This window comes from Microtus oregoni, unplaced genomic scaffold (assembly GCF_018167655.1).
Source record: "Microtus oregoni isolate MIOR12 unplaced genomic scaffold, Mior012 000022F_ref0000154, whole genome shotgun sequence".
Lineage (NCBI taxonomy): Eukaryota > Metazoa > Chordata > Mammalia > Rodentia > Cricetidae > Microtus > Microtus oregoni.
Genome location: NW_024543081.1, coordinates 17,816,936 through 17,944,968, shown reverse-complemented (window position 1 = coordinate 17,944,968; position 128,033 = coordinate 17,816,936). Strand labels below are relative to the sequence as shown.

The window sequence follows — 128,033 nt, the reverse complement described above, 5'->3', positions numbered from 1 at the left end:
TGCTTCCCACTTCTGAAACTGTCCTGATGGTTCTGCCATCTTCCCCCTTCTAGACAATCTTCTTCCCACGGGCATAGTCCACATCCTCCTGTTCCAACCTGTCCTTTATGCTAACAGTGGATTCAAGGTTACCCTACCCTTGTTAGAAACCTTTCCTCATCTTCCTGCTCCCCCATTCTAGAATCATCCTGCTAAATCCCCTGTGTTTTCCTTATGGAACTGTCCCACTGGGCTTGATCTCGTCATCTCATAGCTGAAGCTTGATTGTTTAATTGTTATCTAATGTGCCCTTCTGCAATGTTCCACGTTAGTCACTCAAGCTCTCTTAGCACCTCTCAAGCTACTGGCCCCACTGACATGTCTGTACTCAGGGGAACATTCTAGAAGGCCCTTCCTGAGGAAGATGAGTGACATCTTTGTTCTGGAGACCATCTTAAAGATTGTCCCACACTGGGTCTCTGTACCTCCACTCCTTCCTTCAGGTTCCAAGCTCTGGAGTGCCATTCCTCAATCACAACTCTGAACATTACTCTGAGTGGTTCAACCAAGATTGAAACCCCTCACTTGGCATTCCTCCTGCAGGGCTCTGAACCTCTATTGTTGCCATTTCTCAGAATGTGGCGCTCTCTACGCACTCCTCCCCCAGTCCCTCTATCTGTGTGCCTCTGCTCCAGACTTTCCTACTGGAGCTCTGCTCTGAGGCTCTGATCTTCTCTGAACATCCCTTGGTGCCCCTTTTTTTAGTCCTCAAACATAATGGGGTCCTTCTTTCAATCCTCTGACCAACTCTTGATACCAATACCTCGGTGCCCCAACCCATTCTTGGTGTCTTTCTCTCAAGGATCCAACTCTTTATCTATCTATCTATCTATCTATCTATCTATCTATCTATCTATCTATCTATGTATCTATCTAGATATCTATGTATCTATCTATCTATGTATGTATGTATCTATCTATGTATCTATCTATCTATGTATCTATGTATGTATGTATCCATCCATCTATGTATGTATGTATCTCTCTATGTATCTATCTATGTATCTATGTACGTATGTATGTATCCATCCATCTATGTATGTATGTATGTATGTATCTATCTATCTATCTATCTATCTATCTATCTATCTATCTATCTCTCCCTCTTCCTCTCTCTCTCAGTTTCCCTCCCTGCCTAGGATCTTTACCTTTGATTCTAACGCTTACTTGGGGCCCCTCTTTCAGCAATCCAGCCCTCTTTGGCTCCCTTCTTCCTGGGCTTGGAGCCTCTCTTGGAGCCCATTTTAAGGGCTCTAAGCAGCTCCTGGTGCCTTCCTCCTGGCCTCCTACTCTTCATTACCTTCCCTCTGGCTTCGGAACTTCTGTTGGCCTGCTTCCCTCTAAATGTCGATCCTATTAGCATCCTCAGGGCCTTTCTCGGCCCTCTTCATCCTCATCTCTCTTTGTGACCCCCCTCCAGGTTCTGAATCTCAAAGGGCACCTTCCCAAGAAGTCTCCCAAAATCTCCTGACACCCGTTTCTCGAAGATCTCACACTCACTTTAGGTCCTTTCCTCAGAGCTCCTATCCTGTCTCAATGCTCTGAATCTCTCCTGGGGCCCAGGTTCTTCTGTCCTCAGAGCTCTAACTATCTTGGACCCCTCATTCAGCGATCAATACTTCTCTTGGAACTCTCCTCTCAGACTCTGAAGCTCTCTTGGGGCCCTTCTTTCAGAATTCCAGTTCTCTCTTGGTGCACTTCCTTTGGATTCTATTCCTCTCTTCTAATGGAATTTCTCTGCCACACTTTTCTCAAGACTCTTTTGGGGCTCCAAACTTCTCTTGGTCCCCTTCTGCCAGAGCTCAGAAACTCCCTAGGATCAATTCAGTGAGGGCTCCGACCCTCTCTTTCAGTTACTCCCTCAGGAATATGACTCTCTTAGAGCCACACCTTCAGGACTCCCCCTTTCTTGGCATAGCAACTGCTCCCTCATGGTGCCACGCATCTCTAGGTACCCCTCTCTCAAGGCTTTGACACAGTCTCGGGGTTTCAGCAGTCTTTGGTGTCCTTCTTTAAGACTGAACTCTCTAGATACATTTCCCTCAGGGTCCTGGTCCTCTCTTCTATCGCCTCAGAACTCTGTTACTTGGTGCTCTCTATCAAGCCTCAGACCCTCTTCCCCTCTCTCTTTATCCCTCAGGACTCAAAGCATGTCTTGGTGCACTTACTTAAAAGCTACAACTCTCTCTCAACCTCTCTTTATGCCCTTCCTCAGGCCTCTGAAACCTCTTTGGAGCCCTTCTTTTAGGGCTCCAACTCTCTTGGGTGCCTCTGCGAGTACCTAAAACCTCTCCTGGAGCCCTTCCCTCAGGGATCCAAGTTTGTCTTGGCACCTCTTCTTCATGATTGCCCAATCTCCCTTGACACACCTTCTATCTAGGCTCTAACCCTCCCCTGATATCCCTACTTCGGGGTACCTGGCTCCCTTCCCTCAGATTGTTCTTTGTCAACCTTGCCTCTGGGTTCCAACCATCTCTTTCTGCACTTCCTTTAAGCTTCTCTTTTAAGCTCTCTTGGCGCTCCTACCTCGGGGCTATAATGTAGTTTTGGGGACCTGCCTTTGTGTCCCAATTTCTTTGTTGGCACCTCTCCTTCAGATTTCCAACTTTCTTGAAGCCTTTGCCTCACAGTTCTGAGGCCCTCTTCTAATCCCTCAGCTTTTCAACGGTCTTTTGGTTCACTTCCGAAGAGCTCTGACCCTGAATTGGTGCCCTTCCCTCACGGTTCCGACTTTCTCTTTGTCTTCTTACCTTAAGGTTCCAATATTCTGATGGGAGGATGCCCAGAGAGGCTCTGAGAACTAAGGGGCGCATGTCAAGAGAGGTGAATACCTAAAATATGATACCAAAGGAAGAGTCCAAGCCGCAAGCGAGGACTGCCTGAAGAGCATCAAAGTCCTGAAGGATGGGCCGAGAAAAGGAGCACCACAATTGGAGCCCCTGAAGTGGTCCGAACACTGAAGGAAGTATAAGCGTGGGTCGAAGCCCTGAGGGAAACTCTCCAAGAGAGTCAAGAGAGGGTCCATCCCTGAGGGGAAGTTCACCAAGAGATACTGACCTCTGATAGAAGGGCAGCAACAAACATTTGGAGACAGGCACACCACGATAAGGATGGAGTGCTGTGGGGCAAAGTGGACCAAAGAGAGGAGCAGTACTGAGGTGTCAGAACCGGAAAGGAAGAGCGCCAAGACAGTCAGAACCCCGAGGGAACTGCACCAAGACAGGGCCAGAGTTCTACATACGTGCACCAAGAGACCGCTAGAGATCTGAAGGGTTAGAAGAGGGGCTCAGAACCCCGAGGGAGGGGCCCCAAGAAGGTTAAAAATGACAAATTCCTCGGCAGCTGGGATGGACAGCTTTGAAGAGCTCAGCTGTTTTACATGTGATCAGCCTTTTAGAAAAAGGAAAGATTCTTGAAGGGACCACTGCTATTCTGGGAGCTGCTCTGTCTCTGCCTTAGTCTAGGCCAGGTTCTGAGCTCTAAAGCCCTGGGGTGGCTTGTGTGGAGAACTGTACTGGGAAGCAGCTGTGGGAGGAGGGAGGATGGGAGTAGGATGGTGGAAAGGCTTCTTGGGGAAAAACCCAACCATAGTTTTTTCTTTCTTCAGAGATGGGTTGCTATACATGTGTCCATTCAAACTCTTTCAAATGCCTCAGGGAATAGGTTTGTGATATGAATCAAAGTTTCTGTCTGATAATTGCCACACGTAAGTATTCACATTCTGAACACAGAATGAATAATCCTCCCTACACAAACTTGGGGGTCAGGGTCAGTCTGTTGTCTCTGCAGCCAGATCCAGTGCTCTTCAGGCAGCTCCTTGAACTGAGAGCCTGTTCACAGGCACTGGGTTCGGCCCACTCATAGGGTAATGTGCGTGTGCTGCTGACAGTCTACACACCCTGAGTATCCAGGGAATGAGACTGCTATGGCCGCTCCAGGCCTTTGTCCCCAGGCTCTCTATCCATAGGGGCAGACACCCTGGTTCAACTTCTGTGAATCTTTGCAGGCATTTTGGTTTCTGACTTTTCTCACTCATGCCTCCCTAACTCTGACCTTTTCATGTTGTTGACCCTTGCTACCATTTCCTCGGGGCTCCCGCTTTCCTTTTCTCTCCCTTAGGGCCCCAACCATTTCTTGGTGTACTCCAAGGATCCTCCTATCTTTGTCAACCCCTCTTAGTTGACCTTTGTCTGGGAAGGAGCAGACAGCAATGGTCCTGATAACACATTGCTGATGTGTTCCCGCAGTGGTTTGTCTCTTGAGATTTGGGAAGACTTGGACTTGCCCACTAGGGTTTACTTTGCCAATATCAACAACAGACAACCTGGTAATACCTTTAACAGGTACAAATCACCATATGAGAACAAGACAGAAATGGCCAAATGCACACATTTTCCACGGTTCCTGCACGGACGGGTTCATTAAATTAATGCAGTGTGTGATGTTGAGCATTGACAAGGCCCTCATAAATGAAGCTCTGTGGAGTTCTTTCTCCATCACAGTGCAATTAACCTGTGAACTATAGTGAGGGAAGGGACTGCCATTTCCTAAACAGGAAGGAACCTTCCACGCACCCAGTAGACAGGCAGCCCACCCTGCAATGAGGAAATATTGTGTGATGGATGACTCATGAAGAGAGGACTCATCAAAAATGAGTAGAGATCCCTGACAGAGAGCTGAAGTTCAACTATGGATTGACACGGAGTTTCTGTGGGGAGGGGGCTACTTGGGTTGTGATCACGATGTCCTTCTGTTGTCAGGCAGCAGATGGTGCGGGGCAATTCTATATTCTGTCAATTATATTTTAAATAAAGCTGATTGGTTGGTAGCCAGGTAGGAAGTATAGGTGGGAAAAACCAGATAGGAAGTAGAAGTGGGACAATGAGAACAGGAGTATTCTGGGAAGAAGGAAGCCCATTCCTCCAGAGTCCTGTCCAGACCACGGAAGAAGCAGTATATGTCCTGCCCTGCTGAAAAAGGTACTGAGCCATGTGGCTAACATATAGTAGAATAATGGGCTGGTGTAAGTTATAAGAGTTAATAAGAAGCCTGAGCTAATGGGCCAATCAGGTTTATAATTTATGGAGACCTTCTGTGTCATTCTTTGAGACCTAACAACTGTGGGAACTGGGCAGGACAGAAACCCCAATAATCACCCACTCATGTTACAAACAGACAAGTCTCAGGGCTGTGGATGCTAAAGCAGTCAGGATGAGTTCCACAGAGGAAGACCAACCTAATGGCTGCAGACTGCCAAGGAAACCGTTGGACCCTAAAGTCCAACTACCAGGAGGAGTCGCCCCAAGAGACCATCTCTCACAACACAGTTGATATAAAAGCATGAGGATTTTATTAATTCTGTCATGACAGAGTCTTTCAGCATTTGAGAAGCCAGAAAGACCCTGAATAGCTGGTACAGGCTACTTTTAAAGCAAAAAGCTACAGAAACAAGGGGGTGTCTGGGGGTTGTTTTTTAACTATTGTGATTGGCTTATTTAAAAGGGCTATTACCAATAATTGCCTGGAGAGCGACTGCCAGATCAGATGAGGTAAGAGGAAACATCTGAGGGTCACTTTGCCCCTTTCCCAGGGACTGAGTCAAAACACCAGGAACTAAGTCAACACCTAAGGGTTACCTTGCCCCTATTCAATAACTGAGTTCTATTTGGAGAACATTCACAAGGACTCAGGGAGATGATGGAAAGTTCCCAACATTTCAGTACGTACATATATAGTTGTTAGATTCCTGGGGAGGAGGGAGAAGCACTAACATACTGAGGCTGAGAAGGCTCAGCTTAAAGTTCTACAGAACAAGCAGTGGCAAGTCCTCCAGCCTGGTCCACATTGGTAGATGAAGCCAGTGAGTGGGTCAGAGCTCTCATGACTTTGCCATCTCTGTGGACCAAGACTTCAGCCCATGAGCCTTTTTGGGGGGACACATAGAAACCCTAACAATGTGGCTCTAGACAGGCCTTCCTATTTGCTCTTGGTTTTTCAGAGAAAGACTCACTCCCCAACCACATGTCTGTAGGATGTGCTGTCTTCCTTCACATATTCTTGTCTCTGTCTCACGAGAAGACAGCAAAGTCCAGACCCTGGGAACACCTTTCCTCTCCACTGATAGTGAGTGTGGCTCCTTTGGATGTGTTTATGGCAGTGGAAGCCCTGACTGGTTGGCTAGAAAGAAGCTTCCTAGGGTCCACACGGCTCCTGCCACAGATTTAGCCATCTCCTTTCCAGCTCTTCTCAATTTGGTGGATGGCCAGACCCCAGAAAGTCTGTGCCTGCTCGCTGTGGAAGTTTGTGCTCTTTGAAGTTCTCCTTAGGCTTGTAGATGACAAACCCCTTAGTGGCCTATGGGTGCTTACCTCCAGTCTTGTGGTTTAAATAATAGGAATACCAGCTGTTGTGATACTGGGACTAGGCAGGAGCCGCGTCAATATATTGCTTCAAATGATCAGCAGTTGTGATCATAGTCCTGACCCCAGTATGGTCTCTATTCCCTAGTCAACTGGCTGAACACTGATTCTGCTCTGAGCTAGCCACCAAGCCTCCTTGATGTGTCTGTGTTGGTGGAGGCAAGTGTGCCTCCACGGTCTGTCCTTCCAGTGTGCCAAGCAGGAACCTGGCAGGGCAGGTGCTGGGTGGGCCTGGGCTCTCTACCAGATTCCCTCTCCTCACCCAGCTCAGGAACGTTATTGGGTCCTAGGTGTTGGGGGACTGGTGGGTGGGGCTGGTACTGATCCCCTGCTTCTGGGATCTCCACAGATTATTTGGATTTGGGGATCTTGGGAGAGTACTCGAATTTCTACCCATCCTGGCAGAATGTGGCAGTCAGTAAGATCAAGAACATGATGGTCACAGAGCAGGGCCTGGCACTGGACACCATCTGCCATTTCCTAGAGGAGCACAGCCAGGTAGGATCAGAGAGACTGATGCTTCCCACTGGGCGGGAGATTCACGGGGCCTGGGAGGAAGTGAAGGCACCGTCCAGGATCTTTCCCCAGCCATCACATTGAACTCATCAACCACCTTAGGACTCCCATGGTCTTGGCCATCCCTGAAGCTCCTAACATTCTATGGGAATGTGCTGGAGAATTTCAGAGAGTCAGAGTGGATGTTTTACTTCCCACACACTGGTGGGAAGGCAGGGTCCACCCAGGGTCTCCTCCTACCAGGGATGGCCATTGTTTACAGAGGGAGGCAACCTAAGCACTCACAGCTGGTCATGACTGGGAACCTAAACATGGAGAGGGAAAAGCATTTGGTCAGAACAGGATGGGCAAAGGCCCAGGGATCAACATTGAGGCATAGTCAGCAAGGAGCATGCCCAGATGCCCATGGGACTGTCTGTGTCTGCTAGAAACATCAGCCTCTGTCCTAAGGGTCTCAGGGAACTACTGCAGAGGTGGTCATGGACAGATTTACTCAGGATTAAAACTCTCATACCTGGAGGGATTTCCCATTTCCTTTTCTCTCACCCATCTGAAAGCAAGCTGCCCCCCCCCCCCACTCAAGGTCCTGGGAGGGCTACAGCTGTCTTGTGGGCTCTAGAATCTGTCTTGCCCTGGTGGTTGGGAAGGGTCTGAGTGACAGTCTGCTCTGGGAAAAGCAGAAGACGCCACCCAGGGATTCCTCTATGCAGAAGCTCCTAGAATTTCTCAGCCTGGACCCCAAGCAAACTGCTGATAAGGTCAGTGCCCCATGAGAAGCCCTAGGCTCTTTTAGCCCCCTGGAAATGCTTCAGGAAGGTGTTCCTCCCCTGCTTTGTCCCACACAGCGGGAGGAGAAAGGGCTCCCTCTTGGGGAAGGAGTAGTTCTGACCACACAGCCCTGCCATGCTCAAATGGGTGGATTTCTTAGCAGCATTAGCAGACTCTCCACCCTGTCCTACTCCAGGCCTTGCTCTTCCATCTCTATGGGCTGATCCTGCGTGAGTGCCCCAGCATGGAGCAGGTTCAGTGCCACCTGGCCAGCCTCCTGGAGCTGTCCCACCAGCACTCCAGCTACCGAGAGGTGGGTCAGAGTCCTCGGGTTATTGCCTGTGCCTCCCTCGTGCCCCATTCACCATCACTAGGGTCTTGCACGGCTCTCACTGCATGGCACACTTTGCCAGATTGCCACCAGTCCAGCCCCCCGGGAGGCAGCCTTGATAGAAGGACAGGCCCCAGAGAGCTGGACAGGGACCTGTCCTGTCACCTGTCAGCTCCCTCACAGGGTCCTCTGGTACACAGGGAATTGCGCTGGCTGTGGGCCTGGCCTCCACCGAACACTTGCAGGAGGTATGGGCCCTGCTGGAGCACCTGGGCCGCACCAAGTTCCTGCGTTCAGCCGCTGTGTCCCCAGACTCAGGGAGGCCCTGAGTGCTACAGCATGTTGAATACAGCAGCAGTGGACAGAGAGGGTGCCAACCTCCATGTGCCCATTGATGACACTACACCAGGGTTCCTGCCTGACCCCTTAGGAGCTGGTGTCGGGGACACAGGATAGTTGAAGTACCTGCTCTGTGTCCATGCATGCTTCATAGGGCCTCAGCATGGAGACAATTAAGCTAAGGATTTTGGGCCAGGGGACCTCCAGTACTTTGAGAGCTATGCCAGGCCTGGACCTCAAGTTGTCGCTTGCCCTGGGCTCAGTAGATACACTGAGCAGCTCTACTTTCCTGGCCAATTCCAACCCCAGTAGCTGTGCTGGGTTCACTACAAGAGAACCTCAAAAGAGAAGGCTTGTCTGAGGAACCAGCTAGTGAGGCTTTCTAGACAGGAGGGCTACTGGCAACCCGAGGCCGGCCTGGTCCTGTGAAGGCGTACTGCCAGCCTCTACCTGAAGACAGGATAGAGGCTACAGCTTTCTCAATGACAGGAGGGAGGTGTGAGGCAAGCTCTGGCTGCCACAGCCTAAGCAGCCGTGGTCACCATGCCTTCCCAAGATGCCTTGCCACTGTGATGCACTGTATGGGCTGAGCTGTGAGCCAACACAAACCTTGAAGTTGCTCCTGTTGAGTGTTTGGGTACCACAACACAGTAAGTGATGCTGGGGCTCATCAGTGGACGTGGGGCCTGGGAGAGACCCAGCTCTATGCTGCTGCCCTCAGAGACCTGAAGAATTCCTTGCAGGGATACATACTCAGGGAAAGCCAAGATTCAAGGCTTTGTGCGGAAAAGAATTTTAGGATGGTCCAGTTTGGAGCAGAGTTGGATTTTATTGGGAAGGCAGTTTAACATAGACTCAGCATGGGGTTGATAGAAGTAGAGGCACCCAAAGAAAGGATAAGACACACCCACGTGTGAAGAAGTCAGGCTTAAATATCTTAGCCCTGGACACACAAGCTCCACCCACAGGGTTGCTAAGAGCCCTTCCTCCATGCCCTCCTTTTCGTAAATAAGATTCTAAGGTGCTTCCTGAAGTGGTTAGGACAGCAGCCTGTTAGGGTGAGATCATAGGTTGCTAGGGTCACACAAGGTGACCAAACTGTATCCTTCACTGGAAATGGAGTCTCCTTTCTTGCTTCTGAGATTCCTAGATAAGTGTAAGTTTGTATTTGGGAAAGGAAGAAGGCCATCCTCAGGTCAGCTCAGCCTTAAGTGTTCGTTGCCCTTTTAACAGTCTTATTTGAAATATCTCCACATAAGAGTATTGCCTCTGCGTCAGAAGCTCCCTCAGTGGATGGTGTGAGCTGGGAGGAATTCTTGACTCCTTGCTTGGGCCTTCCGGTGTGTTTGCATTTACACTTTCTGGTCTTATTTCCATTTGAAACCATCCTTCACTTGGAGACGAGATTATCATCTCAAGATTCTTTTCATCTAGAACCATTTCCTCTCTCTTTTAATCTTTATTAAAAAGCAGGGGAAAGTCAGGTAGCAATGTCTCACTTTCTTAATCCCAGCACTCAGGAGGCAGAGGCAGGCAGATCACTGAGTTCGAGGCCAGCCTGGTCTACAAAACAAGTTCCAGGGCTACACAGAGAAACCCTATCTTGAAAACCCAACCAACCAACCAACAAACAAGTGTTTAATTTGTAACTGCTAAGTTGTCAGTGGCTGAGACATTAGCCAAAAGTCCTTCTTGGGAAAACAGCAGGTCAGCAGGAAAGATGTCAGAGCGGCAGACTACCTCAGTGGCCTCAGAAGAGAAGTGGACAGAGCTGGAGAAGACATACTTGAGCAGCTAGAGGAATCTGTTTGCTCACACCACAGCTCCTCTGGGGAAAGTCTGGAGGCAGAATGCACTATCCCAGCTGCCGCCAATGGCGTGATCAGAATTGGGCCCAAGGAAGCAGATACCTTGCAGCCCTTATGGAGGAGCTGGGGAGACCATGAGGTGACCTGGCTATGTGATGCCAGCTGTCCCTGTCCCTTGCCCTTGCCAGGTGCTGTACAAGAAGACAATGCGTGCCCTGGACCTGCTCCTCCAGAACTTCATCTCTGAGAACCTGAGCATGGATGAGGTCTGCTTCCTCCTGCAGGTGAGGCCTGTAAACCAGCAAAGTAGGGATTCCAGCCCCAGCCCTAGCTCCAGCCTGAGCTGTTAGAGAGAGTGTGGAGGTGGATGTGTGTGTGTGTGTGCACGTTCATGCCCACACATGTAATACTAGGTAAGGACTGAACCTAGGCCCTTATTTATACACAGACATTCAACATTCTAGATAAGTGTTCTACACTGAGCCATACCCCCAACCCTGTGACAGGCTTTATGAGGAGTGGAGGAAAATTGGAAGAAATGTGCATATATGTGTTTCCTGACTATACAATATGGCGCCCCTCACCACCCTAGGACTGTCACCAAGAAGACCATCAGCATTCTAGACCTCCAGAGTCACACACCACTGTAGACCTCTTTGTAAAGTAGTCTGCTTTGGTCATTTGGACTGCATATTGAAGCTGTTATTCTTACTCAACAATTGTTTTGTTATATATAGTTTTACTAGGTTAAAGTTAAAACCTTTCTTTTTATTAGACAAAAAGTGGGTGATTCTTAGGAATACTCTTTGTATACTGTCAATATGTATTACCTTCTGGTTAATAAGGAGCTGACTGACCTATAAATGGGCAGGAAGAATTTGGGTGGGAGAGCCAGAGTGGGAGGATGCTGGGAAAAAGAAGGGCAGGGTTTCCAGAGATGCAGAAGGAGCAGGATGGGAATTATGTAGATGAGGTAAACAAGCCTCGGGGCAGCACATAAATTAGTGGAGAAAAGTTAATTTAAGTTATTAGAGCTAGCTATAATCAAGCCTCACCTATTGGCCAAGCATTCATAATTAATAAGATTCCATGTGGTTGTTTAGGAACTGGCAGTCGGAACAGAGAAAATCTGATTACAGCCCTGTATGTTTTGCTTGGGAACTGAGGTCATTAATATTTAAATTACTGAAAGTGAGTATTGATGGCAATCATTGTGTTGTTGACTTTTGGTGGTGTTGCTTGTGTTCTCAGCAGTATTTTGTGTTTTAGTAATTATAGATTTATTGTCTTTCTGCCATCTCAAGAGAGCACACTTCAAGAGAGCTTCTGCTTGAGGTACTGTTTCTCATGTTTTCCTTAGGTTTGATCTTACATAACATTTTAGGCTGTTTCATCATGGAATATTTTTCTCTCTACTTCAATTATGGCAGATGGTTTTGCTGAGTATGTTAGTATAGGTTTCCAGTCATGGTCTTTGAGGACTTGGAGTGCATTGCTCCAGCCTATTCTGGCTTTTAAAATGCCAAGAAGAAATCAGATGTTATTTGAAGGGTTTTCCTTTATATGTGACTTATGCTTAGTGTTTGAACTATGATATGGTTTTCATTCAGGTCTTGTCTGGTTGGGGTTCTGTGTAGTTCATGTTATCTGCAGGGGAGTGTCTTTTCTTTGGGGGGAACTTTTTTCTTTATTCTTGTTAAAGATCTGTCTATGCCCTCATCTATTCCCATAATTTGAAGGTTTGGTCTTTTTGTATTTTTGTAGTGTCCCATATTTCCTGTCTGTTCCTTTCCTATTTCTCTTATTTTTTTCATATTCTTTGCTTATTCCATCTAGATTCTCTACTTTATATTCAAGCCCTGATATGCCATCTTCTGGCTGATGTATTTATTCTACTTGAAAGGCTGCCCCTTGAGTTTTCTAGTTGAGTTATTGGAACTTTTGATTACATATTCATTTCAGTTTGAAGTCTCCTCAATGTTTATGGCTATTTATTAAATTTTGTTTTCAATTCCTGGACTGTCTTTGTGATTTAAATTCGTCCTATGCTCGCATTTTCTTGGGATTCATCCAGCTCTTTATTCTCTTTAAGTTCATGAGCTGTTTATTCGTGTCTCTCTTCAATTCCTTGAATTCTTTGATGACGTTTATGATTTCTCTTTCAAATTCTGTGTCCTAGGCTTCATCCAGGAAATTCTCATTGGTAGCTATTTCCACAGAACTGGTAGATTTTACAGGGAAGATTCTGCCTTGATTCTTCATATTTTTTATATTTTTACCACGAAATTTGGACATAGGGACCTCTTTTGCTAGTTCTGTGTCTGATATGGACAGAACAGCTTGGGTCAGAACACAGGATGTGTGGATCGGGTTGGATTAAACTTAGTAAAGTGAAAGAGACACAGGGGGCTGGGCTATTGTTTTGATGTGCATCCTAGTCCAAGCCTAAACTTTGGGGGTAAATCTGGGGCTTAGGGATGGTGAACGGAGGAGAGGATCAAGAGAACTCACCCAGTTAGACCATGCTGCAAGATGCACCACGTCTGGCTGCCCAGAGAGATTGAAATACTGTGCAAGAGGGGCCTGTGGGTTGAAGGTGGGCCTGGTGTGTCTTTGCCCATGCCTGGAGGTTGAGGACCACACAAGCATGTGTGACTAGACTAGGCCAGGGCACTGGCTGAGGGATCCAGGCTGGAGCAGGTAGTCTGAGAAGTTGTCAGCACTGTGGAGATCTCTTTCCTCATAGGCAACTTCCTGCTTTGTTTGCCACTAAGCTCAGTCTTTTCTTTTTGTCAGCATGAGATTCTTGGGGAATATGCTAGTTTCTTGGGGTCACCTGATGCAAGGATCTGCTAACCAAAAGGAGGGACACAGGTGTTTCTCCGATTTATCTTCATTCCTGCCAGGCAGGTTACAAGGGCAGGATGCAGGTTGAATAGCCATATGCTAGCGTGCTTCACCAGCTGTCTCCCAGGTGCTGAGGAAATAAATAGGTGATACTGATCCATCTTCTGAGCTGTGGACACCTGAACTGAGCTGCCTTGAAACAGCCGGGAATCTCCACGCCAGGGCTGTGCTCTTTCTGATCCTGGAAGTGAGGACAACCTAAGGCCAAGATGAAAGCAACAGCATGGGGAAGCTTCAAATCCTGGTGGCTGTGACTTGCCTAACCTTGGTCCTTGAAAGCACTCAAGGTGAGCTGGTTGGGCATTTTATCCTGGCTATGATTGGTGGACAAGAATCACATGGAGTAGCTGTGGCCTGGCTGCCCTGTGAGCAGAATCAACTGCTGCTGCTCCTGCTCTCTGTCCTGTCCTTTCAGGGGAGTGACACAAAAGCCTGGGCATGTCAACAGAGCTTCTGACAAGGCTCCCCGGCTGTAGGTTTCCTGACAGCACACACTGGCAACTGCAGGTGGGTGATGGGATCAGAGGCTTGAGGGGAACCCCTGGCTAACGCTTTCTTATCTGTGCTCAGGGTGTCATTAACATTCCAAGTGGCAGAACCAGTGTTCTGGTTTAGATGTGAAACACCTCCATGGGCTGACTGGTCCTCAGCTGGGGATGCTGGTTGGGGAGGTTGGAGAATCTTTCTGAGAGAGACTTTACATGAAGGAAGGAAGTTGCTTCAGAGGAGGGGACTTGAGTTTTAAAGCCTGGGCCTAGTTCCTCGTCTTTCTCTGAACTCCACTGCCTGTTCCTCGGAGCTGTGAGTCTCAGAGCCTCACCGTCGTCATCCACCATCATCATCCACCTGCTCCCACCATGACTTCACTGCACCTCAGCCAGCTGGGACTCAAACTAAATTCCTCCTTCCGTTAGTTCCATGGTTCTCAACCTGTGGGTCGCAACCCCTTCCTGGACTGAAGGACCCTTTCATAGGGGTTGCTTAAAACCAACGGAAGCATCCAATATTTGCATTACAATTCATAATAGTAGCAAAATCACAGTTATGAAGTGGTCAGGAAAGTAATGCTATGGTTGGGCCCAGCACAACATGAGGAACCACAAAAAAGGATCACAGCGTTAGGAAGGCTGAGAACCACTGTTCTCAAAATAGCTGCATTTGCCACAGGTTCTGTTATAGTAACAAGGAAACACATCATCACAAGAAGGGCATTTGTGATCTCTGATTCTTGGCATCAGTGGTCACCAACCTTCTCAATGCTTTGAGCCTTTGCTACAGTCCCTCATGTTGTGCTGGCCCCAGCCATAACATTATTTTCACTGTTGCTTCATGAATTTAATTTAACAGTGGCTATGACCTGGAATGGCTATGTCTGATATGCAGCATGTATTCTCATTGCTACACATTACCCAAAAAGGGCAACCTACAGGTTGACCCAGCAGGTCGGCATCCTTCTGTTCCTTACTGATTGAAGGAATCTGTAAGAGAGATTTATTTCCCACTGTTTGAGCAAGGTTTGTGATTGCATTAATTTGGGGGATATCAGAGAATTCAACAGGCAGCCCTAGATCTCATCAGGATCCATCCTTCAAGATGGTGAGCATGGTAGCATCCATATCCTGCAGTGGCTTCAGTGTGGGTGTCCCTCAACACATACACACACACACACACACACACACACACAGAGAGAGAGAGAGAGAGAGAGAGAGAGAGAGAGAGAGAGAGAGAGAAAGCTTTGTGGTGGTATTGAGACGGGGAGTCTTTGATGACTGGGTAGGCCATGATGAGTTAGCTGTCCTTATAAAGGGGCTGTTGAATGTGAGTTCAATCCTTCCTCCCTTCTACCATGCAACCATAGGCAGAGCCAGCTAAAAGCAACAAGCCCTCAGCAGACATAGAGACTCTTGGCACCTTGATCTTGGGACTTGTCAGCCTCCACAGCGGTGAAACATAACTCTCTCTTGGACATACCCTCATTTTCTAGCATTTACTAGAGTTGCCCAAAGAGCCTGGGACACATGCATTCAAATAAACTCATATCCAGGTTTAAAGTATTGGGAGTCAATGGTAAAAGGAAGAGAAGTGAATGTCTATTATTAGCCACAACAAAGTAATCTCTTCATAAAGAAAACAATAGAAAATGGACCACAGACACACAAGGATGGATGAATGGATAGATGGATGGATGGATATATAGAAAAACCAATAGATTGAAAATAAATATTGCTAATATCAATGAGAATTCATTCAAAATGGAGAATAAAAATTACACCAGGCTCTATTCAAATCGTGAGAGAGTGAATCCAAGGGATGGGTAAGAATGCGATTTGCTTAAAAAAAAATAGAGATCATTGACTCGGGTAGTCGTTTATGATAATAGACTGACAAAGTCACCCACTGATCAATGCAACAACTGGAGAAAACTTGTCTCAGCTGCAAATGCAACTAACCCTCTGACTTGGTACCTCATTGCTAGCAATGCTGCCCTTGTGCATATTTTTCATACACTGAGAGTGGCGTTCGAGATACTTCAGTACTGCATATAACATTTAGAATACTGTCCCCAACATTACTGTTATTTTAAAGGACACGCCGTGTTAAATTTCCGATACAGGATACGTGCAGCTGTGAAAAAAACAAGAAACATTATCACAGGCTTGTGGGGAGAAAGCAAAGTGAAAAGGGAGCAAAAGACACGGGAATGAGTTTGGCTGGAATTCTCTAAGGGACATCTGGCTGTCAAATCGGCAGTAGCGCTTCTTGTGCCAGGGGAAGGTGCTGTGTTCCTTAACCCAGTCCCTCCTGCAGTGTATGCGCTTGTATTCACTCATGGAACGAATCTGAACACAGACTCTGGCACCACATCTGCCCCAGGTGGCATAGGAAGGTCAGGGTGGGGCTCTCTGGGGCCCAGCTCTCAGGGGAGCAGGGTCCTACTGCATGAAGAATGATTGCAGTGGGGTCAGGCAGAGGGCGCCATTTGCCGGGTGTCACGCAGACCCTGAGTCGCCCCCTCTGGTTGAACCTCACTGGCAGGAAGGGCAGGAGCTGGAATGTTCCAGAAGGAACACCAGCGGCACCTGTAGGGGGCAGTGTGAGGAGAGCGGGGCCCCAGACCAGCTGCTTCTCAGACTTCTCCAGTCAGAAGCCAAGACTCATGGACACACTGAGGTACGGACTGCTGAGGAAGGGAGTGTGGTTGGGGCTGTTGGCGAATTAACGGCTCATCTCTCAGGTCAGCAAGTGGTCCAGAGCAGAGACTCTGTGGGGCAAACAGTGTGAGGAAGTTTCTCCGAGGTGTGAGCACATGGGGCGGTGGGGGTGGGGCGGCAGAACACTGGGGAGAGGGCAGCAGGGATCCGGAGGGTGGGGAGGTGGGAGCAGATTCCAGACCTGGAGACTGGAGGCTTCTGGGACAGGCAGACCGAGGACATCAGGGACCAGAGCTAGCCACTCACTCCTCTCCTCTACAGGACCAGGCGCCCTCTGGAGATGGTGGTCCTACTGGCCTTGCTCATAGCCATTGGCTTGTCATGGGTGCCGGCCGCAGGAGCAGGTAAGTGCCACATCCCTGTGCCCCTAGAAGAGCCAAGATGATAAAGCTTAGTGACGCCAGAGGGAGCCCACTGTGATAGATCACACTGAAGTCCAGGAATGAGAGACCCAATGTCAGGAAGGCTACAGTGTGGTGGGGGGTGAGGTGGTGGGATAAGGGGTGAGGGTCAGGGGGTAGGGCCAGTGGGAGTGGGCCTCCTGGGGATGGAGGGGTTGGGGTATGCTGGTGAAGGCCAGCAAGGGTGTGCTTCTGATTAGGAACTTCCCCTAGGGGCAAGAGTTGTGCACTCATTCCCTGGGAAGCCTGGTCTGTCTCTCCCATCACTCCTCCCTCTTGGAAGGTAGTTTAGAAAACCAAGGCCACCCTAACCTTGGAGCTTCAGCACTGCCTGAGGAATGGGGAATTAGTGGAGAGGGTGACTCCATTGTCTTCCCCTAGCTGGACCTGCGCCAATCCTGACGCAGGAGAGTTTATATTGCCCACCTAGGAAGGGACCTGGAAAAAGGAGGGTGGGGCAGGAGAAAGGGTGGCTATGGAAATGGATGCCCTTTGGTATTTCTGGATACTCAAGAGTGTCTGTTTGAGAACGTGGGTTCTGGACACTCAAGAGTGTCTGTTTGAGAACGTTGGTTCTGGACACTTAAGAGTGTCTGCTTGAGAACGTGGGTTCATGCAGTGTGCCCGGATGTGAAGGACCAAGTGAAATACCCAGTGGACAGGTGGGGGAGCCTCCACAGGGAGGCTGAGAACTTGGGTAACATGCACAGACTGTGGGCATGGGGAGAGTGGGAGCTCACTGGACTTGGCCGCCACTTGGAATAGGATGACGGGTTTGGTACTGCAGGAGGAACAATGTCCCATTTTCTCTTCTCCAATCCCTCACTTCAGACAGAATCACCTGTCACTCCTGTGAGGCAGAGAACAGCTTTAACTGCACAAATCCAAAGCAATGTGAACCTCAAGAACAGTTCTGTGTGGTGGCTGCCATCCGTAAGTGTTGCTTCATTCTGGGTTCGTCCTGGGATATTGTGGGTAGGACACAAATGCTGTTAGGAATGGGGGCTGTCAATCAAAAGTGACCCATAAAAAAAACAGAAACAACAGTAACAACGATAACACACACACACACACAAAATCAAACAGACAAAATACTGAAAGAGAAAGTCACAAGCAGCAGGTGCCGGCCTGAGTGCGGGGAAGCACGAGCCAGGCAGGAACAACGGAGTCAGCCATGGGCACTAGAGAGTTGGAAGAAGAGCAGAGATTTGTCTGTAGCTATTTCTCTTTAAAAGAAATGGAACTCCACAACCGCTTCCCATTTCCCTCCCCCTCCCCCGATCAAGTCCCCCCCCCATCTGCTCGAAGAGCGAGGCAGAAATCCTTAATAAATAAATAAATTTAAAAAATAAAAAAAAAAGAAATGGAACTCTAGTGATGTCAAATGCCTTACTGAGACCAGCATCTAGGTAGGTTTGATGAGGGTCAGTTACACCTTCATCCCCTTGGAGAAGTAGCCATCGCTTTGGTGTTTGCAGACTGACTCAGTCCCCTACCTCCAACCCCATGATTCACTACAAAAATTCTGGATACTAGAAGGCTTTCCTTCCCAAAGTGGATCCAGGGAACCCAACCCATTCTACCTACATGAGGGGTTTCAGTGCATGAGCATTCAAATTCCGTCCCCATCACCACTACCACACACACATCCCTGTGTGTCTCTCTGTGTTCTAGGAAGTTTGTAGGCTGGGGGAACAGTAGGCAGGACTGGATTCAGCTAATTGGAACTTTATTCCTTAATATGAAGAAAACTCTCTTGTGCAATTCAAGATGACATTCAAAGACTAACCTCTCAGCTGGATCTCAGTCAGGATGGCCAGAGCTCCTTCTGATATGCTTTTCTGTTTCAGTCGCTTGAGTCAATTCTGTGTTTTGAAAAAGTTGAGGCTCAAGGATCCTGTGTTTCCAAATAGAAGCACAAATCCCATAGCACGTGGAACCCCACACAGTCCACCCTGGAACAGCCTGGACTTCTTCCTCCCAAGCGGTGGCTCCGACCCTCTGACTGATGTTCTCCTTAAGTGAGGATCTCTGACAGGGTCTCAAGGATGCAGATAACCCCTAGAGACTCTGGTATCAGGACCTTGAGCTCATCATATCTTTTCCTTTCTTTCCTATTAGAATTCTATGGGCGTTTCTACATGTCTTCAAAGCAGTGCAGCAGATTCTGTCCAGTGCGCCCAGATGAAACTATTATCTCTTCTGATGGAGCACCGCAGCCGAAGCCCTTTGTAGCCCAAAAGCCCTTGCCCTTCTTATATGCAAGGTGCTGCAAATGGGACTTGTGTAACAACTATGGGCCTCCAATCCCGCAGTTCAAGGAGCAGCCCGGGAAAGCCAGTGAGAGAAGATACAGCTACACTAAGCTGTTCCTGCCTGGCTTCATGGTTCTGGCTGCTCCTGGGCTCACAGACCTCAGCCTACTGTAAGCTGCAGATGGACCTGGAGCATGCCTTGTGGGTCACGAATTCCCTGGACCCTGATGGACCCTTCTGATTAAATTTGTTTTCCTTTGTTAACCTCCAGACTTGAGTCCTGTGATCTCTGGGTGGGTAGGTGAAAAGCCAGGCTCCATAGCTGTCAGCCCAGCAGCTCCTTGCCTTCCATAAGAACCAGTAGCTGGTCTTGCCAGTGTTACTGGTCAGTGCCTCTGAAATTAACCCTTGCCCCTCCCTTTTCATTCCACTACCTCTGAGTGCCTTTGAGTGCCTCTGAGCTGGTGCAGGGGGAACCCTCACCTCCTCCACAAACACAACATGCACTGGGACCCAGGATCAAAGGGAAAGATGGAATAACAGGAGCAAACATCCTCAAGATAAAACTACTCTCCGCCATCTATGCAACTATCTGACACTGTGCATCCATTTGTAAATTTCCACCCATGGATCGATCTGGCATCAGAAGCTTGCTTGGGCCACATAGATGGCAGCAGGAATAGGTCCTCTGTGTTTCTAGTGAGCTGCAGCCATCCATAGGAGCTGACCTCTACCAAACAAGGATTTCCCACCCTGCATTTTAGCTCCTGTCAGGGCAGGGGTTCCTATACACTCCATCTTCCTTCTTGAGGGAGAGCACTGGAGAACCTTTTAGAAAATCTCTATACTGATTCTGAGGCATCTCTGTCAGAGGAGTCCAGGTCTATTGGGGGACAGATGTCAGGAAGGGTCCTTGAGGGATGGACAGTATCTTCAGGACTGGAGTTGACCTCTAACATCCTCCGTCTATCACAGGCTCTGAGTTCACACCCCACCCTTGACCACCTGGTAACTACAGCCAGGCCATTTCTATACCCCTGGGGTAAAGTTTAGGAGTGCTACTTTTGTGAGGGCAGAGAAATGTTGAGACCCTGAAATAACAGGTGGGGGAGGGTGAACATACACGAGAATTAATATGATGGCCTGTCGAGAGTTTTTGTTTCTTTAGCTGATTGATTTGTCCAATTGTCAACTTGGAAGAGGGCCATCTATTAAGAAAATGCCTCCATCAGATTGGCTAATGACCGAGTACTTGGAGACATTTTCTTGATTAATGACTGACGTGGGAAAGCCCATCCCACTGTGGGTGGTGCCACCCATGGGGTCCTGGGTTGTATCGGAAAATGGGCAAGCTACAGGCAGCAAGCTAAGAAGCACGCATACTTGGTGCTTTATGCTTCAGCTTCCTCCTCTAGAGGTTATTGCCTTGAGTCCCTGCCTTCCCTACAAGATGGACAACTGTAAAGAGAACTTAATCTTTTCCTCACCAAGTTGCTTTTGGTAATGGTGTTTATCACAGCAACAGAAAGCAGACAAGGCCACATAGCTGAGTCTGCTTGGAGTTTATTTAAATGGGTGTGATCTTTAGCGAAAAATCAGCCTGTAAAAGTAGACGCAGAAATGGCTTCAGTTTGGAACTGGTGAGCCTCCAGCCACATTAGCAAGAACCGTTTTCAGCAACTGAGTTGTGTTTGTGATTGTACTGGACTGACATAGGGATGAAGAGATGGAATGAAATAAGCATATGCTGTCTGCAAGTGTTAGATTCTCTTTCTAGAAAGGTCTCTGCAGAAGGAAGGAGATGCAGAGGTTAGTGTTTGGGAAAGTCAGGAACTAGGATGGGCGCTACCTTATATGAAGACGGCTCATTAGAAGAGCAAATAAACACAGCCCCACTGGTCCAGGAGCAGACAAGTCTTGAGCCAGACACCACAAGAAGGCTGGGGACATTCTCCAGTCACCCTGGCAGAGCAATGGGGAGAGCACAGAAACCCCCTGGGGCTGGGGGATGGGGATTGAGGGTTGGTGAAGTTCAGTAAATGACACTGATAAACTAGATCTGTGGAAGGGGAAAGACCTTCCCTTTCTCGGTCTCCTTCTATACCTAATATTGGCTTGGAATTTGTTATGTAGCCCAAGATAGCTTCAGACTTGTGCCCCTCCTTCCTCAGCAGCCCAAGTACTAGGTTTACAAGTGTGAGCCACCACACTTGGAAACCATGCTTGTTTCTGTGTCTCTCTGGTTGACTCAGAACAAGACTTCAAATGAGGTTAGCCTTTGAGTAGCATGATAGCAAACTGGAGCATTCCTTAAGGGCAAGAGAGAAGGGAGGTCATGGGGTAGGAGGCAGGAAGCTGTCATGAGGGACCCCAGCACTGTGGTAGCCACTGAACTCAGACTTTCCCTGGTAACTGTCCATGGACAGTAGTGGGAAAGCAGGTGGCTGATGTGTGTCTCACTGCGAACCACTCCACAGAGCCACAGAGTAAGAAATAACTGTCCTTGTTTCAAGAGAGTAGTCAAAGGGGCAGGGTGTATGGGTGTGACTGTTAATACTGACAACTTGACAGGGTCCATAATCATCTACAAGACAAATCTCTGTGAGAAGTTTTCTAAATTAGGGTAATTGAGATCAAAAGAACTAACTTAAGTGTATGCAGCTCCGTTGCATGGGTTGGGATCTAGGACTGCATAAAAGGAGAAAGCAAGGCGAGCACCAGCATCCATCCCCCTCTACTTCCTGTAGCTCCAGTTCCGGGATCTGGAACCCTCTTCTGCCATTGCATGTATGTGGTACACAGATACATGCAGGCAAAACACTCTTACACATGAAATGAAAAGACATAACTCTTTTTATAAAGAATACTATAAGAGAGAAAACTCTTGCTAGGCTGGATGTGGTGGCCCATGCCTTCAATCACAGCCTCCAACAGAGGAAGCCTATGGAGGTTTGATGAGCATGACCCCCTCATATAGCTGAATGCTTGCTCCCCACTTGGTGGCGCTCTTTTGGAAGGATTATGAAGTGTGGCTTTCATAAATAAAGGACATTGAGCCTGTAATTCGTGATCCTAGAGAAGCTAAATAAGAAGGTGAACCCAAAGAAAAACTTATAGTCATCCTCCTGGATATTAACCTTCATCAGGCGATGAAAGGAGACAGAGACAGAGTCCTACATTGGAGCACCGGACTGCAATCCCAAGGTCCAAATCAGGAGCAGAAGGAGAGAGAGCACAAGCAAGGAACTCAGGACCGCGAGGGGTGCACCCACACACTGAGACAATGGGGATGTTCTATCGAGAACTCACCAAGGCCAGCTGGACTGGGTCTGTAAAAGCAGACTCGCTGAACATAGCAGACAATGAGGACTTCTGAGAAGTCAAGAACAATGGCAATGGGTTTTTGATCCTACTGCATGTACTGGCTTTGTGGGAGCCCAGGCTGTTTGGATGCTCACCTTACTAGATCTGGAAGGAGGTGGGAGGTCCTTGGACTTCCCACAGGGCAGGGAACCCTGACTGCTCTTGGGGCTGATGAGGGAGGGGGAGTTGCTTGGGGGAGGGGGAGGGAAATGGGAGGCAGAGGCGGGGAGGAGGCAGAAATCTTAAATAAATAAATAAATAAATAAATAAATAAATAAATAAAGTGTGGCTTTGTTAGAGGTGTGCCACTGGAGGTGGCCTTGATGTCTCAAAAACCCCACCCACCATGCTGTCTCCCTTGCTCTGCCTCTTGCCTGTTGATGAGATGTGAGCTCTCAGCTACTGCTCAGCACCATACCTGCCTGCCTGCTGTGCTTCCCACCCTGATGCTCAGGCCGTCACCCTCTGAGATTGTAAACGAACCCCCAGTGAAATGGCTTCTTTAGTAGTTGCCTTCGTGGTCGTGTGTCTTCACAGCAATGGACAGTGACTAAGACACAGAAGAAGGCAGATCTCTAGGAGTTCGGGGCCAGTCAGGACTACATCATAAGATCCAGCCTCAGAAAAGCAAACACACAAAGGAACGTCATCAGTCCCTTTATGTGACTTTTAACCTGAGAGATCTAAGAGCTGATGGAAACATCAACAATGTGATAAGAGTTACCCCCACGAAGCCTAGAACAAACACCAGATTTAGTGCTGGAGGATTTAAACGATCCATCTAAACCAAAACCAAAATAACCAAGAGTTATCTCCACGGCACAGAGCATTAAGATGAAGGACTTAGCCCATAAGGAAAATAGAATTAGAACCACAGGAAGAGTGGGTGTTGTTGTTGTTGCTGTTGTTGTTGTTTGCCTGTTTCCAACGAGATGTCTCACCAGATTGCTGCTTGAATCACTTTGGGTTACTATAACAATATTCCTTGGGATGCACAATTGATAAATATGAGATATTTAATGCCTGCAAATATGGGTCTGGGAAGTCTAAGGTTGGGGGCAAAGTCGAAGATTTAATGCCCTATTGAGAAGTCTCCTTCATGAACGTCACCTTCTCTGCGTCCACACATAGTGGAGGGATCAATGGGTCCGGGCTCTCCTTTCATGCCGTTTATATTGGCTTCTCATTCACCAGAGATGGCCTGTGTGGCCTGTCCACCTACCACAGACTTCCTCTGTTTAGCTCCTTGACCATGACGTTGGGCTTCTGCTTGAATTCTTCAGAGATCCAGACATGCGAACTACCGCAAATGGCTCAGAAAATCCCTGTTGTAAACTACTAGAATCATCCAGTGAAGAACATTTAAAATGCTTTTCAACTATATTCCAGTCTATTCTGCGCATGTCAGAAGCATAAAATAAAACAGTAAAGTCTAGAAATGATGACATAAGAACTATGGTGCCTGACCCCGGTCACCTCCCTCCGGAAGCTGGCGGCCACCTCCAGAGAGTCTGCTTTCTCAGGCTCTGTGGTGTCACCTGGAGGAGGACGGTGGCGCTGCTCTGAAAGACGAAAAACTAAAATGAAAGCATAAATGAAAAATTTAGGAGGAGACATCCCCAAAAAAGCAATCAAATAAGGGGAGCACACGCCATGCACAGACTCGGTGTAGGCTGTGCACGAGAAAAGAAAGAAGTTCCTAGTGATAATGTGTGAGGTTTCTGTTTTCTGATTTAGTCCCATCTGATAGACCCTCGGTGCAGAAGTCCTGGAGCACGAAACAGCTGGAGGTGAGGCAGGCAGCCTCTGGAGCTGCAGCATCCCAGCCGCGCCACATCGCTACAGCTTTCTCTAAATTTATTTGAATTGTTTTTATTTGTTCTGTTTTGTTTATGTGTGTGGGTGCTTTTCACATTTGTGTGTTATACACCATGTGTGCACAGTGACAGTAGGGGTCCGAGAGGTTGTCAGGTCCTTTGGAACTGAAGCTACAGGTCGTTGTTAGCCACCATGTGGTGTTGGGTATTGAACCTGGGTCCTCTGGAAGAGCAGCCAGTGCTGAGCCATCTCTCAAGCCCCATCTGCAGTTTTAATCGGTCTTTCCTAACACAGCTTCTTTTCCAGAATCTGGTCCACACTCCCCAGTAATTAACTTTCATCAGCTGTCTGCTTACCAGCCTTTGTCACATAACATATAATTTATTTTGTGATTCTATGTTTAATAGCTATATTATGTATTTAAAACATTTGATGTGGATGCTAAGACTTATGATTTTTTCTTAAGCTCATAACACATTTGCCTATTTTTTAAATAAATAGGTATTTCAGAGCTGACTTTTTAAGTTCTGTTTTTTTAATGTATTGGTTTTATTCAGAAAACTTGTTCTCAGAAATAACCTAAAATCATTTAGAATCTGAAATTATTTGACAACTCTTATATAGTCCTCTTCCAAGGACTGTAGTTTGGGTACAACTTCCTTTTAATTGCTTCACAAGTTCATTTCTTAAAGTCACTAAGTTTCATTATATTAAAATGAATTTATAAGAGTCGAGAGTTAAAAAATGACAGGGTTATCTGATTCAGGTCACCAGCAAGGTAAGAGTTGACTCACACTGATCTATTACAGGTTATTTTAACTCGCTCAGGGCAACATCGACAAACACTGTTTTAAAAGACTCTGAGATGACAACAGAAGAAATGGACAAGTTGAGATTTGCATATTTAAAACTCGGTGGGGTTTTGTCACACAGACGTCATTCAGTTGGGTGAGGTTTACAAACAGCAAGCTGTGTCCTGAGGCCTGAGCAGGGCTCCGACTATAAAGTGCTCTGCACGTGGGCTTGTTCACAGATGTATGTGCAGGTGTGCTTGTACATACACGTTTCATTCTTAAATTTCTCTCTTATTTTATGTGTGTAAATGGCTCTCTGCATGTATGTCTGTGATCCACACGTGTGCCGTGACTGCAGTGTTTAGAAAAGGGTATTGATCCCCAGGAACTTGAGTTGTAGATATTTTGGAGCTGCCAGGTGGATGCTAGGAACCAAACCCATGGCCTCTGCAAGGACAGTGCTCTTAACCACTGAGCCATCTCTCCCTTCCTTGATGTTTCTGATCAGGGATGTAAAGGTGACCCAAAGTTGAGAGGAAAGGAACAAGGGGACGCTTTGATCTCTGTGGCCTTGGCCTGCCTCATCTTGTTCCCTGCAAGGCCAAGCTGCGAGACCTGGGCAGTCCAGCCACTTAAAAACAAATCGTGGTTTATTCAACCACTCTGCTTTATATAAACATGCAGAACATATTACTAAATTGTGGCAATGACATAGCCCATGCATACATCTCTCCCTGTTCACTTTGCTGTGATTTTAGAATTACCCACGAGTTGTAGACAAGTACAAAGAATTTACTCTCTCGCTTGGCCGAATTCTTCTGGAACTGACATCACACATAATCAATGTGGTGTTCATCAATACAAAAAATGAATTTTAACGGGCTGAGGAGACAGCACAGTTGGTCAAACATCTGCTGTGCTCTCGCGATCCTGAGTTTAGACACATCCCATGAAAGTTGGACGTGGGGTAGATGGATCCCTGGAGTTCGCTGGTGGGATATTTTTACCAACTGGTGTACTCTCAGGTCAGCAAGAGACCTTGCCTCAATAAATAAGTTGAGGAGTGCCAAAGGCAGGTGCCTGGTGCCTACTTCTGTCTTCACATGCACGCATGCATGCATGCATATGTGTGCACTCACACACCTCCTTTATAGAGCGATATTAATGGAATCAAAGGAGACAATTATTTTCACCAGTTTTTCCAGTAACAGCCATTAGCTTTGCCCCTAGGTAGAAACCCAAGACACCTTGTGCAGTGTGTGGTACAATGGATGTCCCTAGGCTCTTCTCTCCTGTGTACTTTCTGACGGAATCCTTCGGCTCTGTTGGGGTTTTCTGCAGCACATATGAATGTGGAATCGTCTGGTGTTTTTATTTATTTTTTATTTTATTTATTTATTATTTATTTATGGTGTTTTCTCCTGACTAAAATGCTTTCACATTTGGGAGAGACCACTACAGAGAGAAAGAGCTGGAGGTTACTCTGCATTTCGTGTGTGTATGTGTGTGTGAGACCTGTTCACAGATTTTTCCTGTTTTACCATGAGTTTTGATGCTTTCTCTCCTTCTCAAAGTGACTTTTCTTCTTTCTTTCTTTAGATGCTTGTGGCAGGTGCCCAGGGAGTCCAGAAGGGGTGTCATATCCTTGAGAGCTGCAGTTGCAGGCTGTTGTAAGCTGCTTTGCATGGTTGCTGGGAGCCAAACCCAAATCCTCTGCAAAAAGCAGCAAGTGCTCTTAACCACTAAGCCAACTCTCCAGCCCTTAAAGTGATTTTTATATTGAGGAATTTAAAGCCTTATACTGAATGTTATAAGCATTTTCTGCCAATTCACCAGTTGGATTTTGGTTGCTTGGTGGGTGGGTTGATTTTTTTTCAGTGCAGAAACAGACCCATTTCTATTGTTCATAAGATACAGTTTCTATTTTATCAGGGCTACTAAGAAGGAATGAGGCGAAGAGAGTGTGGTTAGATATGCTTGTGACCCGGGGTACATTCCCTCCCTGCACTGTGCTTTGGCCAGTGGTGTCTGTAAGACCAGGAACACAGGGGCTGAAGGGTACCACACTACTGCTCCAAATGCCCCAACTCAGTCTGACTTGAGATATGTGCTCATCCGTTGACCAGAGAAACCTGCAAACTAATTTCTGAACCTTGTGTTACCAAGACATTTCCCCAGGGTCTGCGCATGGACTGGACTGGAGGGTGACTGCTGAGCATTCACTGTACCCTGAGCTCTGAGCCATATCACATGACATCTGGGGTGTGCAACATACACAGTAGTTTCCCAGCTGACCAGTTCTGTCTCTCTTCACGTGTGAGAATGTATCACGTGTGACCTCCTGGGCTTTCACTGTTGACATGAGATGTCCTTTCTGATGCTGGGTTCCTCTTGTACAACAATCATACAATACAAAGAAACTTTAGGAGAGGGTTCAGGAAGAGAGTAACAAGGATGTTTGGGACCAGACAGGAAGGCAAAGCCATTAAATGGACCCAATTGAATGGACCCACAGTTGGAGGCTTGGTGTGGTGGGGAGGAGGTGGCAAAGAAGGGACAGTAATCCTCCAGAGCCATTCCCTGGCTTTGAATCACAGTCTGTCAGATCCTAGACAAGAAGCTAGCCATGACCACAGGCATAATGTCCCAAGGAACAGGAGGGAGCGTCTGGCCTCCTGAGACACCAAAAACAGGTCATGTGACTAGCTGGCAGGCCTGAAAGTGAGGAGGGGGCTGCGGCTGGGCACCAAAACAAAGCGGTAGACCATCTGCACATCTGATTGCTCTTTTGTCTCCACCTTGAAGGATTTCAGCACCTGGAACACAAGGGGGCACTGTGGGAGGCAGAGCACTGGTCCATTTCCTGCTAAGCTGCTCAGTGCTGCCACCATGCCGCAGAGAGGACGTCCTGCACCACACCTAGCCCTGCTCACCCACCCACCCACCAAGCAACCTTTAAAGACCTGTCTAGGCAATGTTTACGCACGCTGCCTGGCAGGTCCCATCCTGCTCCACCTTATTCTTAAGGCCCTTCCCTCGCTGTGGGCGCTCTGTGCGTGCTCAAGCCCAGGCTCAGATAAACTCTGAGGGTCTGTTTTAGTTTCCCACTCCTACCCATCCAGCCTACACGCCATCTCACAGGCCCCGCCCATAGCTGCTCACGAGGTGCAGATGGAGACCTCCCCCATCCCACAGGCCCCGCCCAGAGCTGCTCACGTGATGTAGCAGGAGCAGCATCTCCACCTGTGCCAGGCGCTTCCCCAGACACTGGCGCACCCCAAAGCCGAAAGACAAGTGCTGGAAACTCCTTTTCCTCCCCAGCCAGCGCTGGGGCATGTAGCGCTCGGGCCTCGGAAATACTGAAGGGTTTCGGCCCAGGGAGTAGAGGTAGAGTAGGACCAATGTCTGTGGGCAGACGCCAAGGACAAGGTCAGCTGCCTCTTTGGGATGGTGCAGAACAGGGCAAATGGTGGCTGTATGAGGATCACTCACCCCAGCAGGGACATGGAAATTATGAAGCTCTAGGTCTGAGCTTAGAATTCTCTCCAAAGTGGTAGCAATAGGATAGAGCCTAAGGGTGGGGGAGCAATGGGAGAGGCCTCAGCTCTGAAGGACTTCTGTCCACATCTGCACCTCCCTCCCTCAGATTCCCCCAGGGCGCTCAGCCAACCTCCAGAGGAGCAACAGCGTCCAGCCACAGGAAGAAGAGCAGAGAACTTGGCTGCCCTCGGCCCCAGAAAAGACAGGGGACAGAACAGCAGGGAATGGGCAGCCAGTACCTACCTCAAGGTCTCTTTAAGGGCCGCCTGCAATAGGGGCAGTTCTGTCAAAGCTCTCTGAGGATCTGCAGCGATGCTGGCCTCAGCTGCCAGGCTCTCTTGCCGAATGGCCTGCTGAACATCTGGGTTCCGTGCCAGCTCAAAGAGAGTCATTACCAAGGGGACTGCTGTCTGCAGGAGCCAGAGAGCAATCTTGGATATCAAGCCTGACCCTCCCAAAGGGCATCCCTACTGTGAAGATACCTTTCTCCTAGAGAAGTGCATGGCCACAGCAATGCAGGCCCCTCAGACCCTGACCTCCTCCTCTAACGTTCCCTGAAATCCCAGTCCTGGCCAACACCTTAGCACCTTCAGAGTTGGGTGCTCACAATCTGATCTGGTGCCTATTGAAATGGACTCTGTGTCACTAAAGGAAACTGTGCCACCCGCATCTACATTCCCAAACACTTGATTTGTATTGGCTGTCCACATGCGCCTCGAGATTGGCCTTACTGTCCAAACCTCTAATGGGTCACAGCTTTTCACACTGACTCTTCCTGACTGGTGTGAGCCCTAAGCTTCTAGATCTAGAATGCATTTTTCAATGGTATGGCCCATAGAAACAGTCTCCTAGGTGTCTCCCTGAAGTCACCGGTCTGCTTCCAGCTTCCACCTTGGGCATATCAGCCGCTCTTTGTGTTGCCTTATTGGCCCTTCGTGATGGGGACCAGATACCTGTTGGCCTCATCTGGCCTCTGGCCCCTGCTTCAGGTAGCTTGCTGCCTCCCCAGGCCTTGTTGTCTGTGCATACAGCTCTGGCTTTTCAGACTCCTTTTCATAGGCTCTCTGAGCTCTGTTTGCTTTGTTCCTGCAGCTCTGGCTTCTCACTCCCACAAGCCCTGTGCTGGTCCTCATTACCCTCCCAAATACTACTCCCTCCATGGTGGGAGTGTCATGGACTCTTCCTTCTCTAGAACCTGAGGCCTCTATTCCTAATAAGAAGCCTAGCCCAGAGCAGTCTCTCAGAGAAGGGTCCTTTGACTGCCAGGAATCTTGTACCTGGACCCACGTGTCCTAGAGGCCGCCCGGCGATCTTCCCCCTTCTGCGTCAGCGGGCAGCTTGGGTGTTTGTCGCTTCATCCGCCTTGCCTTTCCTTCCATCTGTCTCAAGCTCCCACTGACTGGAATGCCAGCTCCACAGTTCAACAGAGGACTCTGGGCTGCTCACTCTGCTCACTCCCAGCTGCCCTCCTAGCCCTGCAGCATGCTCATGCATTGGAGGAAGTGAGGGCAGTCTGCTGCTTGTGTGGGCTTTCTAACCTGATTTGTGCCTGGACTTGGATGTGCAGGTCTTTTCTACAAACTCTCCAGCTAGGGTTCCTTTCCTTTACTCGGACATTTCATTGGCTTCGCGGGGAATGGCTATGATGAGGGAACAAGATTGGGGGACCCAGGTGAGGAGGAAACTGTGCTTTGGGGGAACAGCAGGGGGCATCACAGTGGAATTATGCTCCATGGGATCCTGACCGTGTCCACACTTCCAGAGATGAGTTCCAGAGAATTGGCCAGGATGGCATCCATTGGCAGAGCACCCTCTGCTACCAGCTCTGATATGACACTCCAGGACTGTGGGTGACCCTTTGCCAACTCTTGATACACATTCTTGACATATTTCGTGACTGAATAAGAAGAGAGAACATCTGGTCACGATGCTGGGACAGGTTTCTCCTTCATTGTCCCAGCTTATCGTGTCCCTGGCACCTCAGTATCCCTGCTTGTGTGCCACCCTCGTGGGGTCACACAATCCTAAGCTCACTGTGGAACCACAGAAGGGTCTTAAGCGGCCACAGCTCCTTGAAGGACATGAATAGGAATGGGAATTGTGGGATCATTGTCCCTCTATCCCATGGTGCTGCCCAGGTCAGTGGCCCTCACCATGCTCAGTGATGAAATCCCAGGACTCAAAGTTCTCTTTCCACACCCGGCTGCTTGTCCAGCGAGTCAGGCCACTGGGTAAAAACATGAGCTGTGTGGTGGTCTTGAACATGGAATGCAGGGCGTGGATGAACTTCAGGCTACCAGAGTTCAGGTCATGGCCAAGGAGGCCCAGTCGCTCCCCACAAAGAACAAAGTGACTGGCTGCAGAGAGAATATTATCACTGACCAAGGCAGTCCCTGGTCTCAATGTTCTCCCCTTTCCTCCTTCTTGGCCTCTGCCTTCCCCATATCCCTCAAGCTGGAACCTTCCCGAGGCCACACACCTTCTATGGTATAGTTGAACACACTGGACTGAAAGTCCATGGAGAAGCTTCCATGGGCATTCATCAGCATCTTCTTCTTCAGAGCCTCCAAGAAGTCCCTTGCTACCATGTCCACCATGGGGACAAACTTTTGAACAGCCTTTGGTGACAGCATATTTGGGTTCAGCCGCAGGCGGTTGAAGCGCCATTCAGGCCCATTTCTGCAGAGTACAGAGTAGAGGTATGGACACCTCTCAGGAAAGGCCTGGCCCAGGCTGTGCCCATCTTTCTGCCCCTCAGAGAAATTGGGGCACAGGGGTGGCAGGCTCGGCAAGTCCTGTCCCCACTTCTTTCTTTCAACACAGTTTCCGTGTGTTGGACAGAGGTCACTAAGTCTGAGGTGGACTTGGCATAGCCACACCCATGGAGAAAGGAGGCTGGGCTGTCAAGCTCTGCACACCTGACCTACACCACCTTCCCACAGAGGAGAAGCCCTGGTTGAGTTCAGAACCACAGTCTCACCTCCCTCCTCATTCCCAATGTCCACTCACAGCAAGAACACGCCACGTCTCAGGCCACGGTGTTCTCTGTGGGCCACCCAGGGTTCCAAGATCATGCGGTAGGGCTGTGTATTGTCTGCCTGAAAAAGCTTCTCAGCGTCCTCCGGCAGCATCACAGACACAACCTGTGTTCTTCCTATGCTGTACCTATGGGGTGAAGAACAGCGCCTTCCTGGGGGCGGGGGGAACGTCCTCCACCTGAGCACCCTGCAAACTCAGCCCTGTCTGTGTGCTCTCTCACCTCAGCCTCCCCTAGCCCTGGCTCTCCCCCAGGAGGGCTCCTCCCACTGTCTGCCTGACTTCTCTCCACTTCAGCACTCCTGACACTCTGTCCTCTCAGCCATGAGCAGTGCCTTTCCCTGTCCAGGTGGAGAACCATGGTCTCTGTGAGTCAGGTCCATAACCTCCTGTGCTCCCTCCCTGTCTCCCTAAGCAAGGAGTGTCTGGTGCCTACTGGGGAGTGCAGCCCCTCATACCCTGCAGAGCCTGAGCAACGAGGGGCCCAGGAAGCTCTGTCTGTGCTCAGCTAAGAGTCAGGAAGGCCCTTACCTGAAAATGGGCCCCAGCTCCTGGAAGGCCTGATGCATCTCCAGGTGCAGGTTCTTTTGGCCCTGCTCCCTCAGGATCTGTATCATCTTCAGCCACCTGTTTCTGGAGTACTGTGGGATGGCTTCAAAGGGCTGCAGTGTGTTGGGGGCCAGGGTTGCTGTGGTGCCCAGTGCCCTTGTCCTGCGCAGGCACTGCCAGGGTCTTGCCAGCCACACATCTGCCTTTGCCTTGAGTGCCATTGCTTCCTCCTCTCTTCAGTCCACGGCCTTTTATCCTGCCTTGAGGACGTGAACTGCAGACTGAGGGTGTCACTGCTGGATATGTCCCTGGGCTTGCCCCCGAATTCTATTCCAGGCAGATGGCTCTGCTGGAGGTAGAGGAAGGAGATGGCCTTCTTCCAGGGCCCATCTCTGCAATGCCTGTAGGAGGGTGGCAGTTAAGGTCAGGTGCAGAATTTACATGGACACTTGAAGAATTTCCACTGGAGGGCACAGCCCCCTTTCTCCTCCCCAAGCTGAGAGCAGTCAGATGAACAGAGTCTTCTTTATTGTGGAGCCTTGAATGAGTCACCCTCATTTTTGCTTTGAGGATCACTAGCCTGATAAAGAGGGTGGGTTTTCACTCACCGTCCTGACTCACATTTAAATGTCGTCTTTGAAAATTTCTCATTTCTCTTCAGATTGAGAACTAACAAATATATTTATCATCAGGTAGGGGGATAGCTTAGTTGGCCAAGCATGACAACCCGAGTACAGACCCCTCAAAACCATGTAAAAGCAAGGCCCATCAGCGGGAAAGCATAGGCCAACACTTGGGAACCAAAACAGGCAGAGCTTCAGTCTACAGTCAAATGTGAACACTCTAAGTTTAGTACAAGACCCTGTGTGTATGCACGCGCACGCGCGCACACACACACACACACACACACACACACACACGGAGCCAGACCTCTCCCCCCACAGATCTATGTGCAAATATTTATGTACACATTTCCCATGCAGAAAAGGGTTTTTTAAATACTTCTAACTTTTATTGATTCTTTGTGAATTTCACATCATGCATCTGATCCCACTTAATCTGCCCGACCCCTTACATCCTCCCTCTGCCCTTGCAACCTCCCCACAAAACAAAATTTAAAAGAAAAACCAAGGACCAAACATAGCAAGCCAAAAGAGGAGGGAAAGGAAAGAAATCTCACCGTGGAAGCTGGAGTGAGGCCCGCTGAGTCACACGGAGTCCATTCATCTCTTACAAGGGCTCATTGGAGTCATTGGTCTGGCTCAAGGCCTCTGGCTTCTGCTACCCTGCTGATAATGGGTTCTCACTGGGGGTCCTCTTCAAATACCTTGGTGTTGTCATGGAGATCCTGCTGCTTTGGAGCTGGAGGTTCAGCCCCTTCACATGCTCCAACAGTTCATAGATGAGGAGGATGTTGGGGTGGGCTAACCCGTAGCCCTGGTTCTGGAGCTGGGTGGTAGCTACCAGTTCCCCTCACCGTCAATACCTGGACAAGCTCTCCAGCACTGCCTGGGCTAGCTCACCAATACCACCCGAATTGATAAGCGAGGCCAGTTCTCCTGCCTTCGGGTCCTCATAGCTGGCTTACCCACACTCAACATCACCAGGGCCAGCTCTACTATTTTGTCCAGGCAAGGTATAGGGCCCTCTCTGGATTGCTGTGGGGAACCTTCCAGGGGAGAGGAAGGGGACCATCTCCCCTGCTCTCACACCTTCAGGACTGGCTCACCTGTACCCAGGACGACAAGGTCAGCTCTAGTATGCTGCTCAGGAGGGGTGTAGCACCCACCACTGCTCTCTTATGTGCTGAATTTGGTGAGGGGCAGAGCTAATTCTTTCATACTAGTGACCCTAAGGCCTGCTTTCTCTCTTGCAGATAGCAAAGGGTGGAGCGGGGAGGGCATATTTCCCTCACCCATGCCACAGACTGCCAGGCACGTGCGGGTGGGGGGGTGGGTGTTGTCAGCTCTCCTGCTCTCTTGTTCTCAGGGCCTACTCACCTGAGTCCCCCAACAATGGAATCAGATCTAGCACACTGACAGGGTGCAGAGCCTATGAGGACCAGTAGCTCTTCCACTCATGGGGCCAGTTCTCTCACCTGCCACAGGTGGGTGGGCCACAGAGGAAGAGTTTTTAAAACATGTATAAACTGTTGTATGACTAAGCTGAGCTAAACAACACACTGTTATGATCTGTGTGAGAAATACCACCCCCTAGGCTTGTGTGTCTGAACACGTTGCCCACGCCGATGTGTTTGGAGAGACTACAGAGTGTCTGGCAGGTGGGCTTAACTGAAGAAACTGGACCTCTGTGCTGAGTGTTTGGGTCTTTCACTCAGCCCCACGTTTTTCCGTATCTGTCCTGTGTTTCCTGCTTTGACATCTCCTGCTTTACAGCAGCTTGCTGCCAAGCTCCATTGGATCGCCAGTGCTATGGCTGCCTTGCTCCCAGAATTCAAGCTGTGCCCGCCCCTGCAGCAGACAGTCCCTGCTGTGCAAACACATAGACCCCATAGAGGATGGAAGCAAGCCCAGCCCCTCCCCCCTCAGAGCTGCCAGATGAGTTTGTGGTCTTGGCCAGCACCTGGGTCCTTAGCACTGAGTTCATAGTGAAATTTCCCATCCTCTGTCCGAAAAACTTTGGAAGTCAGATAGTCCCTTTGTTCAGGGGATGTCTCCGAAGGCTCTCTTTCTCCTCCAGACCTCCCTTCCACCCCACCTTTCTGTATGTCACCACTGTCTCACTTATTCACCTTCTCTAAGCTTCCGATGGAGCCCCCTCTCCAGGTTTTTTTAAGGGAAGCCTCCATTTCCCTTTCTGTTCCCGTTATGTCAACTCTCATCTTCTGACTTCACCCTCTACCCCTTCCCTAGTAAATCTCCCACCTCAACCCCCAATCATGACCATTGTAGTACTCAGGTTCTCTGTCCTAATATAACAAATGGGTCCTTAGGGTCTGCTTTCAAGATGAGGTACGTTGAGAGTCCATCAGTGGATCACAAATAAGCGAGAGGCACTGAGTTCCTGCCTTTCTCTAGCTTGAAGCTGGTGCCTGCTAGCTGCTCTCAGTTCATTTTAGGATTGAAGAGCTGCAGACCGTCTGCTATGTGACTAAATCCATGTATCCAAAAAGAGGGGAGAGGGGAATCTTGAGCCCCGGGAAGACAGGAAGATGGGGATTTGGGGTCAGTAGGCTGTGCTAGTTCAATATGGGAAGACTGTAACTCTCTGGAGTACAAGCCTGGGGGTGGGGGTGGGGGAGACAGTAGGGATAGATTTTAGTTTAGTGACTATGGGAAGCACAGTTTCATGCCTGTCACTTTTACATTCTCTCCACCCTGACACTCACTTCTGCAGAATCTTAAAAGAAAACCTGTCTCATTCTCTTGTCTTAGGGCAGTGAAGTCCAGGCCTGTGGGGCTCTAGAGGAGAGCAAGGACTTTGTGGCAAATGGGTTTATAGACTATTGTGTTAAGAGTCTAGGAAGCATCTGGTGGCATTCGACCCATGCCTTGGAAATTTGAATGTGTCCACAGCAAAAGTCATAGACTAAGTTGTCTGGTGAAGCAATTTCAAGACAGCACTACACTGAGCTTGGGGCGGGTTGCTCACTGCTCTTAGATTTACAGCAGAAAGATGTGGAAACTTGAGGTTTGGCAAAGAAAGGGGTATAAAGGGAGTTAATGCTGTTCACAGCAGAGACGAGGTCAGCAGCGTGCTGTTAGAGAGATTGACACATAAGGAGGACCCACACATTTGCACTTGAAAAAGAGGGACGACATCTAGAAGCTAAGACCCCACTCTTGGGGAGCTTAAACATCTAAAACGCGAAACAATTCCACACCAGTTTGTATTTAAAGGTTTATTTATTTGAGAGGAAAAAACTTACAGAACACTGTCCTACACGACAGCCAGGAAAGGAGTCTAGTCGCTGGAGCAAGAGAGAGCGGAGGGCTGAAGCTGCTTTTTTAAAGAGAAAGAGACCATGCCCCAGGGGGGTGGTATCTCAACGGCTATTGGCTGAAGGAGCAGAAGGAGCTCCCGCAGCAAACATCTAGTCTTTTCTGAGACTCAGGACAAAATGCAAACTCATTTGGAAAGCTTCCATCCAAAAGAAAGGAACTTAACAGAGAACTCTCAGGGCATCCTTCTTCAGCAGGTCCATCTAGGGAAGTTTTGCCAGTTTCCTACAGGGAGAAGTTCAGAGACCAGTGAGGCTGTGTTAGAAGGGGCCCTTGGCTGTATCTCAAACTGCAGAACTCTGGCCTCATCTACATGATGCAGTATGCACCCGGGAGAGGGTGAGAGAGGCTCGTGTCAAGCTTTCAGACAGCTTCTGAGGCCAGACAAGGGGAAGCTCTTGAAATAGCCATGCAGGAAGCAGTGGGAAAGAGTCCTAAGCTGTAATGGGCTCAGAATGCTGGTGGTGCCCGAAATGTGCAGGTCTGCCGAGAAGAGCTGCAGCTGTGAGCAGAACTCGGCCGATAGAGAAAACGTTCTGCAATCAAAAGGGCTACAGATGGAGGGCTTGCCAAACCTACTGAGCCCTGATGGCGCCATGTTGAGCTCAAGATTCTGACCAAATGTGGAACTTAAGAATTTGCTGTTTGCCCTGCTGAGTCCAGTCTTGTTTTGGTGTGATCCCCATGTACTGTGTCCCTGTGATGGCTACCTCATTTGTCAACTTGACACTACCTAGGATTAGCTGAGAAGAGGGTCTCGATGAGGGATTGTCTGCGTTGGTTGACCTGCGGATATGTCTGTGGGTGAAGAGGTCTTAATTAAGTTCTTCGATATGGGAAGACCCAGACTGTGGTGGGCAGTACCATTTCCTAGACAGGGAGCCTAATCTATCTACAAGTGAAGAAGCCAAGCTGAGAGAAAGCAAGAATGAACAGTCGGACACACGCTTCTGCTCTTGATTGTGGCTATGATGTGAAAAGGGTGTAACTTGGAATCATAAGCCAAATAAACCCTTTTCTTCCTAAGCTGCTTTTTGTTAGGCTGTTTTTATCACAGCAGAGATGAAACTAGCGCAGGCCCCTATTTCTTCCCTTTAGAATGAAGACAGTCGCTCCGAGCAAGACTGGTAGGAAATGCATTATTTGGTCCTTATTTTTATATGGACTCACAGTTAAGAGATGGCCTTGTATCCCAGAAGAGACTTTAGACTTTTGAACAGTGTTGCAACTACTTAGTCGTGGGGACTTTTAAAATGAACTGGAAAAACTTTGGATTGTGAGGTAGCTCCAGACTTACTGGGGTCAGGGACAGAGTGCAATGGTTTGTCTGTGAAATGTCCCCACAGGCTCATGTATTTGAATGCTTGGCCCCAAACTGATGGCTCTGGATTTGGAAGCTGTAGAACGCTGAGAAGATAAGGCCTATCAGGAGAAGGAGGATCTCTGGAGAAAAAGCCTTAAGATTTATAGTCTGGCCTATCAATGTTTGACCCATGTTTTCTGTCTCCTGTTCCATCAAGATATAAAGGGGTGAGAAATCCAGGCCTCAAATTCCTGCCAGCATGGAATCGGCTAGCCCAGTGCCTTGCCTGCCACAATGAACTGTATCCCTTGGGACAGCTGGTCTTTACTTGTCAACTTGACACAATCTAGACTCACGTGGAAAGGGGATCTCCATGGGAGATTGTCTGCGTTTGGTTGTGGGCGTGTCTATGAGTGAGGTCTTTATTAAATTCATTGATGTGAGAAGACCCAGCCCACTGTGGGGAGGACCATTACCTAGATAGGGAGTCCTGCACTGTATAAAAGTGGAGAAAATAAAATGATCTCAAGCAAAGCAAGCAAGTGAGCATGTGTGCATCTGTGTTTCTCTCTGACCTTGACTGTGGATGTGATGGGACCAACCATATGAAGTTCCTGCCTTGACTTCCCCACAATAATGGAACTGTAACCTGGAATTCTAAACTAAACTAAATCCCTTTATCGGTTATTGTTTTGATTTTCGGTCATGGTGTTTCATCACAGCAGCAAGAATGAAGCCAGCACAATGTTCAGATCATGAACTGAAATAATTTCTCTTCCTTCAAGTTGCTTTTATCAGATTTTTCTGATAAAAAGTATTAAGAAAAAGTGGCTAATATTCGTACTTAGGTCACAAGCAGCTATTTTTGTGGTGAGAAGTTAGTCTGATCTTTCGGCAGTTTGTAAACATCAACACAACACATGTTGACAATGGTCCCACCATGATGCTCGGTAAGTCTCTAGAACCTATTCTCTCTGCTGACTGACTTATGTGCCTTTGGCCAACCGTTGCTTTGTCTTGAGGCCTCAACCAATTGTTACTACTGTCTTTCCATTTTCTGCTTTTGGGAGCAGAGCTTTGCTTAGCTCACCTACTTATATGCCCACTTTTCGTGTGTAAATGGAGGTTTCTCTTCCGCCCACCAGTTCCCAAATGAACACTCAGAGACTTAATATAATTACAAACTATATGGCCGAATTTGCTCAGGGCAAGGGGTGTTCCCTTATCGATGGACTGTTTTGTTTTCTTTTTCTGTTTCTTTCTTTCTTGGGAGGGGGGTTTTGTTTTCTTTGACTTTTGTTTCCTTGTTTTTGTTTTTGCTTTTGGATTTTTGAGACAGGGTTTCTCTGTGTCACAGCTCTGGCTGTCCTGGAACTCACTCTGTAGAACAGGCTGGCCTCGAACTCACAGAGGTCTGCCTGCCTCAGCTCTGCTGGGATTAAAGGCGTGCACCACCACCACCCAACTTGGGCTGCTTTCTTTCTTCGCTAATTTGAGTGCTCTGCTGTGACAGTGCTGTTTACGGCAGAGGGAGAGCTGTCTTTGAGATAAAAATTGTTTCCTTTGGGTGTTAACTGGGCACGCGTGAGGGCTAAGGACTTGATTTCCGAGGTCCCTCTGCTCTTCCCTGTGGCTATGCCAATTTACTTTCCCACCAACAATGCACAGATGTCCACTTTCCCTCCTCCCTTCTCGGTGCCTGGGATCTTTCTCTTCTTTATAATTGTCATTCTCACGAGCATCAGGTGTTTCTCGCAGTGGATTGGATTGGATGACTGGTGGAGCTGAGCATCTTTCGTGTACCCACTGTCATCTGTGTGTCTTCTTTTAAGGATGTCTCTTCAAGTCCTTGGCCCATTTGCTGAACCTGTCATTCTTGCTAATTGAGTTGATTGAACACTCCCTACTTGGTGGCTGTCTTTGGAGGCTGGGACACTTCAGGAGATGTATGTCTTACATGAGAATATAGGGCTTATAAAATGTGTGGCTCTATTTTTCATTCCTTCCGGTCTCTAGATTGTCTCCACAGCCATCGGTCGGTTCCTTGTGATCCTACAGGTGTTTTTCATTTGCTACATTTCTGTTCGTGAAGCAAGAGCTGTGTCACTACCCGACTGTGCTGCAGAAGTAGGAGCTTGAAGCAGTTCTATGTAGAGACTGACTATGGTGTAAGGAGCCGCAGACCGGTGCTCAGATGACAAGAGGTGAGAGTAACGACTGCTTTTGGTTTCTGCTCCCCGCCGACATGGCATGCATGTCAGTCAGTGCAGTAGCCTGTATAAGCTGCCTCCCAAAATGCACAGCCCAGGAGACATAAACTAGACCTCTGTGGATGACAGCTCCAGAGGCTGCACAGTACAAGACCAAGAACACCAGTGTCTAATGACGCCTCTTTTATAGACACAAAGGAAAACAAGGTTTGAAGTAAAGTTGCAAGTCAGAGTGGAAATTTTCTAATGCAAACAACATAGTAAACACATACTGGACACCATAGCCCAGCAGGAGCTGGGGAGTCAGAAAATGCCTTGACCCAAAACGAAATTAAACACAGCCCTACAACACGGTAACACTTAGTAAGCGGCAAAATCAACACTCAAAGAGAAACTCAACACATGTCAGCAACATTGGGTCTTGTTCAGCATTTTTTTTTGTAATTTTTATTGTTGCTTTTCACTTCCTTGGCTAATTTATTACTAAGGGGTATTTTGGGTGACTGTGAAGGAAAAGAATTTGTAACGTTTGTCTGAGTAAGTTCAGGATGGACAAACAACATTCTTGTCACTCTCTTAAATGCAGGCTTTTCAATCTCAGAGCTTTGTGTGGTCCTGAGGCTTTCCCAGGTCCAGAGCCATATCTAGAAGTGCAAGTCAAGATCAGCCATCATGAAGAACACACGTATGAGAACATCACAATGGAGCCAACATCGGTGCACTGATTAAAATAATATTGATACTTAAGATTTAGTCATTACAACATACAGGCCAATTGCTTCGAGCCTGCGATGGGATAATATGTCACAAGCAGAGGGTGGGCAGAGGAGGCGGCTCACCTTGTGACTCTCAGGAAATGGAAGACCTGAGCCCCCAGATCCTAACAGCCCCTTTAAGAACACACCCCTAAAGCCTTCACTTCCTTCCATTGATCTATATGCTGTAAAATCTCACCATCCCACAATAGTGCCATGACCTAGACACTTTTCCTTGGTGTTAGGATCTATTAGCCACAGGTGCTTTCTGTTTAGCAAGTCCTGCTACTTGGCCCTGACAGTCATGGCAAAAGACTTCAACAACAGAAGTTACTTTTCACAACCAAATGGAAAACAGAGTGAAGGAGCTGACAGAGCAGGAGTTCCCCAACTTCTTTCCACGGCTTGCAGAAGGTCAACTTCTTGTTCCATGAGGAGGCTGTCTCTGCCCACCTGTGACCTCACTCTCCTATGAGGCTCTCGGGGGTGAGGGCAGGGAGCTAGGCGTTGGATGAGGCACAGCCCAGTAGCCTCATTTCATAGGAATTACCTGATTAAAGGTCCTGTCTCCACAGTGACCCACACTCAAAGGCCGTGAACTTTGGAGATTGGTACACAAAACTCAGGCAGACACGATTTAGCACTGAGAACAGGAGAGCCTAGGAAATAACTGTTCTTGGACAAAGCTTTTTCCCCAAACTCTCGCATCTGAAAGAAAACCCCAAGAGCCTTGTGTTCTAAGCCACTTTTGCAATTCAGGAGATGGAAGTTTTGTCCGGGGGACACTGGCCTAAGTCAGTCAGCAGCTTGACCTCCTGGAAAAAGACAACCATCCCAGTAGAGATTTCACTCATTCTCGGGGCTCCAGCGTCCTCTTGCCTGCATCTCTGATCTCACCACTACCCTGTCCTTAGCGAGTGCATACGCTTATATATGCTTTACTGAGTCACCAGTTCGTAAGTTCCGACTCTGTTGTCAAGCCAACTTGAGCCAAAACACAGAGATACCTAGTTATCTGTCTGTCTATCTGTATCTATATATCTATATCTACACATAATCTATCCGCCTTCAAACCCATGTGTGTGTGAGCGTGTGCATGTGTGCGTGTGTGTGTGTATTTGTGTGTGTGTGAAAATGTAGGATGTATTTTTGTGGCTCGTGTCATAATAATGGGAACATAAGAAAGGGAATGTCTTCTGGCTTTATTCTGTGGCCCTTGAAGGTCATTGGTGCCTGGAGTGACTGCTGGAAAGGAACAGAACAATCACACAGCAGGGACAGCTTGTTGCCACCAAGATCGTCCAGTCCCTTCCCTGGCCTTGCAGTCCCTGACCTTGGAGGTCTTTAGCCGCGACCCTTGCACAAGTGCTTAAGGATGACAGTGTGGCCCCAAAACAACAACCTTAGCAAAGAAGTGTCACCTCGCCTGTGGGGACAGAGGTAGGCTGGCGGCTGGACTGGGACCCCAGGGGCAAAGGTGACTAGCTGACAGGCCGGAAAGTGAGGAGGGGGCTGGAGCTGGGCATCAGAACGAAGCGATAGACCATCTGCACATCCTCTTGCCTTAGTGTCTCCACCCGAAAGGATTTCAGCACCTGGAACACGAGGTAGGGAGGAGACACTCCATCTGGCCTCCTCAGCAGAGCACTGAAAGCCCAGACAGACCCTGAAGGCCTCTGTTCTTAGTACAAATCCTGCCCATTAGCAACCCCATCCCACAGGCCCCGCCCAGAGCTGTTCACGTGGTGCAGATGGAGACCTCCCCCATCCCACAGGCCCCGCCCAGAGCTGCTCACGTGGTGCAGCAGGAGCAGCATCTCCACCTGTGCCAGGCGCTTCCCCAGACACTGGCGCACCCCAAAGCCGAAAGACAAGTGCTGGAAACTCCTTTTCCTCCCCAGCCAGCGCTGGGGCATGTAGCGCTCGGGCCTCGGAAATACTGAAGGGTTTCGGCCCAGGGAGTAGAGGTAGAGTAGGACCAATGTCTGTGGGCAGACGCCAAGGACAAGGTCAGCTGCCTCTTTGGGATGGTGCAGAACAGGGCAAATGGTGGCTGTATGAGGATCACTCACCCCAGCAGGGACATGGAAATTATGAAGCTCTAGGTCTGAGCTTAGAATTCTCTCCAAAAAGCCACCAACAGGATAGAGCCTAAAGGTGGGGGAGCAACAGGAGAGGCCTCAGCTCAGAAGGACTTCTGTCCACATCTGTACCTCCCTCCCTCAGATTCCCCCAGGGCGCTCAGCCAACCTCCAGAGGAGCAACAGCGTCCAGCCACAGGAAGAAGAACAGAGAACTTGGCTGCCCTCGGCCCCAGAAAAGACAGGGAACAGAACAGCAGGGAATGGGCAGCCAGCACCTACCTCAAGGTCTCCTTAAGGGCAGCCCGCAAGAGGGGCAGGTCTGTCATAGCTCTCTGAGGATCTGCAGCGATGCTGGCCTCAGCTGCCAGGCTCTCCTGCCGAATGGCCTGCTGAACATCTGGGTTCCGTGCCAGTTCAAAGAGAGTCATTACCAAGGGGAAGGCTGTCTGCAGGAGCCACAGAAGTCTCAGTCACTGTCCCTAGTCGTCCACAAAGAGAACCCCTACTACAAAAGGATACCCCTCTCTGGGCAGGGTATCACTCTGGGAACCATGACCCTAAATCCTGAGGGGCAGGCCACAGACATCCCAGTCCTGGCCACCATCTCAGCACCTGCAGGGTCTGCTGCTTACAACCCGCTCTGGTACTGGGGCAGACCTTCAGTGTCACTTAGGGACTCTGCCACTCACATCTACCTTTCCCAGTGCCTGATGGTCATCCATAGGCCCCTCAGCACTGACCTCACTGCTCAAGCCTGAAATGGGTCCTAGTTCCCCACGCTACCTCCTCCCTCCATCAGTGAGACACCCCAGAGTGAGCCCTGAGCGCCTATGTCCAGAATTTCTTTTTATGGCATAGCCTACAGAAGTCTCTTGCTGATGTCACCAGCTTATTGACTTTGGGTTCATCTGATCTATGGCCTGATCCATGGCCCTTCCTGATGGGGCCCTCACCCCTGATGGCCTCATCTGTCTCCCTGTCTCTTGCCTTAGGCAGTCCGCCACCCCCGTGAGCTTTGTGTTGCTCCCTGCAGATGGTTCCGCCCTGAAGGGTCCCCTGTCTTAAGCTCCCTTGTTCTCTGCACTGCTCCTGTATTTTCACCTGAAGATCTCTCTTCCTGCACCTCTGGGTGCAGCCTACAGTCAAGGGCAACAGGCTCCTGGCGAAAAGAACCTGGGAATTCAGTTCCTAGGAAATGCTTTGGAAGATACACAGACAGGGAGTCACAAGGGATTCCCTCCCACAGGATGGTCTGACCGTGTCTACACTCCCAGCGGTGAGCTCAATAGAGTTGCCTCTGATGGCATCGAGAGACAAAGCTCCCTGGGCTATCAGTTCTGCCACAATGCCGCTGTAGGTCTGAGGGTTGCCAAGTCTTAGCTCCTGGTGCACCTTCCGGATACATCTGTTGGCTGGAGATGTGAGATGGGAACTTGAGAAAGGGCAGCTCCCGATGTGCAACCCGCCCCCATGACCCATGGCAATGCCTGATCTTCTCCCACTATCTCTGGGTCAGTTCAGCCATAGGATTGGTGGGAACGTGTTAAAAATACAGGAAGCAGCAGGCGCCGTCATTTGAGACGATCCCGATGTAACCACAAGTAAAGGGGAATGGCAATTAACTGACCGTTGTCCCTGCCCCATGGCACTGCGCAGGTCAGTGACCCTCACCATACTCAGAGATGACATCCCAGGCCTCAAAATGTTCTTTCCACACCTGGGTGCTTGTCCAGCGAGTCAGGCTCCTGGGTAAAAACATGAGCTGTGTGGTGGTCTTGAACATGGAATGCAGGGCGTGGATGAACTTCAGGCTGCCAGGGCTCAGGTCGTGGCCAAGGAGGCCCAGTCGCTCCCCAAAAAGAACAAAGTTGCTGGCTGCATAAAAAAAAAAAATGATATCCCTGAGACAAGGCAGCTCCTGGACTCAAAACTGCAGCTCCCCCTCCCTAACAGCCTTAGTTTGGGGCCTTTCCCTGGCCACATACCTTCTATTGAGTAGTTGAAGAGGGTTTGCTGGGCATCCATGGTGAGGCTCCCACGAGCATTCTGAAACACCTTCTTTTTCAGGGACTCCAAGAAGTCCCTTGCTACCATGTCCACCATGGGGACAAACTTTTGAACAGCCTTTGGTGACAGCACATTTGGGTTCAGCCTCAGTCGGTTGAAGCGCCATTCAGGCCCATTTCTGCAGAGTACAGAGTAGAGGCATGAACACCTCTCAGGAAAGGCCTGGCCCAGGCTGTGCCCATCTTTCTGCCCCTCAGAGAAATCCAGGCAGAGGGGTGGCAGGCTCGGAAGCAGGCTCGGCAAGTACTGTCTCCACTTCTTTCTTCCAACACAGTTTCCATGTGTTGGACAGAGGTCACTAAGTCTAAGGTGGACTTGGCATAGCCACACCCATGGAGAAAGGAGGCTGGGCTGTCAAGCTCTGCCCACCTGACCTACACCACCTCCCCACAGAGGAGAAGCCCTGGCTGAGTTCACCCACCTTGTCAGCACTGTGGAGTGTGTGCTCTCTGAGTCATCAGCACCTGCCTGTCTCAGCTAAGGGATCCCATCCTCCCTAGGGCAGGAAGCACGGCAGAGGACCACTTACAACATGCACACACCACAGCTCAGGACACAGGGTTCCCATGGAGATTCTCCAATGAATGACAGCAGGAGTTTGCATCCTGAGCCACACATGCAGAAGGCCTGGCCTTTGGTGTTCTAAAATCCATAACAATTGCCAGTGACCACATGCACATGTGCCCACACAGGACCTCAAAAACACGTGTGGACACCTTAGTCCCTGTGTGCCCAAAACTAAGACAACAGCTATGCACAAAGATGCAAATACACACAGAAAGTCACAGATTCAGACAACACACACTTTCATATCTAGACGAAACACATGGTCACACACTTACACACATGTCAGAATGTACACAGGGGCATACATGCACACACACACACACACACACACACACACACACAGGCTTTCTGCTTTCTCAGCAGTACATGCTCACACTTTGCCCTCAGCTGCCATTTGCATCTGGCCTCCCTGCCAGATTCCCTCAGTTAAGGGCCTAATCAGCATGCCCACCTCCAAAAGCTGTCTTATTAACGAAAGGATTCACTCTGACATGGACTGGTGTGTCTGTGTGCAGCCTGACTTCCTCCTGTAGGCTTCCCCATGCCCACTAGTGGCCTCTTGGTAGCCTATCCACTCCAAGCACTGGGAACCCCTGCTTAGCTCTCCAGGTATGGACCCAGCTGCAGGGGGCAGGGCTCTCTTGCCCAGGTGATATTTGATTTTGAGTCCAAAGGAGCTCCAACTTCCTATTCTCCACTGCCTACCTCAAATCTGTGAGTGAAACTGCCCCTACCAAAGGGAAACTGCATTGACAGACATCAAGCTGTAGCTAAAGATGACTTTGGCCCTGAGCCAGGGGCTCCCCTTCCTGGGCCAACTTTGAAACTGGTAGGAGGGAGAACCACAACCCAAAAAAGTCTATTCGGAGCAGGAGTTTGGGGTGGGAGGCATTCCTCTGCCACCTCCCTTCTCCTCAGGCCCAGGATCTATATAGCATGGTACCAACCCACGCTTGGCAGTGATTGGTCTCCACACCCCCACCCAAGTAGGAGCTGCAACCTGTGTCTGGGCTACCAATCTCACCTCCCTCCTCATGCCCAACGTCCACTCACAGCAAGAACAAGCCACGTCTCAGGCCACGGTGTTCTCTGTGGGCCACCCAGGGCTCTAGGTGCATCCGACGAGGGTGCGTACTCTCCACCTGGTGCAGCTTCTCAGCGTCCTCCGGGAGCATCACAGACACAACCTGTGTTCTTCCTATGCTGTACCTATGGGGTGAAGAACAGTGCCTTCCTGGGGGGGGGGGGGGGGACGGACATCCTCCACCTGAGCACCCTGCAAACCCAGCCCTGTCTGCGTGCTCCCTCACCTCAGCCTCCCCTAGCCCTGGCTCTCCCCCCAGGAGGGCTCCTCCCACTGTCTGCCTGACTTCTCTCCACTTCAGCACTCCTGACACTCTGTCCTCTCAGCCATGAGCAGTGCCTTTCCCTGTCCATGTGGAGAACCATGGTCTCCATGAGTCAGGTCCATAACCTCCTGTGTTCCCTCCCCGTCTCCCTAAGCAAGGAGTGCCTGGTGCCTACTGGGGAGTGCAGCCCCTCATACCCTGCAGAGCCTGAGCAACCAGGGGCCCAGGAAGCTCTGTCTGTGCTCAGCTAAGGGTCAAGAAGGCCCTTACCTGAAAATGGGTCCCAGCTCCTGGAAGGCCTGATGCATCTCCAGGTGCAGGTTCTCTTGGCCCTGCTCCCTCAGGATCTGCATCATCTTCAGCCACCTGTTTCTGGAGTACTGTGGGATGGCTTCAAAGGGCTGCAGTGTGTTGGGGGCCAGGGTTGCTGTGGTGCCCAGTGCCCTTGTCCTGCGCAGGCACTGCCAGGGTCTTGCCAGCCACACATCTGCCTTTGCCTTGAGTGCCATTGCTTCCTCCTCTCTTCTTTACCCCACAGCCTTTTATCCTGCCTGTGGACCATTCTATTCGACTGATCACGTCATGGAAGAAACTGTCCCTGGACTTGGCTGAGAGATCCGGGCTCTGATCATGGCTGGGGCTCACCTGTCAGTAGCCGTGTATCTCCCCAAAGTCTGCTGGTGGGTGGGGACTGGGAACATACACAGTGTCCGCATGGGGGGGGGGCTATGTTGACTGAGGAAGAGGAGGGCAGAGATCTCTCTCTTCTCCCTATAGATGGAAAAAGGAAGATGGATGGATCCTTTATCTTTTGAAGATATAACAGGAGACCTTGGTTTCTTTTAATAGACTTTGTCTTTTTTTAGTGACTTTAGTAAAAATAAATCTAAGAACTAGAAAGTGTACGAAAGCATTGTATTTTTTCCACAACAAGTTTGAATTCAGTTTCTTTTTTAAAAAGGAAGACAACGTCTCATTGTCGCAACATGTGAAACAGAACAACACTGCAGGTGACATTCCAGTGACACGTGAGATCCTGAGGGCAACTCTGCTCATGCGCCAAGACTGTCCTCTGCACAGTCCGCAGTCTGGTCCAACAAGTCCCACCCTCAGCTCTCATCCCCTTCTAACAGGTAGCAGGGCCTCTAGACTGCAGGGTGTCTGCTGTTTTGGGGCAATGGTGTTGAACAGATCTATCCTCCAAACCAAATTCTCATCTTCCTCAGGAGATCTGCTGGGCCTGGTCATAGAAGATCCTCTCACCTGAGCTTGCTGACTATTGGCACTCCCTCACAGAAGGGTCCTCATCTAAATATTCCATCACCCCTCCCAACCCACTGTATGTCATTGTACCCTGATCGCAAATGGCCTCGGGATCCCCGAGAGAGGCTAGAGGATATGTGATGGGAAGAAGGGGAGGAAGGGCTCCATCTACTAAGGCCATGGGGAAAGCCAGCATCCCAGCTGGGTGCATACCTTCCAATGTGGCTTCTTTTTGGTCACTAGTCTCCTCCCCCAAATGCCTTTACCATTGCTCTGTAAGTAAGTCTGATAAACTCACTGCTTCCCCAGCGGTGAACTTTGGTGCTTTCCCTTGCTGTTGGGACTTTATAAGGAGGAGGACGGACATCACCTAGTCTCCTCACCTCCACATCTAGAGAAAACTCTCAGGACTCATAGTAACACACCCCTAGGTCTCCCTCGGGAATATCACAACTCAGCATCTGTTCGTTCTCTCACTAGTTAAACAAATACTGAATGTTAACGGGTCAGAGCACACACCAAGTATTGGGAACGTTCTTGTGAGCATGTACAACGGTTAGAGTCCCAGGCACATACATCTAATAGGATTGCCTGCAATGGAGCTGGCATTCTGTGTGACACTGTGAGAACCTATAACGAGAGAAGTGACTTCTAGACCTTTCCTTAAGAACTGTTTGGGCTCATTGAAGAAATGATCAGAAAGCACAGAGAACTCCCGTGCACACGCCCCTCCCTGGCACAGCCTCCCCCTGTCAACCTGTATGTCAGCAGTGCTCTTCATAGTCGACGGACCCAGGCTGACATATTTCCATCACTCCATGACTCAGCTTTCACGGGGCTTTGGAGCTCCACATGCTGTGGGGTTGACACCTGTAGAGTGGCACCAATGGCGTCCCATACAGGATGCTGTGGCTCCAATGGCGTCCCATACAGGATGCTGTGGCTCCAATGGTGTCTCATACAGGATGCTGTGGCTCCAATGGTGTCTCATACAGGATGCTGTGGCTCCAATGGCGTCCCATACAGGATGCTGTGGCACCAATGGCGTCTCATACAGGATGCTGTGGCACCAATGGCGTCTCATACAGGATGCTGTTATTTCCTTAGATGTCTGTCTCTGCCTTATCGGTCCCCTTCACACATCTCTGAGAACCACTGACCTTTCTAATCTCCCAATTTTTTCCTTTACGTGTGTGTGTGTGTGTGTGTGTGTGTGTGTGTGTGTGTGAACTGGAGGTCAGGAGGCGTCTTGAGTATCATTCTACAGGCACTACCCACCCTTTCTTTCTCTTTTTGAACAGGGATATCTCACAGGCCTGAATCTTGCCGAGCTGGAAGGACTGGCTAGCCAGTAAGTGACAGGGACCCAACTGTCTCTACCTCCCCAGCATTGGGATTACAAGTGTATGCCCCATTCTGGGCTTTTAAATACAAAGACTTACTCTTATTACATTTAATTATGTGTGTGTGTGTGTGTGTGTGTGTGTGTGTGTGTGTGTGTGTGTGTGTAAGCATGTAGGCAGGTGCATGGGAATGCAGGTACTGGCCACGGTCAGAGGGGTCAGATCACCCCTGGAGTTCAAGTCCTAGGCAGTTGTGAGCTGCCTGACATGAGAGCTGGGAACTGAGCTCACGTACTCTGGAAGAGCAGCCAGTGCCCTTAACCTCAGAGCCATCTCTCCAGCCTGATGCCTCTCTCACTGCTTTCTTTTCTCATAGCGCTAAGTCTTGTAGACTTTACACATAGGCTTCTCTCTTTTTTTTTTTATCATTTTTAACTTTGTTTTTTGTTTGTTTGGTTTTGGTTTTTATTCATTTTACAGACCAACTGTGTTTTCCCCATCCCCCTCCTTCAGCTACTCCAGACTCCCTACACACTACATCCACTACTCAGAGAGGGTAAGGCCTCCCATGGGACATCAACAAAGTCTGGCAGATCAAGCTGAAGCAGGACCAAGCCTCTCCCCCTCACACTGAGGCTGAGAAAGGCATTCCACCATGGGGAATGGGCTCCAAAAAGCCCATTCATGCATCAGGGATAAATTCTGGTCCCACAGCCAGGGGCCCCACAAACAGACCAAATCCCACAAATGTCACCCACATTCAGAGGATCCAGTTCTGTTTCATGCAGGCTGTCAGCCCAAAGGCCATGAGCTCCCACTAGCTCGGGTCATCTGTCCCTGTGGGTTTCCCCATCATGATCTTGACCCCTACCCCTTGACTCTTCTCCCTCTCTTTGACTGGACTTCAGGAGCTCAACCCATGGCTATGGATCTCTTCATCTGCTTCCATCAGTTACTGGATGAAGATTCGATGATGACAATTAGGGTAGTCACCAATCTGATTACAGAGAGAAGAAGGGTCTGGATCCTTTTAGGGTCACTCTCCCAGCATAACCTAAGTTCCCCCCACTAACCCTAAAAATCCCTAACCCCAAAAAAGTCCACTGTTTCCCATTAGTACCACAGGCTGGTGACCATATCTTCAGCACATGATCCTTGGTTTAAAATACATATACATTCTAATTAGAGTAAATATGGATAGAATTTGGGGGTGAATCTGTTCCAGCTGTTCTACAGATACCTGCGGGTTCCTGCACAGGTCCACCCCTCCTACCAGACTCATGCCAAGGTCAACCAGGTTCTCCAGATAATGCCAGCACCTGCATCAGCTCCTGGGACTTCACCATTGGTACTGCCTCTCCAGGCTCAAGTGGGCACCTGCCCAGCAACTGGACTCTGGTTTTAAAGGGCTCATCTGCTCTCATGACTACTCATTCACCCTTCCTCTCCTGCACTACCAGGGCTCTTCTCCGGTCCTACCATTCTGACAGTGTCACCCTTCCCATGGCCAGCCCCGTTCATAGGGCCGATGGTAGATGATAACAATCTATTTTGTCTCCTAGCAGCCTGCCTTCTCAGCTCTCTAAAGGAACAGATGCCTGAGGTCTCCAGGATGGCAGTTAACTGGATGCCTCTCCATCCACACCTCTCGCTGAGCCTGAGCCCACAAACTCCCAACTCTTCCCCTCCTACATCATTCCATGCCTGCGGGAAGTAGCCAGACTTGAACCCATGCCCACATATCCAAAGAGTCTGGGATGTTCTGGTGGAAGCTTCACCCCAGTCTCTGGCATCCATATATCCAAAGAGTCTGGAATGTTTGGGTGGAAACTCCACTCCAAGTCCCCTCCCCTATCTCTCTCCAAACCCTGCTGCATCTCAGAAAACCTGCCAGATGATGACCCCTCCCCCAGAGATGCTCAAGACTACTCCCATAGGGTATTTAAACTGCCCACCAGAAAACAGACATGCGGTTTTTCCATCTTCCTTTCCAGTCTCCTCTCTGGGGGACTGGCAAATCATCTGGGAGCATTGTATCCATTAAACCTGGGCTTTTTCTATTTCACTTGAATTTGGTCTGATTTGGATTTTTGCGTCAGCAGAGAGGCTCATCAGGTTACAGAAACTTTTCACTGTTCTGGCAAAGAATCCAGGTTCAGTTCCCAGCACCATACCAGGCAGCTCAAAACTGCCTGTGACTTCAGCTCCAGGGATCCGACTTCCTCTCTGACTGATCTGACACCTGGAGTGGCATACACAATGCACGCACAAACCCAGACACATATACTTAATTAAAAATAAGTAAATCTCCTTTTAAAACCTCTCTTTTTACCTTTTTTCTCCCAAATGAGTTCTGGGGTAAACATGTTGTTTACATTTTAGCTAAGACTAATTAGAAAAATAAACTTCAATTGTATTGTTATTACTATCCTATGCATGGGTATGGATGTTCTTATGCCATAGTACTTGTGTAGAGATCTGTTCAGGCTGGTTTTGTGTCAACTTGACACAAGTTAGAGTCATCAGAGAAAAAGGAGCCTCAGTTAAGGAAATGCCTCCATGAGATCCAGCTGTAAGGCATTTCCTCAATTAGTGATCAGTGGGGGAGGGCTCAGTCCATGGGGATGGTGCCATCCCTGGGCTGGTGGTGCTGGGTTCTACAAGAAAGCAGGCTGAGTAAGTCAAGTGGAGCAAGCCAGCAAGCAGCATCCTCCATGGCCTCTGCATAAGCTCCTGCCTCCAGGTTCCTGCCTCTTTTGAATTCCTGTCCTGACGCCCTTTAGTGATGAACAGCAATGTGGAAATGTAATCCAAATAAGCCCTTTATTCCCCAACTTACTTTTTGGCCATGGTGTTTTGTTTCAGGAGTAGAAGCCCTAAGCCAAGCTCAGGACAATTTTCAAGAGTCAGGTCTCTCCTTTCACTATGAGATCCAAGGACTGAACTCAGGTCACCAAGCACGCATAACAAATACTGCTATGTGGGGAGCCACTAAACCAGCCTGCCTTCATCTTAGGCTTCAAAGCCATCTTATAGTAAGGACAAACTAGTTTCATTCCTGCTTATGATTAAATCTCTGTTTCTCAAGGATTAGGCTATGCTCCACCTGTAACCTTAGCTACAAATGGTTCAGTACTGCCTGTTCTAGGAATGCCAATCATGTCTGCTTCAAAACGTTGTTTTTAACCATCTTGCAGCCCTACCTTTGTTACAAAAGGTTATGTGACCACCTATGACTACCTTGGTATGCCCACCTTACAACAATGTCTTTATCTCCCCAGGAACTAACTTGCTGGGCTTATGTTCTGCTCCTGTAATCCCACCTACTTTGCCCACCAAATCCTCCATTTGGAAACCTCCCACCCCTGAACTATATAAAAGTCTTGTCTTCCTTGTATATAATGCTGACCTCTTGGACACTAGTTTAGGAAGAGGCAGCCTGTGTACATGAATTTAAAAGCTTGCTTTAATTAATTGCTTGCTTTAATTAACTTGGCCATGATGATTTGGGCTGATGGTTGTGGAGATTTGAAAAAAAAAATTGCCCTATAGGCCCATAGAGAGTGGCACTATTGGGAGGTATGGTCTTGTTGGAGCAGATATGGCTTTGTTGAAGGAAGTGCATCACTAAGGGGTAGGCTTGGAGGTCTCGGAAGCACAAGCCAGTTACTTCCTGCTGCCTGCAGATCTGGATATAAACCCCTCAGCTTCTCTTCTCCAGCACCATGTCTGCTTGCATGCCTCCACGCTACCCGCCATGATGATAATGAACTAAACTTGTGAAACTGTGAGCCACCACAATGAAATGCTTTCCTTTATAAAACTTGCCATGGTCATGGTGTCTCGTCACAGCAATGGAAACCCTAACTAAGACAGAGGTCTTTCTCCTGTCTGGTGGAATTAACACCATCTCACATCCACCAGCTTCCTTGCCCTCTCCGTGAGAGACAGCCATTCTGGCCCTTCTCAGGCTGTTGAGATATCCAGCCTCCAGGACAAGCACTGGGTTCTTGGGGATACCCCCCCACGAAAGCCTCACAGTCAGTGGTGGGATGGGTCTTGTAAGATGAAGGATGAAACTCAAGTTAATAGCATCTATGCAGGCCCTGGGTGAAAGCCTCCAAGTTCTCTCCCTCATGGTTTATTCTTACACTCTAAGCATAGTAAAACCTTCGAGAAGGGTTTGCATGTGGCAATTGTCACAACAGAGCTTTAGGGAGCGCTACATCTAAACTTCCTAGCAAAGCGGCAGAGCACCTGTGACCTTTACAGTAAGAATGACCTCTACTGACTGATAAGCCGAGCTCGGGGCTAGGGCCTAGAGGAAGGGTTTGTGGTAAGCATAAGGATAGAGTCTGTAGCTGGAGGATGCAGAGTACACAGGGCCTCTTTCATGGGGATGCATTCTATTCACTGAGAGACAAATCTGAGGATTAAAGCCTAAACAATTCTCCAGATACTGAGGGGATCTTGATGGAGGCTAAGTCCTAGTAGAATAGGAAGGATCACCAGGTTGTCTGACCACTTTCACTCTTGGTGTGGGAATTCCTTCAATCAATAGCCTTTAAGATACTGGCCCACTTTGGGTATGGTCTCAGGTACCATAAGTGCAGGCAAAAAGTGTGGGTGACCCTTTTTCCTGCTGGATTCAGTTCCCAATTTCCAGCATACATAGAGGACTGTAGATCACTACCCATACTGTGAGTTTATTCCCCAAAAGATAAACCTTTGTTATACTCCATTCCGGACTATTGTGAAACTCTTTGATACAACTACACACGCTGGTATTCCAGGTGACCAGATATCATTCATTTCCTTCCGTTGAAGGAAACAGGCCCACGTGAGTGACAGTCCTGGTTTCTCTGATACTCACTCTAAACTAGGGATTGTCCTGACTGAAGATTGTCGTGGGAATCTTCAGCCCACTGTGGGAAGCACCATCCCTAGGTAGGTGGTCCTAGACTGTATAAGGAGGCCAGGTGAGTAAGCCAAATAGTGAGCCAGTAAGCAACGCTCCATTTCCTGTCTTGACTTCCCTCAATGATGGGTTGAGAGTCGGAAGTATAAGAAGTAAATCTTTTTCTCCCCTAAGTTGCTTTTGGTCAGAGTGTTTTATCACTCAACAGAAAAGTAATTTAAACACATCCCTTAAAATATCCCTTGCAGACATGAACACAGGCCAATCTGATCTGGGCAGTTTCTCAATTGAGGCTCTCTCAGATGACTCTAGACTGTAGCAAGTTGACAGTTGGAAGTAACCAGGACAGGATAGGTTAGGCCTTGGCAAACATGACTCCATTTTGATTCTACATATTTCTCAGAGGGAACAGTCTAGCTTCATCCCATCGGCCTCTCAGTTCTTCAAAAACTACTAGGTGACTCTTCCACCAGCCTTGCCAGCACAGAGGCTCCCAAAACTCCAGAGAATTGGCACTCCAAGGCAAACTTAGCAGGCACTCCATCTCCAGCTGGTGGGGGTGTCTCAGGGGCTGCACTCCCCATGGGCCACTATGGCTATAATCAGACAGGATACCCTTTGAGATCAGGTTCACACATCTGCATCCCTTAGGACTATCTGGACTCAAGCTGAGACACTTCCCAAATGACACAGGCCTCAGGATACCCAAGTATGTGGGACTCCTGCCTGTATGTCTCTTGCTGCTGCTGCTGCTGCTGCTGCTGCTGCTGCTGCTGCTGCTGCTGCTGCTGCTGCAGTGAGACCCCAAGAATCCCTACGACTAAAAGGGAAACTGGAGGGAGGTGAATTCCACCCAGATATGAAGGAAGAAAATAGAGCTGCCAGGGAGTTGGAATGGAAGAAGCCTCTGGGCAGAGGACAGATGGATCCTCCGTGTTCAAGAGGAGCAAGGTATGGGTGAGGGGACCCCCGGGCTCAGTGCTGGAGGCCGGGAGGGCCTGTGTGGGTGTTATCAGGGATGGTCATGATTTCGTGGCTCTCTTATTTCTCTTTAATTTCCCCCAGCTCCCCATTTTCCATATTTCTCTGCAGGATGGCCGTGGGGAGGGGGAGGCGGCGTATCAGAACTGCCATGGCTCTTTTGCAAACAAACTGCAATATATGGCAGGCCTGCTGTAGGCCTCAGTCCACATGAGATCAAAGATGACCTTGGCAGAAACTTGCAGCCTTGGGGGAGCAGAGCAGGCAGCACTTTCCTCCGGTCTCAGAATGTTTTACCCAACTCTACCCTTTTGCACAATCCCTGGCTAATCCTGGAGGGTTTCTGCTCTGCACAGGGTCCCATGGCCCTTCACAGTTTACCTACAAGGAGACTGGAGATTTGGGTCTTTTGAGAGAACTGTAGATGTCCAGAGACTCCATCACATACTTGACTCTGGGTTTTGTAGCCCCTGGATTCTCCAGATTCTAGTATCTGTTAGGTGTGTTATGTGGATGGGCTGGGGATCTTCTCTTCTGCTTTTCCCAAGAGCACTTCTGCAGAGGCACATATTGTGCATGAACTACTTCACTAGGGGGTGGTCCATGGTTGCAATCCCAGCATTCTGAAGGCTGAGACAGAAGAATTCCTGCATGCTCCTACTCCAGGCCATCTTAGGATATGTTATGTTATAAATTCCTGGTCAATCTGAGACCCTGTTTTTTTTTTTAAAAAAAAACTAAATAAGAAAATAAATAAGCCTTAAGGCCATGTAATGGCATTCGCCTACTTCTCTGAAGGGAATGCTTTTCCCTCTGAAGCATAAAGGAGGAAATGCTGGGAACTCTCTGGGTAACAGCAGTGAGCTGCAGACAGCCTTATCCTTGATGCCTTGGCCTTCTCCCAGCCCCACCTGAAAACACACAACTCCAGTCAGGAAGCTGACAAGAACAATGTGGAGGAGGCATTTGTTCGATGAGTGTGATTTAACTCTTGACCCAGTTACTGAGGAGCCTGCCACATAACATCCAATGAAATCAAACATTTCATCCACAAGAAATCTCAAACAACCAATTTTCACCCTCAGCCAACTTGTGAGCAAATCAAACTCTCTTGAAAAATTCAGATACAAGAGACCAGTGCTTCCCCTAAGGCTGCCTTGATCCTGTCAATGCCACCATGAGGGACTGGTGTCAACAGTTTAATGGAAGTTTGTCTGAGATTCCAGAGACAAGCCTTTCCTCAAGAAAAGCATGATATTCTTAGTGCATTATCAGAGGCATTGAAGTCAGGCTCCAAGAAGGGAATGAGGGAGAGACCAAGACCTCAAGACACCTGCAAAAGTAAAAGAGAGGAACGACTGAAAGCCGAAGTTATAACTTCAGCTCAGGAGTCCATGTTTGGAGCTATTCAGCCTTGAGCCGTGAGTTGTTATACTCTTCCTGCTTGCGAGCTTGTGCTGCAAGCCTCTAGTGCCAGGGGGTACACCATCCAGGGCAGACTGCTTTCTGCAGACATAGCAGACTGAGTGTACTTGAAGTTTCACAAGGACCAGACCTGGGTCAGGGGTACTTCCCAGACCATGAGCTCGCTTTCCCTGTTACCAGCCTGTGTTCTCCTGTCCCCAGGCCATGAGCTCTCTTTCTCTGTTACCAGCCTGTGTTCTCCTGTCCCCAGGAAAAGAAAAAATAGTGTTCAATGTCCTGAATGTGTTCAAAGGAATAGGAAGATCACGACAGAAATAACTGTCACCAGAGAGAGAATCTGTGCCAGAGACACACTATGCTACTCCCAAATAGGCCACTCAAGATAACAACAAGGTTTTATTTTGACCTGAAGGACTTAGAAGAAGCAAAGAGAACCCTTCTGTGTTCCTGATAATGACTTAAAAAAACAAAACAAAAAGGGTCATTAGTCCTTAGGAATCCATCCTCCTGTTTCTACTAAGACAAAGAATGGAGTGTCCATAGACAAATCAGCTTGCCTCTAACAGTGTGCAGGGTCTTACCCATCCTCCGTGTCTCCTGATACCTTGAGTTGAACTTGTTAAATGCTTATTTACCTGGGAAATGGTTTCATTTTAATGGATTTGTTTTGCTCATATAAGAGCAGTTTCAGAACAATAAAGCAGAGTTCTCACATACTTCCCCCTAAATGTCTCCTACTAAACTTTTATTATATATTTAAGAAGAAAGAGACTTCCTTCTGCCCCTGTGGATGGACAGGTGCTGCTGTAACTTCTTGGGAACCCACAGTCCTGGGGACTAAGACCCTCTATGGCTGTACCTTCTTGGGAATCCATAGTCCTGGGGCTGAGACCCTCTATGGCTGGCTGTACCTTCTCAGGAATCCACAGTCCTGGGGACTGAGGACCTCTATGGGGTTTCCATTCTAGTTTCTATCCTGACTCAACCCCTTATCTTTCACCTTAGATATCAGGCCACTGGACACTAACAGGTGTCAACTGTGTCCACACCAAGGGCCTGCTAACCTGGTTTCTATGCCGGCTGATTCCTTGTCCAGGTCCCTCCTCCTTACAAGCTGCAGAGGAGGCTATGCGCTTTCTGCATCCCAGAGATGCACTTCAACATGATTTTGAGTATCTAAAATTGATGGACGTAGAAAGAGGGTCAGCACTCCCAGAGTCTCTGCGTCAGGGGGCCCCTAAGGACATCTGCTGCAGTGTCGGTGGAAGAGCCCCCATGGCTGCACCGGAGAGGCAAGTAGCCCATGGCAGCATTTGCCTCAGTGCTGGTGAAGTCTCCTTGCTCTGCGCCGCCTCCAGGCTTTCCTTGCAGGAATCTGACCACATTTTAAGAATGGCTGCTCATTGGCCTTTTGCTCTCTGTAGAATACTGGCCAGCAGTGTCATTGCCTATAAAAACTCAAAGTAGCCAAGCCCCACCTGTTTATGTGCCCAGCCAACACGTATTTGCTGAGAACACTGTGCCAGGCACTGAGTGTTGTGTCAGTGAAAGGGGAGTCTCCGCTTTCAGGGTGACTATATACAGTGAATCGAAGCTACAGAAAGGGGTACTAGCATAATGAGACTAATTATTTTGGTCATGTCAAATACAGACGTAATGTGATTGCTTATGGCAAAACAAGGACTCATTGAGGTGCAGCGCCACCCATCCTGTAGGCCAGACGTCAGGAAGAGTGGCTCCACGTGGAAACACTCAATGGGACTATTACTCATAGGACAGTAAACAGAGTGACATAGGAGTGTGTAGGGGTGTCCCACCTATCTATTTTTTTTTCAAATACACCCTACAGACACAATGCCCAGATGCTCCCGACTTATAACAACTGGGCCTACAGTGTCTTGATTTTTGTGAACATAAATCCACACGCCATTCTCTTCTTCACTGTAGCTCTGTCTTCGGTAATGTAGTGGCATTTCATTTGTATTTTAATAAATACAGCTTGCCTGGGGATGGGGAAAGTAAAACAGCCACACTGGCCAGCCTCGCAGACCAGGCAACAATGATGCACACCTTTAGAGGATTATAAAACTGGAGGAGACAGCTCTCTGTCTCTGTCCCACTCTGAGATTCTGGGAGGCAGGATGGCCATTTCGGACCGAGATAGAGACAAGAGCCAGTGGCTGGCTGTTTTGTTTTTCTGACCTTCAGGTTGAATTTCTCCCCCACCCCCAAAAAAGAGAGGGGATCAATGCTCAGTACAATCATATTTGTCTATGATGCTACATCTCCAGTGAACGAGCATTTTGGAGGAAGTCTGCATGCTCGACAAGGAGGAAGGAGGTGGACAAAGCAGATGTTTGTTGGGGCATTCATTATCCCAGCTGTGGTGTGTGGCACTGCCTTCTTCATCAACTTTATAACCACGAATTATCACCCCTCTAGAGCCATTCCTTTTGGAACACAATAATTGACATAAGCAAACCAACATGTCAATATAAAGTGGGCCTTGGATTAAGCAATTTTGCCCAAATCCAGAAGCAACTGTGTATCAAAACCAGCATTCTCATAGTTTCTGCACGGGTCTATAATGAAAGAAATGTGTTCAGAGTCCCTGGGAAGCAAAGACAAATGACCTAGAATGTACTTTGGTGGCACCATTACATGTCAGCAGACAGGGGCAGTTGAAGTATAGCTCAGGGTCTGTTCAAGAGGATAGGATATGAAACATTTCAAACAACAGATGACAGAATCAGTTTGGTAATCAAAAGACCTTCATCCCAAGAACCTTCAGAAATTGCTTTTAAAAAGGAAAGAAAAATGGCCATAGATAAGATAAGGACCAGGGACTTCAAGGGGAACTGAGAAATCAATTACACTGACTGAAGTAGATGCCAACTGACAAGAGAGGAACCCTGGATGAAGCTAGGCAGTAGCTGGTTGCAGGTAGCTCAGGCGACTGCAGCAGCGCGGTGGGCTCCTATCCTTGGACAATCAGAGTTGGGCGCTGAGAAACCCCCTTTGGCCCTCAGTGTCTGGCCAGCAACACCAGACAGACTGTTAGCCCTCTGAGTCACAGCACATGCTCACCCAGGCCGGCAAGTGAGCACCTAGCCGAGATGCTCAGTGGTATATACTACCTAAGAGACGGTCAGTTCCAGCTCTGGGAGCAGCTGTGGAGCCTGACCCTGGGGTCCAGTTTCTCTGGTCCTCATCGTTTCCATAAATCTGGTGCTGCAAAGATCTTACCAGGAGTTAGGAAACATTGTCACAACAATGGAAAACAGATTATTACACAATCAAGTGAGACATGTTGAGACTATACAGTAGCACACTTTTGAGTTTTTTTATTTACCTATTTATTTATATATATAAAAAAAGTCTCATGTCATCCAAGTCAGCCTCATGTGACTGCAAACTTGCTGTGACGCCAAAAATGACCTTGACCTTCCGGTCTTCCTGCTTCCACCTCCCAAGTGCTGGGACTACAGATGGGCAAGGTTCTGTCAGCACAGTGCTGAGGATGGAACCCGGGGAGTCACACAATGCGAAGCAAGCCCTCTACCATCTGAACTGCCTCCTCAGGCCTTAATTTGTTGTTTTCGTTTTATGACACAAAGTCTCGTGTTCTCATTTTGTTGATAAGCAGAGAACTTAGGGCCTGTGCCTGAGGACACGGGAGTGAATGGCAGCATGGGTGGTCCCTGCCAGCTTGGGTCTATCCTGCCAGTGGGTAGAGGGATGTGAGCGGTGGCAGCATGGAAAACCATCCTTTAGTGAATGCTTGAAGGAGAGACACTGCAATAAGGTAAATTTCATGGGACCTCTGAAACCTATGGAAAACCAGCCCCCAGCCCCAGCCTCCAGACCTCTGCGGCATCAGCCTCGGGGGTGGGCAGCTCAGCGGCAGTGGGTCTCCAGCACTTGGACACTTTGCCAAGAAAGCCAGTGAATGCCTGGATTGTGGGGAGAGCATGTGGGGAGCCCCAATCACAGGATGCTCTGCCCGAGAGCCCATCAACCCAAGGAGCTTAGGGACCAGACAGGGCATTTGTGGAAGTCCCCATTTCAGGAGCGACAATGTCCCTCGAGAAGCTCCACACACCCTGTTGCGATCCTGCTCTCACCTCACGACCTCCCCTCTGTTGGAGTCCTGTGGTTTCATTCATCAGCCAACCAATGTCAGCACCAGTCCCCACCCCCAGCAGAGGTCTGCTCTTCTCTAGGATCCTTGTGACCTGCCCCAGCTCTGCCCTTACTAACCAACCCTATGTCCAGGGACAGCCCATCTGCCTCCATTGACTAGAATTACTCTTTGGCACCTGGTGAGGTGACCAGTGGGAGGCCACCTGAGTTCAGCCCTCTGTCATTCCCAGGGCACTGAGCTGGTGCCTCCCGGCAACAGTTTTGTGTAATAAAGCGGCGGCAGCACCGTGTGGGTGTCTTGTGATCAGGTCTGGATGAGGCACAGTGCATGGAAAACACCATAGTAAAAGGACCCAGATGGAACAAGGGCGTGAAGTGAATGAACAAGCATGAATTCATTCTCTGCCCTACACATGTCTGGAAAGTTAGGGAGAATCCAGTCAATGGGGTTACCCACCCAAACTACCGCCCGCCTAGAATTTAGCTCCCAGGCTCATTCCCTTAATGGGGGTATGGTGTTGACCAGGCTTTCAGACATGGGCAGAGAGGCAGACACACACTGGAAGGGGCAGCTCCTCTTTTATAGAGGACGTACAATCAATTGCTAGAGCTGACTGATGGAGTCCTGGGGCTGGACCACAGGCAGAGAAGGGAGGAAACATGTAGGCGGAATTTCTCTATGTCCTAGCAGCTGCTCCCAAATAACCACATAGAGACTTAATATTAATTATAAATATCCGACCGATAGCTTAGGCTTAACTTCAACCAGCTCTTACAACTGAAATTAACCCATTTCTATTAATCTATTGCTGCCCCAGGGTTCGTTTCCCTCATCTATGAACTTCCCATGTTCCACATCTGGCTCAAGACTCCTCAGACCCTGCCCTTCTTTTTAGCATTCTCTCTGCCCTGAAAGCCCTGCCTAGCTATCGGCCAGTCTGTTTTTATTAACAGTGAGGACAACACATGTTCACAACGTGCAGAAGGATTATTCCATAGCAGAAACCCCTCAGGCTTCACAGCTGGACAAAGCCTGCCCTCACCCTCCCAGTTGTGACTGTCCTTTGTTTCCAAATAGACTGGAGATCACAGAAGCTCCTGAAGTCCTGATGAGATTCTTGTCATCCTAGAATAGAATCCTCAGGGTTCATCTGAAGGGTAAGGTATCCTGGGGCTGTAGGCTACACAGAGGGCATCGCACATAACAACTGTGCTAATACCAGGGTTGACCTACGCCTTGTTCAAGGAAAAACTGTCCAACATCTGCCCTTCGCCCACAGCCGGACTGAAGGCCTCTCCTCAGGGTTTTCATTTGCCAAGAATCTTTGAACTCAGGTTAAAGCAGCAAATTTCACTACCGGTCCAGGAATCAGCAGGTAACACTGGAGCTCAGCTCTTTTGAAGTGGTGATGATCAGACTCAGGTCTTCTGAGGTAGTTGCAAGGAGGGATCCGTGGGATATATGAAAAGAAGAAGCCCCCCAAACAATTCACTGTGCCTCCTGGGGGGGGCCTTCCACAATCCCCGGTAACAGATTCACAGCCATGATGTCTTCCTTGCACCTGCACTTGGAGGCCAGCAGATGGCGACCTTGGAGACAGAGCTCCACATACAGCACCCTGGACAGAGGCGAGGGTCTCCTTTAGCCTAAAGCCTCTGCCTGTGGTCCTGCTCCAGGGCCCCCATCTTCAGCTCTAGTGATCGTACTCAGTGAACAGTCTCTCTTAGAATTCTTCTGACTGGAGTAGAAGTACCACACCTAACGCTATGAAACATTTCAGTCACATGATGACACCTGGCTCTGAGCAGCAGCGTCTAAGCCTACGTGGGAGTTCTGCTCTTATCGGCTGAGATAGATAAAGCAGACACTGAGAATCAGCAGCACCCAGCTGGCGTGAAGGCTCACGGTACTGTTGCAGAGGTCCGTGTTGCAGCAGGAGGCCTTGGAGTTATTCTGGTTCTGAAGGACATCGGGACAGGTAAATCCACATGTTCTTGTGATGAGCGTTTGCTGGCCTGGGGGTGCTGGAAACAGAGGGCAGAAGGGGAGCCATTTACTGAGAGACCTATAAGACCCATTCCTGGCCCTATTAACAAACCCAGGCCACCTACAACCTCCAGTTCAGGGGGACCCCCAGCAAGAAGTCAGGAGGGTCAAACTCAGGTTGTGACCAGAAACAGGGCTCAGTATGTGGTCAAGATTAAGGATTAATATGTAACCCAGGGTAGGAGATCATTGTGATGAAGACCAAGACTCAGATTGTGACCAGGTATAAGGTTCAGAATATGATCAGAATTAGGACTCAAAGTGGAATCCAAGGTCAGGGCTCAGAGAAGCGCCTAGGGTTACCCACTCCCTACTTTTCTCCCCTTTCCTTTCCGAGCAGCCAGCACTCTTGGGAAGGGTTAGACTTACACGTTTCACGTGTCTGCGCTACATACGGTGGCTCACTTGGAATATCCCACTCACTCTAAAACAGTACTGTTGGGTTCCATTTTGAAGGGAGGGCAATGCACTCAAAAGCTCTCAACAACTGAGAGGACTCTCAGGGCCATATCTTCCCAGCCCTCCCCCCAACTCTACCAGCAAGTTGCCTTACCCTAGCATCCCCGGGTACCAGATAAAAGGTTCCATGCCCTGTCCCACCCACCTAGAACCAAGGTACTCACCATACCAGGTGGTCAAGCAGTAGCGGCTCTTGTCGCTGCAAGATCTAGGGTTGTAGCAGTTTCCGGTGGTGGTACTACACTCGTGACATTTCAGCGCCTGAGCTGGAGGGACACAGCTGGGGTCAGAGATGGAGGCATTCCATAACTACACCAGACAGCACAGGAGACATAGACAGTTCTGTGGGAAGCACTAACCACCGATCAACCCATTCTGTCCCCCAATCACCCACATGGACAGCCCCTCAGCAGCCACACTGAGGCACAGGGACATAGGGCTCTGTCTCTGGTCCAGGAAACCAAAACTCTAAGCAGCCAGCAGTCCATGCTGCTGGTCATAACCCACAACAGAAGGTCACCGGCTACATGATGCTAATCCCACAAGACTTGGCAAAAGAGACAGCAAGTTCAACAAAATATCTAGACTTGATAGAAAAGATGAGTAGGGAGAATGAGCGAGATGGTAGAGAAGCTTGCTGCCGAGCCCCCAAAGATCTGAGCTCAATCTCCAAAAACTCACATGGTAGAAGAGAATTAATTCCAACAAATTGTCCCCTGATGTCCACATGCACACTTTGACATGACCACACACACACACACACAGAGAGAGAGAGAGAGAGAGAGAGAGAGAGAGAGAGAGAGAGAGAGAGAATATAAATGTAGTGAAAGAATTTTAAGGCTAGTGAAGGTACCACAAAAGGGTTCCATGGCTAGACTGTGTCCCAGTGTCCCACCTCCCAGCTCAGGCAGCCCGGCTGTGAGGCCTTCAGTAGGTCCTGTCCCCTATACCAGCACCTCCTCTGGACAGCAGGACCACATCATCTGGAGGCAGGTCCAGCCAGGTCGGGATATCAGCCAGAGTCCTGAAGGACTCTGGTGACCTAGTACAGGGTTCCTACTTCCTGGCTTACCTGAGGAGCCCAGCAGAATCAGGGGCAACAACCAAAGCAGATGAGTCCTCATCTTGGGCAATGGGCAAGCAGAGCGTGTGTCTGGATGAGGCTAGTGCTGGACCAGCCTGTCTTTATAGTTCCTCCTGCTGTGGTGGGTGGGGCCTCGGTCCCTCTCTCACCTCTGACATGTATCACCTCTAAGGGTGTGGTTGAAAGGTAAACACTTCCAAGATTGCCTTGTCCGGTGCTCCAATCCCTTTTCCAAATGTCCATCCCCCCTTTCTCCTGCTCCCTAAGCCCCCACCTAACCCCATCCGGCTGTGTTGCTCCTACTCCAGTCAGGCCATCGTCCAGGGACCATTGTCAGTCCCTTGTCCATCTTAGAAGATGTTTCAGGCTGGGTTGAAACACTGGGAAATTGTCTTCTCCTGGTGGAGGAGGAAGGAGCCCCAGGTCACAGTGCCTATAGGTTTCATCCTCTCAAAATTCCACTCCTTGGTATATAGAGGGCAACTTCCCCTTCATATCCTCACATGTCACCCTCTCTGTGTGCCTGTGCCCTGACCTCTTCTAGACAGAATGCTTGCCAGATTGGATTGGATCATATAAGTAACTTCCACGTACCTTAATAGTCTATTAGAGGGCAGTTTTCCAAAAGTCCCAACCTGAGGGACTGGGCACTAGGGATCTCAACATATGATTTTGAGGGGATAGAATTCAGCTCATGTGCTGGCTAGTTTTATGTAAACTTGACACAAGCTAGAGTCATCTGAGAGAGGAGAGCCTCAGTTGAGAAAAATGCCTCCATAAAATGGGGCTGTAATATTAACCTTCATCAGGCGATGAAAGGAGACAGAGACAGAGACCCACACGGGAGCACCGGACAGAAATCTCAAGATCCAAATCAGGAGCAGAAGGAGACGGAGCACGAGCAAGGAACTCAGGACCACGAGGGGTGCACCCACACACTAAGACAATGGGGATGTTCTATTGGGATCTCACCAAGGCCAGCTGGCCTAGGTCTGAAAAAGCATGGGATAAATCCAGACTAGCTGAACATAGCGGACAATGAGGAATACTGAGAACTCAAGAACAATTGCAGTGGGTTTTTGATCCTACTGCACGTACTGGCTTTGTGGGAGCCTAGGCAGTTTGAATGCTCACCTTAGGAGACCTGGATAGAGGTGGGCAGTCCTTGGGCTTCCCACAGGTCAGGGAACCCTGATTGCTCTTCGAGCAGATGGGGGGGGGGGGACTTGATCGGGGGAGGGGGAGGGAAATGGGAAGCGGTTGTGGGGACGAGGCAGAAATTCTTAATAAATAAATAAATTAAAATAAAAAAAAAATGGGGCTGTAAGCAAGCCTGTGGGGGGGTGCATTTTCTTAATTAGTGATTGGTGGGGAATGGCCCAGTCCATTGTGGATGGGAACATCCCTGGGCTGGTGATCTTGTATTCTACAAGAAAGCAGACTGAGCATAGGAGCAAGCCAGTAAGCAGCACCCCTCCATGGTCTCTGCATCAGTTCCTGCCTCCAGTTTCCTGCCTTGTTTGAGTTCTTATTTATTTGAGTTTTCTGTTTGATTGCCTTTGAAGACCCTGTTCATAATTGCAAAGTGTGAAAGAGAGAAGGGTATGAAACCGATCTCCTCAGAGCACCTTCAAGCCCCTCAGTTCCTCCAATAAGTCCAGGGAGGGTTCCCTCTATGGCCTGCCAGGGGACAGAAGAGGAATCCACAGTGACATTCACACCACAGGCAGGATAAAATGAGGCACAATGGAGAATATTGAGCTCAGAATGTTGGGGGGCAATGGGCTGAGGATGCTGGATATCAGTGGGCTGGGGATTTTGGATATCGGTGAACTGGGGGTGCTGGGGACCAGTGGTCTTGGAATTCTTGTTGTCAGTGGACTGGGAATGCTGAGGATCAGTGGTTTGGGAATTCTGGGTATCAGTGGACCGGGGATGCTGGGGGACAGTGGGCTAGGGATACTGTGGGACACTGGGTTGAGGATACTGAGGGACAGTGGGCTGGGGATGCTGGGGGACAGTGGGCTGGGGATGCTGGGAGGCAGTGAACTGGGGAAGTTGTGGGGCCAGTGAACTGGGGAAGTTGTGGGGCCAGTGAACTGGGGATTCTGGGCATCAATAGACTGGGGGTATTAGAAGCAACAGGCTGGAGATGCTGGGAGGCAGGGGTATGAAAGCATGTTAGTGTCCATTGGTGATGTTCATAGGTTGAGCAGAGCTCAGCTCTGTAAAGATATTCAGTGATGCCAAGTGTAAATACTGGTCTTCCTTCCCAACTTGCAGGATCCCATTTTATGGCAACAAAATAGAAAGCCCAAAGGGAAAAGGGACCAGCCAGGTCATGCTGTGAGTTAGGGCTTCCCTCCCCCCGGAGGCTTCATCTGCCCATTGAGGGGAATTTTCCCCTGGCACACTCCCAGGCTCCCAGGACAAGGAAAGTATCCTGCTGTGCCCCAGGCTTGTGTCTTGCTCCCCTTCTGGGGTCCCAGTCATTTAGACTGGCTAGTAACCAACAGGATCACATCCTACCCAGAACTTGGCCAGCAGTCAAGCACAACGGCCTTCTGCCTGAGCCAGCTGTGCAGTGAGAGCCTTTTACACATGGTCATGTATCCAGGGAAGTGGCTGACTTCATAACACCTCCCAGACGAACCCTCTAAGGTTAAAGGCTGCATGACCTCAGCCACTCTGCTGTCATGATTACCTCCTCTGGTTAACAAGGCTCAGGGGTTATCCTGGTGAGGCACACATTCCAGATAAGGGACTTAGGCAACACCTTGACCAGTCATAGCTGCCAGCCTTGAAGGCCTGTTTGTTGTTTTGGTTCCTCTAGACAACTTACACAGAACAGTAGAAAGTCAGCAGGGCTACAATCCCCCAGGAATGGAGCTGTCCACATTCCAAGCCTAGCAGTGTAGGTGCCCTGCCTCACCCAAAGGTGATTGACTAGATGGGAATAAGCTAAAGATTTAGGCATGGGGAGATGACACTAAGAGTTCTAAATGTCATTATGGAACCTTTGTAGAGGCAGAGGGCTGGGGAGGTGGCTCCGTCAGCGTAGTGCTTTCTTTGCAAGCATGAGATTTGGAGTTTGGTCTCCAGAGAACCCACACGAGAAGCTGGGTGTGGTGGTATGTGCCTATAATTCTAGCAGTAGAAAAGTACAGATAGATCGGTCTCAGAGGCTTGCGGGACAGTCAGTCTAGCCTCCTTGGTGATCTCCATGCCAGTGAGAGACCATGTCTCAAAAAGCAGACAGACAGAGAGGCAGGCAGGTAGGCAGAGAGAAACAGACAGAGAGAGGAAGGGGTGTACAGGACCCACACCTGGACCCTTTGTCTCTGGGATTCTAGGTCACTGTGTCCTGATGCTGTCTTCACCAAGGATGCGGCACTAAGAAAAGGTGTGTCTGTCTATTTTCTGGAAGTCTTTGGTTACCTGTAGTCCAGGATGGACTTGAACTATTGATCTTCCTCCCTCCACCTCCAGAGAGCAGATAGCACAAACGTGGACTGCCACACCTAGTGTCATGAGTTGGTTTTTAATAAAACTTTATTATGGTGGCAAAACACACACAAGCATCTACCTTACCTCTGTAGCTATTCAAACAGTTGAGTGGCAGTAAGAGCATTCACGTTGAGCCACCATCACCATCCACTCATCATGAGTGATGACCCACCATTGTTATCTACTAATAATCCACAGAATGTTTTCATCTGTCTAGACAGAAGTTGTCCCCATTAAGCACTGATGATGTGGGATTCCCCTCTGTATGCTATGATTGCCATTGATTAATAAAGGAACTGCTTTGAACCTATAGCAAGGCAGAACTTAGCTAGGTGGGGGAAACTAAACTAAATGCTGGGAGGAAGAAGGCGGAGTCAGTGAGAAGCTATGGGGCCCCTCTGGAGACAGACGCTTGGGATGAAACTTTATCCAGAAAGCCACAGCCACATGGCGATACACAGATTAAAGGAGATGGGCTAGTTTGGGATATAACAGCCAGAAAAACGTTTAAGCTATTGACCAAACTGTATTGCAAATAATTTGGTTTCTGTGTGATTATTTCAGAAAGTCTGGGCAGGACAGAAACCTAAATTTCTCATTTCTGTCCCATGTGTCCTGGTTATGGTTGGCTTCCGGTTGGGTTGACTTTCATAGTGGCGCTCATATAAGACATAGCGTAGCAATTCTTTGTGGTTTTGTCAAACATCATAAAGTAACGCTCCACACCTGTTGTATACACACCCATCAGTTTCAACAGCATGTAAAACCCCTCTCCTTTAGAGGTCTAGCCTCAGCTCAGTCCAGTACGGTATTGGTATCACAACATTACGTTCTATCCAACCATGCATCCCAAATCATTAATTAACCATTGTTTCAATTTACTAATCTCTGTGACATGTAGAAAACAAAATGTGGGTTTCTAAACCAAATTATAGCTAGCAACAGATACTCCAGGCTGCCACTCTGTCCTGAGCTGCTACGCACAATTTCCTAAGCCTAGACTGCAACCCCACAGGCCCCTCACACAGGTGTAAACCATAAACCATAAACATTACACACCCATCTGATTGTTGGTCAAGAGCCAGTCCAAACCACCAAATTACAGAACTCCCTGTTAGGCTGAAAGTGTGTCACCAGGGAAAGTCCCCAACTACTCGCTGTATTACACTATGATTAGATGGGACTGGGACTGTCTTTGTGGTTTTCCCCTTTAAAACTGGCTGCTACCCCTGGGCTTGAGCAGCATGGTTTGAAGCCTGAACTCTGCCACCTCCACGATACCAGTTTTTCCTAACTAAATTTTTGGCTTGCTCAAACCCTGTCTTTCATGGTTTCTTGGACCCTAACAATGGCAGCTTTGGAATAATTTCCTTATTATTCCCTAGTCTCATGAATTTTGTACTCATGTCCAATTGTAAATGTTACTTCCTAATTGCCCTCACACTTCCCTTTCTGAGACCTTTATTCTCCCCATGACTTTTGGTCACCTTGCAGTATCTCCCTTGCCTGTGGGCTGCAGCTAGTGCCTGTCTGGGAATGCCTTCGCTTCCTAGAATGGGATGCTGAATGTAAGATTTGGCCTTGAGAGTCCTTCTTATTTCCTCTCAGCACTTTAGCAATCTGTAGACCACGACCTTCTCCCGCCAGAGGGTCTGTGTGGACAGCCTCGCTGAGGACCCTTGCCTGTGAAGGGTTCTTTCTAATGCGCTGCTTTGAAATTCTCTTTGTCTTTAGCTTTCAGAGTTTGTTGGAATGCCTCAGTGTGGGTCACTATGCCACCATCTTAGAATCCACTGAACTTCTGGCTGTTGGAATTCCTTTTTTTTTTAAACTGGGGACTCTCCAGCATGTTTCCCCCAACAACCTCTCTAGACCTTTCTCTTGCCTCCTGGATCCCCAGCGTGTCCTTCGGTCTGCCTGGTGACAGCCTTGGGTCCCCAGACTCGGCTCTGTATCATGCATTGTTCGCTCCTCAGTCCAGTCGGGCCTGTCTTGATTCCCCTCGGGTCTGCCTTCGGCTCCTACGTCAGCTATTTCACAAGTTTTACTTCTCAGCTTCAGAGCGACTTCTTGGTTCCTTTCTGATGTTCTCATTTTGTTGACACCTCAATTTCTGGGCTGTCCCCACATCTTCCTCCATTCTCTGGGCATTTTTAAGATCATCGTCTTAGTGTCTCTGTCTACCATGTCTGTTCTCTGGTTGTTCTCAAGTGAAGTTTCGGTTAATTTTTTTGTTTGGGGGCCTTTGAATGGGCCATATGTCTGTTTCTTTATAAACCTTTTGATGTGTTGAATTGAAAATTGAGCGTTTGACTCTAACTGTGTGGTGACTCTGGAGTCCCCCTCAGTCATCCTCTATTTGCTGAGGCAGTGTCCCGGAACCCGGGACTCTCTGGTTACACCGGCAGGTCAACAAGCTGCACGCACGCACTTTTCTCCACTTCCGTGCCCCACATCCTGAGCTAAGACTGTAGATCATGCCACTGGCCCTGGCATTTTTACAAGGCCAAACTCAAGGCCTTGCGCTTGCAGACGAGCACGTCAGCCATCTCCAGCTGCTCCCCTCAATCTCTTTTTTTTTTAAAGTGGGCACTCAGTCAGTGGCTATGGGGACTTTCTAACAGTCCTGTTTATATGGTGACTTTGAAATGTCCATACTTTAAGTGTCTGACTCAGAAGGGGGAACAGGAGAAATAAACAAAAGTTGAGTGAAAGAGATAGAGATAAAATCCCCAGCCCCGTAAACCACCTATGGGTGCCTTTAAGAGAGAGGCTGACTGACTGTGTCTTTGGGTCTGAGCTGAGAAGATGCAATCTCCCATGAGAACATGGACCCCCACGTTTTGGAGAACAGAGTCCTGCTGCCTCTTCCAGACCCTTCCAGCTCATACAACTGACTGTCCGCCGCAGGAGTAGGAGCTGGGACATAGGCAGTTGCTACTGTGCTGAGAGCTGAAATGGACCAAAATCAGACATCTAAGTGAGCCTGGACTTGGCCAGCCTTCCCTAGACCGCGGCACCCAAACAGTCACATCAGACAGATGTGCAATTGTTGCTTAGGAATGGAGAGCGGTTTCTGCTGTTTTCCAATCTGTCATATTCCCAGACCAAGGTTTTAATACTACAAAGGATGAACCGTTTTGGCTATACAGAAAGAAAAGGATGAAACTCCAAGTAAAGAACCCACCTCAGCTTGGAGGTGACCGCAAACCTTGTGAGTGTAGGTTTCTTAATAAATTAATTCGTTTTCTTTGTCAATAACTCTGCGAAGTGCTGGGCTTTGCTCGTTGCCTAAAAGTGATAGCATTATTCGTGGTTAGTGATGATAGAGCAGTGGTAATGGTGGTGGTGATGGTGATGATGGTGGTGGTGATGGTGATGATGGTGGTGGTGATGGTGATGGTGGTGGTGATGGTGATGGTGATGATGGTGGTGGTGATGGTGATGATGGTGGTGGTGATGGTGATGATGGTGGTGGTGATGGTGATGATGGTGGTGGTGATGGTGATGATGGTGGTGGTGATGGTGGTGATGGTGGTGGTGATGGTGGTGATGGTGGTGGTGATGGTGATGATGGTGGTGGTGATGGTGATGATGGTGGTGGTCATGGTGATGATGGTGGTGGTGATGGTGATGATGGTGGTGGTGATGGTGATGATGGTGGTGGTCATGGTGATGATGGTGGTGGTGATGGTGATGGTGGTGGTGATGGTGATGATGGTGGTGGTGATGGTGATGATGGTGGTGGTGATGGTGATGATGGTGGTGGTGATGGTGATGATGGTGGTGGTGATGGTGGTGATGGTGGTGGTGATGGTGGTGATGGTGGTGGTGATGGTGATGATGGTGGTGGTGATGGTGATGATGGTGGTGGTGATGGTGATGATGGTGGTGGTGATGGTGATGGTGGTGGTGGTCATGGTGATGGTGGTGGTGGTCATGGTGATGATGGTGGTGGTGATGGTGATGATGGTGGTGGTCATGGTGATGATGGTGGTGGTCATGGTGATGATGGTGGTGGTCATGGTGATGATGGTGGTGGTCATGGTGATGATGGTGGTGGTGATGGTGATGATGGTGGTGGTGATGGTGATGATGGTGGTGGTGGTCATGGTGGGGGAAGTGGTCATGGTGGGGGGTAGTGGTGATAATATTGATTGTCACGGTGGTGATGGTGGTAGCGATACTGGGGGTGATAGGGATGACATTACTGGTGACATGGTAAAGATGGAGACAGTAGTGTTGGCTTTTTCTGACTAACAGCGGTAAAGGAGTGGAGAGTACATTACAAGCTTTCCTGGCATGAGTCAATATCAAGTATTGGTTAAAGTCTCAACCTTGAGGATCCTAAGCGCTTGGACTTGAGCCCTGGTCATGGTCATATCAGTCATGTTGTGTGCCTCACTTACCGGCCTAATCGATGTGATAGGGATAATTAACTGGAAATTAACTCTCATGGGGAGCCTCGTCCAGGAATGGTGTGAGAGTCTCACCAGGAAAGCCGTGTCTTCAACGACTCTGTGCTGTGTATCAAGATTTTTCCGGGTGTGGTGCTCACACCTGGCTTCTCGTTCCTTAAGAGCCTGAGGTGGGAGAATAGCTATGACTGCAAGGGCTAGCCTTGACTACAAAGTGAGACTCTATCACAAACGAAAGGACCTAGATTCCCATGATTTCTGGCCTTGATCCACTCTGATGATGCTGCTATGATCCACCCACCTGCCACCTTTTTACACTTTCTTCTGCCGCAATGGGAAGGGGTGGCATTTCCAGCAATTGGATCCCCTTTTCTCTTTTGGGCAGCTTCTACTGAAAAGTGCCACTGTAGCTTATTTGGTCTCCAGAGTTCCACCCACTTAGCACTGCACCTGTGTGGTAGTGGTGATGGTGAAGGGGGTGATGATGGTGATGGGGGTGATGATGGGGGTGATGACAGTGATGGTGGTGATGAGGACAATGATGGTGATAGGGGATAATGGTGGGGGTGGAGTGGTGATGGGGATGATGATGGTGATGGAGGTGGTGGGAGGGGTGACGGTGGTGGGGTGTGGCAGTGGTGGGGGTGATATTGGAGGTGATTAGGGTGGTATTACTAGTACGGCGGTGATGGTAGAGACAGTAGTGGTTGTTTTTCTGAATAATGGTGGTGAAGGAAATGGAGGAGTATATTACAAGCTGTCCCCACCACTGTCTCACACCAGAGTGTGCCCATTTGCCCATTTCTCCCCTGCAGACACTAAGTCACAGCCTTTCAGGCTTTCCCTGGTGCCCATTTCCCACCAGATCGAGTCTACCCCATCACCGTGAGCTCCGTTTCCTTTGCCCAATGTTGAGATGGAATCCCAAACTCATACTGTTTTGTTATAGTCGGCCACCTCCTTGCTGTGAGTCTTCGGGCGAGTTATTTAACACCGTGCCTCACTTCCCTTGTCTATAGCATAGGCTTCATAACAGCACCCACTCCTAAGGCTTAGGGGAGAATCAAGTGAGTTTAATAAGCACGGATCCCTAAAACGGGCCTCCTACACCTTTACACGGTGTTAACCAACTTGATCACCGCAACACACAAACCACCCAAGTTCTTCACCCACCAGAAAGCCCAGGCCTCACAGACCCTGGTAGAAGTTAGAAGGGTGTCTTAGAGCTCCTGTTGCCCTGGCCAAGCTGGGCAGCTCCTTCGTCATGGCCTGAGCCATGGAGTTAGAGCAAGGTGTCACGGAGTCAGAGTCAGTTCCTTCAACATGACACACTGCAGAACGGAAAGGAAGCCGGAGGCTGCTGGGAAAGAGGTCCATCAGTTTCCATGGTGATGGTAACATGCAGCCTTGACCCCTTGATTCACAAGTGTTCCAGTGAGTCACAACACCTCTACAGCGCCACACAGGATCCTGGAAGTTAGTCACCTGTGACTCTGTTTGGACCCCTCCCTATCTCTCTGGCTCCTGGCCCAGGCTCTCAAAACAAGTCCACACCTAGAGGACTCTGGCCTCTGGAAACACCATCGTAGATTTAGTTCACCTGCATCTGTGAGGCAGCGGTGCTTTTTGCATAGCTGACATCCGATCCTCACCGCATGGGAGAGGGGAGTCATGTGGGACCTGGAAGTTGTGTCCGCACATGGCACACAGCTAGCCAGAAACACAGCCCTCCTTGTGCACTGAAGCCACCGCGCCCCAGGCTACCCTCTGTCTCCACACCCCCCACCCCGCATCCGGCCCCACCCAGGTGCTTCTCCACACCTCCACACAGTCCACCGGCGCCTGTGAATTGGAGGACCATTCAGAAGCTGGAAACAGCTCATATTCAGCACATGTCAGGCGTGCACAGCCTCCAAGCTTCTGCCTCTCATCTGTAAGCCCGATACAGGCAATGCCTTTTGGGACAGGTGAAAGAAAGTGGTTTATCAAGCGTGCTGGCCAAGTCACAGGCAGGCTCGGTATTGCCCGTATTCTTTTCTGGATGCCAAGAGCTAGAGCCGGAGCCGTTTTTCTCGCTGCAGCTCCCACCTCCCTTCTGTCTCTGCCTTGCTCTGTTCTCGCTCTCCCTGCTGGGTTTGGTCAGGCTGCCCTGCGAAGCACACTCCAGCTCTTTACTCCCTGGTCTGCCCTGTCCCTTCCATCATCTCATCCTCCTCCCTCTGTCCGACCCACGCTGTGCCAGGACCAGCCAGCCCTACCTAGGTGCTGCCTAGTCATCTTCCACCAGACTACTTATATTTCTTCTTTGATTCGAGCTGGCTCCTCCCCAGGTCCCCCATCACTCAATCATGGGCCAGGATCAGTTCAGTCCCTCGGGTTCTGCGGCCATGAGCTGGTCTCAGTAGTCCCCTTCTCTCCACCCATGCCTCTTCTGACTCAGGTCCTGCCCCCAGCTGCTTCTATGGCCCTCCTGTCCTAGGTTGTAGAAACCCTGAGCAGTGCAGCTGACGGTGGCTCCAGACTCCCTCGGCCTCCGTCAGACCTCCCAGGCTCTGACTACCCTCTGTGTTAGGAACTTTTCTGAGCATCTTTCTGCTGTTGTGTTTTCTTGTCATCTAACGTGTGACATGTGGTGTGTGGTGTGTGGTGTGTGGTGTGTGGTGTGTGACATGTGGTGTGTGGTGTGTGGTGTGTGGTGTGTGGTGTGTGACATGTGGTGTGTGGTGTGTGGTGTGTGGTGTGTGGTGTGTGGTGTGTGGTGTGTGGTGTGTGGCGTGTGGCGTGTGGCGTGTGGCGTGTGGCGTGTGGCGTGTGGTGTGTGGTGTGTGGTGTGTGGCGTGTGACATGTGGTGTGTGGTGTGTGGTGTGTGGTGTGTGGTGTGTGGTGTGTGACATGTGGTGTGTGGTGTGATCAGCTGGGAGGCACATAAGTATATCTGCACAAGGTGTGTGTCCTATGACTTTCACATGGTTGTACCTGGGCCATGTCTGCAGTCAGCTCGGGGTCATTGGACCTCATCTGCTCTTGGACGGGAGAGTCAAGCTGGGGTGCTCTCTCCTCCACTGAGCGGTACCTGCGCAGCACCTCCTCATGTATCAAAGCTTTTGATTATGCCACAAGGTCTTCATCTATTCGTCTGTTGATGAACAATGGGGTTGATTCTAGCTAGAAATGAATATGATTCTAAAAGTGTTTTGAAGGCTTCCCTTCTTATTTCTCCTGTCTACAAAAGTCTAGGATGAAATTGCCAGGGTACCGGGAGGCTGGTGTTGACAGTATAGTCAGCTTTCTGTTACTGTGACAAAATGCCTGCCATAATCAACTCGTGAAGAAGAAAGGTTTGCTTGGGCTTGGTTTCCATCCATGGTCACTAAGGCGATTTGCCTGTGTGCCTGTGGCAAGTCACTATACCATGGCAGAAGAGCCTAGCAGAGCAAATTGCTTGACTCGCATCTTGGAAAAGAAAAAGAGAGACCAAAAGACTGGTTTCCAAAACCCCTTTCAAGGGCACACCCCCAATGGCCTAAAACCTGATGCTAAACCTTTTAAAGGTTCCATACCCCTCAGAAGCTCTTCTCGTGGATGGGCCTCTAATGTGTGGACCTTTGAGGACTGTCTGAATCCAGCATGGAGCTGGTGCTAAATCCTGCTGCAAGGCATTCCGATCGGCTCACTCCCGGCACTCCATGCCTCCATCTCTCTGCTCATGCTGAGAGTTCTGCTAACTTTAGGCCTGCCAGGCATTCTTCCAACTCACCGAATGGGCCCTGGGCCCTGCTAGGTATAAACGGCATAGAAACAAAGTTTAGAGACTTTGTTAAATCAAGAGAACACAAGATGCCCTATAAAATCTGAGTTGTCCTAAATATGACACGACACGCACACACATGCTCATGCAAATAAGAGACTGCCCATCACGTCTCTGAAGTCCAGGAGCCCTGGTAAGTCAGAGAAGCCTGTGAGGACAGAGATGTAAAGGAAGCATGAGGCCTGCTGTGGAAGGAATATGAGACCTTATATGACCGAGGGCATGAGGAGGACATGGAGGGGGGCTGCCCCCCTGAGTGGGTCCTAACAAGTAGGGCAGAGGCGTCGGACTGCAGCACAGACCCTGGGCTCACCTGGGCTCATCCCCACAGGCTGCCTTGTGGGCCAGCCTTTCACCGTCCCCTCCACCACAGTAAACCCAGAAAGATGGAACAGGGAGGGGTCTGGAGTTGCTCCCCTCTGGCAGTGATGTGAACTTCTCCTTGCAACAATGTCACCCTTTCCCTGAATGCCAAGGTCACAGGAAAATGCCAGGCTTTTGAAGCAGCAGAATGCAGAAATCACTCACACACGCACACACTCATATACACACAAATGCATGTGCACACAGAGATGCAGAGCTAAAGATCGAGAGTCTGTGGATGGTTGGAGTGTCATTCTATTTTGCATCTCTGAAGTGCTGGGAATTGCCACTGAACCGTATGCCCAGCCATGTGGCCAGATTTTAATGATGGAGCTAGTATTTTAAAAGCCCACACAGGGGTTGGGGGAGACTGGAGGAATGGCTCAGTGGTTGATAGTGTGCACACTCTACTTGCAGAGGATCTGAGTTTCGTTCCCAGACTGAGGGAGGCCTGAAGCCTTCAGTTTATCCTAAAACACCTCTCTCTCTCTCTCTCTCTCTCTCTCTCTCTCTCTCTCTCTCACACACACACACACACACACACACACTACTCTGCATTCAAAGCAACACACAGACACATCACATACAAGATACTATACAAAGTACACATAACACATGTGCACATCACACACAATAATAATACATAGATTATACATACATGTAGCTCACATACCAGAAAATGTCACCTTTTCAACACAGAAGATGCCACAAACTTCTATGCAGAACCACGCCATATACAACACATAAATCAGACAGGGTATACAGTGTACACATACTACCTACATACTATCCTAGCCCCACACACACATCACATACACACACCATGGGCCTACATATTACACTAAAAACACGCTCGTGCACAAAATTCTTTGAACTTTGCTCAAACTGTTTTCTGGCTTATGTGGCTAATATTTGTGACGACCGGGTTCTGCAGCAGGAAGGTGAGGTTCTTCAGCTGTGGAGTGTAGACTGAAAAGTACAATGGCAGTGAGAGCTTCTGCCACCAGGGGGCAGATGTAGCCCAGCTCAGGAACTTAGCTCCATTTGGGATTCCACAGAGCCTAAAGTCAAGCCCTACTCCAGCTGTCCCTGCCAATAAATAGGAGGGGTTCAGGGTAGGGTGAGGGTGGTGCCTTCAGCTCTCATATGACCACCAGCTTATAGCTATGGGTCTTGACACGGGTCTTGCCACAGGACAGCCAGAGACTACACACCCTCACCCATGCAGCTTCTCTGCCCCAAGTAGGCAGAGGATCTTGGCCCAACAATCCCTGAAGTCTCAGCTCCAAGAATACAGAATCAGAGCTACTAACTACAGGGCCCCAGCAGACTCCCCAGTGCAGACTCAGAGGTTGTTCTAGAAGCTTCTGTTGCTGTGATAAATAAAGCACTGACAAAATCCAACTTGGTGACAGTCCGTCATCAAATGAAGCCCAGGCAGGAACTCAAAAGCCCATAGAGGACAGGTGTTTGATGCCTTGCCTTCCTTGGCTTGCTGTGCAGCTTTCTTACACAGTCCAGGCCCACCTTCATAGGAATGGCACTGCCCATAGTGGGCTGGGTCCTCCTACATATTCATCAAGTAAGACGATGCCTTACAGACACGTCCACAGGCCAACTTGATGGTGTCCATTCCTCAGGTGACAAGTTGACAACCAAACAGCCATCACAGGGGCCCTCCTGTATCCAGGCTGGCCTTCCAATGGGACTGAGTCTCAGACAGCCACCTGAGGCCTAGAAACTGTCTGGGGTATACTGGTCTCACCAGTCCCCATGAAGACTTGCTGGGGGCAGGAGTCTTAGTAGAAGCGGGAGGAGGAGGAAAGAGGGTAGGAAGCCCCCAAAGTGAAGTCCAGAGGAACCTAAGAAGCCCCTGGAAGCTAAGGTACTGAGCCCAAGCTGTCCCAGGACCATTCAGTATACAGAGGACTTAAGGGCATCTCAGTGAGAGACCCAGGCCAGCCGGCTAGGCAACCTTAAAGGTTACAGCAGGGGGTGGAAGGGGCAGAGGAATCCTTTTGGACCAAGTGACAGGATCGGGAGACAGAAGTGGAGGTGTGCAGAAAGAAATTACACCTCCATAGCCCGATGTCTGCAGCTATTGGAATGCAGTGGATCTGGCTGCAGAGGCAGTCGGCCCTGTGTGTCTGGGCAGTGGAATCACGTGTCTAGGACATCTGATCTCCTAACCCAGCGTGGGAAGGGCAGGTGGCACCACACCTGGCACCTCACCCCTTCCCCTCCTTTGTCCATCATTTCCCCTCACCTTCCTCCTCACTTCAGGAAATGAAACTCAGCCTCTGGGTCCTCCCACCACCCACAGACACCTAGGCCTCAGGAAATGGAAACTCTGCCCCAGGCTCCTCCTCTCCTTCCCAAGCTCCACCCCCAACCTGGGCTCCCTCTGCTGCTTCTCCTGGCTACCACCTCCCCTGGGAGGAATCGAACCTATGGGCTTGGCTAGGCCCCTCTGGCTTGTGGAGGGTCAGGATGGACAGGAATACACGGGGTTGTGGACAGAGCCAAAATTCTACAGAGTCAAACTTAACCCCCCCTAACCCTGGGAGAAATATGGCAGCCACATTGCGCCTGCTCAGAGAGGGTAAGAAGACGGGGTAGAGCAGGACAGGAACCCCCAGCAGGTTGGGTAAGAAGTTTGGACCTCCCAAGCAGTTTCTCCCCATCTCTGGGCCTGAAACATTTGCCCTGGTACTCTTCAGATGTCCGAACAGGACAGTCTTGCTGCAAACCAGAAGTACACAAGGTCAGAGGCTTGCCCCTTCAAGCCTACCTGGATCCCCCAGGTCCCCAGTGGCACAGAAAGTCTGCCCAAGTTCCTAGGACCTCTTCCTGGGGCCTCCACTTCTCTTTTCTGGGTCTCTTTGGGTGTCCTCCAGAAAGACCAGCAGGGGCTTCTGTGGGGGGCTGGGGCTCACAGTAGCTGTTCAGAGTGATCTCTTTGCTGGAGTCCTATGCAGGCGCCTGGAGAATAGTTCTCTATGGCTCTTACACACTTCTCATTCCCCACTGGGGGGTCACAACCTGCTGGGTCCCTAGGGGTTGTTTGCCAGCCCCTCTCTAAGTCCAGGACCCATCTCTAACTATCACCTACCCCCTTCAAACTGTGAGTCCTGCAGCTTCATCTCTGAGCCCTGCTCAGGGTGGGCAGCAATGAGGCCAGGTCAAGGGGACCAGGTGACCCTGGTTTTCTCGTTAAGGTTTCTATTGCTGTGATGAAACACCATGACCAAAGCAACTTCATATGGTATGAAGATTCTTCTTCGGCGCATGCTTAAGCTTTTCTAAACTTTACATTTTTCAAAAGTTGAAAAGATACGTAATTAAAAATGAAAAGCAAGGGGGCTGGAGAGGTGGCTCCGTGGTTAGGAGTGCTCCTTGTTCTTGCAGCTGCTCTCCCAGCACTCACGTTAGAAGGCGCCAGCTGCTCCAGCGCCAGGGGACCTGACCTCCTCTTCTGACTCCCTCGGTCTCTGCATGCATCTGTGCATACAAATGTGCACGCACACTCACACACACATATACACACTCATACACACATACACACATATAGACACACTCATACACACATACACATACACACTCATACACAAATAAAATAATAAAGTAAATCTTCCCATTTTCATTTTATTTTGTATGTATTATATTTTGCTGCATGTATGTCTGTGTGCCACATGCATGCCTGCTGTCTGTGGAATCTGACAGAAAAGGAGTCAGAAACCCTGGAATCAGAGTTAGAGATGGTTGTGAGCTGTCATGTGAGGGCTGGCAATTGTCTTAGTTGGGATTCCTATTGCTGTGATGAAACGCCATGACCTAAAGCAGCTTGGGGAGGAAAGGGTTTATTCAGTTTAGGCTTCCACAGCACAGTCACCATCAAAGGAAGTCAGGGCAGGAACTCAGACAGGGCAGGAGCCTGGAGGCAGGAGCTGATGCAAAGGCCAAGGCTGGTGCTCCTTACTGGCTTGTTCCTAATGACTTTCTCATCCTACTTACTTATAAAACCCAGGACCACTAGCCCAGGATAGCACCACCCACATGGGCTGGGTCATCAGTCGCTAATTAAGAAAGTGCCCTACAGCTGGATTTTATGAAGGCATTTCCTCAATTGAGGTTCCCTCCTTTCAAATGACTCTAGCTTTGTGCCAAGTTAACATAAAACTAACCAACTCACCTGGCTGGTATTTACACTCAGAGCTTTTAAGAATATTTAATACTTAATCAAACTAACTCTCTCTTGAGTTACAAAATGGGTAGTAATTCATGTAGGATCCTCAGGGAACATAGAACAGAATGAGAAAGGATCAGGTGACCACAGAACCAGCAGAGGCAACTCTGGTTCCCACACTGGGAGGCTGAGGGAGCCAGAAGCAATGTGAAGCCTCTAAAGCTGGAGATGGCCACTGGGGCAGGAACAAGGGATGGCCAGGGTCACCTCCGATCTGCATTTCCCAGAGTCACCAAGCCTTTGTATCTATATGACGGCTTATCCTGTTTATCACCTTTCTCAAAACCCCTTTCTTCCCTCTGGGGGAAAAAGGCCGCTCACCTCAGGCATTTCCTCAGACTGTTAGGTTCAGACCCCTTATTTCAGTTACAACCCTTACATCTGTCTGTCATCTGTGAGGCAGAGAGGGCCTTGTCCCTAGTGAAGAGGCCATCTTCGTGGTGTAAGACAAAGTCTGTCCTATGCATCCTCTCTTCTGAAGGCTCAAGAGGACCCTGTGTCTCAAGTTCCCAGTGGATATCTGGCCTGCAGGGACCTATTCACTCTCAGAGTGCATGCCAGGGTCCTCAGCTGAGTCCGTGGAGCCGGCCAAGAGCCCATGGGCAGGTTCAGGGTGAACCTGTGACCAGACAGAAGGGAAACCAGCGACCATGCCAGCAGCACTTCCCTGTCGTTCCGCTACATCAGCTGTCCCTTGTTGCTGTACTCACTCCCTGTGTGGGGTCTGTCTGGGCGTTGGTTGGCATACTTCAAAACTGAAAGTAGGCCATCCCTGCCACTTTACAGGCTTCTGACAAATACCCGATGGCATCTGCCGTATCACACATCTTCCAGTGCTCAGAACACAACAGCTGCTCCCAACAAAAATGATCTGTCCTCCTGGGCTTAGCAGGGCAAATCAGGAGACCTTGTATTGTGTTTTGCTGTGTGTGTGTGTGTCTGTATACCGCATGCATGCCTGCTGTCTGTCCAGCAATCTGCTCCCCACTGCCTCAGATCATCAGGGCCCATGCTCCCAAGCCTTCTCTGCCAGGAGCTACGATCCCATGCACCTTGCTTCATCTTCTGTCCACCTGCTCCCACTCTAGTGACATGAGCTCATTCAGCAACCTGCAGGAGAACAGCTTCAAGGAGGCTCACTTCCACCCCCTGAAATGGACCCTGGAGTATCTGGTAGCCCAGGGAGTGCCCAGTCCAGCAAAGAGAGTGATGGTGCCAGCATTGTGGTCCTACCATGCTTGAGTTTGGCACACGGGTCTGGCCAGGGCTGTACTGGAAGATGGAACTTTGCAGTTGAGTACGGCAGGGTTAGCAGGAGTGGACACCAGCTTCAGGAGAGCGAGGTGACATAGCACATACTTCAAAGGCTCTCTAGGCAGCAAAGAAGTGGCCAGAGCAAAGACCCGTGTGCGCTAGACCAGTATCTAGAGCACCGAACTGAGCTTTCTAGCAAGGGAGACCCAAGATAGACGTTCCACAAATACCCATCAAACAACTGGACACATTCTCTATAAATATGTATCCATCAAACACATGAATAAAAACCCTGCTTTTCAAAAAGAGTGAAAAACCAGTGATATATTTGTAACTCCATTCCTAGGGAGACTAAATCAAGAGGGCTGCAAGGTTAACCTCAGTTATATAAAAAGATTCTTGGTTTCATTTTTTTTTTCAATTTTTAGAGACAGCATCTACAAACTGTACAGGCCTTTGTCCTCCATGGTAACTCAGCTGATACTTCTGTCTTCTATTCCAGGCAGTTTTATCACAAATACATTTTTCTTATGTACATATATTTTCCAGGTCTGTTGTGTTTGTTGGTTTGTTGGTTTGTTGGTAGCCCAGGCTGGCCTCAAACTTCTTAAGTAGCCAAGGATAACCTTGAACTGCTGATCCTCCTGTCTCTACAGCCCAAGTGCTGGGATCATAGGCCTGCATCACACTGTTTTATGGGGTGCAGGAAACTGAACCTATGGCCACATGCATACTGTCAGCTCCTTGTCCACATTTTTAAAAGGATTTTTTTTAATTCTTATTTCATACGTGTGGGTGTTTTCCCTGCATGTATGTCTGTGTATGTGTATCTGCCTGGTGCCTGTGTGAGCCAGAAGAGATATCAGATGCCGCAGAACTATCACGGGTACTGTGAACCGCCATATGGATGGTGGGAATTAAACCCAGAGCCTCTGGAAGAGCAGCCAGTGATCCTGACCTCTGAGTCATCTCTCCAGTCCCCATCCGCATCACACCAGCGTTTCTTTCAAGGCGTGAAAACATCTCTGTAACAGCTGCACACAGTTGTAGGAAAGCCTGTGTTGCTTAGCAATGCCTTTCCTCTCTGCGGCCGGAACTGTTTATCAGAAACCAGAGCCAAGCCTCCCCCTGATTGGTTTGTGTTTGAATCATCGATTCCACGAAATACAAATTCATTTGCTTGTTCAATTGGCCCTTTGGCCTCTTAGCATCCATCCGCACACTGCCTTCTAAACAGATCTTGGATACGACTATCACAACTTTGTCCTCACTGGCCCTGGTTATTTTTGTTTTAAGAAAAATCTTTGCCCTGAGGATGTGGGACAGCACATGCCAGTACACACGTTACCCTGCATTTGAGTCCCAGACCCTCAAAAAAAAATTTGCCACTCAGGAGGATGAGATTTGACTTACTACATTCCAAGATATCTCTCTCTCTCTCTCTCTCTCTCTCTCTCTCTCTCTCTCTCTCTCTCTCACACACACACACACACACGCACACGCACACGCACACACACACAAACCCCTTTCATTCTCAAATGTTGCTGTGTCTGCTGGATCTCAGTTTTCAACAGACCTTTTTTCTAGGAGAGAACCTGTAGCATTCCCTGAATTGGGGCAAGTTCCCTGAATCAGGTCTCATCCTCTGGCCTCTGTTTCTAATAAAAATTTGATTTCAGCTCCCTGGAGCTCTTTAGACACACCCAGCCACCCCCGATCCCTAATTCTGGTCATGGATTTGGGTTCAGTAGGAAAGGTACAATGTCAGAGACATCTGGAAAAGAGTGGAGAGGAAGAGGTGGTGGGAAGAAAAGACAAGAAGCACTGGGCACTCATGGGAAAGGGGACAGGGACAGGAAGGGACACGGGGAAAGGCCTCTACAGAAGAAATATCTGAAACAGGACCCAAGATGGCAGCGATCCTTGGCTTAGAGCCCTGCCAGTCCCACTTCTATCCTCCATGTAGGATGTGTGTGTGAGTGTATACATGTGTGAACAAGCTCGTGTTCCATTTCCAGCTAGCATGGCTGTGGGCCCAGCTCACCTTTCAGCCCGTTCTCTCACGCTGATCAGCTATAGGAAAACCCTGAGTGCTGAGCCAGGAGCCAGCAACCGAGGCACGCATGCTGCCGACAGCCGCTGGGTTTGGGCAAGCTGAGGGTGAAGATTTCAGGACTTTTGTAAAGAGGTTTTAAACATGCATTAAAATTAAAACTACTGGTAGGGAGGTGGATCAGCTAGTTAAAGGTGCCGGCTGCCAAGCCTGAGGACCTGAGTTCAATCCCCAGCGCCAGCACCAGCGTGGTGGGAGGCCAGAACTGACTCCAGCAGGTTGTTCCCTGACTTTCATATTCAAGCCAAGGTACATGCTCATGCTTAGACATGCACACATAAAGAGATGTCATAAATAATTTTTAAGATGTAATTGCAAGTTGAGTGTAATGACGCAGACCTATAATCCCAGTATTTGGGTAGTGGAGGCAAGAGGATCAGGAGTTGAAGTGACCAGACTGGATTATGTGAAACCTTATCTCAAAAAAATAAATAAAATAAAATAAAAAACACAAGAGATGGCTCAGCAGTTAAGAGCACTGGCTGCTCTTCTGCCCTTCCAGAAGGGAGGGGGTTTGATTCCCAGCACCCACATAGCTGCTCACAACCACCTGAACTCCAGTCCCAGGAGATACAGTGCCCTCTTCTGGCCACTACAGGCACTGCATGCACATGCAAGCAAAACACCCATATACCCAAAATAAATTTTTAATGAAAAAAAAAGTTTTAAAAAAGTAACTACACGAACATAAATAAATAATTGCGCCAAATAATAATTAAATATCAATAAATCTTAAAAACTAAGGTAACAAGAACAACAAGCTAAGATAAAAAGTTTGCAAAGCCTGTTTGTTCCTGATTATTTCACAGGTCTTTCCAGTCTAGAGGCCCCCTGGGTCTGCTACATTTCTGATGGAAACCTCAGCAGTGCTGCTAGGTCTTGTGATGTCTCATGGGACATGTGAGGTCACTTCACGGAATCCAGTAGACACCATAAGCCATGAGCTAACTCTGTTCATTTTGGGGCACTGCAGCTGCCGTTGAGTCACCTGCACTCCTGCAAGTAGCACCCAGAAACTCACGGGCTCACCAAGCTAGGCTTGAGTAGAATGGTTTCTTCACTCTGTCACCCATGTTCTAGCTGGGGCAAACAGACATTTGTTCATATCTCCCCAGAAAAAAGCCATGACAGATAGATCCCTAAAGAATGGATATGGGTCTTCTCTAGTGTGTCTGTGATGTATTCTGAGAAATATGTAGGGAGGGAAGGTATGCCCCAAATTGGGGTGCACTTTCAACAGGCTGGGTGTCAGGATGGACCAGGAATCTGCAGGATGGGAGAAGAAGGATTCTTTTTTTTTTGATTTTTCGAGACAGGGTTTCTCCGTAGCTTTTGGTTCCTGTCCTGGAACTAGCTCTTGTAGACCAGGCTGGCCTCGAACTCACAGAGATCCACCTGCCTCTGCCTCCCGAGTGCTGGGATTCTTCCTTTCCCCAGCAGCTCCATTTCCTGACAGTCTCAAGGACACCATGCTTCCCATTCTTCAGCCTTTGAGTGTGAGCTTGAACCATCAGATCCCCCAGGGGACTCTGGGGTCTCAGGGCATGGGCTGGATCACATCTTGTGAAGTCTAGAATCTCACTGTTGCACAGCGCTGGCTTCCCTGGTCTGAAGATGGCGTTTTGGAACTTTCCAGTCTCTGGTGTGAGCAAATCTGATAATTTCCCTCCACTTTCATACATTCTGTTCATCTATTTCCCTAAAGGAGCCCGACTAGTGCATCCCTGTTGAGTAATTTAGGAGATGGAGGCAGAAATCTCAGGAGTTTAAGATCATCATTGGCCCATATAACAAGTTTGAGGGCAGCCTGAGCTACATACAACCGTGCCTTACAACCAACTAGCAAAAAAAACTAAAAAAAAAAAATTGAAACACACACTCACCTACACACAAACACACATAGTTTAGTCCACTCCAATTCTAGCCCAGCCTCAGGCTGACCCCAACCCTGCTTACCAGACTGTGGTGTTTACAAGACAAGAGGTGCAGGTACCCACCGTGGAGGCAGAAGCCAGCTGGTCTACCTTGCCAGCCTCTCTGCTGAGCTCATATGGCCTTGGCCTTGGCCTTGGTTTTGGTTTGGTCTCAGTACCGGGGTGTATTGTTTGGTGTCAACCTCCATTTATACTGTGGCCCTGGCCATACTGGGTCTTTGTTTTCTCCTTAACATTTAGACTTTCTTGGATCTTGATCACCAGTGGCCTTAGACTCTTATCTTCTTCCTGTCTCAGTCATGATGTGACTGTCCTCACATAGCTCTGCTTTCACCTTGGCCTTCATCTCTGTGTGTTCTTCTTGGAGCTTGATTAAATTTAAATGTATGTCTAGGTGTGTTCCTTGGAGCCAGCAAGACCTTCAGTTCCCTGTGGGTGGATGTCCTGCCATCAGACTATGTCTTCATCAGCTCCCATGGATCAAATCTTCAAGACTGACTCCCTTGGCTGGAAGATGGAGGGCTACCGGTTCTACTCACAGGGTGTCTTGGTTATTTTTCTATTGCTATAATAAGATGCGATGACCAAGACAACTTATAGAAAAAATAGTTTATTGGAGCGTATAGGTCCAAAGGGTGAGTCCAAAACCATCATGGCGGGGAGCATGGCATCAGGCAGGCATGGCACTGGGGCAGGAGCTGAGACCTTACATCTGATCCACAAGCATGCGGCAGAGAGAGCCAGCTGCGAATAGCAAAGATTTTTGACACCTCAAAATTTAAATAATTTCACCAACTGAGGACCAAGTATTCAAAATATATGCACCTATGGGGATATTCTCATTCAAATCACCAGGGAGGAAAAGGTCACCAAATATGCCCTGGGCAACACTCCTCTCCAAAGATAAGGGCTGAGCCTACTGTCTGCTGTGGAAACCCCTTCAACACACACACACACACACACACACACACACACTTTTGAGAGCTGGGCAGGGCTGAGAATATGGGTTACGAGACTCCATGGATTCTCAGTTTATCACCCGTGGTGAGCCCACAAGTCTTATTCAGTAAGTGGACAGCTGACAGATCTATCGGACTATCCACAGGAAGTGTATACGCTCACTCTACCTGGAGAACCCGTTTTTGCAGAGCTACTGGCGCACTTGTCCTTTGGATAAGTCACTGTCAATTCTGTAGAAATCTGTGAAATCATGGCATTTCTCCCTTCTATAGTATCCATGCAGTGTATGAACCAACTTTTCCTGTAGGGCAACTGGATACCTCCCCCCACACCGTGAAGCCATGGTGTGAAAAGGATTCAGTTAAGTTCTTGTTCTCATAGCCAAAATCTACATAAAATTAATCCCCCACAAACTTTCTTTATTGACAGTAGTCACTGATAAGAAAGGAGCCTCATACAGGAGGTAATAGGTCTGCTCCAACAGCAGACTCGGGAAGGTGGAATCTACTGTCTCCTGCTCTGATGTAACAGACTGCTAATATTCTGTATTTACCCTCCACCTTGGTTTCAACTAACATAGGGTCATAGCTCAGGAAATTAACTGTTTGTACAGGAAAAAGGCCTGAGTCTCTAAAACTAGCTTCAGAGAGAAAAATTCCCACCTGGGCACCCTACTGAAATCAAAAGCAAGGTTCCCAGAAGAGATTCATTTTAACTCAACCAGTTAGACGCTCATGCAAATCAAGCCCGCAGGTTAGTATAGCCACCAGGGCTGTGTTCCCAGCTGCAGAGAAACTTCACAGCCACGCCCCCTCTGAGACATAAGGTGCCTCCTTGCCAGATCCACAGTGTTTTGTGATTGTGAAAATGCATGCTTGATACTATTATTACCACCAATGGCACTGTTGACGTGTCTGCATGGCTATATAAACTGAAAGCTTTGTGGAGATCACCCCCCCCCATTTTTACCCTTCTGTTTGGCCCTTTTTACCCTTATGTCTTATACCCTTACGCTCATCCTCCCCCACAGAATAAACACACAGGAAAAGAGTGCCAAAGTCAGTCAGTGTGTTCTAGCCCTCAGATCCCGTTCCCCAGCCAGTCTTCCCTAGCCGTAGACGTCCAATTCTGAAGTCTGAGAGAGAGCTGAGGCCGGTACTCAGTAGCTCTCGAGAATCTCCCTGGGTGAGGGTCAGCTACCCCTTTAGGAGGGGGACCACTGCTTGCAAGGTTGCTGCACAGGGAAGATTTCTGCTGCATTTCCTGTGGAAGGGCGTGATGTCCACACTAGACAGTGTGGCTTCCTCGGATTTTCTGGAAATCTCTGCTGTGTGTTTAAGGAAAAGGTATAAAGCCTAACAAGTTACCCCATCCCACCACTCCACCCCTCAGGAAAAAACACTCATGGCGATGAAGAGCCTGAGAGACCCTGGGCATGTGATGAACTGCAGAGGAGGCCTTGTGGGTGTCCAGAGCCTGTGGGTGCCCGGCTCTTTTAGGTCCCTCTGCTATGCAGGCCCCTAGGCAATGCTCTCCCCAGCCTGTCCTATATGGCTGTGGTACAGGGGCAGTACAGAGACCTGGCCTGCTAAGGAGGGGGAGCTAGATGCTGACACCATCTGGGAAGACACCGTCTAGGAAAGACGGAACCAGTGAGCAGCAAAGAAGGGGCCCTAACAGAGCTTTCTGTCAACTCAACACAAGTTGAAGTCTTCTGAGAGGAGGGAGCCTCAGTTAAGAGAATGCCTCCAGAAGGTCAGGCTGTAGGCAGGCCTGTAAGGCATTTGTTTAATTAGTGCTTGGTGGGGGAGGTCCTTCTGGGGGAACTGGCGGTATACAGGGTGAAGTCCCCAGTCAGGCTTTGGGGAAAGAATGAGAGCTTGAATCCGGAGTGTAGGAGCGGCCTCCCTGGGGAAGAGCATTGCCTCACTATCCCCTGCTGCTATCCCCGCTTACAACATGAGGAGTGGAAGAGGACATCTGACAAGGACAGGCCCTGCAAGGAGCAGGGCACCATTCCAGACTACCCTGGGACCCAGAAGTGAGCAGTGGCCACAGTGTCTGTCTGCAGAGGGGCTAGAGGCAGCCGCTTGGTGACTGCACGGGGCAGTCAGGGGACACAGCCGGAAGTCTAGAAACATGTGCCTGTGTCCCAGGCCCTAGACCTGGACCTGCGGTACTGTCTGTCAAAGAGAGAACTGCACATTGTCCACCAGACAGAGCCTCTGCTCTGAAGGTGAGCCGAGAATAGACAGGACCCAAGACAGAAGCATCTCATCCTTCCATTGCAGGACCCAAGACAGTCTAGGAAAGAGTCAGGAGGGACAGTAGGTCCAGAAACTCTGCTGTGAGGCATCCTAACCTGTGGAAGAAGGACATATCCCCATCTCTGTCTGGGAACCACGAAAGAGACCCTTGACGAGGGTCTTCACGGACAGTGGGCTGTGTACAAGGAAGGCAGCAGCAGAGCTGAGGAGGCCCTAGGAATCCCAGGCCAATGTCTTGTCTCCTGTGGGGAGTGAGGTCATAGTACCTTATGAGGGCTGTTCCCATTCCTGCAAGACCTTCGTAAGAGCTCCAAGGTGGCCTGCCCTAAATATACCAGGGAGGGGCTGGGCCAACTGAGCTCCTCAAAAGAGGGGTAAAGGGTGTAACCTGCCACAACCAAGAATAAATGCCCTGAGGAACTTGGGAGCAACCACAGAGGTGAAGGTCTCTGGCTTAGCCTTGGACCCTCCATCCTGTGGGCTTGGCTGTAAGGACCTACCATCCCCACACAGACATAGGAGTTCCTCCAGAAGGAGAATGGACATGACGACTGACCACCAGTGTAATCAGGGTCCAGCCTCTGGCTTGTTCCCTTTCACACCCACGTTCACAAGCACATTCACACCGGCACCACCCAGTGGATACAGGTGGAATTCACACCCCTGTTACAGAGGCCCAGGGAGAAAGCGTGCTAACTGGTTGGTTGCCCTCCAGCCCACTCAGTTCCAGCCTCAGGACCAGCACCCCACTGTCCGCTGGACATCAGAAGCATTCGGACATCTGCGAGCACCATTAGACATAAAGCTCAGGGTCCTCCAGCCTCAGGACCAGCACCCCACTGTCCGCTGGACATCAGAAGCATTCGGACATCTGCGAGCACCATTAGACATAAAGCTCAGGGTCCCCCTAGCGGCACAAGGAATTACAAAGACATCTTCCTTCCCAGACTGGGAGATGACTAGGTAGTGCCAGTCTGTGACGGACAAGAGCCTTCCGGCCAGTGCAAACCATCCCTGTCTACCTCCGTAATCGCCAGCTGAGGACACACCCGCCACACAGAGATCACACGAGCTGGGAGGGAACCAGATGGACTTTCTCAGAAACCTTTAAGTGTTCTTGGCTAAGAGAAGCTGTCTCCCAAACCCAGCCTCCACCCTCAACTCTGTACCCAGAGAAAGCCTGAGAAGAGGCCCAGGAACACTTCAGGCATAAAGAAGACTTTTGATCCTCCCACTGAAGCCACAAGCTACATTCCCAGGACCACAGCCCCATGCGATCTTGGGAGGCCGAGGGCCTTTTGCTCTCCATCATTTACGGGATCCCAGAGGCCCTCTAACGTGAGCGGCGGAGCCTGTGGGAGTCCACTTGCTGTCATGCTTCTTGGTCGGTCCTTTTAAAGGAGTCTTCAGACTCCCACCCACCCATAGGCACATGTGTAACAAACATACCAAGGCCAAGTCCTGATTCTCCAATACCCAAGCTTTACCTTGTGTCAAAACTGTCTGGGGACCCAGGGACAATGACCCTCCCACCAATGGCAATCAATTCACAGTTCTTAGTCACAGGCCCAGAATGAGGAGATCCTCCCAAGGGCTCCCAGCACTGGTGGCCCCATATCCCTCCGACAGCTCATCAAATCCACCTCAAAACGGTGCCCACATGCTGAGATTCCTCTTTCATTCAACTGATGCTGCGGCCTGGTTAGTAAAGCTTCATGCATGGGCACGGAGTGGGGGCGGGGGTGCCGTCGGCTTTGGTAGGATTCTGGAGAACTGAAATAGAATTCAGTGCTGAGTTTGGGGGTGAAGATGTTTGTGTTTCCCTTCAAGCGGAGGCCTTTCTGTACTTTACCAGGAGTTTGGAAATATTTCCAGGCAGTCTAACATTTATTACAAGGGAGACACAGCTGTGTGGATTCAAAACCAAAGATTCGTTGGAACTGTCTGGCTTGCTCACAGTGGCTGTGAACAAATTCTCATGGCACCTTGGCTACACCCACCCCTGGCTTGATCGACCACAAATGCTGAGGTCACTCCTCCTAGGCCAGTTCTTACACACGGACATCATGGGCAGAGTCTCATGGGAATAGGAAAAATTCAGGAAAACATGCATTTGACTGGAGCACACCTGGCCTAGCAGCTGCTTAGACAGACAGCATGCATGCCGTGGTGTTAGCTGTCATCTAGAGGACCAGAGGCATAGGATGCCACAGACCAAATGTGAATACTATAACAGCCCATGAAGGGACTTGACCAGGCATTGACCGAGGTACCCATGATGTCCAGAGGACACTGAAGACTGACCGTGCCATTAAGTCAGCCAACGAGAGAAGCAGGCTCAGCTTTCCCGAGACCCATTCCCACACTCTCACCACCCAGTGTAGACCTAGCCTTGCTCATAGTCTCTCTCCTGTTTGATTCCCTTGACCCATGATTCTGAAGTGATGTCTACTTCTGAGCGTGAAGGTATGGCAAACTTGTTTCCCCAGAAGGCCAGAGCTATCTGCTGTACAGCCTAGGCAGTAGGAAAAAAATCCTTCCCAGGTGCAGTAGCAGCTGAGGCAGACAGAAGGGGACAAATCAGCTAGACTTCAGGAAGTGCAAAGCATGTGAGTTTGGGAGAACCCTCCCCAAGAAAGCCACCTCTTGGAGGCCAGTTAGAGGTCACCTCCTCCCTGCACAGTGGGCCACTCAGACAATGGGCTGAAGAGCTAGGGCATCTCCCCTAGCCATGCAGTCAGGCAGAGGCATAGCCAGCATAGAACCTAGGCATCCAATTCCACAGCACAATATTCTGGACACCAGAGAGGTGCTGGGTAGAACCTGCTGAGAACCACCCTTGAGCCAGGCGGTGGTAGCGCACGCCTTTAATCCCAGCACTCGGGAGGTAGAGACAGGCGGATCTACAAGAGCTAGTTCCAGGACAGGCTCCAAAGCCAGAGAAACCCTGTCTCGAAAAACAAAAAACAAAAAACAAAAAAAAAAAAAGAACCACCCTTGAGATGGAGCTATCAAACACGCTTGCTCAGATGCATGTGCACATACATGAACAGACATGCAGGCATATATATATACATATATATATATGTATATACAGCTTGCACATAGATACCTGCATACGTGTACATACTCACTTGCACATACAAATAAATACTCATACACTCACATACCCACCATATACCTCCACACACACAAGTGTCTTTGGAATTTATCATGTGAACATATTCAAACATATTGACCTAATAGATAAATATTTTCTCTCATTTAATGCATAAAGAAGCTTCCCTATATTTCTTAAATCTGAGTCTCAGAGGGCAAATTTCTCTTTTTAAAAAATTGTTTACATCAATGTATTTGTGTGTGTGTGTGTGTGTGTGTGTGTGTGTGCGCAAATACTCCAAGGAAGTCCGTTGTTGCCTCAGACACTGACTTTCTGGCTTGAGATAGACCAGCCCGCATGCCTGTCTGTGGGTGCGGCCGGCCTGGGCTTTGCAGAACACCTTATGCACCGTGTGTATCATTGTTGTGTGTTCTCTGCTGACCTGCTAGCCGGATCCCATTCAACCTCCCATGTGCCCATTTCCTTCCTCTAGAAAACCAGAGTCAGAAGCTCCCAGAAGTCCCCTGCCTGCACTGTCTCAGTAAAATCAGTTCACACTTACAGAGATGTCATAAAAATAGCTCGGGGTTTCTGCATGTTCTTCTGCTGCTTACCAGATGTGACTTGTTACACAAGGGACAGAGATTAGCATGGCCACTGCCGGGCTGCTTGAGACCCACATGGAGAGCAAGCCTGCAGTCTGGCAAGGAGTCCTCTCTGTCACATCCTGGCCTTTGTCACCTTAGATCCTAAAATTGTTCCTGTCTCATTTTAAATCCCCACATCAGAGTTTTTGAGCTGCATCCGGGCTGGCAGCACTTCCTCACCTGTCTGTGAACTGGAAGGCCCGTGCCCAGGACCTAGACACGGAGTCTTAAGTGCAGCCCTCTTGCCCAGATGCCACAGAAGACATGCATCAAGGGGAGCCCTGGTGCATCCTCACACAGCAGCAAGCACAGGGAGCCCGGCTGACTTGGGTCTTGAAGGATCCCTCCCAGTGTCCTAGATGTAAACGCCTGTTCCTGCTGGACCTACAGCACAAGTGGAGACCAGAGCGACCATGGCCAGAGCCCAGCCCCCTCCCTGTGGCATGGGTAGGTAGTGGTCTAACTTCCTCCTTGGCCCAGCTGTGGCTTACACTTACACTTGCCCGGAAAGCCTCCCAACGTGTAAGATGAGGGTAGGATGTGTGTTTGTATAATGTGAACATGTGAGGGACACACGTGGGAAGTGTGTGTGCATGTGCAGCTGTGCACGCTGTGGGTGGTGTGTGTATACATGTAATGTACAGGGAGAGAGAAAGAGAGAGATGGAGAGAGCACGGGTATGGTGACATGGTGGGTGGTGTGATCAAGAAATGCTACCCAAGGAGGCCACATATCCTGACAGTGGAGGGTGTAGAACCCTGGCAACCCCCCACTTTTCCTCAGAACTGGACCTTTGGAACTTTTGACTTCTGTGCCAGATTCCCCACCCATCCTGGGCTTGAAGATCAACCCTAGCAAGGAAGAAAAACAAGGGTCCTACCAGCGCTTGAATATGCCCAGAGGACCAAGGTGAGGTGGGGCTAGGAGAGTTTGCTGGAGCCTCTGGCCTCTGGGTGAGAAGCCAGGCCCTTGGTAGGCTGCCTCCAAGTCCACCAGGCTGTAGAGTGCGAGCCTGGGGGCCTTGGGAAAGGAATGAGTGCTTTACTTGGCACTGTGCCCTCTACCAATGTCCACAGGACAGTTCCTCCCAGAGGAGGCACTGGTCACCAATGCAGTGAATAGCTTCCAGAAAACTTGTCTAGAAGGGACAACCAGTCCCTTGGCGACACTGTGACAGAGTCCAGGCCATTGCCTGCTCTTCCCAGCCATCCTTCCTAGGTAGGACCCACCCCTTGCCCTAAGAAGCTTCAGAATAGGGGCATGAGACCAAGCAGAGATGGGGTCAGACCTGGCAGAACTGAAAGGGATCCTCTGCTGTGGGAGCCCACGTGTGACTCAGTTTCCATCTAGGGTCATTTCTGACTTAAAGAAGTCATTTGAGTTCAAGCTTGCCTGCTCTGCCTTTTCCAGTAACCTTGAGGGCTGTGAGAGACTTCTGATTTATCCCGTAAGAAAAGAAAGCAACGTTATCTAGTAGAAAGTATACCGCTGATGACAAACCTGGGAACATCAAGATAGAAAGTGAGGTTTCCGAGCAGCAAGTACGAGTTGGAGAGGAGGCTGCTCACTCCAGGACACAAATAGTCTTGTGATTAGATACCGACTGACTGTGCTGTGCTTTGTTCTGCTTTTGTATGTAAGCAAGTTCTGAAATAAACTCGGGGCTGTTTGGCTGCTTCGGCATGACCAGACAGACCTCCTGATTCTATCCTATCTTCTGTTTCTTCTGACTTTTCTTCGGCCTTGAAGAACCAGGAACCCTAGCTGACCTTGTGGGAGTGGGTTCCTACACTCTGCTTAGTGAGGGAGGGGACTGTGGAAGTGGGTGAATGGGGGCCCTGAGGCAAGGGACATAGATGCTTCATAGATGAGGGTGGTAGTCAGGCTCCTAGCCTCGCTCATGCTGGGCAGAGCAATTACCACAGGCTTCGTGTTGCCTCTCCTTTCAGAGTGCTAGGATTCAAAGCTATACATCCCCACGCCCAGTTTACACGTGCTAGGGATGGAGCCCTGTGTGTGGTAAGCAAGCGCTCCACCCACTGAACTTTATCCCCAACCCCGAGGATATCATACTTCTGTAGGGCCAAGTGCAGTCCACCTACCTGCCACAGGCACATTCTCAGGATGCTGGGTCATGAGACCTCAGCAGAAGGTCTGACTAGCCTGAGTGAGACATAGTTCATCCTAAAGACAGCCAGGGTGACTGGTCCTTCTGTCTGTCCAAGGCCTCATAACACATTCAGCTGCCCTTGGAGTTTGCGCTATGCATGTGTGGTGAGTCTGTATGAGTTTTCGACACAGGAGAGAAGTGCGCAACAAGTGGCCTTTGGTGCTTATCCAAACCACAGTGGAGGTCAAATAGCTCCTCCAGGCAAAGTCAACAGTGCAGAGGGTCTCGGTGTTGGCAGGGGTTCCAGACAATAACTCCTGGAGTGTGGCAACATCCGTCCCAAGGCCCAAGGACTTCTGGGATGACACCTGATTCTAGGCAGCAGAGGATTCTTGGTCAAAGACCAGGGAAAAGAGCAAAGTCCACTTTGTGCAACTGCCTGTCTTTCTGTCCCCTCTGTGGCGTCAACAGTATGCAGCTCAGACCACACTTCCAGAGAGCCTTCTGTGGGGGCGTTCAGCCTTGACCCAGCCACGTTCATGTCCCACCCAAGGATGGAGTGGGGTAGGCACCATACATGGCCACTAGACAGAACCCCCAAGGGCCTCCTGTCCCTTTAGCTATGTGGGGTGAGCCCTTGCCAGGCCTTAGATCTTCAGAAGCTTCTAGCTGGGTCTTGCAGTCTCCGGAGCTTTGTCTCATCAGCTTCTGCGGGTTAATATGCTGCCCAGTCTTAGTGTTGTGCTGTGAACGCCTGAAGGACTGGGCCAATCGGTGTCAGGAATGGGATGGTGCTGTAACAGATGCCTGATATGTGGGAACGGGTGATGGAAAATTCTGAGCCGCAGGCAGAATTTTGTTAAAGAAAAATTAGTGTGGTATGGTGTATACAGCTGTAATCCCATCATTCTGGAGACTGAGGCAGAAGGATGGACAAGTCAGATCAGTCTGAGCAGTAGGATGAATTCAGAGAGACAGAGAAATTTAATCCATGACACTTATTAAAGTGGCAAGGCAGACTCTAGTAAAGGCCAAGCAAGTGCAGGGCCCACCCATGAGGGACTGTGTGCAGGGGCAAGGAGGAATTGGTCTCAATTCTTAATTCAACATGAACGAATAGGGGGCTAGGGGTTGAGAGCCAAGGAACAGGGGAGTCAGCGGACAAAAAAACCTAAGCAGAAAACATCAGGATGCAGGGAACTCTGACAGGCCAGGGTGCCTAGATGTCACCTAAAGGATGCAGATGAGAGACCAATCAGATATGGAGGGCGGAGTCTCTTGATACACTGATAAAGAAGGACCCAGAGGAAATGCCCAGGCTTCAGAGCCAAGCTAATGCATGGTTAAGCCTCAACTCTTTGTCACCTTAAAGGGTGATTCCAGGGAGGACTCGGGAATCAAGGCACAGTCACAATCACACGACTGGAAAAGAACATCAGCGAAGACTCTAAGGGGTTGCAGAGTGGGAAGCATGAGGCTGGAGACGGGAGAAAGGTTACCCTTTTCATAAAGCGGCGAAGAACTTGATCTAATTCTGTTCCTGCCCTCGTATTTTTAGAACTTGCAGGCAAAGAAGTAGATTTTTAGCAGAAGATACAGCTGAGCACCGTGTAGCAGGTGCGGGTTGGTGCTGCTGAATGCTTATAACAGAAAGGAGAAAGGGAAAACGATTCCAAGGTACAGTGTTTAATCAGAAGGGAAGTAGAACTTTAAAATGTGCAGAATTCTCCACCTGCTTGTTGAATGAATGGGAAAATCTGCTAGGGAGGTCAAGAGTGTGGGACCGGATGGCCTCAATCCATCATCCTGGAACCATCCTTTACCAAGGAGGAAGAGCAGCCACAAAAGCATTGACAAGATGACCCAACAGCCCCTCCCCTCACAGGCCTGCAGTTTCCAGGGTCTCAGGGACAAAATTATCTCAAATGTGGGGGAGGTGCCGTGACCCACTCTTCTCACATCACCCAGCTGGCTCCCCAGTCCACCACTGTGCTCCTCACTGCCTTGACTGTCTCTTCGCAAGCCTCCAGCCTCCGAGCTGTGTGCTCAGCAGTAAGGGCCAACTCTACCTACACTTCAGAGGGACCCTATGAGCTTTTAAAGAACAGACTCACTGTGGGAGCAACTCAGAGGGTCTCCATTCCAGCGATGCCCCACAGAACTGGGAGGTCGCTGCATCTAAGACCCCAGACCATTGCTGCTGCTTACGTAACACTTCGACCCAAATGTGGACACCCTGAGCCTCAGGCATTGACTTACTGAAGAGCTGGGGGTCTTCAGAGAACAGACAAACAGCAAGACCAGGCACAGAGCCTTCAAGATATCCCGACCGGTTCCCTTGCCCTGGGATATCAGCGACCTGAAATAAACACAGCGGGACACTAGTATCCCAAGCCTTGTCCGGTTCTGTTCTTCACCCAGCAGAGCTCCGGGGCTGAACAAAACAAAGTGAGCTTGCAGTCACCCTTGAGGAGTTTGGATCAGACTCATTTTCTCTGCCAATTAAAAAGTTGAAAGGCGGGGGGGGGGGGGGGTGTCTCAGATGCAGTAGACAGCAACAGGCACTGAGAGTACCCAAAAAACAAAAAGCAGAGCAGGGTTCCAGAAACTGGAATCCAACCCCCTGAGAAGGCTGGGGTTTTTTAAGTGGTTCTGGTGGTATAGAGTGGGTCCCCTCTCCCAATTATGGTCAAGCTAAACAAAGAAGGGCTTGCAAGAGGGCTGGAGGGGGTGGCCCATCAGATGAGTGCACTGGCTGGCTGATCTTGCCCCCAGGACCTTCGTTGGATCCTTCTGCCAGCCTTGCGCAGGTTGGTTGTCCCATCTGCTAAAAATTAGAGTGCAAGAACCATGCCATGGCTCCAGGAGGATATTCCAGCACACTGCCACTTCCTTTGGTCCCTGCATTTTTTCTACCTCCTCCTCCACAGTGTTCTCAGACCTGGATGCAGCGGCGCAGATGCTTGCTTAGGACAGAGCATCCAACAGTTACTTGTTCTCAGCACCTTCGCCAGTTAGGAGTGCCCCACTCTGGGGGTGGAGGTTTCAATCCACCACACCTGGGCTGAGGGGAAGCCCTCCCCCAGGTCCTCAGTTTCCCACCTCTTGCCAGAGCTCATCTGAGATCCCATGTACAGCAGGCTAGAATCCTCCTGCAACACCACAAAACCCCTCACTGGTCTCCCCCTTCCCGTTACTGCGAGAGCTCTTATGCTCCTAAGAGTCACATGGCACTGGAAGAAAGGCTCAGCAGTTAAAGAGCACAGATTCTCTTTCCAGAGGACTTGAGTTTGATTCCCAGCACCTGCGTGGTAACTCACAAGCCAGTTCCAGGGGGATCTGACGCCCTCTTCTGACCTCTGTGGGTACTGCATGGATGTGGTGCACGGACACCCATACACATAAAAATAAAGATAAAAATGAAACATGCTGAAGTCTTGCCCCTCAGGCTGGGGCAGAGCACTTGCTTGGCATGGCCAGAACCCGGCTATCTACACAACACCTCCAAACAGAGGACAAGAGTGGAGAGGGGAGGAAGGAGCTCTTGGTAGCTTCTGGTCCAAAACAACAGTCTCAAGATTCCCTCTTGCTTTCTCTTTCAAAGGTCGTGTTTAAAATGCTGCAGGCAAGATAATACGCATAGCTTCCTTGGTTTCTCTGCCCTCTGCTGGTGAGGTCTCACCCCTGAACAGTTTGGAAGCAGGAGCCCTCCCCACAAAGGTCTGAGAGAGTAAACAGCACACACACACACACACACACACACGCACACGCACACGCACACACACTGGGAATGTGAGCTCTAGTCTTCATCCCTGGCAGGAGGGGGTCTTGCTGATCTGCGTGGGATAGAAAGAAGATGTGTCTATGTCTAGTGGTGACTTCACAGACAAGCCACCGTGCAGAACATGCAGTAGTGCCAAGAAAGAAGCCGGCAAAGCAGGCCTCTGGCCGCTTGAGCCGCCTTTGCTGGCTGAGCATGACCTCCAGCGGCCAAGGATTTTGATCACCCCAGCTGAGCCCAGGCCTATACCTGCTGTCTTTGTTAGGGTGACTATTTCTGGGCTAAAATACCATGACTAAGAGCAACTTGGGGAAGAAAACAGGTGTGTCTCGCTTCCACTTCCACACCACAGTCCACCACTGAAGGACGTCAGGGCGGAGACTCAACAGTAATTTGTTCCTCTTCCCACTGCGGTTTTGCTAATGCATCTACCCCATTCTCTTTTCACTATTACTATTGGTGTGGGAACCAAGGCCTGGACTCTGCCGCTAACAGCTTCCGTGTTGGAGGGAGCATAGGGAGACAGGAAACACAGCGGGAGGTCAGCAAGAGAGAAGATTGCAGTGGCTCACTGTGGTCAATCTTCTGCTACCCAGCAATGTCCACCAATGCCATCAGACTATGAATCCATCAGGGGACAAATCCATTGTTTACTTAGGAAACTTGGAGTCTGTGCAAACATCACTCTTGGCATGCCCCCAGAGTGAGCTTTACCAACCTCCAGGGCATTTCCTAACCTAATCAAAAGCAACCATCACACACCCTAAAATGTGTTTGGGAGACAAATTCCAATGTCGGTATTCATTTTGTATCTGGGAAACATTTATTGCACAATTGCGACATCCAGATTGTCCTAGCAGGGCCTTTGAGATAACTCAGCAGATTAAGGCACTTGCCAAGCAAGCCTGGTTACCTCAGCTCCATTCCGAGAACCCACATCAAGATGAAAAGATAGAGCCACCTCCATAAAGTTGTCCTCTGACCGCCACATGGGCCGTGGCAGTGCCCTATCCAACACATCAATAATAAATCATTTTTAACTTAACAAGATTGTTGAAGCTGTGTTTGTACTTGGGGGAGAGCCAATTTTAAATAAGAATGCTTTTAGAAAGCCATTTCTTCTATATTTTCAAATTTGCCATTATAAAGTTAAGAATTTCCCCTTATTAAGTACTGCATGCCCGTTGACTGGTACGGCTCCTTTCGCTTAAAGGATGACTTTATCCACTCCCTCCACTCCCACCGCTTGCTTCAGTACAAATAGGCAGACCACGGCTAGGAGACCAGTCACTCTGAGCATAGTTTTAAAGCTCCAGATTTATCATAAATGAAATTCACACACAAAACCACAGCATCCAGAGCAGTGGTTGGTCCCTCCCTTTGGGACCTGTCCCTACAGATGAGCCCTCCACCCTCAGACTTCCAAGGGAAGCAGCATTGCCTTAGAGGGAGGTCAAGTGACACCGGCCTTCCAGGACCCATGGCCTAGAGTGCACCGTGGAGAACCATGGAGGTGCCATTGAGCCCTCAAAGCCAGTCATACTCCACTTGTTTGAGCTTTAACTCTGGGAGATTTTGCCTTGTATCCGTCAGTCTGTGCCCTATTCCAAGTCACTCCATATTAAGTGAAGAGTGGCATTATGGCCACATCATGCCCTTGGCAACCCTGTTTTACAAGTAGCATTTGGCTCCACTTTGTAAACACAGAGGCAGGTGTATTAAAACTCAGGACTCAGAACTTACCAAACACACCAGACTGATGGAAGATAGTGCAGCTTCATCCAGACCCCATAAAGAGGAGGACCCCCAAACCTGGCAGCTGACAGTTCTAGCCAACCTGTCTCTGGCTCCTGGGTGTCTCCAGAGGCTGTCTCCAGGATTTAGCTCAGTGTCTGCTGCTGGACTGGGGTCTCCTCAAAGTGCCACCTGCCTGTCCACCTATCTGTCCACCCACCCCGACCTGGTCCTGCACCTTACCTCCAGGTCCTACAACCCTACAGCTTCCTTCTGCAGCCTCCAGCTGAGTTTCTTTATCTCTCCACCTGCAGCCCTCTCTGCTTCTGCTTCCAGTGAGCTGGCCTTGATTTCTTAGAACTCTTTAGCACTTAACCCTTCGGTAGCCATTCTGTGACCAACGTAAGTAGATAGATAGATAGATAGATAGATAGATAGATAGATAATAGATAAATAGACGGATAGATAGATGGATGATAGATAGATTATATATATATATATATATATATATATATAGAGAGAGAGAGAGAGAGAGAGAGATGTGGTCTTTGATATTTGATCTGAGAATTGATAATAGTGATCGGTTGGAATGAAAGAATCTGTGCTTGTCTCTGCCAGCTACCAAGGGAATTCAGAACTATTTGGGAAAGTATGGCTAACGAAACTTATTTACCTTGTAACCCTTCTGTCAGTCCATAAATTCTGACCTTGAATAAAGACACCCACACAGCATCTGTTTCTAGCACAGCACTACGTGTCATCTTTTTGGACACCTTGTCAGTTGTCCTGGCCTATACTGGGGTAGATGTGGAGGCTCATGAATGACTACCTATGATAACAATGACAGTGGGGAGGGTGGGGAGACAGAAACAGCAGGACAGCTTGGCTGGGTGGAGTTTTCCAGTTTCCTTACAGAGTAGCTTGCTGCCCCCCCCCCCCCATCTTCCCACCCCCATACCCCATCAGCTGAGCCTTCTGTCCTGCTGGGAGCTCCTTCAGGAAGCTCTGATTGCAACATCCTGAATTCCACCTTTCTTTCTCTGTAGCCCTGGGCTGATAGAGGTAAATCAGCCACTTGGTGTGACTCATGATCCTGACGTCTACTAATCGTGGTCTTAGGTAACATTTTATTATCTGTCTCTGCTATATGAAGCTTTATTTTACACTCTTCATTCCCTATATTTACCTTAAACCCGATTGCCAAAAATGTCTTGTGCTTCCTCCAGGAGTCTATTGGATTCTGTTTGGTTTTGTTTCTTTTCGTTGTTGTTACTGTTTACTTTGAGATAAGGTCTAGCCTGGAACTTGCTATATAGACCAGCCTGACCTCAAACTCATATTCTCCTGCCTCTGCCTCCCAAGAGCTTAACGACATGTTATAAGCATATGCCTTTTAAAGAGAAATTGTTTTTGTTTGAGTAGATTTCATCACAGGTGGCTGGTATCAGCAAAATCAAGAGCTCTCGCCTCAGAGGGACACAAGAGACGGCTTATTCTGGAGCCAAAGATGAGCAATGATGGCCCAGAACTCAGCCTCAGACAGGTGCACCCTGCCCTCCAAACACCTTGGGAACTGCTCAGCTGCTTCCTATTCACTCTCTGGAGGGGTGGGAGACTGGCCCCAATCTCTGGACCAAAGAAAAAACTGATGCATTAAAATCTGGCCTTACAACAAATCGATAAACAAGACCAGGTCAAAAATAATAATAATAATAACCCTGCCACATACTCAAGTTTAGCTAGCAACACTGTTTAGCTGACAAGCTCTAAACCCAAAGGCCAGCGTAGTCCAGGGCACTCTCATGTTGGGAAGTGGTTCGCTCCCACAGGAGGCTGCTGAGGGCATGCAGGCATCCAGAGGTGGTATCACAGCCAAGCTGGTTAATGCTGGCGGCTCTGCTGGATGGGCATTTGACTTTTTGGTCTCCAGGCAGCCGATGCTTAGGTCTCACGCTGGTGGGCTACTTAATCAGCCCCTGTTGTCTGTCCTGCTGAAGGAGCTGGGCCAAGCTGTGCTCCAGCATGAGGAAGAGCACAAGATCGGCTCCCCGGGATCCTGTCCCCAAAGGACTCTTCTCCCATCCCAGTATGAGGACATTTTACGGACTTTGAAGCAAAGTTGCCTGGAAGAAGGAACCCCACAACACAAGCTGAGACCACCTGCTCGGTCGGCCAGGAGGCCTGTGCAGGGAAAGCTGTGTGGCCTCTGAGACAAAACAGCTAGTTTGGAAAGGACAAAGCCCACCAGCTTCCTGAGCAGCCTGAGTAAATCCACTGAATGCTCTAATCTGGCTCTTCAGTCTCTGAGAGCTGTAGATTCTTCATGGCGGGGCGGGGGGGGGGGGGGGGGGGGGGGGGGGGGGGCGGGACACGACACGGACGCGGGGTGGGGGACGGGGTGGGGGGGGGAGGGGGGGGACGGGAAGAGGCGGGGGACGACGGGACGGCGGACGGGACAGGCGGTAATGCATGCCACTGCCACTAGAGGGCACATGGTTCCCGGGCTGGGGAAGTGGGGCTAGGGAAAGAGGACTCAAAGGCAGGAAGGAGGAAGGCAGGTGGGGTGCTCAAAGGAGGTCACGTGCGGGGCAAAGACAAATAGAAACTAGACACCCTCTAATGGGGTGGGGAGGTATTTCCACCATAGCTGGAGAATCCAGAGACCGTGAGTTCTGCTCTCATGAAGCCCTTATTAAGGAGACTAAGCTTAGGTCGTACATGCCCTGGGTGCGGAGACCCTTTGCAGACCTCGTCTCGGGGGGGCCCCCCTTCTTCTCTGGAACCCTGTGAAACTAGAACAGGAGATGTAGTGTTTGTTAACTCCTCGTACCATACAAGAATAGGTTTCTATTTTAGTTATGAATAAGTTTCTGTTTCCTAAACCTGATGCACCCTACAAAACATATTCAGCCTGCACCAAACTCAAGACCCCATGACGTATGATTGCCCTTTTCCTTGCAAACTGTGTTTTTGGGATTCCTTGATCTATAGCAGGGACCACCGAACAATAATATACGGCGCCCTCCACATGGTGTATATTCCTGCGTTTACTCTTGCCATTCTTTATATTTTTTTTAACATCCTTGCCCCGTAAGACTTACAGCTGTTTTCTGCTAACCTTATGGCTCTTCCCCATAAAGAAGGACCCCAAAAACCTAGTGTGGGGCTGCTCTCTAAAGTCCTGAATTAGGGTGAAACAGCCAGCTGGCCAGCCTCGGGTACACCCCGAAATTAAGCTTATTTAATGGAACAATCATGGATTTGGTTGTTCTCCTAGCATATTTGGGGTTAGTATTATATGAATTAAAAGAGCAGGCTTTAATTAATTGCTTGTTTAATTTAATCAGTTAATTTGGCCACGATGGTTTGGGTCAGTTGTCTCTCTCCTCCCATCTTTGGGATTAACAATCCTTATGCCTGTTGGGTGGAGGTGGGGGCCACAGACTTGACCATAGTAGAAAACAGGATATAGGGCCTGCTTCTGTGCTTCTGGTTCTCTCTTCTCTCTCTCTCTCTCTCTCTCTCTCTCTCTCTCCCTCTCTGTCGTTTCCCCATCTGAATACATTCTGGTAGCTGCCTCATACTGAGAAACTTTTGCAGCAATGGGTGGCACAGAGAGGCAGGGCTTGGTGCAGAACTGGAAGAGGTGTCTACACGGTCCTCAGAACCAAGCTTCTGTCCCTCCAGCTTCATTAGGCCTGAGGACCACAGCATCACTCCCGGCTCCTGTTACAGTTCTTGAGTAAGGTTCCAGAGCAGGCACCTTATCCACACCTCAGGTTCTGTTACTTGCAGTCAACCACAGTCCCAAAGTATCAAATAGAAAATTCCGGAAACAATTCTGGGATTCTGTCTAAATCACCCTAGCCATATTCTCGGTGAAAATAAGTAAGACAGCTCAGACCAGATGGGAGTGGAGGTTTTGGAGGAATGGGATATGACTCCATCAGATATGGAGAGTGTTCCGGGTGAGTGGGGCAGGCCTTGACATGCTAACGTTAGGTGGGGATTTTTTTGTTTTGTTTTGTTTTTCGAGACAGGGTTTCTCTGTGTAGCTTTGGTGCCTGTCCTAGAATGAGCTCTTGTAGACCAGTCTGGCCTCGAACTCACAGAGATTCGCCTGCCTCTGCCTCCCGAGTGCTGGGATTAAAGGTGTGCACCATCACTGTCTGGCTTCTAAGGGAATCTTAAGGAAAGAACCCTGCTGGACACAGAAGAAAATTTTGAAGTAAGGCCGTTGGGATTTTGACCACATACCCACAGCCCTCTTAGTGAGGAATAGCAATTTGCCCTGCTGAGTGCCCATTCAAGGCTGGCTCAGCATTGGGCCGGGGAACAGTTTAAAGGAACAAGCCCATAGAGGCCCCAGCCAGTGTCTTGCCCTCTGCTTTGGAGTCACTGTGAGCCCGTTTCCAAGCTGGCACCAGGGACAGGAGGCCCAGCTTCACCTCACACAGTGGTAGTCATTCCCAGAGCAGCTGGTAAGGAAGTGGCCCGGATAGGGCAGGCAGGAGGACTGGGAAGCCCCTGGGACTTACAGGCTGAAAGAACTGGTGAGCAGTGGACCCTATTCCTTCTTCCTGTAATTATGACATCATGCCCTGAGGCTCTTTGTCACTACAACATACCACCCACCCACTGTCATGCCATGCTTCTAAGGGACTGGTAGGCAGACAGATGGGAGAGGGACATGATTAGGTAATAAAGGTGGTGGCCTTCCCAGCCAGCTACCTTCTTCTGCACCCTCCTAACCTGAGACAAAAGTCTGGCAGCTTTTAAAACAAAGACCTTGCAGGATTTTGCCCCCCACCAGCAGACCCCTGCTGAAAGACTGGATCACCAAGTTCCAAGTGAGGTCAGGACATCAAAGAGCAGTTGTGGGCCAATCAACCATGGTATCTCTCTTCAAACCAACAAACCCTAAATTAGGGAAGGAAACTCTTTGGAGATTTCCAAAACCACCCCACTCTGCAAAGCAGAGGGTCTTTCTCTGGCTTTCTGCTATGTACATGTGTCCCCTCACCCCCAGTAAACACTTTTCTTCAACTACTGAGCTGTCTGCTCCCTTTGCTTGTTCTGACATTTCTCTGCTGCCTACCTGATGCACTGAGATTTTTCTACCCTTTTTGCTCTTTAATGGGCAGAGAAAACCCGGCCAAGACCCCTAGACTGTATCATTTTCATTTAAAGTACACGCAAAAGACTTGCATTCATGGGACCTAAAACTAAGGAAGGTGAGTCAAGGAACTCATCCGTGAATGGTAAGGTGCCAGGTGTTCACAGGGTCCCAGGGGGGCTCACCTAGAGACAGGAAAGTCATCAGGGAGGTAAGGGAATAAGCTATAGGCCACTTTAGCACCAAGATTAGGAACCGCCCGTGCAGAAGCCCTGAGGTGGGTGTATTGATTAGAGGAAGTTCTTAAAGGAAGTTCCCAGGGCCACTGTGCTTGAAATAGACACAAGAGTTGCGTGAGCACTCTGTAGAGGTGGGAGTCGACTTGGCCAGAGGTGGATCACTGTCTTGTGCCAGTCATCTAATGAAAATCAGAAAATAGCTTATTCTGAACCAGATGGAACTGGCCAGGGCCAAGGAATGTATACTGAAATCACCCATAAAGGGATGCTTCTCTGTGGAAGAGGGGACATGAACTCATAGCCACGGGACATGAAAAGATCCTATGTCAAAACCTGAACCAGGAGGCTGGAGAGATGGATCAGCAGTTAAGAGCACTAGCTGCTCTTCCAGAGGGCCTGGGTTTGGTTCCCAGCAACCACATGGCAGCTCCCAACCATATAAAACTTCAGTCCCAGGGGATTCACACCTTCTTTTGATCCCCATGGGCACTGGACAGACATGTGGTACACAGACATACATGCAAGCAGAAATCCATACATATACAATAAAAATTACTACATGAAATAACATGTCTCAGTTATACTGGCAGGGTTTCAAGCAACTGGGACATGTTCGGGAGCTCAACCCTCTTCTAAGGCTTTCAGAGGTTATTTACAGTGTTCTAGCTTTAGGGCCAGTGGTCACTGAGGTCTGCTAAACTTACCAATACATTCCTAGAATGTTACTAAATAGACATGAGAACCGATAGTCCACAGAGATCAGAAGCAAATGGCTCCTGAAGGACCTAGACAGTCCTAGACTGTGGCGGACCTCTCGACCGGCAAGAAAGAACAACCACCACATCAGGATTCTACTCAGAACACGCTTTACTGGAGTGCCCTTGATTGATGGGGAGCAGGAAACAAGAGGGGGGCAAGAAAACAAGGTGCAGTAAGGGAAGGGCAGGGAGAGCATGAAGCAAAGAGGCAGGGAGCTAAGGGGAGAGACAACATGAAGCGAAGGGGCAAAGGGCACTTAGGCAGCTGCTTAAATAGGGAATTGGCACACGGGTCGCCCTGTGATTGGCTGCCACCAACAGCTGACACCAGACCGCATCGGGATAGGCTCAAGGATCCTCATCCACCGCGCATGCGGGAAGCGGGGACGCGCAGCTCTCAAAGGCATAGCCAAATATGGAGTTGTTTCTTTCCAACAAAACAGGATGTCGGTGCCATCTTGAAATGGCGATCCTGTCCTGCTCACTACACTAGACAATTGATAGCTGTGGACCTGCCACCTGCATCTCTCAACAGGATACATTCCACTAGGGTTTGCCCATCTCCCCCAGATTCTGGTCTCCAAGGCTTCTTTTCCCAGGCCAGCGCCACACAGCATGAAGAAGCCAGTGTGGTTTATTCCCCATGGGGTGGGGAGGCTCATTCCTGGGATTAGGTAAAGCGAAATTGCATAGGTGGAAGTTGTCCTCAGGAGAGACAATGGCAAAAGGCACTAAGAAAGAGGCCTCACACACAGTTAACAGTGGAGAACCCAGCATGGCCTAAGGAGGAAGCAGCAGCTGACGTGGCTCAGACATCCTAGCAGGGTCATGTGCATGTGTTATCCAGCTCTTTAGCCAGAATGACCCAATGCCCATTATGCATCACCTGTAAATTAGGACATGCCTCAGGTGCAGTGGCCTTTTCCAATGTTAAGACTGGCCTTCAACATCCCAATCTTTGTAATAATTTGACGTGTCCTAATATTTTGATACTGGGCCGGATTCCACTCAGGGAAACCAAAGGGAAAGTTAAACAATATGTCAGTACCATTTTTTAATTCCTTCCCAATAAAATTGTTCTTTACCAGGTTAGGAGAGGTGGCACACATCAGTGGTCCAGACACTCAGACAGCAGAAGCAGGCTGCAAGTTCAGGACCAACTTGGTCTAGTTAGTGAGTTGTAGATCCACCAGAGCTACATAGTAAGAGCCTGTCTCAAAATAACAAACCGGGCCTGGCATGGTGGCACACACCTTTAATCCCTGCCCTCCAGAAGCAGAGGCAGGAGGTTCTCTGTGAGTCCAAAACCATTCTGATCTACATAGCTCGTTCTAGGACAGCCAGAGCTACATAATAGAGAAACTCTGTCTCAAAAATAAAATAAAATAAACAACAAAGAAAAACAACAAAACAAAACAAAATTTCCCTTACCTCTGTGCCCAATATTATTAGTTATGAGAACAAAGACAAGGGGCCAGACTTCTGGGAAGTCAGCATTTGGCAGAGTTTGTGGCCATGACTGAATCATCATTCATGATCAGAGTCTGATCAGTGCTGCTGTCCACTTCCCCTGGCAAGATGGACACACCCCTGTGTTTTCCATGTCAAGAACTCACTGCTCTGCCTTGGCTAAAGACTTGTTTAGTCAGGAATAGGCTCCTGTGGCCATGACAAGGTGACAAGTCTGTTCTACAGTTCTCTGTTACGGAGACTTTTCATAAAACTCCCTTTAGCCATTGGCTCTGAGATGTGCTGGCCTCCGTCCCCTTCTCTTCAGACCCCACTCGTGTCAACACTGTCAACATCCTATCCAGCCTAGCTCTTCCGACCTGGGAGTCTGGGCACAGTCCTGGGCAGTTTAATCTTATTTTTGTTTGTTTTCTTGTTTGGATTTTATTGTAGAATAGTATTCTAACTAGGCAAAGATGTGTTCCACTTGTTCATGCTATGAATATTACTTTAACTGTGTAAAGGTGTGACACATTTGTTTATGCTGCATTTGTTTAACAATGTAGGATGTGTGTTTATGTAAAGGTGTGTTGCATCTGTTTCATCTTGCCTGCCTAAAGCACCTGACTGGTCTATTAAAAAACTAAATGGCCAGTAGCTAGGATAGTCTGGGAGAGAAAATAAACAGGAGGATAAATCTAGGCTCAGAAAGAGAGAGGAAAAGGAGGAGGATGAGAGAAGGAGGGACACACCTGGGGCTAGAAACCAGGCAGACACCAGACAGGCAGACATACAAAAGCAGTGAAAGTAAGATATAAAGAAGTAAGAAAGGTTAAAAGCCCCGATGCAAAAGGTAGATAAAGAAAAACAGGTTAAGTTAAAAGAGCTAGCCGAAATGAGCCTAAGCTAGGCTGAGCATTCAAAACTAATCACAAGTCCCCGTGTCATGATTTGGGAGCTGGTTGGTGGCCCCAAAGAAAAAGCCTTTGGATGTCTTTGTCTTTTTGAAACAGAGTCTTGTTACATATGATTTTGGCTGACCTGGCATTTACAGGAATTCTCCTGCCTCAGCCTCCTCTGCTCTGGAACTACAAGTGCTTGCCATCACACCCATCACCACACCCACCACACCCATCATCACACCCATCATCACACCCATCACCACACCCACCACACCCATCATCACACCCATCATCACACCCATCATGCCCATCACACCCATCACACCCATCATCACACCCATCATCACACCCATCATGCCCATCACACCCATCACACCCATCATCACACCCATCACACTCACCACACCCATCATCACACCCATCATCACACCCATCATCACACCCATCATCAAACCCATCATCACACCCATCACACTCACCACACCCATCATCACACCCATCATCACACCCATCATCACACCCATCACACTCACCACACCCATCACCACACCCATCATCACACCCATCACACTCACGACACCCATCATCACACCCATCACACCCATCATCACACCCATCATCACACCCATAATCACACCCATCACACTCACCACACCCATCATCACACCCATCATCACACCCATCACACCCATCATCACACCCATCATCACACCCATCACACTCACCACACCCATCATCACACCCATCACACTCACCACACCCATCATCACACCCATCATCACACCCATCATCACACCCATCACACTCACCACACCCATCATCACACCCATCATCACACCCATCATCACACCCATCACACTCACCACACCCATCATCACACCCATCATCACACCCATCATCACACCCATCATCACACCCATCATCACACCCATCACACTCACCACACCCATCATCACACCCATCATGCCCATCACACCCATCACACCCATCACACCCATCATGCCCATCACACCCATCATGCCCATCACACCCATCATCACATCCATCACACTCACCACATCCATCATACCTATCATGCCCATCACACCTATCATGCCCATCATACCCATCACACTCACTACACCCATCATGCCCATCACACCCATCACACTCACTACACCCATCACACCCATCACACAGCACCTCCTTTTTTTGGTACATTCTTGTAATAACAATTTTTTGTTTCACATGGTTTTCCTCTTCCTGAAATGACATTGTCTCAATATCTTATCATTATAGAAAATTATTTTATGCATCTTAAATTAAAATATAACTATATCACTTTCCTTCTTCTCTGTCCTTCCTCCCTCCAGCCCCTACCAAGTTCCTTCTCTCTGACTCTTCTTCCATGTCCTCTGACACCCTTAAATTGAAAGCCTCTTTTTCTTTTATTATAATTGTTACATGTGTGTATATGGGTGTGTGCATATATGCACAAATATATAAATACAATCTGCTGTGTTTGCTTTTGTTGTTTATGTGCATATGGTTTCAGGGCTGGCCCCTTTGTGTTGGGGAAAAGTTAGGGGGCTCATCTCTGTCAGAGGCTAATTCTTCCTCTCTCAGCAATCATTCACTATTGGTCTGTAGTTCTTTGTCTAGGGGTGGGACACCATGAGATTTTCGTCCTTCCATGTTAGCATGTCTATTGCTGCTGCCATTGTTCTGGTCATGGTTATGCAAAGATTTCTAGGAAAGACTTCCTGGTATCCTGGCTCTTACAATCTTTCTGCCTCCTCTTCTGCAAGGTTCCCTGAGTCATAGATGCAGGAGCTGCCAAGGGAGTGAAGCAATCAGTAATCCTACCCAGGTGTGCACCCACGAACCATGATGATGACCAGCAAACAATTGTAAAGGGACAATAAGTGGCTCTCACATGTTGTAGTAACCAACAGATGTCTTGTTGGACTTATGTCCCATGCAACGGAGGTTGGGAGTGGGAAGGGAATCATACCTGATACTGGAACCCTAGCCAACTTCCTGGGGTTAGTGAGGTCGTGGATCTTAGAACAAGCTATACTACTGCCACTCTACTAGACCAGAATAAATCCTAACTGTATTTTAATCTTTTATAAGTGTGCTACCACCTCCATCAGAGAGGCTTCTCTTTGCAGTGTATGGAGACCATCTCAGAAAACCACAACTGTAATGATTTTGCAGGAGAGGGACCTTGGGGAAGTGAGAGCTCAGAGTCCTCATGGCAGGTGAGACACATTTGACAGACAGACAGAACTTAAGTGGCTTAAGTGGGGAGTTTTATTGAGATAAAGAGGATGAGGGAGAGAGAGAGAGAGAGAGAGAGAGAGAGAGAGAGATGGAAAATAGGCAGAGTTTTGCCTTTTAAAGAAACAGGGTATTGCCTGCCCTACCTGCAGGCATGAAGCAGAGCGCGATGCATTCTGTCAGGTCCTCAAAGTGCAGGGCCAGGTTTGTCTGGTTACTAACAACTGGATACAATGCAGAGACCAACTGGTCAGATTGTGGGGGTTCAATGGGGATATCTGAGACAGCCCCTACTTTGTAACCAAGACTAGCCTCAAGCTTCTAATCCTGCCTCAACCCTCTCGAATGCTGGGATTACAGGTATGAACCATCATGCACAGCTCAAGAGCCAATTATTTTCTAAAGAATGTCATTTATTTATTTATTCATTTTTTTGAGACAAGGTTTCTGTAATGATCTGTCCTGTCTCTTTAAGAGACAAGTCATGCCCACTCCCTCAGCAAGGCAAGCTGATCTTCAGCTTCCAGCCTTTCTCTGGAAGAGACAGCTTCTGTCTCTCCCTTCTCCCCATTTCTCCCCTTTCCCCTCTTTCTTTCTGTGTGTTTCTCTGTGTTTCTCTCTCTCTCTCTCTCTCTCTCTCTCTCTCTCTCTCCTCTTCTCCCTTCTCTCTTTCCCCTCCATAACCCACTAAATAAATATTCAACTTCACTCTGCATGTTGTGCCTATCCATGTCTCTGTCTCTCGCCTGCCACATGGCTCCCTGCCCAGGACCAGCCACCTTCAGAGACCTGCTGCATGGTCTCGTGGTGTGCCCATCTGTCTGTCTCTCCTCGTGGGACTCACTGTCCCTCATGGCCCACTGCATGGGACTTCCTGGGACTGGCTGTTCAGGACCTGCAGCCCGCTACCTGCCACCACTTTGGGGACCTGCGATGTGGTCTCATGGCCTGCTGCCCACTGCTGCCATGTGGGGACCTGCAGCATTTTACTTAAACCATAACAGTTTCTCTGTAGCTTTGGGGCATGTCCTGGAACTAGCTCTTGCAGACCAGGCTGACCTTGAACGCACAGAGATTTGCCTGCCTCTGCCTCCCAAGTGCTGGGAATAAAGGCATGCATCACCACTGCCCAACGGGAATGTCATTTCTAAATCAATGAATTTATTTCTAAATTATGCATCTGTGTATGAGCCTATGTGCACCACATGCTTGCAGGAACCCTTAGAGACCACTAGAGGTCCTTAGGTCTCCTGTAACTACAGTTACAGGCAGTCGTGAGGTATGCGGGTGCTGGGAAACAAACCCAGGTCCTCTGCAAGAGCACTAAGCACTCTTAACCACTGAGCCATCTTTCCAGCCCTAGGTACCTTTACATAAAGAAACCTCTAGTACCTCTAACCGGCATAGCCTATTTCAGTTCCAGTATTTGGTTAATTACAATAAACTCTCCATGAACAGTTTTGCCAGTGGAGACTAATTGGTTTTGTGCAATTTGGATAAAAAGTCAAACCAGAATCCTTGGGTCTCCTCTGCAAGAATGGACAGAAGAGAAGTGACCCTGAGCAAGGTCATTGCAAGAGCAATTCAGAACCCAGCCAGTTGGACCCAGTTAGTGAGTGTTGTTCCTCTTTCCTTGTGGTTGTTTTGCTTGTGGGGATTGGATCTGGGGTTTCTTTTTTTTTTTTTGGCATCAACTTTCATATTATTTATGGTTCTGTTGCTGCAAAGAAACATCATGATCATTGCAACTCTAATGACGGAAATCATTTGATTGGGTGGCGACACTCTCAGATGCTTAGTTTCAGTGTTTAAAACACAACTTTACCAAACCTGGAGTTTTCCTTTTTTTTTTTTTTGTAATTGTATTAAATAATGAGTCACTTCCTGGAGGCCGTGTCAAATCTGAATCTTTCCAAGAGTAAAGACTCGGTGGGTGCTGGGCACACAGCTCAGTGACAGGGTATTGGCATAGAATGGATATGATCTGGGCTTCTATTCCCAGGACTACAGACAACCACAACTAAAAGATTATCTCACATATGGTAGAAAAGCCAAGGAGGCAAGCAGTCACTGCGGAAACCTGAATTAGCCTCGGAACATGACATCAATATTGTTTATAGTTTACTAAAACCACACAGGTAAGCCTGGCAGAGGATTTGTCTCATATGTCCAGAGCTCTGGGTTCAAGTACCAGTATTAAAAAAGAAAAAAAGAAGAAGAAGAAGGAAGAAAGGAGGGACAGAGGGAGCATTTTAATCAAGGCAATATTTCATACAATTCCTGGAAAGTCTCATGAAGGCTTTTAACACTGCAAAGCCAGGCAAACACCTGCAATCACAGAAGTTGGGAGGCAGAAGCAGAAGGATTACCACAAATTCAAGGCCAGTCTGGACTACATAGCAAGTCCATAATTTAAAAAAATAAAAAAGACTCTAAGAAAAACATTAAGAGTGGAGTCAATTGAAGTAAGTGCTTCAGGGGTCATGGGGTTCCCAGCTGTGGTTGGCTAGAGATGAGTGTCACTTGAGTACCTCATGGCATTTTTCCTGGCTGTCCCTCAGGAAGAGCAGTTCTGAATTTGACAGAAGTGAGAACCCTGGGGTTTGCCCAGATGTGGCACAGGAGGTGATTAATAGTACTTGAGGGAGCTTTTAGACATGGGTCCCTCCCACAGGAAGTCACGTGGTCCTTTTGAGGCAGAAGCTACAAGAGTCCTTTGGTCTTTTTATCTGAATATGTGTGTGTGAACACTCAGGAATTAGCGCGCAAGCACGAGAGAGAGAGAGAGAGAGAGAGAGAGAGAGAGAGAAACAGAGAGAGAGAAACAGAGAGAGAGAATCAGAGAGAGAGAGAGAGAGAAACACAGAGAGAGAAACACAGAGAGAGAAACAGAGAGAAACAGGGTTTCTTGGTGTAGCCCTGGCTATCCTGGAACTCACTCTGTAGACCAGGCTGGCTTTGAACTCACAGAGATCCACCTGCATCTGCCTCTGCCTCCTTCAGGTTGGGATTAAGGGCATGGACTACCACCACCTGGCTGGTTCTTACCTTCTTGAAAGAATTAATTCAGTCAAGAGATAATAGACAATTTAAATAAGTTTACTTAGCAAAGAAGTGGTTTATTTAGGAAAGCTAAACTGAGCACTCCAAAGAGACTGGAGTGGACTCTTCAAGGTGGGGAGCAAACCTAGTGGGCTCTGTTGTGGATTTCAAAGAAGTCTTATGAATAGTCATGAGGTAAGTGTTAGTGCATGCAGGCCCTCCGGCCCCAGCAGAGAATACTGCAAGTCAAAATGCACCTTCGCCATTGCTGCCACCCACAGGAGCAGGCAGAGACAGTCATTAGTGCTGTCCCTTCTTAGCTGGTCAGACTGGCAATCTCATGCCTGGCTTTTATTTACCTTCCTTAGTGTTTTCTACCTCGCTGTTTAACTCTGATGTCTGTTTTTACCATTTTACTTTGTTCACGGGATTCCCCCTGTGGAAAGAATCTGAAGTTGAAGGTTAAGCTCAGTTCCACAAGCTTTACAGACAATGGGTATCATCTCAGGGCACAGGGCCAGTGCGCTGGTGTGTATGTGGGCGGGAGACTGACTAAACAAAACCAACGAGAGCAAAACTCACCCAAACCTAATGGCTTTGAACCATAAAACATAATTATCCTAAAGTGATTCTAATTTTGAACCAAATAATCACAAATCAGTTTATAAAAGAAGTTTCATGTTGCCAGAACTGACTTAAAGGAAGAATCAAAACTACAGACAGCAAAAGACTAAGGACAGTCAGAGATAAAGATCCTTTGACCGGTCCATCTGTGACACTGTGAAGGGCTATATACTTTGCCCCAAAGTAATAATAACAATAATAACAGTGTGTTGTGTGATAATCATAAATCAAGATCCATACCAATGCAAATTATTTATATCTATATCACATCCCTCTTTAAATGTAAACAAACATTTGTAGACAATATTTGGGAATATGGGCATAGTTTTCTCCATACTGCTTCCTGCTGATTGTTGGGCGTAGTAATTTTTAGGGGTGTTCACGGCAACCTTCGGGGGTTCCATCAAACCACACCAATCTGGAAGCAATCCAGGTTCTCACCCTCTGTGGAAACAAGAGAAGAACGTCTTTTCCAAAGCAACATATCCTTAGACCCAAACTTGAAAGTCTAAAACTTAAGCTGCACCATTACTCTGGTATATATGGTACCTCCTCCTTGCCCCACCCAGTTTAGCATGGTGGAGCCTCTGAGCTGCACATATCACCACACTTCCAGGCACACAGCCAGCCCATGTTGCCACCAAGCAAGCTGCAGCACGCTGCTCACAAACCCCATCCAAATGTTCAGTTTCTCAAAAGAGTCAGGGTTTGTGCTAGTAGCAGTGCTCACAGCTGGAAAGCTGTCGTTTTGAAACCCCACCCTCACAGCTGCTGCTGCTGAGTCAGTCAGCCCTCTCTTAAAGGAGCCACAGCTTGCCTCCTCAAGCAAAGCTCTTTTGGGAAAAATTGCAGCTAAACTTTTTGTTTTTTAATGTCTAGAATTTCTTTTCAAGCTTTCTCGGGTTTTATGTGGATATAGTTGGCCATGTTGGAGTGCCAATCTGTAGTAGGGAGGTCACTTGTTCATCCTAGCTGCCCAGAACTGAAATAATTACACAGAAATTGTACTAATTAAATTACTGCTTAGCCCATTAGCTCTAGCTTCTTATCGGCTAACTCTTATACTAATTTAACTCATTTCTATTAATCTGTATATCGCCAAGTGCCAGTGGCTTACCAGCAAAGTCTCCGCATGTCTGACTCTGGCGGTGGCCCCATGGCTTCTCTCTAACTCCATCTTCCTCCTCCCATGCTACAGGCCAAATCAGTTTTCTTTATTCAATAACTGATACATAGACAGAAGAACCTCCCACACCATTTCCACTTCTTAGATCTGGTGTAAACTGCAAAGCAGTTTCAGCCTACACTAAACTTGCAACCCTCTTCACAGGATGCATACCCTTACCCTTGTTCCTTCCCTTTCAATGAGATTTCTAACAACGATAACAGCCAACTCTCTCACCCTTGTGAACTCTTTCTCTCTCTTATAAAAAGGACCTCAAGAAGCCAGCAAGGGCTGCTCTCTCAAATCCCAATGTATGGTGAGACCCCAGCTCAGTCTCAGGGGCACCCCAAAATATAGCTTGCTTTAATTGGACAATGGTGGATTTGGTCTTTTCTTGTCATGATTCTCAGGTTTAACTGTAGGCAAGTCTGCAGTGCATTTTCTTGGTTAACGATTGATGTGGGAGGGCCTAGCCCATGGTGGGTGGTGCTACCACTGGGTAAGTGGGACAGGGTTGTGTAAGAAAACAAACTGAGTAAGGCATGGGGCACCAGGAAGTAAGCAGAACCCCTCAGTGGGCTTTGTTTCTGTTCCTGCCCTGGGTTCCTACCCCGCTTCCCTTCATGATGGGCTATGATGTGGAAGTGTAAGCCTAGGAAGCCCTTTTCTCCCCTCCAGTTGGTTTTCGGCAATGTTTTTTGTTTGTTTGTTTTTGCAGCAGTACAAAGCAAACTAGAAAAGAAATTGGCACTGTGAGTATGGTCTTGCTGAGGCAGACCTAGCAATGGTGCTTTGGAGTGGATTGTAGAAGTATCTGGAACTTTGGACTGGAAAAGTCGGTACGTATCCAGAGCTTAATAGGAGTTTAGGAGATAAGAAATCTGACAGCAGACCATGGAGGCCTGGATCATGAAGTTTAAGAGCAGACTCTAGTGGGACAATTTGTGTGATATATTTAAGTTAAAAATCTATAGTTTCTGGTCAGCTGGGACTGAAAAATCAGCTGTATTAATAAGAAACTAGCATCACCAAGGCTAAATCCTCTGGGAGAAGTTCCTCAGGGTCAGCAAACAGAAGTCGTGGTCCAGCGTGGGGGTTTGGGGCCAAGGGGGCACAGCTAGTTGTCATGTGTAAGAGACTCACACATGGACTTGAGTCATGAGGGGTCATGGGGTGATGGAGAACATCTGAGGCTTGGCACTGTGAAGGTCAGGACAGGCCGCTGGTGATGGTACAGCCTCCATAGCAGTGTAAGCCTAGAACTCAAGGGGTCATGGGGAAAGTCTGAGTCTTGACCACATGGAGCAGATTAGAGCTCCTATAAAGAGGCCAGATGAAGGTGCAGTCTAAATTGCGGTGAAGACCCTAGCTTATCGGAGGTTACCGCCAAGAACAGGAAGTAGTGGCAAACCAGAGAAGTGGGACTGTTCAGGTCCTTTGGAGCTCAGAAGATCATGTGTGGGTGCCAAACACGCAACACTGAAGGGCTTTATACTGTTGGAAGTCTGGTTTTGCTTCTGCTTGATGGCAACAATCCCCTGGTTCTTCCCTCTTGGAGCGAGAAACTATTTAAATTGTTCTGTTTGTACAAAAATCAACAGCAGTCTTGAAAAGAGACCTAGGTCTTTTTAAGTGTTGAAATTCTTAAGGACTGTAGGGCCTTTAAAGCTGCACTATGATTTATATTGTGATGTTAATATTAACATGAGAACATGTTAGTTAATATTTTTTTTACCTTCTTTTTTTTTATTGAGAAAAGAAGAAAAAAAGCATAAACAAAAAAAAGTTTCCACCTCCTCCCAGCCTCCCATTTCCCTCCCCCTCCTCCCACCCTTCTCCCCCTCCCCCCACTGATGAGACGCCAAGGACAATGGCACGGGGTTTTGATCCTACTTAATGTGCTGGCTTTGTGGGAGCCTAGCCAGTTTGGATGTTCACCTTCCTAGATATGGACGGAGGGGGGAGGACCTAGGACTTACCACAGGGCAGGGAACCCGGACATGTTAGTTAATATTAACGTGAGAAACAAAAAAGAAAAGGTTACGGTCTGAATAGTGATGTGTTTGTATGTCAAGTTGCCAAGGGTCAGTTGTGCTGGTTAGTTTTGTGTCACCTTGACATGAGCTGGGGAGATGTGAAAGACAGTGTGTATTCAGCATAAATAGGGAGAGGCTGATAACTGAAAGACAAGTCAGGTGCAGCTTGATGGGTGGTTGAGTTTCTTGGGACCAAGCCCAGCCAGTTTCTTATCTATTACACACTTAAAGCATTTCTAGGATTCCATGCACCTTCAGCAGGAGGAACTGGTGATTAGAACTTCAAGGGAAAGCCCTAGGAGGGTCCCGTGACCCTCCCTCCCTTTACCAAGAAGGAATATTAATAACCTAATTACTGTGACCTACCTATCAGCTGAAATGTTCTAATTGCTACCATAACAGCAGTTACAGCCTCCTGCAGGTCACCATAGCCACTCAACCTCATGATGATCACGGTTAAACCAAGCCCAGAGAAAACACTCATCCGCCATCTCTGTACATCCTAATTAATTCTTGACCCAAAATTACTTATTTTAGAATTTATCAAGCATAGCAAAAAGCTTAAATTGTTCACAGCACCAGCTGTGGTGTGATGGCGGCTTAAGTCTGTAATGCCAGTACTTAGGAGGTTGAGGTGGAGAATTGTGAACAGTTTGAGGTCAGGCTGGACTGTAGAGAGTAAGACCCCATGTAGGGGGTTGAAAGAGAAATGTCCGTTATAGGCTCATGCATTTGGGTTGACAGCGCTGTTTGGGGAGGTCATGGAACCTTTAGAAGGAAGAACCGGAAGGATGTCACTAGGGAGTGAGCTCTGAGAGTTCTTTGCTGCTCTCCACTTTCAGCTCCTTCTCTTGGCTTCACACTTGCCTTCGAAGATGTGATCTCTCAGCTGCCAGTTCCTGCTGCCCTGCCTTCCTCACCATGATGGACACTTATCCCTGTAGGAATCCTGAACCCCAAATAAATTCTTCCATAAAGTTGCTGTGGGTCCTGGTGTTTTATCTCTGCCACAGAGAAGCAGTGACTACATCCTGTTGTTGTGAGAGGCTGCTTGTTGGTTCCCAGAGGCTCAGCCCCAAAATAATCACACAGAAACTATATTATTTAAATCACTGCTTCGTCCATTAACTCTAGCTCCTTATTGGCCAACTCATATATATAAATTTATCCCATCTCCATTAATCTGTGTATCGCCATGTGGCAGTGGCTTACCGGGTAAAGTTCCAGCATCTGTCTCCAGTGGGGCTACATGGCTTCTCCTTAACTCTGCCTTCTCTCTCCCAGCCTTCAGTTTAGTTTTTCCCCACCTAGCTCTGTTCTACCCTATCAGACCAAGCCAGTTTTATTAACCAATGGTATTCACAGCATACAATGGGGAATCCCACATCATTCTGTCTTAAACAAAAAGAAGAAAATAAAGCAAAACAACAACAAAAAACATTTAAGCAGGGCATTATGAAAGCAAAACCGAGGCAATGAAGCTGTGAAGTAAACTGAAAGCCCTGACATCTTCTTCTTAAGAGCAGACCAGTACTGCTGTTTCCAAATGGACAGACTCCAGTGTCCCTACATTGTCTTCTCACAGCTGCTCAGCCTCTTAACAGCCCAATCCCTGTTTTTTTTTTTTTAATAGACAGAGTCTCTTCTATCCCAGTTTGGCCTTGACACTGAGGATGACCCAGAACTCCCAACCTCCTGCTTCTGCCTCCCAAATGTTTGGATTATAGGCCTGCACCACTGCTCCTGGTGTATGTAGAGCTGGGGATAAAAGAGTCCATCGCTTCTTGTTTGCTAGGCAAGTACTCCACCAACCGAGCTGTATCTCCACCCCTAACAGACTTAAGAACAGCTTAAGAACAGACTTCTTAAGCTTTTCTGCTCATGATCTCGTTCACTCAAGAGAGGTTCTTTTTTGTAAGAGAAGATAGTTTATTCCAGATCCAAATATAAATGAACATGACCCAGGAACACTGATCTGGGTTACTCCAAATTCCATGTTCCAATGTGGCAACTGTTTGATGAACTTATTTTATAGGAACCGACAAAGTCATAAAACACTTTCCAGACACACTAGCAGAAACATCAGGTAGGTGGGACATAGCGAATGGGGAGGGTACAACTCTGCTATAGGCCTCAGATGCTGTCTGTTATTTGGTTGGAAGAGTCTGGGTTCTGTACAATGATCTGATGACTCTGTGAAGCCTGCTTATGTGGCTATTCATTAACAATCTTTTAGGAAACTCGGGTGATGAGACTGGCCTATGAGATCACTCGTCCTCCCACAGTTGGGAAAACTGTTCAGGTTCTTCATCCTTCAAGCTGCTAGCCATGAAGGAGAGACCAGCGCCAGTGTCCTTATGCCTGCTGATGTCTAGTCATCTGCCCACTAAGCATCTCAGTGACTGGGAATGTTGAGCTGTATATGTGATGCCAATTCCAAGCCTCAGTATCCTCTGCAGGTAGATTTGGGGCACGAACTCTCTTGAGGTTACCACATCTATGCATTTTATTCTGCTGAATTTATTTCCCCAAATGCCAGGCTCCCCCAGTTATGGGGTTCCCATTCCTGAGCACCTACCAAAGACAAAAATCTTCCCCACTTGTGACCAGAGGTCCCCTACAGTATATTCAGCCTGCATACTTGATACCTCAGTTGGGACCGGATGGACAGGACACCTGTGCAGAAGATATACTTTCTCCCTGTGCTGGCATCAAAATGTGGGGTATCTCCATTCAATCATTTGTTTGTTTGTTCATTCATTGACTTTGAGAACAGCTGGGCACCCTAGGACTAGGGGGAACTAAGTCAGATAAAAATGGCCAGAACAGCTCCAGGAGGGACTTAACTGCTGCCAAGGGGTGCCAAAGAGGAAGGGATCCAGGGTGGGGAGACACAGCAGATGAGAGACTGAGAGCCAGAGGAGCTACTCCAGGGCTGCCTGCCACCCACTCAACTGCCCATGAGAGAAGATTCAAGGAGGGCTGCAGGAGGGAGGACCACTGACTGCTGGGGTAACACTCTGCTTTGCATGGGAATGGTACTGGCTCTCTCTTTCATCTGAGCCTTCCTTGGAACAGGGGCCTGTCTGGAAGAGGTCTGTGCAGTGATATGGCTCAGCCAGCAAGAGGAATATAGTCCTGCCCATAAAAACTCCAGAAGCAAGATTAGCAGACTGCAGACAGGGGTTCCTCCACTCTAGGTGCAAGGATTCAATCCAGCACCCTCTGATTGTGGAAGAAACCTAGGGACTTTCTGACCCCACTAACCTTGTCAGGCAGGGTGGACCAAACTGACAAGCGGGCTCAGAACTGACTAAGGCTGAGTCAATCAAGTCCTCAGGGCTAGGACCAGAGCCTGCTATGATCTGCAGATGAATGGACAGCCAAGTTTCAGCCATCCTCGTGAGATTACATTCTATCCAGGAAAGTCAAGGGACTGGAGAGGAAGAAGTGGTACAGGTTACATCCTGTCTTAGTCAATGTTTTATTCCTGTGAAGAGACACCATGATCGTGGCAACTCTTATAAAGGGTTTTTTATTGGGGTTAGTTTACAGTTTCAGAGGTTTAGTCCATTATCAGCATATGGGGAGCACAGTGGCATGCAAACAGACATGGTAGTAGAGAAGTAGCTAAGAGTTCTGCATCCGGATCCACAGGCAGCAGGAAGAGTGACACTGGGCCTGGTTTGGGCTTTGACACCTCAAAGCCCCTCCCCACCTCCAGTGACACACTTCCTTCAATAAGGTTCCATCCCCTAATCCCTCTCAAGTAATGCTACTCCCTGATATATAAGCATTCAAATACATCAGCCTATGGGGGCTTCTTATTCAAACCAGCACACAGCCCAGTGGGAGCTGCCTAGACAGAAGGGCTGCTGCCCTGCACGGTGGAGGGTGAGAGCCCATGTTCCAAAGAAGAAATTCCTTATCCTTAGACAGATTATCCTGTCCACTTGAGTTGAAGACATAGTGCCCCAAAAGTCTCCAAGGACTCCTGAAGTAGGTGAGTGTTTCTATACCTGTAGAGAGGACAGAAAGGGAATTCCACCAGAGTGAGACAGGCTCAATGGCCAGACACTCCACCCCAAGACAATGCCATTGGCATAAGCCTAAATCACGCTATGGATGGCCATTGTCAGTCCATGCTGAGGAACCAGAAAGATTAACAGAACTGAGACTGGAGATGTGGCTCAGTTAGTAGAGCCACTGTTTAGCATGCACGAGGCTCTAGGTTTAGTCCCCAGCACTCATAAACCTGGTACAGCAGTACACATCTGTAGCACAAATTCTAGTTGCTCTTAATAAACCTCAGAGTCAGTTATCAATCAGGGTGTGAAAGCTGAAGGACCAGAGAAGCAGAGCAGTCAGCCACTAGAGTTCTTATCTCCACCAATGCTCAGACCAAAAGGGTGATCCTGTCCTCAGACTGACGACTGCTTCAGACTGGCTGCACTGAGCTCCTGTCTCCTCCCACCTTATATTCCTCTCTTCACCCAGCCATATCACTCCTATGTGCCTCCCTAGTGCTGGGATTAAAGGCATGTGACCCCAAGTGCTGGGATCACCTTTGTGTGAGCCCTGTTTCTCTTTTAGACTGGATCAATTTCATGTAGCCCAGGGTAGCCTTGAACTAACAGAGATCCATCTGCCTCTGTCTCCCGAGTGCTAGGATTAAAGGTGTGTGCCACTGCCTGGCCTCTATGGCTAGCTGGTGTGGCTACCTCAGCACTCTGATCCTTAGGCAAGATTTTTTGTTAGATATAAACAAAATATCACCACACACACACACACACACACACACACACACACACACACCAATAATTCTTACCCAGAAGCAGAGGCAGAAGGATTAGAAGTTCATCCTCAGCTACTTGGTGAGTTCAAGACCGCTCTGGGCTACATCAGACCCTGTTTAAAAAGATTAGCTTCTTGTGACCACTGCTCTAGAAAGGCAAACGTTTCAGGCCCAGGGAGACAGACACCACCATGATCGATGGACTCAGGACTGCTTCCCAACTGCACCTGAAGGGTGGTGACAGGAGCCTTCTATCCAGGAAAGCAGTGGGGGATGGGATCTCTGCAGGGGACAGCTGTTCAAGCTGACTAGGACTCTGAATGTCCTAGTCACAAGGTCTGTGAAGTCTGAACGGAGGACGCAGGAGATAACGTCAAACAGAAGACCTTGGTTAGGAAAGGAAAATCCATGGTCTGGGTGTTACAGAAGCCAGCGTGACTGCCGAGAGGCTCTCCCATGTGACTCTGGACTGCCTTCAGGTGAAAGAGTGGACAGGAAGAGCTGAGCCACCAGTGCAATGGGATCACATTTGTGAAGGGATGGACATCACCTGACCCATTCACTTGGTGTCTGTCACCAGTGGACCGACTGGATAAAGAGACAAACCAAAAGAAGTTCAGCACGCGAGGTCAGCCTGATGTAGTAACTCCTGGCATCATCCCCGAGATCACTGTCCTCCTTGGGGACATGGACCCCAGTGCCTGTCATAGCTCCTATAAGCTTATTGCACACACGCAGTCTCTTCCCATCTGCACAGCATTTAGGGAGCCAGCCAGACTCCTGCGACCCCATGGGTCACTGCACAGCGAGGACCCTCTAGACAGTGCTTCCGAGGCATCTAGGCCTAATGGCTGAGCCATTAGGACACTTGTGAGCTGGACACCCATAACCATGAAGACCCTTCAAAATGCCACTTGTCTTCCAGACCCAGAGGAGGGGCCTGTGCTGATGAACCGTGACTCCTTAAATACTGAGACCCTGCCATGAGCTGCACATGGTGTCAGCCAGGGGATGACGTTCTCTGCCCTCAGTTCCTCAATGGTGACAACCTGGTAGGCATTCAGATCACTGAGGGAATATGAGAAAGATGTTCTAAAATGAGGAAGACACCTCCATCCTTGGCTGCTTAGACCTGTCCGACCCCCAGGTGAGACCCTGGAGGGGACAGAAAGCCAAGGACTCAGACATTGAGCAACAGCCTGGCCACGGGACAGTTTCCATCCTGAGGACGGCAAGTATATCACCCCAAACTGTGGACTCTCCAAACCACCAAATGTCACCATGCTGTAGCCTGGACATCTGAGGACACACTCCGAGCCTCACCTTCAACTCCTGAGAAATGAGCACTTGGAGCATGTGGCCCCCACCACCACTTGACGCATTGCACGACCTGTGAGGGGACATCATATGCTCCTAAGCCCCCCCCCCCCCGCCCCAACAGCTGGCTTCCTGGGCATCTTGGCCTCAGCCCCACCCTGGCCAATCTACCATCCAGTTTCACAACTTTTTCCTTCTCCTACTACCCCTCCTCTGCCCCACCCCCAGACTGTGAAGCTCCTTCCTAGGGCCAGCCATTGCCACCACCGTCAGCTCCTTAGACTGTGCGGGAAGATCAGGTGCAAAACCGGTATTCCCACATGTGCGATCAAAAATGGAAGTGCGACTCTCAGGAAAGGAGGTGGCAGAGACTCAGCAACCCACAAGCTCCTGGGGAGAATTCTGCAAGAGGAAGGGGAAGAGGGTAGGAGAGGAGATAAGCAGTCCTGCGAGGCAAACTAAACCCACTCCTTGTGCCCTGCCACGCCCCCAGAAGCAGGACAAGGGCCCCCAGAGTCCTGCTACTGGGCTCACGCTCAGCAAGTGGTCTTTACTATTTGTTGGGTACGAAATACTTACTGAGTACTAGGAATAAAATATTGAAAGATGCTTGGTAAAAACAGAAGGGCTGGGGATTTCTTTCTAAAAACTGGAGCTTCAGCACTTTAGATGACAGCCAAGATAGGCTGACTGGGCTCTGGAGCCTCTGTTTCATACCCACCTAGTGGAGTGTAAGAGATGGCCCTGCTCGCAGAGGAAGGGGAATTGAGAACCAGATCTGTCCACACCAGTGCCGCAATGACCTCTTTCCCCGAAATCATATTCTGTCGCCTCACCCCAAGAGAGGGATGGGCTCAGCCCGGAGGAAGGAGCAGGGCGGAAGGTGCACATCCTCGGTCCAGCACTTCCTCAGCCCCCGCGGCAGTGGAGATTCCCATGAGCGCCTAGGGCTTCGGGATGCTGTCTGTCCTCTCCTTCCGGAAACAAGCGGAGCCTGCGCACAGGTCCTAGCATCAATAATTGCCGCAAAGACCTAGCCCTTCCACCCTCCCCGGGTCTGTCCTGCAAGAGAAGGCAGACAGGCTGCACCTCAGGCCAGGTGGAAAGCGGCGGGCCACGCCAGCGCTCAGTCACCACATTTTGTGAGCATTTAGGGAAGACTTCTGGGTGCCACCGGGGTCTGGGGACCGCAGCCGTGGGCGCATGGGTCGGGACTCGGATCCGAACCTCAAAGGAGGGGCTGTCCTGTTAGACCAGGGGCGCAGCCGCAGGACCCTGAGTCGAGTGGCCGGGGTTGCCCCCCCCCCCACCAGTAGGACCCGCCCACAGCCCGTGGAGCGCCCCGCCCGCCGCCCGCCCCCGCCATCCGAGCCCGGCTCTGCCGCCAGGGAATCTCCAGACTGTGGCAATCTCCAGGACCTGAGGTTTCCGGAGCTCTTCGGGGTCGCCTCGCCCGGAGGTGAGTCTACGGGGCCCGGTCTCAGATTGTTCACGCGTCACGCGAGGACAGAGCCATGATGCGGATGCGTTGGAAGAGAGCTGGCGGCCTTGGTTGCAGCGTCTGAGGTCTGGGCACTCGGTACCCGTGTGCGGAGTGGTTGGAGCCTGCGAGGCCCCCGGCAGCGTGCTCCATTCCTCCCATCCCCCAGTCCTCCTGGAATGTTTCTGGAGATCTGGAGCAGAGAGGGGCAAAGGCCCCTGCTGAGCCCTCACTGGGTGTCCCTTTCTCAACTCCACCGTTGCTGATTTGTCTGCTTGGGATCTCCAGGGACACCCTTGTAAACTAGAGCAGGAGTTGTGGGACCCTCTGACTAGGTGGATTGGTTGCCCAGCGGCAGGACCCTCCCCAGAGTGTGGAGCGGGAGCTCTTTGTCTTTGTCCGGGATTTTGCATACTGGTACTGAGGTTCCGCGGTTGTGCCTTGTCCCTGGCTAGCTCCGTTGGCCTAAACAGGCTCATTCCCTGGCCGCCCGCCTGCCTCTAGACACCTGGCTTTCACAGGTGAGCCCTGTGAGTTTGAGGAGGAGTTCCTGGGCCCCAAGCGGCCCTGCCCAGTGGCCTGCAGATGGTAGCTGTGGACAGACTGGACACAGACTCATCGCACTGGACTGGTTTCCAATTCCAACCACTCCCCTGGTACCTCCCCTCAGCCCTTCTGGTCACGCTGTGAGTCCTCCCCGACCTGTTTGTGGCATGCGCCAGAGCTTCCTAGCAGACAGCTCAGGGCTCCTTCGTTCCAAACCTCACTGTGTTTAGGAAGAAGAAGAAAAAAAAAAAAAAAAAAAAAAAAAAACAGGCGACTTCTTTTCTCCCTGTATGTACTGCCTGGAAGCGAGAACAGGCCCAGCTGGGCTTGGCACTGAACTTGACCATCTGGGGTTTTTGCTACCCACTACATAATGTTAGTTAGCAAGGCTCAAGACAGGAGAGGCCAAGGGCTGGACCTGGAAGACATTACAACTTCATTTCCTACTGCATTCCCTTTCTCTGTCTTAGAGGACCTCCCCAAATCTGTAAGTCACCCCTTTTCCTCTCGGTCTCTGGAGTGCCCCTCCCACTCAACAGATGGTACCAGTGTGCTCCCCCCGTAGGAGGCCAGTGGTACTCAAAAATAGGACAGTGAAACCCAGCAAGCTGGTCCTTTCTCCAGCTTTGTCTATCCTGTGCCACAGACTCCTGCCCAGGTGCCCAGAAAAGCCCCCTGGCCCACCTGCCTGCCTAGTGTGCTGAGGGATACAGGTAACCTCTTGTTGCCCTTCCGAGACCCAGGTGGAGGAATGGAGTTGGCTTCTTCTGGAAATGGGTCCTGAGCCCCACCCCCAACCTAGTATGGGCAACGGGAGGGAATGGTGAAGCCCAGAGGCCTCTAGCCCCCTCCAAGAGTGTTCTGCACTGCCCTGACCTCCGGTCCATTCCCTAAGCCCCCCACTTCTGTGGCATCCTGAGAGTTCTTGGTTCCCCCTACTTGGCCTTGGGTGCCCCCAAGTTTGGGAAGAGGATGTCAACTGGAAGGTACCATTAGATGAATTTGGAGAAAGATTCTGCACTTGCCAAAAGGGATGTCAGATAAAAGCTCTTTCAGTAATTGGCTGCAATAGCAGCAGGAGGGGGCCAGTTGTACTGAGATAGAGATTTGATTAGCAGCCCATGGGGCAAAGGAAAAAAATCTGGCTGCTACAGGTTTCAAAAGGAGGAGGGGCTCTAGATAACATATGGCTTATGTAAGTGTGACTATAGCACAAGGCTGGCTTTAGGCAGTGCAAACTGCTTTCTGATTGGTGCAGGGGCTAGGAAGCCTTTCCTGGATAAGGAATTGGGCTTTAACTCAGGTGGTCTCAATGGCTAGCCTCAGGGCAGCAGGGGGTTAATACTGCTTTCCTGCCCTACCTGGGGCCTGAATCCTGATCTACCAAGGGGACACATGTGGCTCACTGGGGAGGTGTAGGATGGTGCTGTCTAAGGCGGGATCCTGAGTGGGTAGCCTGTCCTTTAACCAACTAACTCTCTCTCTCTTTCTCTCTCTCTCTCTCTCTCTCTCTCTCTCTCTCTCATTGTAGCAGGCCTCTTTGGAGCCCTCACCAGGTGTCTGCCGCTTCCAGCATGAGGGTCTTCTTGCCTGTACTGCTGGCAGCCCTTTTGGGTGTGGAGCAAGGTATGGAGCCCTGAGCCCCCAGGTCACCTTGTGTTTAAGGAGACACTTTAGCCCCTCCAGAACTACAGTCTAATGTCACTTATCGTCTCTCTCTGATCCAGGACTGAGCATGTTGTAGTTGCTAGTTGTCAGCAAAGGGTTGGGTGTCAAGCCCCGCTCCCCCCACTGGAATGGAAGCCTTCCCTGGAAGGCTTCCCCAGGGCGCAGGCAGCTATCACCTACAGCGTGTCCCTTTTTGCAGCCCATTCCCTAATGTGCTTCTCCTGCACCGATCAGAAGAGCAACTTGAAATGCCTGTGGCCAACTGTATGCCCAAGCTCTGACAATTACTGTGTCACAATATCTGCTGCCGCCGGCTTTGGTGAGTACCATCCTAAC

General features: G+C 49.1%; 4 protein-coding genes and 1 long non-coding RNA gene across 8 annotated transcripts in view; 1 reads left to right on the top strand and 4 right to left on the bottom strand.

The window, feature by feature from the left end:
• Nucleotides 1–27,672: 27,672 nt before the first annotated feature.
• Nucleotides 27,673–32,316, bottom strand: LOC121461414 (cytochrome P450 11B1, mitochondrial-like). 2 transcript variants are annotated; one of them, XM_041672500.1, is made up of 9 exons: nucleotides 32,078–32,316; nucleotides 31,520–31,675; nucleotides 30,990–31,189; nucleotides 30,664–30,867; nucleotides 30,256–30,407; nucleotides 28,754–28,920; nucleotides 28,463–28,541; nucleotides 28,187–28,375; nucleotides 27,673–27,786 (listed from the first exon to the last, which is right to left on the bottom strand). In XM_041672500.1, the coding sequence occupies exons 1-9, from the start codon at nucleotides 32,314–32,316 to the stop codon at nucleotides 27,673–27,675; spliced, it is 1,500 nt and encodes a 499-aa protein (XP_041528434.1). The 2 variants fall into 2 exon arrangements, with proteins under 2 accessions (XP_041528434.1, XP_041528435.1); XM_041672501.1 differs by lacking the exon at nucleotides 28,187–28,375.
• Nucleotides 32,317–41,806: 9,490 nt separating this feature from the next.
• Nucleotides 41,807–46,901, bottom strand: LOC121461416 (cytochrome P450 11B2, mitochondrial). 2 transcript variants are annotated; one of them, XM_041672503.1, is made up of 9 exons: nucleotides 46,663–46,901; nucleotides 46,097–46,252; nucleotides 44,395–44,594; nucleotides 44,081–44,284; nucleotides 43,667–43,821; nucleotides 42,689–42,855; nucleotides 42,398–42,476; nucleotides 42,122–42,310; nucleotides 41,807–41,920 (listed from the first exon to the last, which is right to left on the bottom strand). In XM_041672503.1, the coding sequence occupies exons 1-9, from the start codon at nucleotides 46,899–46,901 to the stop codon at nucleotides 41,807–41,809; spliced, it is 1,503 nt and encodes a 500-aa protein (XP_041528437.1). The 2 variants fall into 2 exon arrangements, with proteins under 2 accessions (XP_041528437.1, XP_041528438.1); XM_041672504.1 differs by lacking the exon at nucleotides 42,122–42,310.
• Nucleotides 46,902–61,208: 14,307 nt separating this feature from the next.
• LOC121461422 (lymphocyte antigen 6D-like) lies at nucleotides 61,209–64,112 on the bottom strand. Its single transcript, XM_041672512.1, has 3 exons — nucleotides 64,044–64,112; nucleotides 63,136–63,237; nucleotides 61,209–62,490 (listed from the first exon to the last, which is right to left on the bottom strand). The coding sequence occupies exons 1-3, from the start codon at nucleotides 64,093–64,095 to the stop codon at nucleotides 62,306–62,308; spliced, it is 339 nt and encodes a 112-aa protein (XP_041528446.1). The 5' UTR covers nucleotides 64,096–64,112; the 3' UTR covers nucleotides 61,209–62,305.
• Nucleotides 64,113–121,427: 57,315 nt separating this feature from the next.
• LOC121461553 lies at nucleotides 121,428–124,105 on the bottom strand. The gene is made up of 3 exons (XR_005976186.1): nucleotides 122,914–124,105; nucleotides 122,720–122,799; nucleotides 121,428–121,910 (listed from the first exon to the last, which is right to left on the bottom strand). It is a non-coding gene; the product is annotated as an uncharacterized LOC121461553 (long non-coding RNA).
• A 1,173-nt stretch (nucleotides 124,106–125,278) lies between these two features.
• Ly6e (lymphocyte antigen 6 family member E) overlaps nucleotides 125,279–128,033 on the top strand; it is a 3,680-nt gene continuing 925 nt past the window's right edge. Inside the window, exons 1-3 of one of the 2 annotated variants that reach the window (XM_041672665.1) lie at nucleotides 125,279–125,462; nucleotides 127,564–127,655; nucleotides 127,897–128,016. In XM_041672665.1, coding sequence (XP_041528599.1) covers nucleotides 127,604–127,655; nucleotides 127,897–128,016 — 172 coding nt within the window. In that variant the 5' untranslated portion in view covers nucleotides 125,279–125,462; nucleotides 127,564–127,603. Of the gene's footprint in view, nucleotides 125,463–127,560; nucleotides 127,656–127,896; nucleotides 128,017–128,033 lie in introns of both variants that reach the window. The other variant, XM_041672664.1, reaches the window with a different exon arrangement.

Bases quoted from the DNA above. Each gene is read 5' to 3' on its own strand.
- LOC121461416 (XM_041672503.1), bottom strand. From the start codon at position 46,901: ATGGCACTCAAGGCAAAGGCAGATGTGTGGCTGGCAAGACCCTGGCAG. The intron at 44,595-46,096 runs GTGAGTGGACGT...TGTACTCTGCAG, and splicing joins AGACGTGGCTTGTTCTTGCT to AAATGGGCCTGAATGGCGCT. The intron at 41,921-42,121 runs GTGAGCAGCTCT...CTCGTGTTCCAG, and splicing joins TGCTGCTCCTGCTGCACCAC to GTGCTGAAATCCTTTCGGGT.
- LOC121461422 (XM_041672512.1), bottom strand. From the start codon at position 64,095: ATGAGGACTCATCTGCTTTGGTTGTTGCCCCTGATTCTGCTGGGCTCC. The intron at 63,238-64,043 runs GTAAGCCAGGAA...GTGTCCCTCCAG, and splicing joins GATTCTGCTGGGCTCCTCAG to CTCAGGCGCTGAAATGTCAC. The intron at 62,491-63,135 runs GTGAGTACCTTG...CTCTGTTTCCAG, and splicing joins CTGCTTGACCACCTGGTATG to CACCCCCAGGCCAGCAAACG.
- LOC121461414 (XM_041672500.1), bottom strand. From the start codon at position 32,316: ATGGCACTCAAGGCAAAGGCAGATGTGTGGCTGGCAAGACCCTGGCAG. The intron at 31,190-31,519 runs GTGAGTGGACAT...TGTACTCTGCAG, and splicing joins AGACGTGGCGTGTTCTTGCT to AAATGGGCCTGAATGGCGCT. The intron at 28,542-28,753 runs GTAGGTACTGGC...CCCCACCCTTAG, and splicing joins GCCCTTAAAGAGACCTTGAG to GCTCTATCCTATTGCTACCA.